At 37.1% G+C, this 137,575-nt stretch overlaps 1 protein-coding gene across 1 annotated transcript; it reads left to right on the top strand.

The window, feature by feature from the left end:
* Nucleotides 1–25,890: 25,890 nt before the first annotated feature.
* On the top strand, nt 25,891–84,131 carry LOC145991076 (uncharacterized). The gene is made up of 5 exons (XM_083126801.1): nt 25,891–25,977; nt 30,013–30,142; nt 32,453–32,608; nt 74,383–74,550; nt 83,768–84,131. The coding sequence occupies exons 2-5, from the start codon at nt 30,086–30,088 to the stop codon at nt 83,981–83,983; spliced, it is 597 nt and encodes a 198-aa protein (XP_082982927.1). The 5' UTR covers nt 25,891–25,977; nt 30,013–30,085; the 3' UTR covers nt 83,984–84,131.
* Nucleotides 84,132–137,575: the final 53,444 nt, after the last annotated feature.

Here is a 137,575-nt window from a genome sequence, read left to right as displayed (position 1 = left end):
AAGAAAGGACGAGGAATAAAGATGTAAATATATAGAAGAAGAAATATTAGCGAGTATAAGAAGAAGAAGCATTATTAATTGCAAGAAGAAGGCACTTTAATTATTAAATACTAGAAGAAGAAGATTCATCAATTATAAGAAGAAGAAGCCATAAGAAGAAGATGCCATATTAATTATAAGAAGAAGATGCCTTATTGATTATAGGAAGAAGAGGCCATAAGAAGAAGATGACATACTGATTATAAGAAGAAGAAGCCATAAGAAGAAGATGCCATATTAATTATAAGAAGAAGAAGCCCAAAGAAGATTGGGTACAATTAATAAAAACAAAAAGAGAAGAAAATTACTGTATGAAAAGACTTCAAAATTTATTTAATATGTGTACATAATTAATCAAGAATATTGTACGAATTGTATCCTCAGTAGTTGGCTAAATCTGTTGTTTTCTTTCAATATATTTGTATCGTTAGTAACCCTGATCTGTGCCCAGAGGTATCTCATTGTCTCTCCCCTGTGCTAAGCTGGCAGATGCTCACGTGAGAGGACGTGGCAGATATTAAACGAGAAGACAAAAGTTTATGAAGAGAGAAGTAACATGCATTTCCTGAATTAAGCTTACTTTTTATTTCCTCTTTAGTTAATATTACTCCTAAGTATTTGAATTTGGAAACTGGTAATTATTGACGAGTTGTTGTCAATAATTAGATTTTGATTATAACCTAACACTTGGTTTCGGCTTGTAAGCATATATTTAGTTTTCTCTTTGTTAACTTCCAAACCTATCTCTTTAACAGTTTTGAAAAATATTTTAGCATTATTCTTAATTGTATTCACATCATCCCCCAGTAAGTCTACATCATCTGCATATACTAACAACTGAGTCACACCATTTAATTTTAGTCCTTCTTTAGTTTCTTTTACCTTCCTAACAGCATATTCTAAGGCAAAATTAAAGAGCAATGGAGATAATGCATCTCCTTGTTTTAAGCCATCATGAATTGTAAATTTGTCAGACATATTAATACCCAGACGAATTTTACTTTCTGTTTCACTGGTGCATTTTTTTATCTTACTAACAAGCTTCTTAGGTATTCCAAACTCTACTAATATATTATATAATTTATCTCTTTTGACCGAATCATATGCTTTTTTGAAATCAATGAATAGCTGATGGACATTTTGATTATATTCCCACTTTTTTTTCAAGTGTCTGTCTGATGTGAAAAATTTGATCTGTCGTTGATCTGTTACGTTTAAATCCACATTGATAATCACCTATAATTTCATTAGCATATGGTGTTAGTCTTGTTATTTGGGTTGAATTGATAATCCTGACTTGTTCTTTTATTATACTAGGAACTATCTAAAATTAATTCTGAAATTATGACACATATTATCATCATTCGGATGGAGATTAACAAGATGTGTAATTACTAGTACTACTTTTACAAGACAAACTTAAAATAGTGTTAAACAACTAACTACTAACCGTAAAACAAACCGTCACCACTACGTGCAGTCAAATCCTCTGCCCTGTTGGACTCGTCCATCACGTCGGGTAGGTGTAGGGCAGCTGTGAAGTGAAGTGAGTGATCCTCAATACCTTACACTCTGACCTGTGTGGGTGGGTGACGTAGTAACGCAATTACGCCATCTATTGGCATGTACAGAAATTTAACCTTTTGCTAACACGAGCGGCTAGGGACAGCATTAACACCTTGGGAAAAAACATGCTAAGAGCACCAAACCTGACCTGTCTAACTATCCACGTAAGCATATAGTAGCATAAATAATCATGTAAATAGGTTTTCCAAGTTATATTTTGTTTATTTAAGCTATTATATGCTCTCCCTAGTCGTTCGTTTTGTTAACAGCCAGAGAGGTCAAAATTCTTCAAGGTCTACAGAAGAAAGGCCGATCACTTGTCGTTAAAAGCTCAGAAACTTTATGGAGCTGGATTGGTATCAAATTTCATCTCAAAGTTTAATTTGCCAGTAGATATACAAAGGAAGAGAATTTCTTAAGAAAGGGAGGAATCTAGTCCTAGTCCTAGGACTTCTTATGTGCATTTAGTGGCTCGATTCCTTGCGTGGAGATTCTAGGAGTTTTAAGCTTGGCTATATTGTGATGTCGTATGTATTATAACCACCCATAGTCTTCATACGGTTAAATGTGTAAAACCTGAGCTACTTTGCTTCATATTTCAAACGTAGCGGTTTTACGGAGCATCACGTAGTATACGTTGTTGGAACTTATTCTAAATAGGTACCATACACTGCAAGGGCGATATCCTGACGGTCATGTCGTGTATATAAGTTACCTGTATAACGGCTGTATAATAACAGGGTGGCTACTTTACTACCATGATAAAATTCAAGTATAATTCCCGGTGTTCAAGGCAAATTTTCAAAAAAATTAAGACCACAAGCAGATATTTTCTCTATTTCAACCTTGAGTATTACCGCCTTTCAACACCCACACACATGCACCACAGGCGCAACCACGAACTTTTGTCTGGGGGGTGGCAAGTACCAGGATAAACGTACCAATAATAATATTAATAATAATAACATTATTTTGACTATTATTATTCTTAGTAATAGTAGTGGTAGTGTTAGAGAGACGTTATCATCCTCGTAAATTATACAAAAAGGGGGTAGAAGTCGGTGTTAAAGCATTTGTGTTGGAACAAACGATTTTAAACTTCTTTTTAAAAAAACGTTCAATTTCACATACATTAATAATGGAAACAAGTACACAAACTGTATTTTTGAATAGTAGAAAATGCATGATAAATGCATTCCGATTATTTTACTTTTTGTACATATTGCCTAACATTTATAACTTTCATGTACAACATACAGTATGTTTTACACATATTCAAAATGGAGTGATGTAAAATAAGAAAATACATGCCAACACTAAATTGTGTACTTATTCAAAGTTTCTTTAATACACACAAACATGTTTTCGCACCGTGAAAACGAGGAACCTGTCATAGCAACGACAAAGTTGGGAACCACTTGTTGATAACATTAATTGCATTGTGATGGAAGAGAGATGAAGGAAAAATAGCAAACAAGAACCTAGAATGAACCGTACGTGACGTTGGTTAGAGTTATGTTGAAAAATTAGCCTGCACCCGCAGAGAAAAAGCCTAAGAAAATAACACGACCATGTGGGATGATTGATGAATTTAAACCCTCATCTTCCCCCAAAAAAGGAAAGTTACATTTCGTACGTCAATTTGTAGTTTGACTGTAGCCTGTATGTTCTAATGCAGAGTATTCTAAGAAAAATGAATCAAATGCAAATCAACAAATAATAATATTAAGTTATCAAATGGTATTATTGAGAAATATGCCGACAACAGAAACTGATATATGCAGTGCGTGTAGAGTGTGAGGGAGTAACCTTCGCTGAAGACACGATTTTCCTCTTTTCCACGTGACACACCCTAGCCTGTATTTTTACAGGCTAACGAGGCTCTACCGCCTGGACCCATAGACAGTATAACAAAGGAAAATGTACATAAGACAGCCCCATGGCCATGCGGATTGCGGAAATCATTATGCGGATACGGAAGTTGCTATACTACGTTTCCCTTGGAAACGGAAGTTGCTATACTACATTTCCGGTATTAGCTAGCGCCCTCAAACCGAGTGGATGAAAACTAAAAGCTCCAAAATTATGAACAATTAATAGGATCTGCCCTGACAAGGTGTGCCATAAGTTCATAACCAGAGACTAATTCATAAAATTATCGTGTAAATTCAAGCGATTTGTATCATAAACTATTCTCCGACCGTCGTACCAACCTGTATCCATTCACAGCGCAGAAAGGTTATTTTGACAAATGCTGGCTGCTTCGGGGAGGAGGGATTTTATAGTTGGCGCTTCTTGAACAAGCAATAGGCCTAATTTGTTGTTTGACCGCGAGTTCGTTCGTAGGTAAACGCGGCAACAGAGGGTAACTGCCATAAAGTCTGTCTCCGCGTCGGATCCTAGGCAGTTCCTGCTATATATTTGTATTACATTTACGAAGCACTGCGTTACATACACGCACTTAAAGTTCAAAAACAATATGTATTACGTATACTTTCCTGCATTGCGACGTCATGGGAGATTGTGATGCATTTCATTTATCCCAATGTTGGTTTTTGAGTAACTTGTGGTAACCGACGGAGGACAAAAATATTCGATGATATTAGCGTACAGAGATGTCATGGTTGCTTAGTTTTGTGATTTAATCTTTGATAAATTATGTTTGACACTTCATGACAGCATAATACTGAACAAACTAGGACTTGATATTCGTGCTCTACGTAGACAGTTCTCATTTACAAACGTTTTATACGAGTTGTTGCTTTGGACTATTGTGTGCGATTTACCTAGTTTGATACTTCAGTGTATAGTGAGAAAATAAATGTTTTCTGTAGCCTACAAATGAGTTTATCCTCGCCTATAGTTTTACTTGTCTGTCCTCAGACAGGACAGTAAATGGCTATTTCGTTTTGTTTAATGAAAACCTAGACATGTTTACAGAATTTTGGAGTCAAGAACGGATTTTTACTGTGAGATGTTGAAGTTGAAGGAAATGTTATGGCAAATCAAATCCAAAACATGTGCATTGTCAAACTTATAAATTCTTGAAATTTGACATTATGTGGTTATCTTCTTCCTCTATTTGCATGTGATTAATTTTCATTGCAAATCCACAGGACAATATTTCTTCAATGGTAAAAATATACTGTTTGTATTCTGGGTAGATCGTTACATACAGTCCAAGGGGAAAATAATCTGATTCAATTTTTGTTTATTTCATTCAACATCGTGTGGAATGGAATCATTCAACTCCAATTTAAAAACAAATGCAGAAAATAAATTACAATTCTAACGCATTAAGTAAGATTTTAAAAGGAAGAATTAAAATTTTTCTTTCTTTCATCTTACGAATATCAGAAAGTGACCCAATATTATACATTTTTTGTAACTGTGTACGAAATTAGGACATTTTCCTTGCATCTCCTTTACACAATCCAAGACAAGACGCAACATTTTTAATAATTGAGTTGAGCTATTTTGCAATTGGTAAGAATTATTTCTCCTTGTATTTTGACTGATCAAGAGCACCTCATCTCTCCCTAGCATTTTTTCCATATGGCACAAGCCTACCCTACCACTGAAGAGGCAATTACGTTCGGCTTGTTTCAAAGGTGGAAGGAATGTTTTTTTTAAGTAGTCGTGAATTCTTAGACCATTGCTACCATTTATAACAACATGCAGAAAAATAATGAAATCTGAAGACATTCAGTGGTTCGATTTTGACTTTCAATTGTACACTAACCTATATCTGCATGAAGTAACATCTTTTTTATTATAATATGCAAATATAACATTCTCCTTAGCCACTGCAACTTACTCTGATTTCTACTAGCCTTTCCATAGTTACATGGAGTTCGACTATTGGTACTTCCGCAAGTGAGACTTTACATAACTCAGATGCTTAACTACTTCCTTTACTTCTGAATGTAATTTTCATTTCACATGCATGCGGAAGTAGGATAGATCAGTAAATAGAAAGAAAACCAACATCAGGAGAATCGGTAGTGGATTGGAAACTTGCCTAATGCACCGTCTAGAAGCACGGACCTTTCTTGGCTGGTGACAATTACGTTAAATATGAAGCTCATGGAATGATTAAAGAAAACTTGTAGGAGAACCTAGAAGCGAGGTCGACAGTCCGGGGGCACATGGTAGTTGCCAGTGATGCTAGTGTTCCTGAAAGATTGTTTTCCATCTCATTACATTGCTAATGGTAGTTTAGTGATATTAATAAGTTGTTTGAAGAACAGCATGTTATAACAAACTTTCTACCAATGATATGTTTACAATTGATAAGTCAAATAAGTTGCTACTTAGAAATATTCTTGTCATTTACATAGTTTTGAACGTCGAATCGAATGACACATGTTCTATTCAGAATTTTGAGTTTATCACAGTGATAAATCATGTGAGAGCTACAACGTCAGTCGATGCAAAAACACACAAGCTATCGCGAGACTTGATTGATTGATTTAGTTTATTTTACTTTGCGTTTTGTGCCTCATGGCTAATTTGCGAAGATGGGGATGAGTGATGAAATGATGAAATTGATGAATGGACATTCACAAACAACAAAGTCTGACCGGGATTCGAACCCGGGACCCTTGGCGTCGCAGCGCGATGTGCTAACCACTTTTTTTTATTACATTACATTTGCAATTTACATTTCAACACATAGGGCAAGTAAACATTACAGTAAGAAAATTAGCATACGATCCATTTCTTTTACAGTGAGGTATCCTGTGGTATTCTTGATGGAGGTAATTTACAAATTGTATATTAAAAACTGGTTGTCGATACGTCGATAGGAAATAGGCATAGTGTCCTAAGAGCCATTGTACACTTTTACGTTTTGTTTTTGGGTAATAGGCAAAAGCTGGATATAAAAGAATATCTACAGAGATGTTATACACTGATGTTCGACAAATAGTACTCACAAGTTTCCTTATATAAAGCCATGATGTTTCTATTATTTGGCATTCACTCAGTCTATGGACTAAACTATCAGATACATTGCATTTAGCACACATTGGCGTATTTATTAATTTAAGATCATAGAGTCTCTCTTCAGTGATTAATTTTTGGTGGACAATTATATACCATGCTGATCGGATTCGTGATGTAAGATGGTGAGCCTGAATATTATTCCATATTTCTCTCCACTTCATTTTGGGGTTTTGCTCAATAATTTTACATGTTGGTTGTTCTAATTTACATAGTCTGCGATATATTTCCGATGTCACTGGTATTGTTAATATCGGAGATTGTAATAGGGCATAACTAATATTCACTATTGTTGCCTTAAAATACCATAAAGTGTCTACCAGTCTAGTAATATCAATAGGAGCCTCTAGTGAAATATAGTCCAAAGCTCTTCTCAAAACTTTACTTGTGAGGCTGAGTGGATGCTGAATCAGTGTCTGCGTGTCAGCTTGAATACGTAAGGCCTGGCATTTGAGTTCTATATTCACAAGATTCATTCCTCCCTCGGCAAAGGGCAAACAAATTAACACATGCTTTACCCTCAATATCTGACCGTTCCAAATAAACCAATTTACTGCACTCTTAAGTTTATTTATATCTAACTTCCGTAGTGGGAGGATTTTTGCCATGTACCATACCTTTGACAGTGCATAGACCTGTACAAAGGTCACCCTTGACTGTAAACTAAGGCTGCGAAATTCTTTTGTTTGTAATATCGCTTTAACCCCAGTTATTACTCTATCATAATTTAATTGGATCATACTTTGAATAGAGTGCGTATATATTATACCTAGTATACGTATCGTTTGTACAACCTTAAAATTACCTCGCTGCGAGTGAGAATGAACCAAATTTAAATTCAAAATTGACGATTTTTCTTGGTTTATTTTTAATCCCGACCATTTTCCAAATTTCTGTAATACCTGACATCTTTCATCAATATCAGACTGTTCATTTATTAATACAGTAATATCGTCAGCATACGCTAACACCTTAATGGTAGTAGAGTGTATGTTAATTCCTTGAACTTTTTGGCCTAATTCAGAAAGAATGGGTCTCAGTGCAATACAAAACGCTAACATCGACAAATGTCTTACACCTTTATAAATATAGAGTTCTTTTGTCAGAAAACCATTTATTTGAATTTTTGCTGTTGCATGACTATAAAGACTTTCAAATACTGAAAGAAAATGTCCACGTATACCGTAGCCCTGCAAAACGTTAAATAGATATTCATGATTTATCGAGTCAAAAGCACGTTCAAAGTCTAATGCTAATATAGCATTTTCAGAATTTTTGTTCTGTAGTCTATAACATGTAATTACTTCACGCATCGTTTGTAAAACATTTGTGATTTTCTTATTTAAACCAAAAACATATTGATCCTCTCCTACTAATTTGTCGACATAAGGCATAAGTCTGCCAAGCATACATCGCGCCAATATTTTGAAATCCGAATAAAGGAGGGTGATGGGTCTATAATGACCAGCTTCGCTTGGTTTTGGACATTTTGGGATTAGAATTATAATACCCGTATTGGAAGATTTACCCATTTGATACTTGCTAAACACTGCATTTATCCAATCCGTTATTGTTTGGCCCATCAATTTCCAAAAGGTTTGATAAAGCTTATTGGGAATCCCATCCCAACCAGGAGCTGAAAATGATTGCCCTACCTTAACCGCTCGAAACACTTCCTCACTTGTATATTCTTTGTTTAAGTTTTCACTTTCTTCATCTGTAAAAACCTCTGATTCGGATGCCAATTCATCCATTAAAGCTCCATTATGTGACGCTGGTTGGGAATATTGTTCCTGAAAATAATTATAAATGCAATTACGTATTTCAGGGGCTGAATTGATCTTTGTTCCCCCATTATCAAATATTTCACTAATACATTGTCTTTTAGCATTTTTTCTTTCATGAATTACATGGCTGATAGAGGCGACCTCATCGTTGTCATAATGAGGAAGTCTACTACGAATTTTGACCCCTCGACGCCTTTCTGCAGTCATTTTTAACAGTACAGCTTGTATACGTTTGACTTCAGTTTGCACTTTTTTCCCGTCTGTTGCTTGCTGAATTTGTTCACGCAACACCCTGTAGTAAAAATGATATTTATTTGTCCAATCTCTCGACCGTTCCTTACAGTAACTGATACAAAATCTTTTTATACCCGGCTTGAGAATCTCCTCCCACCAGCGGATTATATCTATCCTCCTCAGACGGTGTGTTATCCATCTCGACCATTGGTCATTAAATGCTTGTTGGAAATTTTTCTCATTAAGAATTGAAGCATTTAATTTCCAACAACCGTACCCTCTCGGGACTATTGGAATGTCCACATTTATCATCATAATGACAGCACTGTGATCTGAAAAACATGTAGGTGTTATACTGATGGACTTTACGTACTGACGTAATGTAGGTGTTACATAAAATCTATCCAATCGGGATGCACAATTGTCACGTATATACGTGAAACCCCTCTGCCCAAAACATTTGTCACTCCAGACATCTGTGAAGTTATAGCCAGTTACTAATTTTTGCAATGAATTCGACGTGTTAAATCCAGGTCTTTGATCCTGCGGATACAATACACAATTGAAATCTCCCTCACATATTATGTGTTCTCTCCTACCCTGCATTTCAACCGCAACTTCCTGCGCAAAAAACTCATCCCTTTGTATTCTACACTGTGACCCGGATGGAGCATATATGTTATATATCCATACATTTGCAACTTTTGCTGATATGATTCTATTATTAGGATGACATACCACATTTGTGAGGGGAACCGTATTACGTGTTAACAAAGCTGTTCCTGTCGATTGGAAATTTGCATTATTATGAACTCTTATCGTTGGGGAAAAATTTAAATTCATTTGTCCACATTCTTGGAGAAAGACAATATCTAATGATGCTTGTATAATAAAGTCCTCTAACGCCGCCTGTTTTGTAAGGGATTTCATTTTGTTTATATTTATCGTAGCAAAACGAAGGGTCGTCATCATAAATACTATGAACAAAATTTTTGGGATTGGGTATTCCCAATACTTATACTCCCACCTTTGCCCCATCTAAGAGTAATAGTTCTTACACTATTTTTATATACCCCTAATGTTATACACCAAAATTTAACAAACACACTAACAATATTATTTTAGTAGGGGGGAGGAAATACCCCTTCCCTTTGTATAGCTTAATCCATAAATAACTACCACCACGCAATTCAATATCATTAACTTACTGACAGTCCATATAAAAATATTCATTCCAAATAATACTATTTTCTAATCTTAAAGTGATTACCTGTATCCAGTATTCACAAACGTTCATGGCCTATCGGACTTGGATCAATAACCATGTCTTGTACATTTGTTTTTACATGTCGCAATGATCGTCTTTTCGTCCGATTGCTGCCTGACGCTTTCCTTATACTCTTTGGTCGTTTTTGTGAGCCGGAAACCGAACGACCCGTACTACTTTGGACACTTCCACTTTCACTATCCGTTTCCGAATCTTTTTCCTGTTCAGCTTCTTGTCGGAAGTCCTTTTGCTTGGTCTGATTCTGCTTCCTCTCCTTCTTGCTCTGTAGTACTTCATCACTCGAGTCCTCTTGCACTTTAGTTATGTCTTCTTGTCGTCTTAGTGGTCCACCCTTCTTCTGCTCCATAATATGCAGGGACATTTCTTCACTTTGTCGCGTAAGTTGAACATTTAACACAGGTTCTTTTGGTTGCTCTTGCATATTTTCTTCAGTTCCTTCCTTGGTCAAAGTCTGTTGATCATTCTTGTGAATATTTTTCTCTTCCTGTATATGTATTCCCTGTTGAAGCCCTTCTATCACCGTCAGTTGTGCTGATTCTTCACTCTGTGTCATATTATGGTGACCCACATTTATACCTTCGTGTGTAGATGTAGACGGTGCAATTGGTTTGCTATAGGACCAAACTGCACGACCCATGACTTTGAACACTGTTGGTTTCCGTAAGTTACAATTAAACCGCATGTGATCACTACTACCACACCATTCACAAGTCGGGATTTGACCATTATATACTATATGTATATACTATTTTCACAAAGGAGGGAATTGGCTTCTTAATTGCCATCAAAACCTGACGCACCCCATTATACACTTTGTACCTAAATTTGTCACTCCAAGTTTCTGCTTTCAATTCATCGATTGTCCTATATTCACTCAGTTTTTCACGAATTTGTCGTTCTGGCACTTCCAAATGAAGATTAAACACTCGAACCGGCTTCACACTTCGATTCGCATCACTCAGTTTCAGTTGTGCCACTGCTCCACTACTATAATAAAAATTCACTTCACCAGTATTTTCTTCTAATATTTTTCTCATTTTTCCAGGACGCACTAATTTAAAAAATACACATTTAATTGTCGTGGGAATTTGTATGGCTGCAATTTCATCCACACTCAGTTTGAATTTATCATGAATAAATTCATGTACTTCCAAAGGACTAGGTTTCAAAGTTCCCGTTTCAAAACTGATTTGTATCGTATATTCGCGATCCATTCTATACTTTACTTTTGTCCAATTCTTCACTAGCACAGTTCAACAGCACACCCTCTCCCAGGCGTACGTACCGATATCGCGCTGAACTTTCACTTTTCCTCAAAGCACAGAGCTCGTACGGCACGACCTACCTGTTCCGCGCTAGGCGCGAGACACCCACCACTCGGCCACAGGCTCGGGTTATCGCGAGACTTCCTCTACGCTCTGTCCCAAGTATGTCTGGAGCACATGAACGAAAACAAGTAGTGACGCGAGACGGCTCCTCCAATGAACACGTCAGAGGAATGGGATTGCATGAAGGAGTGGGGGTGAAACGACTGCAGTTACCAATCACCAGCCTTCCCAGCAGCGTGTACTTCTTTGCTCTTCCCACTCGATTACCCCACCCCCTTTCTCTGTCGCTATGCTCGGCCGTGCCAAAGAGACAGCTGAGCCAGTTGCAAATCAGCTGTTATTGCCTCAATTAATAACACTGGACATTTTTGCGGAGAGATGCGATCAAGTAAATTTTAAATGTTATTGCTAAAGCAATAATAAATTAATTGTCCTTTCTTTATCTTCGCTATGAAATCGAAACCAGCAAACCCCTATGACAGTGGTTCCCAAAGTGTGCGTGTCTGGCTTACAAGGCCGCCGCGAAATGTTCCAATATTTTCACTGAAATTTCTTATTCCACATATGTGCTTATTTAGTACCTTTTACACATAAAATGTTTCTGAATTTTGAAATATGTGTTTATTTTTTAACTTAAGGCAAGCTAAGTATAGTGGAACTACCAGCAAGAAAACCTGCGCAGACCCGCGACTCCTGTGAACCGTACTCCCGCGAGGAGGGGAAGGAGAGAGTAAGGCAGACTTCCTTTTGGCCGATCTGAACGGATCGAGGGGGAAGTGCGCGAAGGATTTTAGCTTATTTTGTTTGTGGTCGCTCTATAACTACATTAATTAACTGAGCGTCGAAAGTGTTACATAGGATTTTATTCTGACTTGGGCGCAGCAGAAAAATCTTGAAACACTAAGGGCAGAGCGTGAAACGAAAAAATTTGCGAACCACTGCCCTATGACAAGAGAACTTTAGTAGTCACGTTAACATGCAAGAGAAGACCTTTGTGTAAACACAGATAATACGGACAAACAAATGAAACTTTTAGTCGTTACGTTCAGTAGTCCATTTCCATCTGAATGTTTTGTAATCAATACCCGGTGGAGGCACATAGTGGTTCGGATTCCACTTTAAATTGTAGGTCCAGTCCCGATTAGCCTTACTGTGCGTAAAGTGGACTCAAAACACCAAATCAACCAACCATCCATCTGAAGGTTCGTTTTGAAGCTACATGTCCCTCAGAATTCAGCGGCATTTAGCGTCTCGTTTGTCATTTCGGTATGAAATATCCCCTAAATTTAATGAAACACTGTTATTCTAGTTCGAGGGGGGATAGTGTATTGAATAGTGATGGATGCCTTGGAAAAAAATCCAGCAAGCATTGTCCGTTCCATCTGCATTTTCGCGCAGAATATTTCTGGAATATATTTTTTCACCCTCATCCTGAAACGAATAACGTCTCACTGTGCACAGAGAAACGTGATAATTGTCATTATGGCCAATCTGGGAGTAATTGCCATCACTGGATGGAATATGCAGTTACAGATAAGACAATTGCAACGAGGCCAACTGGATGTGAGTTCAGATAAACTGAAAATTCCACCACCGTCATTCACGAAGCATGGTAATCTACTTTCAGTTAAAAACATTTAGGTTGTATGTCAAACATAAATCATATGGTCGATTTGGATATAAAATATAGAACTAATAATAACTATTTTAATTTTCTGAATAATACAAATTCATCATACAGTAAAAGGAATATTCGAGGTTTATAATTTCATCTTCTAAATTAATAACTGTTTTATCTGATAATATCAAACATTGTCTTGTTAGTGCTCGTCCAGTAGAAAATTGTGAGAGGAATCAGTAGGCATCATACAAGCCTATTTCATATTAGAAATGAAAGTTTTCTATATTTCTATGATAATATGGAAATTGTAAGTGCAATATGTATTACATATATTTTGTGTTTTATACAGAAAAGTATTACGTGACATTTGCATCTGAAGTAAATAGTAATGTTTACCTAAGTTAATATTCTACATGGAAAATCAGCAGAGTCTGTCCCGCATAATGTTTTTAGATTACAACTGAAGTCCGTTTCCTGCGACAGTCCTTTATTTCCACATGTTATACGAGTCTACAACCCACTTACTTCCACTTACAAACTCTGACCACCACCATCAATTCGTAAAATAATAATAATGTAACAAGTCGCATCTTGAACGAGCAAGTTGTGTCGTCGGTACGTGGCAGAGTGTGTAGCACAGCACGCTACGACGCCCCGGGATCTGGGTTTGAATCCAGGCCTGGCATGGGTATTCTTTGTGGGTGTCCCTTCATCAGTTTTATCATATCATCACTGATCCTTATCTTTGAGATTAGCCAAAAGTGGCAGAAATGCGAACTTGTGAAATAAAAGAAACGGATCGAGCAATCAATCATACACACGTATCGCTTTCAAAAGATAAAGGCTCGAGTCTGGAATTTTATAACACATACAATCGAATAAAGTATTATCTACAATCATCATTCATCATCTCTGTCTCTAGTAACCTGAAGTGAGCACAGAAACAGTGAAGTGTGTTCCTTCTTTTGAAGCCCAAACCTAATAACACATGGAGTACCGCAAGGCTCTATACTAGGACCCATACTGTTTCTCATTTATATAAATACTCTTCCGGACCGTATGGAACTAGCCGGTACAGTCCTTTATGCAGATGATAACAATGTAATACACAGGCCCTTGAAGCCAAAACCAATGAAGCCGTGAACAAGCTGACCCACTGGATGAGTCACTATCAATTTTTACATAAACGAAGCAAAGACCTTCAGGGTTAACGTTAATCCTGAGAAAGTGGCACAACAAAATATAACTCAATGAAAAGGAAATAGTAGAAACTCAAAACTGCAAATCCCTAGGAGTATAGATCGATGGGAATCTCACATGAGAGAAACATATTCAAGTGCTAGCAGAAAAGCAGAGTTCATACTGCTATATGTTCAAAACCGTTGCAAATATTGTAACAATAGAAACACTAAAGACAACATATTATTCTCAAGTGCATTCATAAATTGCATATGGTGTCCCGTACCGGAGGCTTCATCCAAAACAGACATTATACTCAAACTGCAAAAAATAATTATCAGAATAATGTGGCATGAAACTCCAAGGTCAGCCAGTTAACCTTTATTCCAACGTCTTCGTATCCTACCAGTACCATGTATATATAATTTAGAAACAGTCACTTTCACACATGAACATTCTCACCTATTTAACAAAAACTGAGTCCTTCACAAACATAACACAAAAATAGCTCAGAATTTTCACTTAAAATCAATAAGACTGCAGACATCAAAAAGCAGTATTGACCATACAGGATTGTCAATCTACAAAAAAATACCTAATCACTATAAGCAAATGAGCAAAAAGCAATTCAGAAAACAGGACCAGCAACTCCTCGTAGAAAACATGTACTAATAAGTGAATGAATTCCTAGAAAAATAAAGGAATCATACGATTATTAATAACTCTACTGATAGAAAATAAAGAGTAAACATGTCTGTTTATTCTGTTAATCTTTATATTGTTACGAATATATGTTTATACCTGCATTATCTATGTTGGTTGGTTGGTTGATTTGTTGTTTTAAGTCCACTTTATGCACAGTAAGGCTAATTGGGACTGGACCTAGAGTTTAAAGTGGGATCCGAACCACTTGTGCCTCCACCGGGTATCGAACCCAGGATCCCTTGATTACAAAGCGACGACGCTACCACTGCGCCATCGGGGAGGCCCCATTATCTATGTAATTTTCAAATATATTATACATGGGATTGGATCATAAACTGTGTAACGCTCAAGAATGTACTCTATTGTAATATGGAATGTAAAATGATATTATGTATTTGACGAAACCATGGATCATTGTATTCCCTAAGGTGAATAATAAATCGCATCAATCAATCAAGACGAGAATCAGGAAAATTACCTTATTCTGAAAGAGCACTTTCATATACATGCGTAGAACTTGGAGCAAATAGTGTTACTGTAGCATTGTAAGAGGAGTGGAAAGAAACTTACCAGAGACTTACGCATGAAATACGTGAAAGCTGCTATGAAGTTACAAACATATAAAAATGTAAAAGCCCCCATATTGAACAGCTTCAGACACACTATTGCTGTTAATGTGGGGCATTACTTTAGGAACACGGAAAGGAATTTTCCATACTAAAATTAGACCAAAGCAAGGCATTTAAATAAATGAAATTTGGAAAGTAATTTCTGTATTATTTACTTTGGTAATTGCTCTTTGTTCTGTCATGCAGTCTTAAAGGATAAGGGAGGAGAGTGAAGCATAGACGTTAATTCAAAGTAATTCAAGGTTGACCTGTGCTTTGTAAATGTATTTTTGTCGGGAGGTCTGGCGGAGTTGTTAGTGCAATGCATTACAAAATATAGGCCGGTCCTGGCGGAGTGGTAGGCACATCACGCTACAACACCAGGGGGCCGGATTCGAAACCCAGCCTGGGCATGGACGTTTGTCAGTGTTCATTCATCCATTTCATCACATCATCACTCATCCCCATCATCGTAAATTAGCCAAAAATGCAAGTAAAGCAAGCAAGCGTTACAAATATAGTAATCACAATTCATGTCCTTGGTAAAACATGCGTGATTGAACTTGTAAATTTCTTATTTTATGTCGCTCTCCTGTCGTATTTCGATAATTGCAATGATCTTGATGAATGTTGAGTAGATGAAGTTGAAGACACTCATGTCCATGCCATAACTAGAAACGTGAAGCATTCGATGGCAAGTACCACTCAAGTCCACCGGGGTGGCTCTGTGGATATATCATTGTTCATATTCCATTAATTATTTCACCACTCATCACCATTACAGAGAAGACAAGAGTTAGAATAGCAACAGAAAGAGTGGAAATATGAAGGGACGTATCTCCTTAAGTAGGCTAGATTTTTTTTGTGGTATATTAAAAGTCTGCAAATAATACTTTTTTGTAGGGTGGTGGTGCTCCACTTATAAGTTTGTTGTGAAGCATGAAATAGATCCACCTCAAAACTTTTACGTTATAGAGTGCTGCTAAGTAATAATATCATTCAATATATGTATATAAAACCCCAATTCCACCACTCACTCACTCACTTACTCATTGACATAAATGTTCTCCATGAAGGAGGCCACGGAGGCAAAAAATGCCTGATTACGACCCCCCATGAAATTGTCTCAAAAGACAGAGAAAATTTAAAAATCGCTCACTTGGCCCTTTTCTAAGGATGAAAATGCCCTTTTTTCACGTCCTTAGCAACCCGTTGTCATGGGCATTTTTCGCAACACACATTGTTTCCTTCAATTCTTAATTGTCTAGCTACATTATATTTCTCACAGATCTCACACAGATGAATGAAATCCTGGTTTTGGAAAGGTACCTCATACAAGACTGACATCTATATTATGAGAAGTTTGAGCCCAGATACAATTACGCATATATCGGTGAACTCAATGCGAAAATATCTACACCGTGCTTGTTTTAAACAAACAACTCTTTGGGGCTTGCAGTGCTTGTTGTTGTCCACAGAGACGGACGTTGCTAAGGAACTTGAAGAAAGTTTATTTTCACCCCGAAAACTACTGTAAGTGAATTATGCTCCACTTTACGAATTTCAAAGTATGAATTCATTACAGAGGAATTTGAGGGGAATGACGGATTTTTTTTTTCAATTAAGTTTTAAAATATCAACAGAAGTAAAGGTTGCTTAAGATTTAGTGTGGCTGTTGAATTCCTATGTATAAAACATCTAATTAACTATTTTGAGAAGGATATTACTTACCAAATTTATTATTAAGAAAATATGCAATAATATTTTGAATATTTGTACAATATTAAAGCCCGTACACACATAGCGTTACGTTCTAAACTTTTCAAATAAGGAAAGACACTAGTTTCCCTTCCTGCAATGATACACTCAGATATTTTCAAAGGCATTTATAGCATTGAAAATCACAAAAAGTGAGGCCACGTCGAAAGTAGGCGAGTCCAATATCTATAAAGCCCCAATCCCACCACTCACTCACTCACTGACATAAATGTTCTCCATGAAGGAAGCCCCGGAGGCAAACAATGCCCGATTACGAACCCCCCATGAAATTGTCCCAAAAGACCGAGAAAATTTTAAAAATCCCTGAATCGGCCCTTTATTAAGGGTGAAAATGCCCTTTTTTCACGTTCTTAGCAACAGTTTCCACGGCCAATTTTTGCAGCGCCACTGTTTCGTTCATTTCTTAATTGTCTAGCTACATTATATATCTCACAGGTCACTTACAGACGATCAACTCCTGGTTTTGAAAAGGTGCTCAAACAAGAGTGACATCTACATAATAATGAGTTTCAGCCCAGATACAATTACGTATATTGGTAAACTCATACGAAAATATTTACATCGTGGTTGTTTTAATTAAATGTTTAGAGGTAATATAACAAACAATTATTTAGATAGTTTGCGGTACTTGTTCACCATGGAAACGAACGTTGCTAGGGAACTTGAAGAAAGTTTATTTTCACTTCGAAAACTACTGTAATGGAATTATGCTAGACTTTTCGAATTTCAAAACACCAGCATCAGAATTTATTACATAGGAGAGGTAGGAATTTGATGTGGATGACGGAAAACAATTATTTTTCAATTACATTTAAAATTTTGAAAATGACAAAAGACGTAAGTATTGCTTTTTCAATTTAATGTTGCTATTGAATTCGTTTATACAAGAAATTTAATTAACTATCCTGAAGCGGTTATTGCTTACTCATTTTATTATTAAAAAATAGACATTTCTGATTATATTTGTATTATATTTGTACTATATTAGAACCAGTATACAAACAAAACTTTCCAAATAAGCAAACTACGTCGGCGAGCGCACAAAATGACTGAAAACAATTATTTATAAATTACGTTTAAAAATGTGAAAATTTCAAAAGACGTAAATACTACTTTTCCAATATAGTGTCGCTATTCAATTCGTTTATGTGAAATATCTAACTATTTTGATACGGATAATATTTACCCTATTTATTATTATGAAAATAGACAATAATGTGCTGAATATTTTTACAATATTAGAGTACATGCAGTTACTTTCTTCACATCTCAAGTTAGCAAACTTATACACTTTTACCCATTCATCCAGTGCAACATGGAGATATTTTTAAAGACATTAATATCATTGAGGAACCCCATCTATAACGTGATTGCGTCCACAACGTGGCCGAAGGTTACGCATGCGAGCGTACAAGACGTGGCCAAAGGCCACGTCGAAAGTACGCGAATCCAATTATAGTCCCAATCCCACCACTGACTCACTGACATAAATGTTCTCCATGAAGGAAGCCCCTGAGGCGAGAAATGCCCGATTACGACCCCCCATTAAATCGTCCCAAAAGACCGAAAAAAAAAAGAAATCGCTGAATTGGTCCTTTTTTGAGGGTGAAAATGCCCTTTTTTGTACGTCCCTAGCAACCGTTTCCACGGGCAATTCTTTGCAGCACCCACTGTTTCCTTCTATTCTTCATTGTCAAGCTACATTATATTTCTCACAGATCAGTAACACACAGATGATTGAATTCCTGGTTTTGAAAAGGTGCCTCAAACAAGGGTGACATCTTTATAAGAAGAAGATTCAGTCCAGATACAATTACGTATACATAGGTATACGCATGAAAATATCTACATTGTGCTTGTTTAAATTAAATGTTTAGAGGCATAATTCTTTAGAGCTTGCCGTGCTTGTTGTTGTCTGTCCATGGAAGCGGACGTTGCTAGGGAACTTAAAGAAAGTTTTTTTTCATCCCGAAAACTACTGTTAGTGAATTATGCTAGACGTTTTGAATTTTAAAATATGAGTATCGAACTTTATTACGGAAGAGAGGTAGGAATTTGAGGGAAATGACGGAAAACAATTATTTTTCAATTATGTTTAAAAATGTTGCTCTTCCAATTTAGGGTCGCTATTGAATTCGTATGTATAAAACATATAATTAACTATATTGATACGAATATTACTTATCGAATTTATTACCAAGAAAATAGACAATACTATTTTGAATATTTATACAATATTAGAGCCCGTACACACATAACGTTACGTTGTAAACTTTTCAAATTAACAGAGGCACTTACTCCTGGTTTTGAAAAGGTGCCTCAAACAAGGATGACATTCCTTGCGAAAATGACAAAGACGTAAATATTGCTTTATCAATTTAATGTCGCTATTGAATTCGTTTATACAAGAAATCTAATTAACTATTTTGAAACGGTTTTTGCTTGCTCACTTTATTATTAAGAAAATAGACAATTTTGAATATTTTGTATATTTGTACATACCATCTTAGAGCCCGTACACACACAAAATTACGTTAAAAACTTTCCAAATAAGCGAACCATGTCGGTGAGCGCACGAAATGACGGAAAACGATTATTTGTAAATTACGTTTAAAAAATGTGAAAATGACAAAAGTCGTAAATACTGCTTTTCCAATATAGTGTCGCTATTCAATTGGTTTATATGAAATATCTTACAATTTTTTGAAATGGACAATATTTACCCAGTTTATTATTATGAAAATAGACAATAATGTGTTGAATATTTGTACAATATTAGAGTACACACTTCTATACTTTTCAAATTAGCAAACTTACACACTTGTTTCCCTTCAACCAATACAACATGCAGATATTTTCAAAGTCATTAAGGTCATTTGGGAATCCCATCTATAACGTGATTGCGTCCACAACGTGCATGCGAGCGTACAAGTTTTGGCCAAAGGCCACGTCGAAAGTACGCGAGTCAATGTACGTGATGTGTAAAAGGAGTGTGATATTTGAAAAATTTCCAGTGGAAGGGAGCAGGGATTCCAGTAATTTATCATAAAGCACTAGGATAGTGCATATTTATTGTGTACACACTACCAACCATTAACAACAACAGTGTGGAATTATCTCTCATTCATACTTCAAAACGCCACAGAGGCTCCAGATTTGTACAAGCCAATACTCGTCCAAATTAGAAATACTACTTGATTAAGTTGAAAATAGATTTCAAGACTTCAAAACGTGCAAAGGCCTATTTTCTTTCTTCATTGCTCCCTTTTCTTTGATGATGCTGCTTATTCAAACCCGACCCTCAAATGGAACTTAGTGACTTACAATGAATGCCATTCAGTATTGAAATCACGAGGTGGGTGTTCCTATAAAATTCTCTTATCCTCTCACAGTAGTATCCTCAAATAAACCATTTTGCTGCTGGAATTTTAGCGATGTTTCACAGCACTTAACTTTGCAAACAGCGATTCTCAATTGAGAAGGATAATAAAACAGACCAACGATCAAGAATGACTGATGGCCTCCCCGCTGGCGCAGTGGTAGCGTCGTCGCCTTGTAATCAAGGGGTCCCGGGTTCGATATCCGGTGGAGGCACATAGTTGTTCGGATCCCACTTCAAAATGTAGGTCTAGTCCCGATTAGCCTTTCTGTGCGCAAAGTGGACTTTAAATACAAAATCAATCAATCAATCAAGAATGATTGATAAACATTTCTTGTCTGCATTAAGAATTTCCTGCTTACAAAACTTAATGCGGGAATTGAGAAGCTAGTTTCACTCACTGGGGGTGAACACTTAGCTTTGGATTTCAAGAGGCGGGGGTTTCGAAATATGCGGCCCGGAGAGTTTCGACATTGTCCTTATGCGGCCTTAATTAGGAGTTGACTTTAACATGTCTGAAGACAATTAAGTTCATTTCAATGCAATACTATCGGAGGGGGGGGAAGAAAAATACCTAGTTTTTAGAAATAATTGAGAAGTCACAAAAATATATTGCAACTAAAATAAGTAAAATATTGAACTTATAACGTTAATGAAACCAGTCCAGAACGTTCTCTAGAGGAAATCAAGAGCTATGATTTTGGTCCAGAATCTTTAACACGTAAATTACAGTTTGTTACATATTTGCGGTTATTTGTGCCAGAAACCAAATTTCAAGCTAATTCAAAAAATTAAAGAAAGTAATTGGAGCCTCCTAATTCAGTTAAGATTTAAGTTAGCTCGATCAAACAAAATCCATAATTTATAAAATTTTCTACTCTTTAATTTTGGTTATCTTCAATTTTGGTGTACAATTCACCTTTTTCGAGACATTATTTTTTTAAAATTTGAAGGTGATTCTTTGGCGCCATTTTCTCAAGATGGCGGCGCACCTATAGCTCAGAGAGTGGTAAGATAGGTGGGATTTATGATAGGTTTTTACTATAGAGGTAGTTGGTTTCATTTCTGTTGCAATTCGTTCCTCAGACGACATTTTTTTTTTGTTCGACTGTAAGATGTTTCACTGGATGTAGCATATACTACTCTCAATTTTTTATTCCTATTCCCAAAGCCATCCCAAAATGGATTTTACACCAAACAGAGCTTACATTTAACTGTACAACATACCTTATTCCCAACAAAATTGAAGATAAGTTTTCTTTAAGTATTCAACTTCAAAGATCACAACATGTGACCTTGAAATTAAAATTTCAATATTTTCATGTACGGCATTTTTATACGAAAACTGTGCTCCCTTAGCCTCAAAACAAATCCAAGATGAAAGTTATACCATAATTAGAAGAACAGTTATGATTTGTAAAATTTTGTAAGCATGATTTAAACATTTTATTATGAAGTTGGCAACCCTGCTCTACGAACACCATGTATCACTGAGGGCTAGAATTTTACGCAAGTAAGTTACTTCATGTTCTCTACCATTCTACCAAATTTTACGAAAATCTGAGATGGTAGGGTTGAAAAGTTCATTTGTTGTGAGGATTTTGAATGCAATGACCCTCAAGTTCCCTATATGGGAAAAGAGATTCAAAAATCGGTTGTTTGATTTGAAAACCTGCCCCCGCATTCCGGGAATAATTTCCGACGTCCCTGAGAATAGTGTTACGCAATAATGAGGATTTTTCGGTTAAACTAGATTGAAGCAGCAATTTTTCTACAACGCTAATTCACTGACAATAAAATAAAAAAAGAAAAAAAAAAAGCATAGGTGAATTGAGGAAAATTTTGTAGGTTGGGCATAGCATACATGCTTGTATGTGTGTGTGTGTGTGTGTGTGTGTGTGTGTGTGTGTGTGCGTATATGTATGTGAGAACGTGCAGGTGTGTACGTTGGGGGAGGGGGTGCATAAAGGATGTTGCCGTACACAGTGTCGGATCTATAAACAGCAAAGCACTGCGGTACGGCGGGGGCAGGGATGAGCAAGCCTTTCGGAGGAGGGAGGAGGGGGGGTTGCCATGTTATTTACATACTCAAATATGTGTATGGAAGACAATAAACTTAGTAATTTGTGCAGCACCGCTAACCAAAGAAGAAAATACCACCGAAATATTATAAGGTGAAGGAACTTATTTCCCGATTAATTTAAATACGGTCCAGGAGCCTTTTTTCGTTGAAACAACACTCAACTTGGAAAGAATTTCAATTGTGCGAGGAAAAAGGTTCCGATTCTGCAGCAGAACCCAATTGAACCTATTAAAATGTAGATTCATGCCCAATTCACAGACTGCCTGAATTCCGTCCTGATTCACCGTTTATGACAACCGGCGGAGTGTGACACGTGCAGTCTTATGGAAACTCTTCCAGATTCACAAATTTCTCCCCTCCCCCCACCCCCGTCCACAATACGCGCCCACCTCCTCGGGGGAAGTACCTTACCACTCCCCATAAACACCTTCATGGATTAATTCAATAAAAACACACACGAATTGACGTCGTTGTGCTAAGTGAACATTTTGTGATCCAAGTGAAAGTCGTTTGGTTTATGCGATATGGACCCTGGAAGAAATAATGATGGAGGTAAGATTTATTGATATGTAAACTGCGTTACATCCACGTCGTGTATATGCCGTTAGCAGATTTTCAATAATGGCTATTTTTCTTGCAGATGATAGATTTGCATAATTCTCTCTAATAGGTAGAAAGACAGTGTCCTATCCTAACCTAACCTAACCTAAAGTGGGGGAAGGGAGGTAAAATTTATGAATAGGGAAGAGGTTCTGCACGTGAAGAGAAGACTGCACATGTCACACTCCGCCGGGGAGGGGGGGGGTCATGATTGGTGAATAGGGATATAATTCAGGCAGTCTGTGAATTGGGAATATGTGAACTAGGAAGTAACCAAAATGTATGGCTTTCTGGAACATTAACAATCCCAGGGTTTTTAATTTCCAGGAATTAGAAATAAATTCAATTCCCGTCCGGAAGAGAAAATGAGCAAGTGTAAATGGGTTCTAGGCCGTAAAGAACCTTTTTTATGTAAAAAGTATTTCAATTCGATCCAGGAACCTTTTTTCCGGATGAGTTTAAATACGGTACAGGAATAATTTTTTCGGATCAATTTAAATTCGGTCCAGGAACCTTTTATCAATGAAACAATACACAACTTGGATCGAATTTAAATTGTGCGAGAAAAAATGTTCCGGTTCTTCAGCGGAACCCAATTAAACCCATTAGAATTTATGAGTTTCTGGACTTTTCACAACCTTGTATAGATGTCAAACCCGGCGGAGGTAGGGACGAAAATCCCGTGGATAGATCGAAATTACTGCTTACTTTGGGGGCCCTGAAACTTACCTCAACACCGCTGTATACCCAACCCAAAGCATTGCGAACTGATAATAAAGCAGAGCAATTACAGAAACATTATGAGACAGATAAACATCTCTGGAAAGTTATTTATCAAAAATGTTCATCTGCAGATGATGATACAAAACATCTGTATGAAGAGTACTATACAAGTCTACCTATCCCTTCAGAGGAATGCCGACCTCTGTGGAGTAGATAGCACAGAGTTCTACGAAGGGGGTACCGGGTTCGAATCCGGCCTGGGTATGGGCGTTCTATGTGAGTGTTCCTTCCTCAATTTCATGCTATCATCCTCCTCACAGTCGCGATTAGCCAGGAATTGCAGAAATGAAGCTAATATAAATCAAATCACAAACGCACATATACACTGAATAACAACCAAAGCTTTGACATGCCCTTTCACAAGTAAGTGTCTTTTATATGGAGGGGCCTTCAGCTATATTCTTCGGTAGGGCCCAAATTTGTATATCCGGTACTGGCCTACATAACAAATAAAATTTCTCGAGGTATAGACACGGTGAAGAAGAACAATTGTCTTAATGGTGTTTTATTGAAGCGGTATTTTGTGTGCTGTAGGTATGCAATCGCACTTACAAATATTCATGGTCGTCACCGACATAAATTATTTCTCTTGAAAATAACTTATAAGAAGATAGAGATAGACTAGGCATCCTCTGGAGTGTACATATTTATTACAGAACTTGTGAATTCTACTTGTATGCAAATGCATCATCGCCTTGAGTCTCATATCTAGAAATATGTTTCGGGCGGAGGCTATCAGTAGTTGATTTTTAACAATTTTTAACTTCCTTGCCTACACGTAAGCTGCTAGATAATGATTACGTGCTGTTATATCACTACACTTATTCCGTCCTTTTATCTATTCCCGTGATAAAAATATAATCATAATTAAATTAAGCTAATTAAATAGTATTAATTAAAATATTGAAATTGTTTAATACTATTTAATATTTTAAGACACTTGGTCTAGCCCTACCAAGGAAATTAATGCCTAATAAGATAAATAATTGAATATTGATGACGAAAAGTATAGTTCCTAGTGATATTTTATGAATGTTACGTTGTAAGTAGTAATAAACTTTGCAAATCCCTTCTTTGGTATTGTCACTCAAATTCGCAAGATCAGAATATAATCCTTGCCTTACAATAAGTTTGGCGGAAATGAATAACCAACCCTCGATTAAGCAACAAGTATATATTCATGATTTCATTTTAGTTATATAATTATTTAATCATTTTCATTATTTAATTCATATACCAAGGAAGTCTTTCGAGGGAAAGGGGGGTCCGGACCCCTGGACCCATCCAAAATAAATCCAGGAACGCCTTGTACTCATGGTGTACGGGGTGGAGGCACATTGCACAGTGGTTCGGATCCGACTTTAAACTGTAGGTTCAGTCCCGATAAGGCTATCTGTGCATAAAGTTGACTTAATGTTGTTGTTGATTTGGTGTTTTAAGTCCACTTTATGCACAGTAAGGCTAATCGGGACTGGACCTACAGTTTAAAGTGGAATCCGAACCACTATGTACCTCCACCGGGTATCGAACCCGGGACCCCTTGATTACAAGGCGACAACGCTACCACTGCGCCATCGAGGAGGCCCAAAAAAAAGTGGACTTAAAAACCAAACTCAAACAATGCAAATAACTCAAATAAGGAAAGCAACATACGTGATCATAAATACATTATCTCAAGGAAAATTGTAAGATCAGTTACTTCGCCTTGTAGCATCTCTGTTGCCATGGCAACTATTGTCTCGATGGCATAATGTAGATGGCTGTGGATGCGGGTACAGGATTTTTACTTCCTGGTGCACATCACATCCTGTCGCCTCCGTCTCCTTGAATGCTCTGACCTCTATAGAAGATTTCCACAGGAAGCGGAGATGGCAAAGGACGCCGGAGCTGGCTACTATATAAGCGAAGGGTTCCCTGAAGCTGGCTCCTTCTGTTGCTTGTATTAGATCTGTACATCAGCGATTGTAGCTGCCAGTCACCGCCAGAAAGCAGAGGTAAGTGCTGCCGCATTCCTGGGCCACCTACTAGTTTAGCCTTTGTAAACAGTCTAACTTATCTCGCATTTTTACTATTGCCAATGACTGATCAAACTTCCTATGGTTCCCTAAGCGAAGTAAGTAGTGGAGGCTTGGCTTCTCTGCTTCTAAAATCTCTTTCAATTCACCTTAGTTCATCTCCGCCTAATTGCACATCATCAAATATGGCGACCATTAGTATCGACAATCATAGCGGTAACGTATGCACGATATTTCGCATTTTCTAGACGTGACCCCCAATTTTTAACTGCAGATTCGTGATTTTGAGGTCAAAGTTGGTGAGTATGCCAAATGTCAAAGCAATCGGAGATACTCCCGGTATTCTGCAATTATACCACACCCTCTAATCCAGCACAATAAACAAATCGTAAAACGACCTGTTCTGGATTCCATACATGTATATGTAGTTTCATGTTAGGTCAGGATGCACGAAGCTTCTTTTTTTCTGGCCAAATTTGTTTTTTGTGTGCAAGGAAATTTCGTGATATAACGTGAGCGTCTGTTTTAAACATCAAATACCGGACAATGCCCCGTCTATTTCGCTGCACTTTTTGAAACAAGGTTTATTGCAGATCTGTGGCGGTGATTAAGGGTGATGTTAGGGGCAGTTGACCCGTCCCCACTTTTTGCCACTTTTACCCCTGTAAAATGCTACAAAACCTTATCTTCTTCTAAGGGAAAGTAAACTGTCCTCCCCTCCCCCCATGGGAACATGCCGCAACTTGTGCAGGTGTATCCCGGTGTCAAGCTGGTGATAGGATATGACGTTCAACCAAGTACATGAATAGAAGTGTTCAAGTTTAGAAGATTTAACGTTGGTACTATTATAGTATGGGGGTGACGCCTATAAATCATTTCTTTCGCACTTTATTACATCGCTAACGTACTATTTTGGAATGCGGAACATTTCCTAAGGTGAAATAATGTATTTCTAACTAAGATAATGTCTATTTCTTCCATTTACGAGTACTTACTGTTACTTGTTATTTCGATTCTGTAGCACATTATGGCGGGCGATAACATACTGGTTCAGGGCGCGTTGCGCGAGTGTATTGTCGATTTATGCAGTGTTGCAATCTCGTTCACGGAAAAATACCTACTACTTTCATGCCCGGATTTGAAATTATGCTAATGCCACGCAAACCATTGACGTTAGCCTCACAAACCATTGACGTTAGCCTCAAAAACCATTCACGTTAGCCCCACAAACCATTTTCCGTAAGGTTAGGTTAAGTTAGATTAGGCAAGCATAGTTAAAAAAAAATATAAAATTAAAAATACACGACACGTCATGTTCTAGTGAAAACGCGGCGAGTTTGAAACACGGACTATGGGGTTACGTCATCTAACACACGGAACATTGTGCTCTCGTGCAGAAAGCAAATGGCGACAGCAGAAACAGCGTGTCGGATAAAGATTTTCGCAGAAAACAACATGTATTCGCATTAAAATGGATCAAAAATACATTCACGAACTTCCACAACGCTACAGAAAATGATTTCCGTAAGTACTTTCTCCTGTAAATGTGAAGAAATCCGTCACCCCTATACTATAATGTTACCGATTTAAGAAATGCGTGTCTTCTGCTATAAACTTGATCATACACCATACACTATACCCTGTTCCAGCTAACTGTGGAGCAGGTCCGCGCATAGCGCCAGAGAAAGAGAAGGAAAATTAAGTGGGCAAAGCCAATGCGAGGGAGGGAAATCTGGTAACTCCAGTCGCCTCCCGCCCCTCCATTACGCAATCCCGTTTTACTCACTGTTCATTGGTGAAGCCGTCTCGCTCACTACTTGCGCTGAGACTTGTTCTCATTCGTCTCCTCCACAGATAGGGGTGTAAGGGGTGACCTTCCACGTAGTACACCCAAATGTCAACCTCACTTCCACGTTAGTACACGCCTGGCCCCATGGTCAGTATAATTTTGTTTTTAGTGTCCTGTTTTTTTGTCCTTATGTGTGCTGAGTGCCCCTTTACAGCCTCAGCTTTTAACGAAAGAACATTTTAATATTTTATGATTTTAGTTGCAACGATAGAGTTGTTATTTGTAACGATAAGGGGCTGGCCCCCGTATAATGTGACGGGTGGAAAATAGCCTTAGTGCTGACGCACCCACAATTTTAAATTCAAATTCAAATTCAAATCCTCCACAGATAGTTGGGACATGGTATACACTGCTCGAGAACGTAGTGCAAACGGTGAAGACACCAAATCAAGGAAGTAGACGAGTCGGTGTTGCACCGTGTAACCAACTAAGTGCGCGAGTGTAGAAAGCCAAAAAGTGCAGCGAACAAGGTTCACATCTCCCGCCCGCCAGCTTCAATTTCTGTATGTTAACAAGAACTGGCCTCTATCATGGCTGCTCGTAGCCACAATTCATCAGTTTGTGACGTAGGTGAAACACATCTATATGCATGCCCCTGAAAGTATGTGGGTGGAAGGGAACTCTTCTTTCGGGGGTTTCCCAATCATTATTTTTATTTCTTCAGAAAGGGTCACTTCTTACACCCGCAAAATAAAATCTGACTGGCATAGTCTCAAATTATATTCCAAATATTTTCGTATGTTCATATTACTCATCTTCATCAGTCGTAAGCCATTCTGTGCCCTATATAATCTACATCAGTTACGCAAAACAACTGACGTTTGAGACAGAAGACGAAGTTTTGTAGACTTCTAGTCAGTGGTTGTAATAAGGGCACCGCAGAGGGAAGGAGGTCAATGAGGTTTACACCCACAGTCAATAAAAGGAATGTAGGCTCCATAATGTAAAGAGCATACAAAATTCTTCTCTATCAAAAATAACTCAAAACAGTAAAGACACTGTAATCACGAAAATCATTCATACCTAAATCAAGGGAATTCTTTGTCGAGTGTCAAACGAATGTTTTTAACCAGTTACAAAAATTCAATTCGAACAAGGCACACAATATTTGGCAAAATGATCTCCGAAAGCACGTCTTGGCGTAGGTATGTACAAATATTCTCTACCCTACGATTTCTACAGTTTGTACGTTCCGTCAACGGCAAAGATAATGTAGTCAAATTGTCCACCGCTATTTTCATTTCTACATCCTGTGTTGTTGTAAGGAATGTGTTGATGCTATGCAGATGTTGCCTCTGTTTACTGAAGTATTTGCCAACTATTACACTTACCTTTGATTGCACAATGTAATAATATTGTTATTAAAGTGACATTTGTTAGATATTCGTTGCATATTACTGTGGTTGTTGAAGCCTCATTATATTGATTCTTTTTGGCAAAAATCTAGCGTGCTGGAAGCTACAGGGTAAATATAAGAAACTCGATTTATATAGGATCCTTTTATTCAGTTTTGCTTGGGGGAAGGGGCGGTATCTCCACCACCTGTTTCTACTGGTGTGTATTAATCGTAGTATTAACGTTAGAGAATTGTAATTAAGATAACCAGAATTTGATTTTAGGTGTCGGCACACTTCAATGTCAAGTGGATTCAGGATGGATGAAAGAATTTGTGCTAAACTTGTCTTTTTTATTCTTTGACAGTCTGTAAAAAAAATATTATTGTAGTACTCTGTTTGATGTTGCTCGAACTTTTCCCCCATTTGACACAACAGTACCACCACATCTCATACTTTGTCACCTCATAAAGGGGGTGGGGTACATGCCCTCGCTGAATCGGCAAATGGCTACTCTGCAAGAATATCCTTCAGTGACAATGTAGAGCTAATGTCCATCTAAAATCCACCGGAGACAAGTATTCATTTACATCATAACATAGGAAGCTAGCCAACCTTCTCCCTGTATAATATATATAAATAAATATAGCCCATGTAACGTTCCTAGAAGCTAGCGTTTTTTCCCCTCACTTCTGGCTATTGCCTAACTGCAAAGGGTTGTTATGAGATTCTTGAAGATATGATTTTTTGTTCTTGGCTTGCTGCTACGTCCATCTCGAAGATTCAATTTTTAATATATATATATATATATATATTATTTATTTATTCTAGGATCCATACATAGTTGCTGCATTCACTAATTGCCGCACTCCACCTTGACCAGCAGCAGACAGCGACAGAAACAATGAAAAACTTCATCGTTCTTGCCTGCGTTCTGTCAACAGTTCTTGCAAATTCAACGGTGAGTATTTGAAGTTAGAATAATAGATTTAAAATACTTTAACATATTTTAAGTATGTCCAGTTGAATGCACCGGTATTCGGCAAATTGTCCATGACTATTTTCATTAATATTTCTCTTGCATCCTACAAGATTTTAAGGAAGAGATTTTTAGGTGTGCTGGTGCAGAGATTGTCAGTTGCTTGTTTGATGTTTTGTTTAAATTCTTGAATCCCTTACCGGATTAAACAAAGACAATAAATATGATAATAGACAGTTTGCTTCGTAATACGTACGCATCCTACTCTACGTACCTACAGAACGACAACGAGAATAGAGTTTATATATGTATTATTTTAATTGATATTGGAAATGCAAGAACTGCTCATTACAACATTTTTTTTTGAAAATTTGTGGAATAAATTATAGTGATTAGGTAGTAAGGATAATACGTATATATATAAAAAGTATAGGCGCCAGAAAATTTTCTTCACGTACGATACTAATACCAGAGAGATGGAGAGAGTGATAAGGAACTGTCGATTCCTTTCATCTTCGCTTCCTGTCCCTCGCGTGGCGGACAACCTGATTTGTGGCCGGATTTCGGCCTAGCAGAAACGGTTTCGCCATATCTGTGGCGCGTTAGTTGTTCAAAGCAGTTGCGCTGAACGTGTTGTTTGAAACTACACAATGCCTAGGAAAGGGTCGACTTGGTGATCTTCTGCGTGACACTTCTGCGTTGTAGCGATTCCATTGAAAGTAAATTAGGCCATTACAACCCAGAAGTGTCCGTGACTGTACTACCACACACTTAGAAATTACATTATGAAATAGCAGATATCATATATAATTAAAAGCGATGAAGAGAAAAATAAAAATGCTTGGTATGAAATTTGAAGCTTGTTCCTGCATGAGTTTGTCTTCGTTCAGTGACTGGTACAAATCACGAAGCATGCAGTCTCATGAAAGAGACAGTCGTATGAATTAAAGACGACAGTCGATATTCGGCGTCAGTTTTCCTAAAACTAATTCCATATTGAATATTCTTTTTCGTCATCTTAGATTTTGTTACTCCTACTTCTTACTTCAACGTTTGCCCCCTGTTGGATGTTTTCCCTGTAATTATTTCCGTATAAGGGGACATTGCAAACTGACCGCACCGTGGTTGGGTCACTGCATTCAACCATACTTTGAAAAAGCTGTATATTTTAGTCCGCCGAATGTCATATTTTGATCTTATTATTACTTTTATTTCAGGAAAGAATTATTAGTAGGAAATTCGCAGGACGGCATTTGCAAATGCATTCGAGAATATAACTCAATATCAAGGTCACGATATCTGCGCACATTTTGGAAAGCATATCAAGCAACCCATTCAAAGGAAAAGGTCACATTTTTTAAAAAAAATCACAACGCAAAGTATTACGCGTATGCTTTAACATTACGATCAAATGGGACCAACGCGCCAGGAAGGTGTCGGCCGCTGCGGATCTAGGGTTGCCAGACTTTCCTCTTTTATCTTTAACTTCACTGCTTCTAATTGAAGTAATATCCAGCAGTAAACCATCTCGTTTGTGAACTTAATAGTTAGTTTACACAGTTAAACTGAAATCACTCTTGTTATACCTCCCGTGAAGCATTGTTGAAACAACACGGGAGTATATTCTCTTGGTTTTCTTCCTACCGCGGCAAACATATGATCCAGTTGCAGTGGCAACCATGCCAGAGTAAGCTTCGTCCACCTGGGAAGGAACAGAAATTCTCACCAACTGGCATCATGACTTGTCGTGGTCTCTCCAAGAAAATTGAACGAGTTAGGCTGCGACGTCTTACCCATCCCACATATTTACCGGATATTGCACCATCGACATCAAGTCTTTCTATAACTATTTGAACGGAAACTTATTCCGTGACTCCAACGTTGTTAAATAGCACATCCATGACTTTTTCGCCCAATTCTACGCTGACGGCATTTCGAAGTTGCCAGAACGATGGACCAAGGTCATCGAGAAAAGTTAATAATAATTTGCGGAATCATTACTTTTTTCGCAATATCTTAATATTTGTTTTCATTTGTAATTATTTTAGTTCATGTTGCTAGTTACTTCGTTACTTTAGCCACTTAGTTTTATTATTTTTAAAATAATACATTTAATAATAATATTAAATAATATTTACATCTTCTCAATTTTGCAAATGCAAGAGTCAAGGTTAAAGTGAAATAATGGCGTAAAATCTACATTCAAATATTGATTTCTCTATGAAAGCAATTTAAACGTTAGTCTATTAGAGAATGTATCCACGACTATAATAAACTCTTGTATAATTTCAGAAATTGATGCTCCGCTTGTTGGAATTTAAACCATGCAAGGGATACGAAGATAGCAAGTTTGTGATTAATGATTTCAAACATACAAGGGTTAATGATACATCAGTGTACATAGCAGCCACAATTATTCTCGAAGTAGAACTCGACGATTCTTTCAGAGTAAGGGGAAAATTATTGCAGTGTTTCCATTTCATTCCCACAGTGTACACATTTATCAAAGTGTCAATCTTTATTACTATGAAAACTTTGACAAAGTGAAACATTGATTATTAAATTGACTAATTGCCGGTTTTTCAAAGTCCGGATTGACAAATAACTAGAAGTTACTTCAGCTTTAAGTCTTTACCATTTGGAGGTTCAGTGGCAGACCTGCCTTAACCCGTGCTCCATCTGATGGTGACCGACGTAACTATTACAGCAGTTGCAAACAGACATGACTACCTCATCGACCGAAGTAAAATTCAAATCTCCCAATTTCCTTTCGGCGGCAATCTCTACCTGAAACAAGGGTTTCGGAGCGGAGTGCGGAGCGTACTAAAGGAGCGCTCCGGAGCGACTCCGAAGCGTCGCTTCTACTCCGCTCCTCGCTCCGGAGCGGAGCGTGGTATGACAGCACTCCGATCCGGAGCGGAGTGGTTCGACTTCTTGAGAGACACGCTCCGCTCCGGAGCGGAGTGGTTCCAATTTTTGAGTCGGACTCTCCGATCCGGTTAGGAGTTTTTTTTTCACGAATGCTGTAATGCAAGTATGAATAATAGGAATGTGCAGTACATTAAAGCCGACTTCCGTGACGGAGTGGTTATTGTGGAACCACATGGAAAAGAGCTTGCAGTCCTGTTTCCACGTACTCTAGTTGTTTGTCTGTATGATCGCCCCCGCTTGGAGGGGAAGTACAGTCAGAGAAAGTAGTTCTTGGCCCACGAGACCTACGAAAACGTAACATCTTAGAGCCTGTTGTCTAAGCAACCCAAATAACAAAATTGTCGCTTAGGTTTTCCTGGTGAACCTGGCTTCTCGGGAACGATTGAGTAGCTATTGACAGCAGCGTGAGTCATACCCCCAGCTCCAGCCATAACAAAGAACAGCTGGGTGCAGTGAGACCACCAGAAAAGTTTCAGAATTGTTTTTTTAACAACAGCTACTCGTAAGGAAATGTTCTCTTTACTGATATTAGAGTCATTGTAAAGAAAATTTATGTAATTGTAGTTTTCATTGAATCATCATGCTGTCAACCCAGAAGTCCTTGAAAAAGATTGGAGTTAAAAACAACTACTTGACAAATGATGAGACGAATCGATATTGATTAGTCCCAACTTAGAATTTTGTGTAAGGCATGGATCATCATGTCCTATCATCCATTTCATAGCTTCATTAATCATCCTTATCACCTTTGTTGACGCAAGTGCTAGAAAAGCAATATAAAATAAGCAAAATTACATTTTCAGCGATTTCACGCAGCAACTCAGTTGCATGTAGACAAAGTTTCATTAATCGGGAACCAAGGGCCCCCTCGTTCTGCTTCATTGTCATTTTCCCCTCCATTTTGCCTGCCGCGATTAACCTGATGTTGATTAATGCAACATTAATTAAAACAACCAACCAACGAAACAATCCACAAAGTGCACCAAAGCGGCGCATATTATGAATAGGTAAACTATGTGATATTATGCTAATTTAGAATTTAGTAATAAAATGGGAATTTTGGGGCGTTCAGTCAAGTGGCTGCACATCCATTACGTAATCGCGATATCATCAAATTGTACGAAGCGTGTCTACATCTACGTAAAGTGTCGGTCCCCGTAATGGAATATGTAGCGCAAATCCAGGGCTTGAAGATCAAATTTGTTTTGTTATTGTTTTTATTAGTAATTTCCTCAGTTTTTTTCCTCTGAACTTAAATTATTCATGACGACGATTTATGATTACATTTCGACATGAATGAACATACACAATGAACCCATTTAGGTCAGAAATCGAACTCGGAACCTTGTTCGCCAAGAAATACAAATATCCATAAGGCATGAGTGTTTCATTGGAGATGTTCCTCTACTTCCGTCATTTTATCACTAATATATTTCTTTAATATACAATAATAAATCACAACGACCTAAAAATAAATATTATTTTGCATTTTCACGTACATATGTTTTTTTTATTATTATTATTATTATTTTTTTTTTTTACGGTTAGAGTGTGAACTGGCACCTGTTCATTTAGATTGTTCTTTTGTGTAGTTAAAGATAGGAAAAATGCTTGTGGAACGATTAGGGCTATAAGAATTCCGTCCGTGACGGAGTGGTTAGCACAGTGCGCTGCGATGTCTGATGTCCTGGGATCGAATCCCGTCGTGCGTATGGGTGTTCTTTGTGAATGCCCCTTCATCAATTTCATCATATCACTCATCCTCGTCGTCGCGATTATTTTTTTTTATTTATTTGAAAAGTCCTGAATACAGAAAAATCCATTTTACATCAGGATATCAACCGGAAAAGAAATAAACAAAATAATAAGATGGACAAATACACACAAACATACATATATAACAAGAATAATAACAACTAGGGCAAAAAGAATATTATTTACACTTCAGCTGCTTTATGCACGCCGTTCTGTAAGTCTGCTTTGATAAATGGAAGTCCGGAGCGTCTCTTAGTGAGTTATAAGTGGTTTGTAGCCTGTAGAGAAGTGATCTTTGTTCTAAGGATAGCCTTGAAGATTTAATGTAAAAGAAGCTGTTGCATTTACTGTTGGGACGTGGGATTCTTATATTAAGAAGTGGCAAGAGTTCGCTGGTGAAAAGTTGTCCATTAGTGATTCTGAAAAGTAGTGTTAAATCTGAGAGTTGACGGCGAAGAGAAAGGTCATGGATTTGTAGACTGGATAGAATTTCTTGTTTGGAGAAGTTTGCAAGGGTTGGGCATCTGAGTTTGACTATTCTGACGAAGAAACTTACTACTTTGTTTTCTTTAAATTGCTTTCACATGCCATTGACCAAATGCAGGAGCCATATTCAAGAATAGGAACAACACACATTGTAAAGTAGGTTTTGAGGGCAGAAACGTGTGTTATGTCTGTAAAGCTGTAAATTAGTCCAAGTATTTTCATAGCTTTCGAAGTTATGTAGTCTATGTGATGGTTGAAATTTAGTTTGCTATAAAAAATGACACCAAGATCCTTGTGCTGTCGTACGAACGGAATAACCTGGTTGCATAACTTGTAGGATGACGCTGTGCAATTGGATTTTAAGGTAAACCTCATGACAACAGATTTTTCCGGATTCAATTTCAGATTCCAGTCTACACACCAGCGTTCAATGTGTTTGAGATTGTCTTGGATATAGCATGTGTCCTGAAATGAGGTAATGTTTCGAAATAATTTGCAGTCATCAGTATACAATAATACTGAACATTCGGAAGAAATATATTCGTGAATGTCATCCATGAAGGGAAAGAAACACAGGGGCCCCAGAGAACTTCCTTGGGGCACACCGGAAACTACAGGAAGCCACGACGAAGAGCAACCAGATATGATAACCTTTTGCTTTCTATTGTTCAAGTAGGATGAAAATAGTTTCAGAAGAGCTCCGTGAATATTGAATCTATTCGATAATTTGTGGATGAGTTGCGTGTGAGAGATAGAGTCAAAGGCTTTGGAAAAATCTAAGTATACGACATCCATGTCTTGCTTGGCACTCAGGCAATTGACCGCTTTGGTAAGCAAGCAAGCAAGGTTTGTGTCACAGGAAGCATGAGGGAGAAATCCGTGTTGAGTGGGAGAGAGGAATGGAGAAACATGTGCAAGGATACGATTAGAAATAATTTTTTCAGCTAGCAGTGCAAGTGCAGGAAGTAAGGAAATCTGCCGATAGGAAGTGACATGAGCTTTGTTTCCGTGTGTGAGGATAGGGACTATATTTGCTTGCTTCCATGTACGAGGAAACACACCTTCGGAGAAGCATTTATTAAAGATTGTGCTTATTGGTTTGGATAGAATATGAGCTAAATGTTTCAGAAATATCGCAGGAATATCATTAGGAGTGGTAGCTTTGGAACTTGAAACAGATTTTAATAATTTTTGGACTTTATTGCAATTAGCTGAGATTTGAGAGAGTGTGTAAGGAATAATGGACCTGACTTCCGGCAGTGTGACAGCAGCGTTATTTGTAAAGATACTATGAAAGTACGAGTTAAAAAGCGATGAACGCTCATCCTTTGTAGCGGACTTACTGTTCTAGGAGACTTGAAGGGGAATACGGTCATGTTGCCGGCGTGAGTTAATTAGCGTCCAGAATGTTTTAGGGTTTTTAGCAGCACTTTCTATTACACTTTGAATATAATTATTATAGTCCCCTTGAATTAAGTTTTTACTATGCTTCCTTAAGTAAGTAAAAGTGTTCAGTGTATGAACGTTCGGAATTTGTTTCCACAGGATCCACGCATTCTTTTTGTTCTTCAGCGTAAGCTTAGTCTCTTCAGTATTCCACACAGGGAATCGGGCTGCTCTTGTTTTCCTAAGGGTAACGTGGTCTTTAATTACAGCCTGCACACAGTCCACGAGGAACTCCACTGCTTCTTCCGCGGGGAGGGGGTCCATCATTGTCCAAGGAATAAGGCTGGTGAAAATAGAAAGTTGCTCCCAGTTGACTCTTTTCCAGTTGTAGAATGGTCTGGAGGAGGGAGAGGGCCTGGGGGTTTTTCCAGGGACTTGGAATTCGGCATGCACGGGGGTGTGGTCCGAGGCGATGAATTGCTCACCGGGAGTGGCCTTGACCTTTGCATGCGAGGACAGCAACAGGTCGAGAGTTTCTGTTCGTCTTGTGGGGAAATCTACAAATTGTTGAAGTCCGATCGCCTTGATGTAATGGTCGAGAAACCACCTATCATCATTGTCTGTACAGAGGCCAGAGTTCAATGATGACCATTTTATATGAAGGTTAAAATCACCCATAAGAATAATGTCCGTTTCCTTTATAGCATTTAGCACAGAGTCCAATAATGTTGACAAGGTTGCAGTCCCAGATTTAGGGGGTCTATAGAAACAGCCGATTAAAAGTTTATTTGTGCCTATATTTACCTAAGTCCATATTAATTCGCATGACGTTTCCAGATCCAGACGTCTGATGCAGGGCCACTTGTTGTTTACGAGTAACATAACTCCGCCTCCACGTGAACCTCTATCGTTACGGAATACCTGAAATTCCGTCAGGGGTATTTCATTATCGCCGATCATTTCACTGAACTACACTTCACTCAAACCAATCACATCGTACTCGTTAAACTCGCTAAAGAACATTTGTAGAGTTGATAGCTTTTTAGTTAGGCTTTGCACATTTTGATAGTATATTTTCAAACCAGACTCATCACGGGAAGCCACCTGGAGACCGGGCTTGACATGAATGTCGCCTGCTAGCAGAAGGGTGAACGCAGCCATGAAGAGGCCGTGCTTGGCCGAAACACGTGGCTGGCGGGAAGCGTTGTTCTTGCGGCTTCCTGAAACTGTCCACACGAGGCTCCGATCCGAACCCAAGGCCGAGAAAGAAAATCGCCTGTAACTAAACGACCAGTCCTCCACACACTTGCAGTTATCCGGCATTCCATGTCTCGCAATACTACGAATCCACGTCACAAATAACACAAACACAATAGCACACAAACCACCCGAAAACATTTTAAATTTCGGAGCACTAAATGCGCGTACATCAGGCTTCGGCGCCATCTTGAAAGTAAAGGTGAAAGGAAAACGACGCTAAATAAGAAAATAAAAAGAGGTTATAAGAAGCATTCTTATTTCCGGACGTGTCCTAGATTTTACAGTTGTGTCTGGCCTCCGGAAGGAATTTGAAAGATATCGTATCAATCCCTAAGATTGTATGTTTATTTTTATTAAAGTCTCTCTGAACGCTTCATGTTGACCAGGGCATTCACTTGTTGTTTTTCTCAGCTGTCTCAAGCCTCTTAGGCATGTTTACAATGCATTGTGTTGTGCCATGCAAACCTCCTGAGCATTCAGGAAACAGGTAACACTTCTGGGTTTGGTGTCAGCGGTTTGCATGGTAGCAATTATGATAATAAACACGATTCGGCGATTCGGCATCGAGGAAGAGCTCGATGGCCAGGGAATATAGAGGTGAGACAAGCTGGGAAGTGACTGGACTTTGGGAATTGAGTTGGTAGAGAGAGGAGGTCAGCAAGGCAGGAGGTCGATAGTGGAAGCACGCTTTGGTCAGCATTAGAGAGAAGCATACAGAGGACTTCGCTATTTTCATTCAGCTCAGAGACTTCAGTTAGACAGGTAATTATCCTACACCCAGCCATGATACAGGTTCAACGGTTCACAAAATCCAACGAGTTACCATTGTCTTTTCAGTAGTTTAATTCCTTTGTGTAATTTGTACCTTTCGCATGCCAAGCGATAACTCGTCATGTCAATGACGAGTGGTCTCATCAAGAGGATGAATGATGAGTAGTTTTCATCACCCCATCAATTAACTGGTTCAGATCCCTTCATTCTATAGAATGACACGTGGTGGATTTGCTAGGGCTTCTCATGCATTTTTTCGGAAATGCGATGAGAAAAAAGTTTGTTAACCAGTTTAGGATTCAACCCCACCCCAAATTTTGACACGTAGTGGAGTGCTAGTTCATTACCCACCCCAAAATTTTGCTCATTTGTTTAGTTTTTCATTATGTCCTTGCCAAAATTAATTTTGAAAATACATAGGGCTTAAGGCTTTTGCATTTATGGGGGGAGAAGAATTTACTTGTGCCATGATAGATGTCGAGCTTTCACCTTGCTGATGAACTCGACGAAACTTTGGATCAATTATTAGATATAGCACGAGGGACTACAAGTTTTAATTTAGATGTCAGCGGTCCAGCTGCAAGTTCCACCCCCAAGTTTAAACGTAGCCCAATTTTAACTAGACGCCTTCAGCGAGAATTATTGGAAAAACAGAAATGTGAACCACAATTAGAGCTACAAGATCAGGATATTAGAGATTTAGACCAAACACAATTCGCAACACAATTCGCAGTTTGTTCCCCCAACTATTTTAGAGGGTATCCCATTTCAGGGGATAGCCGGGGAGGACGTTTCAAAATTTTTAGATAAAGTGGATAGCCTTGCCATATTAAAAGGATGGAATAATGCCCGTAAGCAGGAATTATTTCCAGCCCTTCTGGCCGGGCCAGCACTACGATGGTACCAGACCTGGAAAGATGGTACAGGAAATCAAGAAGTTTCTTACGAGGAGATACAGAAAAAATTTAAAGACGAATTTACAGGGTCCTTGGATCAACTCCAGATCGAGGAACAAATTCGATATAGATTACACAAGGAAACTGAGCCAGTTACGAATTATGTTCGGGACAAACAATTACTTCTACTCAAGGCAGACCCCAAAATGAGTATTCAACAACAGATCAAACAGATCATATTAGGCTTACAGGTGGATTACATGAAAGATATCCACCATAAAGAGTATGAGTCCGTGCATGGGTTGCTTAAAGATTTAAAATCCTTTGAGAAACTCCAATTTTTGATGAGACAGCGCAAGCTGAAGGAACTGAGGTACGAAGATCAAAGAGAGAGTTTATTCTCTCCTTTGCATAATACACCAGCACTTTCGCAACAGCAGCAGATTTTACTGCAGAGTAACAATCTGGCTACTGCTGAGTCAGCGCAAGCGCGACCCACTTCAGACATTGAGGCAAAATTCAAAGCATTGCAAAAGGAGGTTGAGCAACTAAAATTATTTAACAATCCTCACAATACCAAAGCTCAAGTCCAGGCTCAGGAAACTGGTCTGGAAGCGAGATTAGCCAGTCTCACTTTGAGATTGGATAGCATGGAGGATCAAAAACAGAACCCTGGCACCGACTCATCTACTCCAAAACAATTTAGAGAACCTTATTATAAGGATAATTATCAGTCAGGTAATAATTATAGAGGCTCCTATCGGGGTAATAATAATAGACGACAATACAATAGGGGGTACAGGAATGGACGTAATAATAATGGCAACAACTCAGATCGCAATAGGCGATATGGTAATACCCAACAATGGCGAGGACGTGGAAACTTCCGCGGACAGAACTCGCGGGGTTCCTCGTCTTCAGCAGGGCGAGACCAGGAAAACAGGGAAGAGCAACGGGGGAGACCACGCTGCTCTATTTGTAATTACCCTAATCACACAGCAGCCACTTGTTTTCAGAACACGGAGGCTTTAAACGAACAATGACTGCCCATAGAAGAGACGTATGCGCAGATTTCGTTGGCAAACAGATATCAGTCTCTACTTTCCCCTATGAGGAATTAATTTATATTAACGCAGTATTAGGGGGACAACGTCAGAGGTTTCTCGTGGATTCCGGAAGCCAAGTATCCGTCACCAGTGATCGAGGCATTCCTTCAACCGCCAAACGTTTTAAAATTCATACGGCCATAAGGGGAGTAGCAAAAGAACAAATTGAAATTAAAGAGATTGTCCTATTAACTTTTGCAATAAACGGCCGTAATTTTACCCATCCTTTTCGGATGATTCCAAATTTTGAACATGGGGCAATCCTGGGAAACGATTTCTTAAGAGCTCATAAGGCAAATTTGGATTTTGATCAAAATCGACTCACATTGAGGAGATTTGGTACTCCTCCGCGAAACCAGTTAAGGACGGAACACCGAAAGACCTTTGACGTTTCCATAAAAGTTGCTAGTCTGATCAGGGATTTATATGTGCCGGAATTTGTAACTTCCAGACAAATTAGAATCAAACCTAGATCTCATTTGTGTATTCCTGTCAAATTGACAAATTCTAGTAATCAAAATTTAACTTATTTGGAGCCAGATTTACAGTTTCAAATGGACACAGGCTTAATGGTGCCTCGAGCCATTGTAAATCCGGAGTCATTTTTAATTTGGATTACTAATCCAAATTCTTACAAAGTTAAAATTAGGAAAGGGGCACGCTTAGGTACCGCAGAGGCATGGCAAAATCCAGTACCAGCTTCGCGTCATACTGCAGATGACGGAGGACCTAACGTTATGGTGACCAAGGAGACTGGCACCGTGACAAAACCAGTGCACGACATTACTAAATTTGACATAAATCCAGCATTAGAACCCGATCAGAAGTTGCAACTTAGACAATTATTAGAGAAGTATGTAGATGTATTTTCTTGGTCTGAGCAAGATATTGGTTGTGCCACTAACTATACGCATCGTATAAAGTTAAAGGACGATTCGGAATTTCACGTCCCAGCTTACCCTATACCAGTTCACCTGCGTAAGGAAATTAACCAGCAAATTGACAACTTGCTAGAAGCAGGGGTCATCAGTCCTACAACATCACCGTACAATTCACCAGTTTTTCTTGTCAAGAAGAAATCAGGAGCTTATCGCATGGTGCAAGATTTTCGATTGCTGAATGCCAGGTCCGTTTTTGATGCAGTTTCTATAGGAAACATCTCAGAGATATTGCACAATATGGCCGGTAAGAGCTACTACTGTAGTGCTGACTTGAAACAAGGATTTTTTCAAATACCATTAGAAGAACAATCGAAAAAGTACACTGCCTTTACTATACCAGCCAGGGGACAATTTGCGATGAACTTTACACCTATGGGACATGTGACTTCTCCTGCGGCAATGACCCGATGTGTTCAGCTCGCTACAGCGGGGATGAACGACAATAACTTTGCCTTTTATATCGATGACATGTTTGTTTTTGCCAATACATTTAAGGATATGTTGGTCAATTTAGAGAAAATGTTTCAATGTTTACGATCTGCCGGATTGAAATTGGCTGTACCTAAATGTTCATTTGGATACTATGAGACAATTGCCTTGGGCCACAATGTGGGCAAATATGGCCATCGTATAAGTGATAGAATACTGTCATCCATTAAGAATTATGAGGTTCCCACCACAACGAAGAAGGTTAAAATGTTTTTAGGTCTGTGCAGCTACGTGAGGAAATATGTCAAGAATTTTTCTGATATCGCATCACCATTACAGGGTTTAATTCGTAAGGGCAAGAAATTTACATGGGGTCCTGAACAACAATCAGCATTTGAGAAATTAAAGGAAGCTCTAATTACTGCACCTGTTTTGTTACCGTACGATCCAGCCAAGCACACCAAAGTTTTCACCGATGCTTCATCTCATGCGGTCAGTGGCGTATTAATGCAGCCCAATGCAGAAGGAGAGTACTTGCCATGTGCGTACTGCAGTAGAACGTTGACCGACACTGAAAAAAGATTGAGTGTTATTGAGCAAGAATTAACAGCAATTTTATATGCTTTCAAATCATTTAGATTTTATCTTGTTGGGCGCCATTTTGATTTATACACGGACAACAAAGCAATTACGTACATTAGGACATCTCGTAATTTGAGCTCAAAGCTTCTTCGATGGAGCAACCTTTTGGAGGATTTTTCATTCACTCCTATCCATGTTAAAACTACAGAGAACATCGCCGATCCCCTCAGCAGAGAATGTGGAGAAAACGTAGAGGATGGCAACACCGAAGAGGACATTCCCGAACCCAGGACACTTACTTTATTTGATGCAACCACAGATGTCGCGGAACATCAGAGGCAGGATTCATTTTTTGGCCCAATTATTAAAGTTTTGGAGGACCCAGACAGGGACGATGGAACATTACCTCTATACATCCAGAGGCAGGTCTATCATCATGTGTTGGAAGATGGATTATTATATAGACAACAGAAATTAGGAGCTACTACCAAGAAATTATTATGCATTCCAATGACATTACGTGATTCTGTCATTGAGACACTCCATGCTTCACCCATAGGAGGTTCTCATCTTGGGTTTACCAAGTGTTACAATGTGGCCTTACCAAGAATTTATTTTCCAAATATGAAGTTATTTATACAGAGGAAAATTAGGGAATGTACAACATGCCAGCAGAATAAACGCCGTCCAGGTCTACCAGCAGGAGAATTGTGCACTTTTCCCGCACAGAAGCCATTTCAGCGGATTTGCCTGGACTTTTCAGGTCCATATCCTCCTTCATCCAATCTTCGTCATCGATACATAATCGCTGCCACAGATTTTGGGACGCGCTATTTAATAGCCAAACCAGTTGCGGATTGCACGGCCAGTACAGCAGCAGAATTTGTGTATGAAGAGATTGTGTTACGCTACGGAGCCCCACAGGATATTTACACGGATCGCGGATCAGCATTTAAATCTAAGCTTTTCCAGGAACTTGGCAATAAATTGGGAATCACCATCAAGTTTTCACCAGTCGGTCTTCATAACTCTATAGGTCTTTCAGAACGTAACCACGGGGTCTTACAGAGTATAATGAAGTGTTATGTTAACTCAAAACACACTGATTGGGTCCAATATTTACAGCCAAGTGTATTTAGTTACAATACTACGAGGAATCAGAATTTGCGGTATAGCCCATTCTTTTTAGTACATGGATTCCAACCTACTTTGCCCTGGGAGCTTGCATTACACACACCAACCTGTGAAAATGTGGAGAATGACGTACGGTTCCGAGTATTGGAGAAAGCAAGAACCAATGCTACGGATAACTTAGCTAAACGACATGTGGCAGTGAAGAAATATTATGATCAGAAGAGGAAACAGATCAAGTTTCAACCAGGCGATAAAGTATTAATTTTTGACAGCACCCAGAAAATTGGAACAGCACGGTGCTTTTCAGGTATTTATAAAGACCCAGCCACAGTTATCCGAGAAGAGAATCCCAATACATACCTGGTGGAATTCCAAAACAAGCGCGGAAAGACATTAGTGGACTCTATTGCCGTCCAGAGACTCAAAAAATATTATGCGCCTGATGACGGTGAAGGCGAAGAGAATTTGGCAGGTGAAGATGAAGATCGTCAAGAAGACAACGCTGACTCACGCACGGATAATGGTCACTAAAATTGAAAATTCATATAAGTAACAGGTTTAACATTTTAATTTCACTTGCATGACATAATAATAATAATAATAATTTATCATAGAATAGCACTAATAATATTAACAATTAAAAGCAGACTTATTATTTAATAATGTGCTTTAGGCACAAAAGTTTTTTTTGCAGTATGTAATAATACTAGCTCAGCGAATATATCACTAGAATTTTATAGTTACTCTTCAGAAGAAGGTATATGATTATATTAGCAAAGTTTATTTTTAAGCGCCAGTTATGAGAATATTTATACTATATGAATATGTCGACGTCGACGTCAAGATTTTTATTGCGCTCCACTAACAAGTATTTTCCTTCGGATATTGGATCTAGACCGATAATCCTGGAAATCCATTCTGCCATCGCAGAATGATAATGATTAAACCACAACGGTTTTAGTTTTTAACTTTGCCACAATAATATGCTAAGCATATTTTAGAATGAGTAGAGAGAATTAAAGATTCTTCAAGTTTTAGTGATGTTAGTATTTTAATGCATTTAAAGATCGCATAAATAATAATTATTATTTTATTTCAGGTAGTCAGGAGTAAATTAGACTCAATTTTTCCTTTACCTTGTACCTTAGTACAGTTCGTTTAATTTTAAGTATTTACACATAACGTTAACACCTGAAATTAAATAAGATAAGTTTGCAGTAAAATTTAAAATAAGATAAGTTAACCAGTGCTAATAAATTTAGAGAATAAATAAATTATATTAAATAAATAAATTATGCAGATAAATTGAGCCTAGAGTCAGAAATAATTAAAAGTTGAGTTAAAATATCTACTACTTAGACTAGGCAGGCTTAAAGTACGTATTAGTTTTGAAGAACTGTTTGTTTTGATTGCCTAAGCAACATGAAAATCATTGCGATTTTAGTTATTTTAAACGGATTTCTTCCATACGTAAAAGCTTCTAATTTTATTTATCTGTTGAACAAGTCCTTTGACTATCCTTATAATATAATTACAATTTTATTATTAACAACATTTATTATTAGTATTTTTATAATTTTCATAATCTGTTATTTTCAATGTCACCGCAAGAAATCTATTACTTATGACCATGAGTGTACCAACGAGTTACAGTTAAGCAAACTTAATGATTCACCGCCCATTGATCCGATTTACGATGATGTTGTACCGATTGTTGAAGTGGTACCATTTAAAACGAGTCACCCGCCAATTCCCCCTCCACTCCCTCAGTCCATTATTATTCAACCTAGGGTACAACTAGAAGTTCAGGATGTATCCAGAAATAGTTTAGTCACTAAAGACGACAGTATAAATTTGCCGAAGAATATTTTGTCAGTTAAAGATAGAGTTCAGAAATTTGCCGTAAGCAAGGATCCTAATTTTGTTCAAAACAGCCGCAAAATGGAAAGTGAATAGCCTATTTCATCCTGTGTTCAGCCAGTTGTAAAAATTAAAGAGTCATTTGCCAATCAGTCACCAGTAAAAGTCGAGAAAGTTTCAAGTGTTACTTTAAAAGCAGAAAGTAAGCCAAATTTTCAGGTTCCCGAACCTGTTGTTTCATTTACAGACCATATTTTCTACGACTTCATGTTCGCCTAGAATTTTATATTAATTACGATTCAAATTTTAAGTATGATTCATTTTTTACGTTTGATTGTACCTTATGCAAGGTTTATTAGTCATTTAGTTTGCTAGCAGCTTTCCAAGTGTTGTTATTACGAGCACGGAAGTATTCAAGTAACACACTCTCGCAAGCGCAACGAAGTTTTTTTTTCTTTCCATCCAATTTATTACGTCATTTCAAAGTCCTTGACTTTATTTCGAACTCCCGCAGCGCTTACTAGACTTTGTTCGTAGTAATTTAAAGTTTTGTAAACAGTTACGCGTCATTCAATGTATCAGCGAACCATCGCCTTGCATTTTCTTTCTCCGTTCCTATGCCCGCTGCAGCGAATTTTCTCCTCCACCTCCCGAACGGAACCCGAACTTACCCGAAGTCGCCGATCACGCCTGTCGCTGTAGAGAAATTTGTTCAGTCCATCCAAGCGACCACTAATGCAACTTTGCACTATTTAGAATGTCTGGTGTCAGCAAATTCTTTTCTCCGCACGGAAGCTCCCGAGTACTTTGAGCACGTTAGAAGCTCAGAAACACTTACCATAGGCTTTGCATATTTTTTTTCGCATCAGGGGCGGTCGTCCATTAAAATTTTAGGGGATCAGATTAGTTACGCATATAGCCATCAGAATTTGATTTTTACGATAGAAGTTCATGTAAACAATGTTAGGGATATTTTGTTCTATATAGATAAATTTTTCCGTAAAACGTCGCATTTATGCACTTCAGACTAATCACGACCAATAATTTTCAAAGGAACAACAAGACGAAATTTTTTTTGCGTTTTTCTCGCAAAATTTTCCCGTTTTTCATAGAGATATTTATAGTAAGTAAATTTTTTGGGAAATCGACGTATTTTTTTTTCATTAGACTCAGGATAGAGATAAACGAAATTTTGATAAAATCAGGGAAATTTCTACAAAAGGGCAATTTTAGCACTTTATGCACTTAGAGTAATCAAGATTATTAGCAACATGCCAGGCTAAGCCTCGGTGAGTGGCACAGGCATGTGCAGCAAAAGTCGCCACGGCATCGTTAGCCTTTCCAAATTTAAACAGTGTGGTTTACCACAAATGTTGAATTTGAGAATTCATTATTAGGAAAAATTTGATTACTTACCCTATCCTATGAACAGTCGATAGTGGTAGCAAGCAAGATACACATCGACCAACCACAGGAGTTCTTCCCCTACTCGGAAGAGCTCCCGTTGGGCCCAGTCATGATCGGGACTCCCGGGGGGGTTCCACCACAACGCTTCACAAATGTCTTATACGTATTTTGGGCATCAGGTAACTTCAAATTAGATGGAGAAACAGAAAATCTGAGGGGAGTCTGAGATAACATGATTCCTTGGAGAAGTATGCTTAAATCAAAGAGTGTACATGGTTGCTACTGGATGTTCGGAAAAACAATTACAATCCCAGCTCAGAAGTTACTTCCCGATTTTCTAGATCCGAAACAGTCCGCATAAGGTAATTTGTTCGAAGTAACAAGTTTCATTCCAGAAATTACATAAACAGTCCTTATTGGATTGATTGATTTGGTGTTTAAGTCCACTTTATGCACAGTAAGGGCAATCGGGACTGGACCTACAGTTTTAAAGTGCGATCCGAACCACTATGTGCCTCCACCGGGTTCGAACCCGGGACCCCTTGATTGCAAGGCAATGACGCTACCACTGAGCCATCTGGGAGGCTCTCAGTCCTTATTGGAGAAATAAGGCACACAATTCTGTTTTTTTCCCAGTGTATAGCAGTTTTTTAAATTTCAATAAACAAGAACTTCCAGACTTTGTTTACGAAATTGTGAACTTTTTCCTTCCCGAATTCATGGATTGTTTTTCCTTCCTGGCCCCGTCTCCACGAAAAACGTTCTGTCTTGCATACACAAGTTGAAATCACATACGGCCGTGCTATTAATTAGCAGTTGAGGAATTTTAAACTCTACCGTACACTTAAACATTAATGTTTGAGCTGAAGATGTGTCATATTCTTGTTATATGCTAAGATGTCTAGTAGTCACTGCAAATGCGTTCGTGTCCAACATATTGAGACAATTTGTCCTATTTTCCGCTGAAGAGTGTTCTGATAGCCCTATGTGTGATGAAAACTGTTTTTACTCAATTTCTGATATAATTTATGCCAGCATTTCCTTCAACTTCTATTACCTTGTTATTACCTCCAATGCTTACACGACTTTTCCTTCGTGCTCGACCTTTTGGTTCAGAAATGTTTGCAACACCCCCATCTCCCGCGTGTAAATAGTAAAACATTCTGAAATACCATAATCTATACAACTTGTTTACTACATATTTTACGAAAATATTAGAATGTTAGCTTGATATAAGTTGACTGGAACGAATGAAATAAAATACCTGTTTTATACGAACACTGGAACGAGCGCAGGCCTGCTGTGAGTCACTCTGGCAGTGAAGGTCACAGATCGAAGCAGTTGGTGCTTGCTTGCTACAAGCAGGTGCCTTATCTTTTCTCAAGGAAACACGGAAATCTTTGTTACTTTTTTCGCCAGACTAATGGTGAACATTTACAGGAACGTAAGGAGTAGTATCGTATTCTATTGGAATTAGATTTCGTGACTTTAAAAGATATCATAACAATATGTAAATCTCTTTTGTGACCTACACTGAACTTATGTTAAAGTTTCATTGACATGTGAATGCGGGAATTTAGAGATCCTTTTTCCTTACGATTTCTAAACAATCGAAGAGTGTGGTGAACGTGAAACTACTTACTGTATTATACAAATAGTCTCTAATAAAAAAACCTATTACATCACAGGATGTGATTTTTAAGACGATTCTACTACGTATCCAACGTAACCAATATTCAGATTGATTCCAAGCTTCTGTTCGGCTTTTTTTGTATCGCATTTTTACCTCCTTCGATAATCGCGACGATGAAAATGATGGGTAATGATAGTAATGCAATGCTACATCTAAACCTCGACAGGTTTCGAACCTGTATCCTCTGGCTTTGTAGAGAGTTACGGTAATTTTTATTTTTATTTTCATTTGGTAATTTAAGTCCACTTTATGCACAAAAAGGCTAATCGAGACTGCATCTACAGTTTAAAGTGGGATCCGAACCACTATGTGTCTCCACCGGGTATCGAACAAGGGACTCCTTGATTATACTGCGCCATCGGCAAGACTAAGAGAGAGAGAGAGAGAGTTACGGTGACTACGCTAATGAAGAATTGAAAGTAGCAGAACGGCTAAGATATTCTTTAGTCAATATTGGGATTGTTAATGAATATTGTGAATGTCAGTTCAAATTGGGAAGTGCCGTTACAAATCGTTAATTCTTCTCTTTCCGCACATTACTTTGCTACTAGATATTTGCATGCTAGGATGTAGAAAGTGCTACATTTTCAGTGTGTGGAATTGAGATTTATTTCTGAGAATGGAGTAGTAAGAAAAGGATCACCTCACATGTTTGGATTATACCCCCCCCCCACACGCACACAAAAGATATCTGCTGTTGTTCTTATAAGGAAATATAACATGTATTAATTGTGTCAAGAAAAATTGGAGCCTATTCACATCCCTACGGAACTTGGAAGAAAGCCCACGTAGAGAATGGGAAGTTCTGTTGCGACAAAATCTGAATGTATACTAAATTAAAATACAAAGTGCTACCGTGTGCTTTGCACCAAGCCGTGAAGGCGTTTAGGGGGTGTGGAGTTAGGGCCCCAAGCTTTCTTCATCAGGCCGAAGGTGGGGATGATGTGATCAGCACCCTTCCCCAGAGTTTCCTCCAGGTACCCACTTTATACGACGCTGGTTGGGCACCGGAGCAGCTTGAACAGATGGACAAAATTCCGATTATCCCCAGATCGAACCCAGATCTTTCGCATGATAATAAAACGCCCTAACGACTGAGCTACTGCGGCACATAAAGTATAGTAGCCTAAGTAATTAAGGCAAGAATTGTTTTAGTGTCTCGTTCAACGTTTTTAGGCGAATCATTTTCGGACATAGAACGTGTAGCTATTGTCGGTTTTGCGACTTGGCTTGAGAACAGGTGATTTTCTGACGAAGAACATTCCACTTGACAAGTCACGTGACTTTCCTACATTTCCTGTGCCTGTTGGCTTTTGCATGAAAGACGAGTTGCTCTTGAGACAGACAGAATCACCCGATCACCTAAAGGTGCAATGTGTGTTGCCTACCCTTCCGGCATTATTTACTGTCATTAAAGTCTTATGGGGAAGAACTTTTTTCCACCACTGTACAGAGTGGATCATGCTTCCATATGGCCCTAGTCGAATGGGTGAAGGGGGAGGTGCGCGGGGACTTTTTGCCAAAGCTTTTTTGTTTGTGGTCGCTCTACAGCACAGCACCCTACGACGTCAGGGATCCGTGGGGTGGTTCAAATCCCTGCATGGGCTTGTACAGGGTCAACGAAGTTAATAATAAGTTTGTTTTATAGAGCTTACATTGATACACTTGTATGTTGAATTGTATCTTCTGCAAATATGCTGTATAAAGAAACAAACTGCCGGAGTACTAAGTGATGCGAGTGTACAATCTTTGTGTGTATCGTTCATCAATTTAATCATAACATCGATCATCCCCATCTTCGCGATTAGCCAAAAGCGACAAAGAAGAGAAGTAAAATGAACTAAATCAATCAATCAATCATGTACATTAAACATTGGTAAAACAATACAAGAATGCTGTTTTGACTCAATAGAGATCGCGCTGTGACGCCAAGGGTCCCGGGTTCGAATCCTGGTCGGGCTTGCTTGTTTGTGAATGTCCATTCATCAATTTCATCATTTCATCAATCATCCCCATCTTCGCAAATTAGCCTAGAGGCACAAAAACGCGAAGTAAAATAAACTAAATCAAAATCAAATCAAAATCAAATCAATAGAGAGAGAGAGGGAGAGAGAGAGAGAGAGAGAGAGCTATAGTACGTAAATTGTTCATTTCATGTAAGTCGAAATATGAATTACGTAAATAGTATTTCTGTATTGAGATGTACTATTTTGTATTGTGACTCTTAGATATAAGAGTTTGAATGTTATTTGTTGAATGGGTTACGAATAATTTAAAGCAATCAGTTTTTCTGCTTTGCGGATTTCTACGACTCACCTCCCCCATACAACACACAGCTTCGTTTTGTGCCGTATTCCGTGTTCCTTGTAGGCGACCGACGTCAGTGAAATCGGCTAGCGCATTGGTCTTGTGCCCGTTTCAAGACGGGAGGAGGATGAAACTGATACACTGGCGAACTTTAAAAAAAGGTCTCCCTCCGCTTAGTTAGATTCGAAGATAGTTGGAAACACTTCATTACTCCTGTATTGGATAAGTAAGTGGGGGAAGGCAGTTGCAGACAAGGCCATCACTACCTTATGCGCACGTAAACTTGTTTCCAGAAAGCTTTCTGTTGGAGTCTTGTCAGGCATGATCTGGGCAGTTTGTGGAATATTTTTGTGTTCCTACCCCCCCTTTCCTCTGTGTATGTGTGTGAGCCGCCTTTTTCTCGCCAGGGTTGTAGTAGAAATGAGAAAATAGAAATGTTTTTCATTCTGCGTATGTGACAGTATTCTTTGGATATTGTCCCTGAAGTATCTGTTAACATCCTAACCCGCAGTTTTTTAAGGATAAACTAGTTGAAAGCCACGAGTGGTTCCTGAGAAGTAATGAACATATCTCAGAATGCGCACTACTTTAGCTCACATTTCTTGGGGGGAGGGGGGAGAATGATATACAAATTTATTCTACGAATGCTTACATCATTGTGACAATGGAGTATATTTTGCAGACTAACGAGGATCTGGCGTCTAGAGGCAAGGCCAGTATAATGGTCTTTGAAGTTTGGGCTGTGTCCTACGTTTGTGATTGTCTTTCACAAATTTCGTCTTAACACACCTTTCATCCTTATCTATGTGATTACTCAAAAATGGAAGAAAAGCGAAGTAAAATAAATCAATCAATTGGTCATTGTGTCCCTGCGTTTTTCAATATTTCTTCCTGAACGAAAATTAATGTTTCACCTATGTAATGCATCAATATAGTCATGTGAATTATTATTTTCCGTCATCATAGTGTGCTTAATCATTCCTTAAAGCATAGACTTTTACGCTGTTGTCCTTAGTGTAAACGATCTTAACTGTGTGGAAGTTTTTATGTAGGCAAAAAAATGGTTAAGAGTAAATCCCAACTAATTGTTAGAAATTTAAAATATTATAACTCTGACGTGACGCATATTAACTGTTCTTAGTTCGCTGTCAAGGAACGATTTCTCCTAACTAAAAAGGATTCCGGCTTCCGTGGTAGAGTGGATAACACAGCTTGCTTATACACCGCCTTGGCATTGTGTTCGTTCGGTGTTCATTATGACTGTCCCTTCATCAATATCATCATTTCATCTCTCATCCTCATCGTCGTGTTTAGCCAAAAATGGCAGAAAAGCGAAGTAAAATAAACCAAATCAAACATAAATAAGAATCTGAAGGGAAAAATATTCCATTACCAAAAATAAAATATATAAATATACAGTAATTAATTTATTGACACTGCAGTTTTTTGGCATTGTGTAGCTGTCTTAGGGTCGTATGTTCGAATTAGCTGACCTCAAAATATACGAAGAGTGAACGATTAATGGAAATGGGGATGCACACATCTATTACTTTAGTAAGCGTTCAGTCGTAAATCATGTGGCCACAGTGTGATTTTCGTGCAAGGAAGGGTTCCTGGGACATCAACTAAGTTGACGTTTACTTATAACATTACGAGGGTATGGATTTCTCTCAACAAGTGCAACAATTGTTTATGGTCATGGAAATTATTTATACAATTTGTTTGAGTAACGTAGTTTTCTACCTCTTGAAATTAATGGTGACTGGAGATGAAAAGACACACGTGGCAGATTGTAACGTGCTTTGAAGACAGAGGTCTTAAGTTCGAACCATGATTAAGGAATGTTTGCCCCATCACATCCATGTTATCAATTGGTCAATCATTCTCATCGCCACGGTTTGACCAAGAGGCAAAAAGGCAACGTAATATATCCTAAATAGAAAAAATACAGAAAAGGGGCAAGGAAATGCACATATCATGCCGAGTCGAGGTTGTGTGTTGCAAGACGGAAATGTATAACTATTATCGCCAGAGCACGTTCAATTATATTAGGGCAGAACCATATGTCACACAATACAGGTGAAATTGTTGTAGGTTTCCGTGAACTGTTAATCTGCCTAAACTCTTAAAATACTCTAATATCAGGTTCTTTGTTCCACTTATTATATCAATTTTGAGGGTCTTCATGACCGAGTGCTTTGCATATTGCTCTATGAAACCGGAGACCCTATGTTCGATTGATTGATTGATTGATTGATTTGCTTATTTTACTTCTCATCTTGTGCCACTTTTGGCTAAGTTGCAATATGGGGGAGGCCTCCCCAATGGCGCAGTGGTAGCATCGTCGCCTTGTGAACAAGGGTTCCCGGGTTCGATAGCCGGTGGAGGCACATAGTGGTTCGGATCCCACTTTAAACTGTAGGTCCAGTCCCGATTAGCCTTACTGTGCATAAAGTGGACTTCAAACACAAACTCAATCAATCAAACTCAATCAAATATGGGGATTAGTGACTATATGATTAAATTGATGAATGGACACTCACAAATCCATGCTCACGCCAGGATTCGAATGCGGGACGCCTGGCGTCGTAGCGTTATGTGATAACCACTCTGCCACTGGCAGAAACGTGGGTAATATTTAAGAGCTTATTGTGTTCGTTCATTTTTTCTGGTCACTCCAGCATTCGTCCTTATCGTTGAAAGTAAACAAGAGGGATATAATATGGTCGTAAAAATAGCAAAGTTACCACATATGCCTGCCACATGCCGAAAGAAACTACCTTCTTTTCTCGTTTTCTTTTTATATTTTTTTAGAGCTAATGACAAAAGAGAGAAAAGAAACGAAAAAATGAACAACCTATTTTCATTCATGAAGGAAATAAATCGCCAGTTCAGAAGCTGATTTCTTGAAAGCTCAAAATGGACAACAAATATTTCTTCCGAGGCCGAATGACTACAGAAAGAAACACTGTGCTAATTCCTTGATGACTCATGGTTAATATTGCTCTTCTGTGTGGTGTTCACGACTGACAACTGTGCAGCCCTACCTTATCTTGCATAGAGTTTCGGCATTGGCGCTGGTGTGTTTCCAATTCAATATCGGATTTTGTTTGTTGCTTCGAATCTAACTGAGAGGAGGCAGACCTTTTTTAAAGTTCGCCAGCGTACATAGCTTGTTTGTGTGTGCTTTCGGGGTTGAGAACTTCGTTCGCTGAGCTGTACGTCGCGTTCGACTTATCCGTACCTGGTAGAGACATCGCCTTTGCCAGACAGATCCAGTGTTGCCAGTTGTATTAGAATTATGCTACACCAATTCTAGCTAGATTGTTATCTTTTAAAAGTATTACTTGCGCGTGTTGTTCTTCTCTTCACAACGCGTATCATAAAAGGAAGGCTTTAAAAGCTGTGATCTCTTGTATCATTACATGCATATTATGTGTCTTCGTCAACGGTGATATATGGACATTTAATGAAATTTTTAACGCCGCTGATACATGGATGTCTTCAGGATTTTTCCAGGAAGGAACAAGCAAGGTATTTTTCCAAGGGAGGGGGGACGACGACAATGAGCTAGAATTTTCCGAAAATAGTATTACTCCCTTTAAAAAAAATATTCAGTTTGAAGTCATCGTGTTCCTGTAACGCCCTTGCAATAATTAACATATATTACTGTGACTGAAATAAAATTATATGCGTGAAATATGTACTTTTTGATTGACTTTCATTTCCGGGTGGTGTGGCCCCCTCCCTTCCGGATGTCCATGCGTATGGAGAAATCATTCCAACCAGTCTCGCTCTCGGTTAATGGAATTATAAGGTGACTAGATTTGTTAAATCAATATACAAGAACAACAAAGAAAAATCCGTAATTGTTTATTCTATGCATCATCATAAGCCACGAGAATCATGGAAGATCTATACTATAATAATGAATTGAAGGAAATCGTGCCGAGTTTTTATTTATAGTCTACCTGTTCAAGTAGGAATGGAAAGGTGCACAAAAAGAATTACAAAAATGTATGTAAAAGAAAACCAAGTATTTCGATCAAGTTATTTTTATAATTGTAATCAACAATGACCAATTGTCCTTTCAACTAAGTATAAGTTTCAATTTGTCTTTTCTCGGACTATTACCTTTGCCTTGCCTTTAATCGTATATTTCTCATGATCCGTGGTTTTAAACAAATCCTAGATAAGTCGGTAAAAAAAATAGGACACCGAAATCTGGAAAAGAAATATACTGTGATACAGAAACAAACACAAAGGAAACAACAATGACATTAACACGGGTCAAACCAACACCATTTGTCGTTGAGAGCTGAACTCACATCCACGAACTCGCAGAAATATTCCCATGGAATTCGTTATTCGTCTGATATTGAATACCCAATGATGCTTTCTGTTATGTAATAGACACTTATGAAGTGAATACATTATTAGGACTTTGTCAGATTTCAGAAAACACACACACACACACACACACACACACACACACATACGTAAAATATATGAATAAGAGATTGTTCATTTGGAAATTAATTTCCAAGTTGTATTTTTATGCTCTTGTGAATAGATATAAAGGAAAGTGAAGAATCTTATTGTTAAACAGAATTACAAATTTATATTTGCTTATGGATTAATTTATCACAATATACATTGCAATTATACATTCAACATATGTTGAAACAATGCCTTTTGTTATGGACTTTTGGTGGATTTAAGACTCAACAATACGCTATCGAGAATAGACCTACAGTTTAAATCCTACCTAAAGTGGGATTCGAGCCAATATGTCCCTCCACCGGGTATCGATCCCAGTGCCCCTTCATTACAAGTCGACGTTGTTACCACTATGTTATCGGGGTACAGCGCGCTACTTTTTTTTCTTTTCAGTAGTACACATTTATCAATTCTCTCACTATCATCGTTGCGATTAGCCAAAATTCAAAGCTAAGTAACAAAAATCAAATCAAGTGCCATCAGTGAGGAAGGCACGTATTGCTCGCTGCCCTTTTTTTCAAATGAAACCATAAAATTCAGGACATGCCCCTATCCAAGTAGGTAATATTACATTTTGCGTTTATCACGGTTATTAAGGTTTATACATCTTGTTTCGACTTATCTGCTGACTTCACATTGATCATTACTGAAAACTTGTTTTCAGTTTGCTGTGTTCAACGTACTCAATACAAAAAATATTAATTTTATACGTATACCTTTTCTGGCTTTCTAGACTCAAAGTTAAATATAGCAACATCCCATTCGTAGTTTTTCCAAAATTTTTGCAATTTTCTTATATCCACCATGCCTATTTCCAGATTACTGCTTACAAACTTTAAATGTTAGATATGGCAACCAGACATTTCTGTCTTTTATAAGTTCTCTATTATGTAATTTTTGCAGTAGTATACGTATTATAACTTCCTTCCTTTAAAATTGGGAAAAAGAATCGATATGACAACCCTGTATTTCAATATATTTAAATTTCCCTGTTCGACTGTATACAAACAGCATTCCGATTTTCGACTGAATACCTTCATAAAATTAAACTATATGTGGCAACTTACATTTTTGGTTAAGCCGCTTTTCAACTTTCTAGTGTCAGTATTTTAAAAAAGTTAGATATGACAACTCTGTATTTCAAATTAAAACGTTTCCTAATTGGCCGTGTTTACGGTAACATTAATAAGCATGATTCCGATTTTCGACTTCATACATTAAAAAATCAAAATGTTAAAATTAGCAACCTGAATTTCCAATTACTTTAAACTTTCCCCTTTCGCTACATTCAAAGTATCATACATAACCAGCAAAAAAGAAAGTTAGATATGGCAATCATGAACCAGCGAGTGTTTTGCATGAACACCTGTCTACCTTTTATCTTCCTCAGTACAAGTTGCTTCCCCTTTCCTCTCCGCGCTCCTAGCCTTTAGAAGGTTGCATGGATTCTCTGCAGTAGTTTCGCCAGTGTTAATAGAACCAATATTGCGGAATAACTCACTTCTCCCGTCGTGTGGACTGTAACGTCGGGCCGATATGCCGAAGTGCTTAGCCCGAACCAGAAGTTGACCCGAAATGAGTTTCAGTCGCGATCCCTGGTGGCAGGAAATGAGAGAGTGGTTCCATTCTCTCAACTTATAAAACCACAGGTGGCACACCTGCTATTGAAATATATTGTCCCCAGAAGTAGTAGTAGAGTAGTAAAAGTGATAATGAAAATAGTAATAATAATAATAATAATATCGCTCTCCTCACGAAAACAGTCCAGTGAAGATCGAAGCTTCCCCTTGCCTCCTCCACACCTCTGGCCCTCCAGGTTTGCCGCACTTCTTCTACGCTTCACAATTGACACATTGCAAGTTGTACGTATGAGGTTGATTGTGCCTTCCATGGTGTATTGTGTAAGGATTATTCCTTGCTTATTGGCAACACTGTAGGTGAGTGACGTGATCTTGACTGGACTGTGTTCCGTGGCGTTAGCTTTAGTAGTAATCAGTTTTATAACAACAATAACAGGCGATGTTCAAATGCCGTACAAATTCTACAAACAAAATTACTAATGTACTCGGAACCTTTGATCGTTAGTTTTTTGTATACACTCGTATTATCCAACCTCGGAGCGCTCCGGAGCGGAGTAGGCAAGTTCTTAGAATATCGCTCCTCGCTCCGGCGCAGAGCGTTACAAGGTAGCGCTCCGCTCCGGAGCGGAGTGAACCATTTTCTAAAAGTTCGCTCCTCGCTCCGGAGCGGAGCGAGAAATTTTCCGATTCGCGCTGCTCCGCTCCAGAGCGGAGCGGGTTAAGTCCATTTCTTAGAATCAGCCGGAGCGTTAATCCTCTCCGCTCCGAAACTCTGCCTGAAACCGGTCAGACTGTCGAAAAGGCTGCTCAGTAGCTCCTTCCAACCTGCCTGATGATGGTACCGAAGGGTTAGGAGGGTCGTTATGAACTGTAGCTTCAACAATACAATGTTGGAATTCTAAAATAATTAGAGATGTGATATCGATTTATCTATCACTGATAGACTCGCTACTCCTCAGTGCACGTCACACACCTTAATTACATGGCCAGATAGGATGAATTTCTATTTCGTGTTTTCTCATGGGTCTTGTACAGTAACATGAATGTTTATTCTACGTAATATTATTTTACGTTTTGTGATATAGATGTGTCTTAGTAATGCAGAAAATTTGTGTAGAGACTATTTTCCCCATACATGTCTTAATTTGTCAGTACAAGTGCTTGTATCTCGGTATTTACAATGTAACTTATGAATTCAACAGTCCCATGTTTCTTATTGTATTTCTAATTTTTCACACCAGGTGGTGCGAAAATGGAAATTTTAAACGAACTGAGAGGTGACATGCACATCCGCACAATCCGATTTTCGTGCTCATCCGGACATTATTTTTAACTTGCAGTGTTATCGTGCTCATCCGCACGCACCCAGCAGTCACCTGGTGCACACCTGGCCTCATGACCTCATATTTTTTCCTCTGCTCTTTTGTTGCAATTTGCGAGTCGTTTTGTATCTCGCAAGCCCCGACGTCTGGCATACATGTGTGATCTCTCTCCAAAACCACAGTTTCATCCATCGTCTTCACTTTGCCAGGACACTTCAAATTCCTTAAGTGCACCCACAACTGGAAGAAAAAAGATAATTACAACGAAGATCAAAATCAACATAGAATATAATTACAAGCACTTGAGACATTTTTACTTACCTATGTAGTAGAATCCTAATTCTTCCTTTGCCAGTGATACTGAAATCCTTCATGCAGCAACAGTTCTTTACTCATAGCAGTTGTTGTCAACTCCATTGCACTCAACGCGATAATGTAATTTCAATATCACAGTTTGAGCTTTTAAGGGCAGTCGCTGCCCTTCTGACTTTCCCCCCAAGGTCATAAGGTCAAGCTTGCACCAGGTGGCCGCTGGCTGCGTGCGGATGAGCACGAAAACACTGCAACATAAAAATACTGTGCGGATGAGCACGAAAATCGGATTGTGCGGATGTGCACGTAATCAACTGACACACCTAGATGGCAGAGTGCTGGAATTCCTTGCTCCAGCATTAACAACTCATAATCGTTATGCACGATCTTACCGTCTTATAACCATTGCTTATTTTCACAGAAAAAAAGTGGTGATTAAGACTGGACGTAATCTCCGATTTGTAGTTGGATAACAAAAACTTTACCACAGATGGTGTAAGATGGGGTTTAATTTTGAGACGAGGAACGCTAAAATAAATATATTTTTTAAAAAGAAAGATAAATTTCAATGCATATATCACCATGACAATTTCAGGATGTGGGAGAGTCTCGAGAGTCTCCATCACGGCCATTTTGGAGGTGATACCGATCACCACCACGCTCCGGGTTGCCGGTACTTTCCAGGGTTGCCCCCAGGTACCCATTGATTTGAGGCTAAGTGAGCATAATTCCTAGTAGTGGTAGTTGATCGGTTCAAAGTCACACTTCGTACGAGGCCTATTATTTTTATTAATTTAAGCACAATGGAAAACCTATTTGATGATGTTTTTATCGATTTTATACTATTGCAAATCTGTGATTTTTCACCTCACACTTCGTACGAGGCCTATTATTTTATTAATTTAACCACAATGGAAAACCTATTTTGACGATGTTTTTGTCGATTTTATACTATTGCAAATCTGTGTTTTTTTACCTCACACTTGGTACGAGTGTCATAATTTCTTTCGAGTTAAAGTACGTAACACCCATACCCACCCACAACTACACTTACACCCACACAAATTTACTTCCGGTCTACTTCCGGTCTACTTCCGGTTTACTTCCCGTCTACTTCCGGTCTTCTTGACAGACATCTGTGGGTTTTTCCAGTTTTTTATAAGTACATATATTTTAGCGGTTCAAAGCAACACTTGGTACGAGGCCTATTGTTTTTATTAATTTAACCACAATGTTAAACCAATTTTGATGATGTTATTGTCGATTTTATACTATTGCAAATCTGTGTTTTTTTACCTCACACTTGGTTCGAGTGTCATAATTTCTTTCGAGTTAAATTACGCAACATTGCAATGGCTCGAAAGGTAAACTATTGCGCAATGTGTACGCAACAAGTTATTACGCAGACCCGTATCTAGCGTGTTGTTAGTTATAGCGTAATGGGTGTTTTCTGATTGACTTACTGTTTCGGATGTTTTTATCCGCGCTTAGGTTACTTAAAGGGTTTTCGCATTACAGATCAGTCAGTATCGTGAGAGTGTTTGAAGAGTACGGATGTGTTGTTGCAGTGTAAAAAGTTAAGCGTTTAACTTATTTTAAAGCTACATACTATTTATTATTTTTAAGTTTAAAAAAAGTGTATCAAGTGATTTCTTCATAGTAATTTCGATCAGATTGAGTTTTGATGTATTTATTAATTTTTTTATACTTAGTACAAATATATATTTCATATATAATAAAAAAATAGCTAATATAAAATAAAACGTCATGAATATTTTTGGGTTTAAAAAGCAACAACATAATCTGCTTGTAGAGAGAATTCCAGTAAACATGGATGTCTTGAGAGAAATTTATCATCAATTGAAAGGGTTACTTCTTGTTCACTTGAATAGTATTTGGTCTCATGTTGACGAGGATACTGGAAAGCACTTATTTGTATTTAATAATAACTTATTATCATATAAGTTACCTGTTAGTGGGAAAATTCAAATAAACGTTTCACCACCCAATGCGACAGTTTGGCACATAGGTCGAAATTTGTATAGAATTAAACATAGTACATTACTTCCTGATACGTCTTTTGATGTGGAAGCTGGTGAATTTTTGTATGCTGAGATAATTGGAGAGTATGATGAATTGATTCCTCTGTTTATCGAAATAAGAATAATCTATCCTCTTATTAATATATAAAATACATAACACCAAAAAAAAACATGGATATATTTGGTAATAGAAGGCGACAGGAGATTCCAGATAATTCCAGCGAGATTGCTAGTTTAGATGCACGCCTAAAGAAACTGAAATCAGATTTACTCATATTACAGATTTCGCTAAATGTAAATATTCAAGCAGAGATGACAAATGTTCAAACTCAACTGATTGATCCTATAGTAAAAATTGATAGAGAACTCAAATCTTTGCTTGAGAAATATACTAATTTAGCTTCAATAGATAATCTTCAGAACTTAGAAGAGAATATTGCCAACTTGAAAAAAGAACTTGATAATTTTAGGCAAATCCAGAGAACGAATAACGAACAGCTGAAACAGCAATTCAATGACCAGGCAAATAGTATTCGTACCGAACTGCAAACCATCATCCAGAATATCAAAACTCAAGAAGAATATGAGCAGGTAAATGCTAGTATTACTAACTTGCAAGAACAGTTTCAATCTTTCGAAGTTCCTACATTGCAAAGTATCAAATCTGAATTACAGACAGATGAACTGCATACAGCTATAACAGAAGTCTCTCGAAACTACAGACATTGGAAGATTTTATCAATAATTTACCTTCATCTTCTGAATTAAATGCTATTGCTCGGAGTGTTGCCGGCATCAAACCACAGTTGGAGACTTATAAGATTTTGTGAAGATACAAGGTACCATAGCTCACATAGAAGATACTATGGCAACTATGAGAAATGAGCTAACAAGTGTACAGGAAACTCTGGAATCGAAACTGCCTGGCATTACTGATATTCTAGCTATAGTTCAACAGCAAGTTACTAAACTTGAAAGCTTGAATACTGAATCTGAATTATCGCATTTCCATTATCTTATTGACGACATTCAGAATAACTTAGAGACACTGCAACAGTCTACACCTACACAGGATGACATGACGGAACTGCAAGAAATTTTGAAAAATGCAGCCGATGCAACAGAACTCGATGCTATAAAATTAACTCTTACCACACTTCAGAATACTGTAGCTGCTTTGCCTACTTCTCAGGAAATCAGAGCTATGAGGAGAGCAGTACATCGAATTTTAAAATCTGAGGATATCAAAAACATTCAAGCAGAAATTGCGCAAATCAGAGAAAATGTTGCTAGTCTCCCCAACAATCAAATAATTAACAAACTACATGCATTATTTAAAGAAATTAGAAGTCAAGTATACGATCTTGCTACACAGAGTTCTAAATTGAAACTTGTGGAAAATTTACAGGAGATTATTTCTAATATTACGTTACAAATCATTACTCTTGAAGCAAGTCAAGAATCTGCTTTATCAAGTTTTGCTACTTAACTTCACGATCTCAAAGAGGAATATAAACAACTGTATGTTGATGTAAAAATCAAACCTAGCTACGATGAGTTGGTTCGTACTATCAACGAACACTTGCAACTGGTATTAAGCAGACTAGATGACGTAGATACTCGTCAATTTTATTCTATGGAAATTGTTAGGTTAAAAAGTGTTCCAAATGCTTGAGGGCACTGGACGTACGCCAATGCTGGCAATGTTTACAAATTATATCCGTACACTCAGGTACATGAATTTTTTGTTGATGGTAGATTACGATTTCTGAAGTTTAGTTTTCTAAAACATGGAAAACATATTGAAGTTCCTCAGTTTACTATAGTGCGAAAAGACACAAGGCAGTTCAAATACCTATTGCATACTGGGAAGAGTCTACCAATAAATATAAAGTACATGACGACGAACAATTATCAGTTTTTGATATTGAAATTGGTGACAAGCTAGTATTTGACATAAAGCGGTTAAACCCTGAGGACAATACATTTTATGCAATATTCTCACTTCGAGCTCGATGTTAAGACAAGATATAGTTCATGAATTACACAAACCAGCCTGTCGCAATTACAAGCGATTAAGTGTAGTAACAAAAGGTATAAATGATTTGTTTCAGGCTGATCTGATTGAGATGGCCCCTCCAAAGGGGATTTTAAAAAATTTGGATAAGATAAATCATGGTTACAAATATATGCTTACAGTTATTGATACCTGTAGCAAATATGCATGGGCTGTTCCCCTAAAATCCAAGACTGGTACTTGTGTTACCGAGGCTTTTAAGTCGATATTTAGTGAGGGAAGGATACCAAAATATTTACAGACAGATAGAGGGAAAGAATTTTACAATTCTACATTTGCTAAGTTAATGCAACAACATAATATTAAACATTATTCTACATACAGTGATCTGAAAGCTAGTATAGTGGAACGACAGGACATTAAAAAATCGCTTGTGGAGACAATTCACTCTGCAAGGCAATTATAAGTGGGTGCAAATTTTACCCGAGCTAGTTCATGATTACAACAATACAGTACACAGTACTATTCATATGAAACCTGCTGAGGTAACTAAATCTGATGAGCAACGATTGATTTCTACTGTTTATTGTAAAAAGTATAAATACACTACCAAGAAGCCAAAGTTTAAAATAGGGGATCAGGTAAGGGTCAGTAAATATAAACAGTTATTCGAGAAGGGTTATACTAAAAATTGGAGAACGATGTTATTCTCAGTGTTTCAAGTTTTACCAGGGAATAGAAATACATATATAATAAAAGATAATCATAACAAAATATTGAAAGAGAGATTCTATGAAGTGGAACTTAGTAAAACAAGATATCGAGATACATATCTAATCGAGAAAATATTGAAGAAGAAAAATAATAAATTGTATGTGAAATGGTTAGGTCTGCCAGACAAAAGTTGGATAAAAGCAAACCAGGTGATTCTTTGACACCAACATGGAATGTGGTACAGCGTTTACCAGATGTAGTGGAAACTAATGAAAAAAATGGAGAGTTGTTGCCTGATAACATAAGATGCCTCATTGCATGACCATCAGGTTGTGGAAAAAGCACTTTGCTGGTTGATAATTTCTTGCTTGCCCCCAATTGGCTAGATTTTAAAAACAGACACTTGTATGTGTTTTCTAAAAGTTTAGAACAACCGAAATACCAACAACTCATGAAGCTGTACGAGGGACTGGGCATAGCTACATTTCCGTCAACAATAAAACCTCTTGACCAATGTTTGAAAAATTCTGTTGTGGTATTCGATGATGTTATTCTGGAAAATCAGAATGAAATTAGAATTTTTTTTACACAGTGTCGTCACAAAGAAATAGACTGCTTTATTTAGCTCAAACTTATTCTAAAATTCCCAAACAATTACTACGAGATAATACAAACTTAATCTGTTTGATTCGTCAAGATCATACTAATTTAAAACATGTAAACGATGATTATGTGGGAGGAGACTTAAATTACAATCAATTTTCAAAATTCTGTTCATCTTGTTGGAACAGAGACGATTTTGGATTTGTCACTATCGACATGACTCGGAAACCTAACAATGGTAAGTTTAGAAATAAAACCAACGACTTTTTAAACCTTGAAACGATATAAAATAACCATTAATAAAAAATAAAAAATATGACGAAACATAAAATAGAAGATAATTCGAAATTAAGAGTGTACTTGTCCAAACGTTTCAAAGGTTGGAAATCAGAGAATCGAGGTTTTTAGGAACAACACAAGCGTCAAGACCAACCTATTATCGATGCAGTCATTGGTCTTGGTAAAGAGATTAAGGTTGTTACAGAACAAAATAAAAACCTCATCAATGAATTGGTACCTCTTACTGCTAAAAATTATGCAGATTTCTCTCCTACGCCGTTATCTAGTATCCACACACCCCTGGTACTTAAGGAACCACCTGCTAAAGCAGCTATAGAAGAATCAGAAAAAAAAAGTTGGGTCCCCTGGCAAGGGATTATTTGAGTACTGGAAAATTCGAAAAAGATTAAGTATTTGGTTTGTACCCAACTATGGATGGTAATGAAGGTGTAGTATGGAAAATTGGCAAGTCTAAAGTTACATTCGAAGGGGACAACATAAAATTAATTTGGGTGGGAGAAACAGCTGGTCCAGATATCCTGGTACCATATGGCTATGGGAGCTCATTACCAAAAAACAACCAAAATATTTTACAGTAGATGATTACCAAAGTTACTCTGAAATTTTGACACTCTCTGATGCTTTGTACCAAAATAACGATGCCAGTCAAAAACGTGTGAAATCGAGCAGCGGGGATAAATACAAGAATCTGGTTAAACCTATCTGGAATCAACTAAAAACCGGTAGTGGTATAAGACAATACAATACTCTACCTAAGGAATTTTTGTGGGTAAACGATGTAAGAAAACTTATAGATAGGTTGCTGGTTATAGCAGGAAAATGCTGGGAACAATAATTTCCATAATGAGAAAATGGGTATTGTAAACATGATTAGTGACAAATTAGCTAATTTTATTGTAAACGATCCTAAAGGTATAGGATACTTAACTAAAATTATCAATACTTTACCTCCTAAATTCTGGAATATATCAGAGGGTCGAGGTTTAGTAAATTATATTATTAATAAACTTCCGTTTGAGTTACATGTACCTGGTTACCAATATTTTGGGGTCCTGCTACAAAACTTGAGAAACGAATAGAAAGAGGGGACAGGGGTATTAATCCTCTAGATGCAGCTTGTAAGGAGCTTGATATACCAAATACCATATCACGATCTTAAACATTTAAAACTTAATTCGATTTTAACCAAAAAACAACAAGAAAAGAAGAGGCAATGTATAGCCAAAGGAAATGGAATGAAATTATTACTCAGTACGCCACAATAAAAACGATTGCAAAATGCAAAAAAGAAAACACACAGTGGAGGATTTATATTCAGCATTCCAGCTATCCTGGCTGCATTGGGGGCAGTTGGGAGCTTAGCCGGGGGCAGTGCTGCTATAGCCAAAACTGTAATTGATTCGAAAAAAATAAGGCAGAACTAGAAGAGCAAAAGCGTCATAATATTGCCATGGAGAAAAAAAATAGGCAAAGGTGTGAAGTCTAGAGCACTCAGAAAATTAAAAAAAGAAGAAGCTCTTACCAACCAAGACATTGAATTTTTAATTAAAATATTTAAAATTAAACACTTCAGGGGGGTTTTCATGTCTGATTCTTTCCCTAAAGGTAGTTCTCACCCGCGAGAATGTGGCGTGGTGAATTTGGACAAGTCCGAAAACATTGGTACTCACTGGATATGCTATTATAAACAAAATGACAATGCTTTTATTTTCGATTCTTTCGGAGGGGTACCCCCTACAGAATTAATTCGTTACTTGAAACATGTTAAAATTTATTACAACGACGATCGTATTCAAGATTTCGAACAAATTATATGTGGTCATGTTTGTATTACGATGCTCAGAATTTTAAATAAAATACCAAACATCAAATTAAAAGATTTTCAAAAAGCTGTATTATATAATAAATGTGGGAATTTTTCATCTCTCCAGCGAGACTTCGGTTTTGAAACTACATCTTCACGATGATATTATCTATCCAAAATCCATAGCTCTGAGAGCATTCTACAGTATGTATATGATACCGAATGTAACTACCTACAACAATACTATATTAGTAGGTAATAAAAAAATAATTATTCCTCCTGGACAGTATAACTTATCTACTTTACAATTTGAACTTCCAACTACTGTCTTGCTTTCTCAAAATTCCGTAACACACAGAGTAGAAATTGTAACTACCAATGAAACAATAGACTTATCTACCATGGGAGAACTTTTAGGATTCGAGAACAATAGCAAATTAGAACCAGGTGTTAGACACATAGGTAAATTTATACTGAAATTCATAGCTGTAGAGACATTGAATATTCACTTTAACATTGCCAAAGGTATGATTATCAAAGCAGAAGAAAATTCGATTGGCAGTCGCAAGGAGACAGGTATCATTGCTACATTTAAACCGAATTCGGAATTTATGGAACCTATCTTCTATTCCCCAATCCCAGCAGTCTATTTATCTGTTTCTGTTCATAAAGTTAATTACATAGAGATAACAATTACGAATGAGAAAAATTAAATCATCGATTTTGTCGGTGCTAATAGCACTGCGATAATAGAAATTAATATTTAAAATATATAAATAAATACCAAGATGGAAAATATTGAGAGTTATGAATTACAATCCTTTCCTCCAAACAGGAGGACATTTGCAAATTTGAATCAGCCCAATAAAGAGATACAGTATGATATCACGGTAGGGGATGGGTTCATCCATCCACATAGATCTGATCTGTATATAAAATTTGATATTGTAAAACAAAGTAATAGTGAAAAATATCCCCTCCCTGGGGCTAATATAAAACGTATAGATAATTTTGTTCCATTCTTATTTTCTCAAATTGAAGTCAGAAAGCATGGTACAGTGATTGACAGGATTGATTGCCCTGGAATTACATCCACTACAGTGGGAACATTGAAGTTGTCCAAATCAGAGAGTGCATATTATAAAGTTGGTGGGTTCGAAGCTGGAACAAAAATTCAAGCAACAAGTCACACAGTACTGTTCCCCATGAGATTGCTATTTGGATTTTTCTCTAATTATAAAGAAATTATGTGGAAAGGTGGTTTGAGTGTCATATTTCGCAAAATGATCATAATGCTATCATGAGATACAGAACTTTAAATGCAGATGGAACAGCTAATAAGGCTAGTTTACACGAAGCTGCGAAATGTGTGATCCAGTCTATGGAGTTGCGAATGCCTACAGTTGAATATGAATCGAATTTTGCTTTCAAATACAAGCCAACATTTTGAAAAATCCCCAAATTCCGATTCAATTTTATACTTATCAATGCATTCAGAGGTCAGTGGAGGGTAAATTGTTTGAATTTGACCTTACTAATCAGTTCCAATCTTTGCAATAGGACATGCCATATTTTGTAGCTGTGCTGTTTCAAACAGGGAGAGGTGACAATCAGAAAAAAAGATAGCAGCCAGTTTGATAATTGTAAAGTTAAAAATGTGTATCTGAAGAATGGCAGAAATGAAGTATTTCCTCGTGAAAATTACAATTTAAACATTACAGAACAAGATTATTTAAAATTATATGTAGCATATAGTGCATTTAAAAGAGTAACTGAAGGTAACATAGACATGTATTATAATCCAGATGTGTTCATAATTCACAGATCAATGTTTTTAATCAATGCCTCAAAAAGAAAATTGGTAGTTATAAATGATCGAACTAATTTTAAATTGGTATGTGAATTTCATGAAATTCTACCTGAAAATACAATATGCAGTGCAATTTTAATTGTGGAGAAATCATATATTTATGATGTAAAAAATGAAAGTGTGTTAGAAAAATTTTAATAGGAGAGAATAATTTTTTTTATTTACTTTAAAGTCTTAGACTCAATAAAATGTATAAAAAAATAGACTACGTGTAGATTTTTTTGTTATTTTCAAAATTGTGGTTTGATGTTAGGTTTATTTTTTTTCACATGTGTTGAGTGCAATTATTATTAACTTCTAAACTAAAGTGTCCCCAAGGCAAAGTATGGATTCCACACTCGAGAATACACCTCTTGTCGTAGTGTGAATCCAGGGCTACTTTTTTATTTTATTCGTTGTAATCTCATGGTTTGAGATTTGTATTCTATTATCCTCTCAAAGTATCCTTGACTGTGAAGAAAGGTAATCAATATAATCCTGGAATGTTAGTTTGTTTTCCACGGTATCTTTGCACGTTCCTTTTGCTTTCTTCGTGACGCTGCTCTCTGTTCTGAATGTATAAATCTTCGAACGCAAACCAGCAAACTCAACAATAATATCACCGTTACACTCATATTTGAACTTGCCGAGAACCTTCTTGTTGTGGGAAGGAATTCCAAATCTGTTGGGTTGAGGATAGGAAGAAGTGTCGAAATACCCAAGCATGGAAGGATATTTAAGATCTTAGAGGTTAGGTGTTTGTATGTTATAAATAAAACTATCAGTGTCCATGTACAAAATTGACAGCTTATCATTATAGAAGGGTTTCATAATATTATAATGAAATTCGAACATGTACAGTTTTGACAAGTCGAAAACTGTTGCACCAACGTAAATAGGTTTTCTGAATTTTATTAATTTTATATCTAGATTAAAAAGTGTTAAATTCTCGTTGAAAATTTTTCGCGATTTGAATCCAGGATCAGATACTAATTTTCTACATTTATTGTATTTTATGTCTATATGCTTTCTAACATTCTCCATCGTTTTTCCATAAACGGAATTATTCATTAGTTTATAAAAATCTTTATCTAATTCTGAAAAAGCAGCTGTTCTGTATCTCGTGTGGTCTCAATATAAGATTTTAACCATGAAGAGTATTTGAACTTGAGAATTCTTCTTACATTTACTACCTGAACACCCTTCCCAATCAAAAACTGGAGATTCTTGTAGTGAACGACATATCTCTTTTTCTCTCTAGAGTTAACATAAGCTTGCTTTGATTAGAATCAGGTGGACATTTAATTTCGGGAGCCGTAGTTAAATCGGAAAAAATATCATCTAAATTATTTGGAAATTCAATGTCTACCTCGATGAACAGACCAAATTCACAATCGTCGAAATGATTAATATCAATTGAAATAGGATCTATCCACTCGAATCCTCCGTATGGAAGTTTTTGTATCATTGCGAATCCGTAGAGAATGTTTACGTCAGCGTAAAATATGTAATTCGATGGTCGATTTACATCGTATTGCTTCCCAGACATGTGAATATTGTTTGCTTTTGCATGTCTCTGCGAGCATTGCACCATCCCCCCATGTATCCCCCTTTCTATAAAAAGTAACATTTCCACGTCCGATATCAATTCCAACTTGATCCTTGTCTGGAGCAACATAACAGACCATGCCAAACCATGAAGACTGTAGAAGTATGCTCGATCTAATTTATAAATATTTATTGCTGTTTTTCTAAACACTTGGAAAACATCAGCAAGTATTGTTACGTCTAATTTGAGATATGCATCGTGACAATCGCCGAGAGTATTGCATCTCAATTCCTTCCATATTAATTTCGCATGTTCGTGTTCTTCATTCGTAATTCCAGTTTTTTCAGTTGACTGAAGAATTCTTTTTGAGGTGGGAGAGTGTCATCGTCAAATTTATATTCATCGGTTACATATTCGTAAGGATAAATGTCTTTACGTTTAATCAGTTCTAGGTGTATGTTGGGAAAACTAGCTTTTGTAATTTTAAATTGTTCGTCAGTAAGTTTACTCGCTAAAGCATCGAGACTTGCCTATAGGAATCTAAAAGAATCTAGAAACCTCATCTCTATGATTTCATTCGTTCCTGGAATCTTAACTTTCTTACTTATAGAAATATAACGCTCTACGTTTTGAGCGTTTGGGCTTCTGGATCTTGAGGTTGCAGGTGTTACAGATTCCACTAATATAGTTTCCGGTGAAATGATTATGGTAAAATACTTTCCGATTCTCATCCGTAAAATGTTGATCACACACCGGACACGTTTCAATGTTATTTTAAGATTGAAGTTCATCGCTAGATAATGGAAGCATTTGGGCCTCCCCCATGGTGCAGTGGTAGCGTCTTTGCCTTGTAATCAACGTGTCCGGGGTTCGATAGCCGGTGCAAGCACAAGTGGTTCGGATCCCACTTTAAACTGTAGGTCCAGTCCCGATTAGCCTTACTGTGCATAAAGTGGACTTAAAACAGCAACTCAAACCAAATAATGGAAGCATTGATTTCGATTGACATAAGAGACTGCCAATTTTCTCAACCTCCTCCACCATCTTTTTTAAAAAAAGTTCAATAACATTCGGTCCGCGATATATATATGGTTTATCTATCCTATCCTGCCAAACAACAAAATAACCAAAACTATTTTGATCATGAAACTGGTACGGTGTTGTGGAAGAAAATTCGGGATCTGGATCGCAATAGGACAATGGTTTGAGAAAAGCCTCAAAGTCTGCAATGATGATGGCCGGATGTTCCAACAAAGCCTTGTGCATTTTCAATTCTTCGAATTCATTTGCTTTGGGCATCAACATGCGAGCCGGTCTGTTGACTCCACAGTAGACTTTATGTTCAGCAAGTTTTTGTTTGGCAATTTCTTGATTTTGGAAATGTTGGTAATTACGTTGGTTACGATTGTCGAATACAGTTAAACACCTTCGACAATCTTCGATATGTGCTTCAAGCTTGGTTGTTTGGCTTCTGACTAAGCGGGAGAGTGAACGAATTAGCGTGTATTGATAAACATTATCGTCAGCAATAAGAAGCAGATTGATTTCCATGGCTTCGTCATCAACAATATTTGTTATCCTAACAGGATGCACAAAATGCTTAACTGAAGCATACGAATATACATTTATAGCTAATCGTTTTCCTTCTCCATTTCGTGCCCTGTTTTCAAATTTTGTTATGTTAGAAATAGCAACAGGGTATTCGATGCCTGTCATAGCATATTCAATCTCATCGATATATTTCTTATAGTGACTAACCCGTTCCGGATTATTTGAACAATGAATCGGGTGAAGCGCTGCTAAAATGCACCACATAAAACACTTATTGTCGGTGTTATGAATGTTCAGCACGGCTCTCTTATGCTGAATTTCTACCGGAAGTGGAACATAGCTCTAAGCAGAAAAAGGTGTAAATTTGTTTACATAAGCGATTAATCTGTGAGGACTTCCACATAAAGACCAACCTGATCCCTTAGCCTCGAATTCATCATGTTTCCTAATCAATTCAATAGTAAGATTAGAATAAAAAACATTCAAATTATCAATGTCTGCCAAATAAAGAACTTGGTTTTTCGTTTTCTGAAGAAAAAAAAAATTTCTTGTACCATCAGTTTTCTCATATTTACACATTAGATCAACATATACTTTTATAGAGTTATTTTCCAGTTTATTTTTCAAAATATTTATGATAGATGTTTTAATTTCACTCAAAAAACTAGAAATATCCCAGCCTGGTTTCGAAGTAAAAAGAAAATCCTGGAGTTGGTTGTTGAATGCAGATCTAATCGGCTTTTGGTCATTAGACATCTTAATTTCTTTGGAAGTAGAAGCTTCAGCTTCAGGATGATCAATTTTTCTTTTCAATGTTCCATGCCCGGTTGATGCTTTGCAAATTTTAATGTGTTTACTTAAATGTGCAATGCTAATTATTTTTCCACATTGAGTACAAGGCTCAGTAGGTAACGAACGATTTATTGTGGAACCTGTTTCGCTACATCTTGCCCTATGCTTGCTAATATTAGTTTTGGAGATGAATTTCCCACAAATAACACATTCGATAAAATTAGTAGATGACATTTTTTTAATATGCTTTAAGTAAATAACAATAAGACGCACAATCAAGTCAAAATTCAACAAAATTCAATTTACTAGAAAAAAACACTTTTAAACTTACGATAATTGATAGAATGTAACTTAAAAGACAATAGTTATAATTATAATATTTTTTTCAGCTCTGGTATTTATATATAAATTTTCTCGGAAAAAAATACAAAATTCAATACAAATACAAATTTATACAAATTCAATCTGTGTGAAAAACAACTTGAACCACCTTCAAAATAAAATAATTGTAGCTATTACGATAAAATTTTCAGCTATGTTATTTATACAGAATTTCCGGAGACTTAAATACTTAAATACTTAACTTTTAACAAAACAATTATGAGGAGCACTGCAACAATACGTCCGCACTCTTCAAACACACTCACGATACTGACTGATCTGTAATACGAAAACTCTTTAAATAACCTAAGTGCGGACCGCATAGAAAACATCCGAAACAGTGCGCCAATCTGAAGACACCACATTATCGCATTACGTCATAATCCAACCAATCAGAAAAAAATACATCATCGCATTACGTCATAACCAACCAATCAAAAGACACCACGTCATCCCATTACGTCATAACCAACCAATCAGAAAACAACATGTCAGATACAGGGTCATCATAATATTGCGTAATAACTTGTTGCGCAACATGATGCAATAATTTACCCTTACGAGCCATTGCAATGTTGCGTAATAACGTGTTGCGCAACATGATGCAATAGAAGTAGACCGGAAGTAGACCGGAAGTAAATTTGTGTAGGTGTGCGTGGGTGTGCGTGGGTCGGTGTGTGGGTGTTACGTTCTTTAACTCGTAAGAAATTATGGCACTTGTACCAAGTGTGAGGTGAAAAATCACAAATTTGCAATAGTATAAAATCAACAAAAACATCGTCAAAATAGGTTTTCCATTGTTGTTAAATTAATAAAAATAATAGGTCTCGTACGAAGTGTGAGGTGAAAAATCACAGATTTGCTATAGTATAAAATCGATAAAAAACATCATCAAATAGGTTTTCCATTGTGCTTAAATTAATAAAAATAATAGGCCTCGTACCAAGTGTGACTTTGAACCGATCAACTATCTCTACTATTCCTGTTGTAATTACTACGATAAAGTAACTTGCCTAGAAATCAATATAACTATTTCTATGTCTGAATAAACGGCAAATGCAAAAGTAATTGCTATGCATTACGTATATATATATATAAGTGTATGTGTGTGTGTGTGTGTGTATATACACTTTGGTCTCGATCTAAATGCGAGGCTCGCAAATTTAGTCTCGCACTTGTGTCGATTTTACACACATCTCTGTCTCTCTCTCCAGTCAATAAATCTGGAATTATCTTGTCTGCAATTTTCTCATTATCCCTAATCGCAGTTTGGAAGCTTCGCGTCAACGTGCAGTCATTTTCGAATGATGTATGGCAACTTGCAAATATTTCACTTGAAGTGCACTCTGTCTGAAACTCGAATATGAAGTAATATCTTGGAAATTAATGTAAATCTGACACTTTCCTTGGATAAATCTCTATGGACTTACTTCCCTTTCATGTTCTCATATGTAGCATTTTCATACATGTTTTATTCTAGGCGGATTCATTCATAAAAAAAAATACTCACTAACATTTCACAACTGTGTGCATATAAATCTTATAATTTCATTATTTTATTTTACTTCATTATTACTATTATATTTTTCATTGTTCCAGATTACTGAGTGTATATATATATATATATATATATATATATATATATGTGTGTGTGTGTGTGTGTGTGTGTGTGTGTGTGTGTGTGTGTGTGTGTGTGTGTGTGTGTGACCAAAACAAAAGCAACAAATTTAGATACCTATGCTCAACAATTTATATGTAAATCTGTTTTTTTTTTTCATTATCTACACATAGTATATACGTGTATATAATCCTATGTAATCCTTTTCATGTTTTTATTTTTATTTCTTTTTCTCAATATATATATATACCATTATCTTGTATTAATCCTTGAAATTAATGGTATTCTGCTTTACTTGAACTTCATTGCGTTCATTAATTTCTTGACTCAAAAAATATTTTCAGGTTAAAATTGGGGTAGAGACGTGTCCGCGTAATTCCACAGAGGACTGCAAAACTCAACCTGACTTCTGGATTGAAAATGCATGCAACAAACTGTTGAAAGAAGACAAAATATATTCCTTAATTTTTCAAAACCTCGATATTGAAAAAACGACCTGTCCTTTTCCAAAGGTATGTGTGTCTTATACCTGACATTATAATTTTAGATCTAAACATTCATTCATAACACTTAACTTATATCTATTTTAAAATTATTACTATAATAAGGGGGATTTATGAAATGTATGCTCCTAAGCTATCCTTTGTTTTTGGCCATCTGACATTATCATCACTTCATCATCATCATCATCATCATAGTCATTAACAATTTTGTTATCACGGTATTGCACTTTCACTAATTGCATGCTCTGTATTCATAACATTTGTAAACTTTCAATTATAGACACATCTGATTAACAATTATTAATTAATCTTCGATAAAACAATACAAAACAACAGAATATTCACCAAAAATGTTTCCTTTCGGCTTTAGTGGCAGCATAGTAATGAATGAGACACTCGAAGTCGATTTGAACAAATCAGACTTTCCAACAGAAAAAAAATAGGTACTTTCTTTAGAATTTCCGAAACATGTTTTCTTTTTGTAATTTTCTTTTGTATACACAAATTGCACTCTAAATTTCGCCCCACAATACAAATACCTCATACTCACCAATGGAAAAGAGACCGATACCAGTGATATGAACCTCACGGCTCATATCCATGTGCCGTTAATTATTCTGGATTATATTAGTTGGTTCTTATTATTTGATTATTAATATTTCGTATTTGTAATCTTTTATATTTCATATTTTTTGATAAATAGAAAGATTATTACTAGGCTTATAATCCACTAATATTTCCTTTATTGCAACAATAAGTGTAAACGCGGCCTAATGTAATAAACCATATGTTAATTTTCTGACCGAATCTTTAATATTGGATATGTAAATCTGTGTTCTTTCACTGCAGAAAAATGTTTATGATTTAGATTGACATAGATTTCGTTTAGCAACAATGGGAAGATCGAATCTGTTTTTTAAGTTTAATGTATTTAATAATGTTCAAGTTGCAACGGGCAATAATTCGAGTTTAGTCTTTATTAACAGAGATGAATCGTTCCCCTTATACAATTTTATTTGGTTTTGCTGCAACGTGGAAATTAGTTAATTATAGACATTGATGAGTATTTAGTTTTTGGAAATGTCGCGAGTCGCGCTGTGCAAATTACGTAATGCTTAACAAGTGAGCATCGATTGGAAAGGTATATAAGTAGATGCGGAGTTTAGTTTGCACGCGGTCCATTCTCATCTTTCGAATCCACGTACGTGCACTGCAGAAATGACAGGCACGAGGCCGTAGCAGACCTCGTCCGCACAGCCCAGCAGAGGTAGCGTGGACACGCCTGTTCCTGGTTTTCCCCAGAGCATGGATAGGGGGAACCAAAAGACGAGACCCCGTAAGAAAGGACCAAAAGAAGCAGCAGAATATGATGAGGATACTACCAGTAGCGAACACGACAGCGACAGCCAGCCCGCGTCGCAGCCCAGCGGTTCGACACGAAGAAACGTACCAGTTTCTTCAGCTTCAACTTCGACACGCAGACCTCCCTGCATTTCAATTTTCAATACAAATACTGTAGCGATATCCGACAAGATTCGCCAGCTCACCGAGAACAGAACTCAATATCGATACACTAGAGGGTGTTGTCGACTAACTCCGTGCGACCAGAAGGATTTCACACTAATCTGTGATTACCTTCGAACCAACAACATTGGATTCGCCTACGGTTCATCCGCAAAGGCGAAACTAAAAGTAATCTTCAGAGACCTCCCGATCGATATAGATCTCACGAAAACTCAAAACTATTTGACGGGTAATCTTGGCTTCACAGTCCATAGTATTAGCCAATTGAACGTTCCAGACCGCACTAAGAAGAAGTCTACAACCAAGGAGCAGAATCCTAAGACGACCAGACTACCATTACCTCTAATAATGGTAGTCCTACCTAAAGATACGAAGTCTCGACAGATTTTCCAAGTCTCAGAAATCAGCCCCTATTTGACCAGAGTAGAGAAGTATCGCTCTCAGATGATACTACAGTGCCACGCGTGCCAGCGGGTCGGGCACGGGCAGCGGCACTGCTATGCCATTCCCCGATGCGTCAAGTGTGCGGGGCCTCACAAGTTTGCCGACTGTCCGGAGAAGGATCTGGAAACTCAACCGAGATGTGCCAATTGTGGACTCCAACATTATGCTAGTTATAGGGGATGTGCCCTATTCAAAAAAGTGAAAGAAGATCGCAAGACCCGATCTAACCAGCCAAGCCGAGCAGAACCACGGCCCATTCGACGCGATGTTCCCGTGAAGACACCCGCCCGGGAACATCGTCCGAGAATTCCTTCAAGTTCGACCAATCAGAAGCCCGCAGCCAGCCAGAGAGACCGACGTCCTCAAGCGCCTCGACCGGCATCCCGCCCAGCTGCACATTCGACTTCTCATCACGCGTCACTTTTGGAACTCCTCCAGCAGCTGGCGAAACCCGACGTGATTCCTGGACTGTTGCAATTACTCCAGGGATTGCAACAAATCCGGGCTGCACCGGACACTTCGACTCGCCGACGAGTTATTGCCCAACTCGCCGACGACATGGTGCCGTAAGGCGCAATGTGTTGTCCTTTTGTCCATTTATGTGTTATTGTACCTTGGGAAGGGGAACATAAGAAATGCCCTCTCTTGCGACAGGCGCAGAGAGAAATCCAAATTGTTGATGTAACCCCCAAATTTTTTGTAATAAAGAAAAGTATCGATGCCTGAAAATGAGGTAAATCCAAGATGCAGGCCTCAATTAAGCTGATGTCCTGACCACTTAAACGGTCATTAAAAAAAAAAAAAGAAAAAAAATAGTTTGCACGCATTCCATCAGCGTCGGCTCTCCGATATAAACATCTAATGACACTTGGGAATAAAGATACCTGTATTTCGCCAAGCACATTTATACTTCGAAATTTATAATGTTATGGGACGACAGGTTAGGATCGGCCGAAATCCTTTGAGGTTAATGACGCCTGCCTATTGGACATGTATTTGTCATTGACCCATATGTTCTCATTGTTACGGATAAATGATAGAATTTCAGATCTTGGAACTTCATTTTGGCATTCTTCAAAATTTATTCAACGCCGACTTATTTGGGCCAGGAAGCAAGACTAGACATGTAATGCTATTTTTCTCGTTTTTCAATGGAAAATGTCATCATTGGCGTGTATCTTGATGCAAGCCCTGCCTACTAACGTTTCTCGATCCCAAGTACTCAGTGGAGCCATAGATTCTATTCTGCTTAAATCCTGCCGGTATTGACATCGATACTCGTGGCACACTTTGGTCGCAATACTGTAGGAAAGGGGACGTACTAAGTTTTTGTCTGCTACTGAATGGTAGGCCGTAAGCTTCGTCTACGGTTGCAAAAACATGGCGCAGTGGTAGCGTCGTCGCCTTGCAATCAAGGGGTCCCGGGTTCGATACCCGGTGGAGGCACAAGTGGTTCGGATCCCACTTTAAAACTGTAGGTCCAGTACCGATTAGCCTTACTGTGCATAAAGTGGACTTAAAACATCAACTCAACAACAACGGTTGCAAAAACGACAGGGTTCTCTTCCCTGGTACGGCTTCCTCCTAGCGACACACATACAGACCTAACTATTCCCTGCACATATACATATTTGGATTTTTCTCATGGAGACATGCAGCAAATTAGAATTCTGGATTCATCGAATCGAATATTAACGAACAGGGGATTCTGTATTTTTTTAAAATTAAGGATATTCATGGATTGTAAATTGTAACTGAGTGTAATGTAAGCTTTCGTATGTATTGGAAATAAACCATCTCCTGGATAAAAATGAATGAAAAAAAAGGTCTAAGTAACCTCCCAGAAGATGCAGTTGGCAATCTTAAAAATTTGAGAAAAGTCGTTAATTTATTTCATGATTCATTTACACCTCCCTTAAGTTCTCAATGCTTTATTCACCAAGCATGTACTTGAGAGGGGGTCAGAGTATCCTATTTAGCCGTCTGAGTTTTAGCCGAAGTGAAATTTGATCATAAGGTATTGGAAGACAGAGGCAGGCTAGGATTACCATAATTTGCAGCTCTGTGTGTGTGTTACTGAAAGGCTATAGTGGAGAGTGAAATAATACACAGTTATATTTATATGAACACACATATATATATATATATATATATATATATATACGCAGATGAATTGCGTCTTACATAAAGCTAAGTTCAACCCTCATGTGTGAATAAGCGCTCGTAACGGCCATAGTAAGTCTCGCAGGTAGGTAGCTAAGACGAGCAGAGCCACGCTCGCTGTGAAAGAGGTTGAGTTGACAGTAGCGTCGAGACGTTCGTCGCGTCCAGTTAAGTATCTGCCGTGAGACCGATCAGCGGTTGTGCGTTTTTCTTCGCATTTGCCTCATTGTCTACACGTTGGTAACGTGATAGCCCGTAGTATATTTGGATATACAAACTGACGAAGTGAGTAAGTCACGTCGCCTTGGCAATTGGCACTTCCATTGCATTGTTGTGCCACCACATTACCGTAACGACACTGGCTGCGAACTGAGAAACAAGGATGTTGATATGAACCATCAACCACTTGACTGAATTGTTGGTATTCAAAATGTTTACATTTGTTTCTTCAAGCTGTCTGCCAGCACTCCGGTTAATATAGAATTCTGAATATGATGTAAGAAGCTACTTAAACGCTAGAAACTTCTATCTTCTTTCATGAAATAAGCAAGAACGGTAAGAAGGATTTAACATGTTGTTTTATTATGCTATTATCGCAATATTATGGAATTTTAATAGTAATTGGTCTTTTGTCACTTTTCATACTTCAGCATCTGTACTTTATGCGGTAACCTTGACTTTCAGCCCTTAGGTTGTAGCCTAGCATAGCCTAGTGGCAAATAAGCCCCTGACTATAATGCCATGTACAGCGTCTCTCAATAGTTTTAAGAAAACATTTTCAACTAGGCAACTCAATTACACAAGGAGTTAGGCTCAATTTCAGGGTTGGAACATGCACAATATATATTTATTAAATACCCGAAATAAATGAGGGCCTCCCATTTGGCGCAGTGGTAGCGTCGTCGCCTTGTAATCAAGGGGTCTCGGGTTCGATACCCGGTGGAGGCACATGGCACAGTGGTTCGGATCCCACTTTAAACCTTAGGTCCAGTCCCGATTAGCCTTACTGTGCATAAAGTGAACTTAAAACACCAACTCAAACCAAAAAACCAAACTGAAATAAATAAAACCAAGTATTGTGGTATAAAACTATAAAATATATCAGTGTTAAATTTCCCTTTTCTCGTCTCATCCCTTGTTCTCAAAACTTCTCTATTCCTCTCACATCATCTCGTTTTCCTCCTCTGTACTTCTGTTTGCACCATTTTCCTAATCTATCCTCACATCACATCCTCAAGAATGCAATCAATCCACACACTCAAAGTTTTCGTGAAATCCCTCGGTAGGCAAAGACATTTTCTGAGAATAAAGACCTGAAAATGAGAAATACAATACTTTCTGAAAGAAAGAAAATCGATTTTCTAGTATTTCATCGGTGAATCGTCTACACAAAGCAAAAGAGGAGGGAAGAAACGAAAGGGAACTAAGGAGAGGAGAACAGAGAAAGCGAAAGGTTAGAGGAAATGTAAAGGAGGGAAGAACATAGTGGACAGAAGTTAATATGAGAAGTAATGAGAAGAAAGGAAAAAGATGTGAGGATAGATTAGGAAAATGGTGCAAACAGAAGTACAGAGGAGAAAAACGAGATGATATGAGAGGAATAAAGGAGTTTTGAGAAGAAAGGATTAGACGAGAAGAGGGAAGAGGAGAGTAGAGTAAAAGAGAGAAAAATATAACAACAAAGAGGAGAGTAGAAGAATGCAGTAAAGTCGCAAATCTAAATCAGGACAGGAGATAGGAGGAATGGAGAAGAGTGGGATGGAGACAAGAGGCGAGAACAGGAGGGAATGCGATATGATATAGAAGCAGAGGAGAAGGAGAGGAGAGAAGAAGGAGAAGGAGAAGAGAAGAGCAAAAGAGACTGGAGACGAGAAGACAGAAAAGGTACTTTCAGAAAATATCGTCTCAGCGTCAAGAATTGATGAAACATTTTAAAATGTATCGGAGAATGTACTACATCGGTGCGATATGACTTTTGGCTGAGTTCATAGATAAAATTTTCCACGTAAGATCTTTGATCTTACCTGCGATAATAATACTAAAAACGTGAATGTAATTTTCACATTAATAAGAATTATCCAATTTTTCCCCACTGTTCAATTTGCTGAAGTGCAAATTTTGTTATTTAATATTTCTCCTCCCACTGTCGTTAATTCCAAACAGAATCATTACGTTTCAGACGGCGTGGAAAATGAACACAATGGGATATGTCTAGAACTTACGAAAATTTTCTGCCACCTGAGGAGTTTGAACCTATGACCATCAGTTTGACAACTTTCGTTCCTGAAAGTAGGTAGAAGGAGCTAACATAAATGCAGATAAAACTCTCATCCTACATGTAATGTGGAAAGAATACTTGTTTGCAACAAACAAAACGTAGGTAGTATGAATCGGCGCAAATATTTAATGGAGAATTGCGCATGATGAAAAATTTTTATTCGATATTGCAGAGGTATCCTTGCATTGTACTCGAGTGCGAAATAGAGGTAAAATTAGTATGTCCTGAATTACCACGAATGTAAATAGTCAATCTTTTTGAAGCAGTAGGCAAGAGTATCATAATTCATGATCTTATACGTTGAAATATCTCTCTAAACGTGTGTCAATTCATTTATTTTCTTTTTTTTTTTTTTAGAAAATTTCTGTTGCAAAACAATTATAGCCATTTTACACTGCTATTGCAAATAATGTTACCATGTTCTTGTTTAATAAAAGGAGAAATATTTATAAGGAAGTAATAAAAGGAAAATTAAATACAACAACGCAAAACAAAGATATTCTACGTATTAGTTACAACGTGCACATTTTATTTCTCATTAATAAAACCACAGATCAATTCTTACATGAACGTCCATTTTAAGTAGGTTCCAATTTATGTTTGGCCATTTATCATTCTTTATAATTACCATTCCGCGTAAATGAACATATATATTCCAGTTAATTTTTATTTTAACGGAAACGAAAAAACAGGCACTTCCGCACATTCTATGGTGGTAGTTTGAGGATTCCGCAGGTTGAAATAAAACTTACATTATTTACAAACATTCAAATACTTCGAAACTTCTCCAATGACGTAGGTGTAACGTCGCCGCCTTAAAATCAAGAAGTCTAAGGTTCGATACCTGGCGGAGGCACACTGTGGCCACTTTAAACTGTAGGTCGAGCTCCGATTAGCCTTAGTCTGCATAAAGCGTACTTAAAACAAATAAAGACTGGAATGTACTCCAACTACATCATAATTTTTCGACATTGTCTCTCTACTCGAACAGATCCTTCTTAATTGTTCTTTTTACCACAGTTAATAACTTGCATGGTCTCTAGGGCCTACTCCCTCATGGCGTGCTTCCCAGTCACTGAGTTTTTGTAATTGGGTTTCTCGGAAAAACATGCATAGATACTTGAGAAAATTATTTGTTCCCGACCTCATTTTGCAACCAACAACTACGCAATAATTTTCGGATTTTCTGTAAGATTACCCTTACATCTTTCATATCCTAGCATCCCCGCTCGCGCCCTACAGGAACTTAAACTTAAAGGAGTGTTGAGCTAGTGCTCACCTCGCGGACTCTGATGAAATCTATCCTTCTTCAGATTCTCTTTAAAATTAGATTCTGGTCACTTGTAACTTGCTGGGTGCAGACGTTGTGCATCGACGCACAGTGTTTTGCGATAAGAAGCGGCCTTGAATAGCATGACTCACGTTTGAACGCGAGCAAGCTACGCTATTTTCTCAAAAGAGCAAGAAAGGAAATTCGACCAATGTTCTTCCGTTGTTTAAAAACAAATATTATCTATTAAACGAAAACATCACGATTGTTAATAAACTGATTAACCCATCTGAACATAAGGTGGATGTAAATAATAAAATTTAATAGAAAGATTATAAAATATTTCAGGACATTTCCCACGCTTTCTTCCACTGTCTACGTCAATGACAGAAATGAAAGCAATATATATATTTTTTTAACTCAATTAAAGGAATGTGTAAGAATTAGAGTAGAGCCGATTATACCATTTGCCGATACCAATGCCGATACCGATATCATGACCGATACCCACCGATACCGATACCTGTATAATTCCAGTACAAAATAACAAAGGCTAGTTACGGAGTCATACTAACTCTTCACATCTCTAGGCACGCATTTACAATTTGGGGAACCAATCCGAGCCAAGTGTGTCAGAAATATAATAATAAAATTGTTTCTACTTAATACGTTAATATAATTATTTGTAATAATATAATATGACAATAAATTAATTAGTAATTAATTTCTCTGATGCGTATGGAGTATTGTTGTATGTATCCACAGACTAGGAAACTGAGGAAAGACAACGTTAATACTATTTTGTTCTTTCTATCTTGACTAAAAAATATTGTTATTACATAAATAGTAAAAAGACGCTATAAAATCAGAGATAAAACAGCAAATATTCATCATCTAGATTACGCGTAGTTAAGAGCTAAAATTTGTGTAAAAACAAAAGTCATTGCAAGGAAATATATGTCAAAGAAGTAAATAAATGAATATTTATTGAGTAACAAAATTAATGATGGTACGTCCATTTGATGAAAACTAAAGTTCCTGATAAATATTTTATGCACATTATTGTAAGTAGTTTTATACCACAATACTTGGTTTTATTTCTTTCGCGTATTTCATAAATATATATTGTGCATGTGGCAACCCTGAAATTGAGCCTAACTATGCACACAACCCACCAACGCTTAATGTAAGTTGCGTTGCCTAGTTTAAAATGTATTTGTCGTAAGACTTTTGAGAGACGCTGTAAAAGGAAACCTAATACATTGTTCGCTATTAAATGGATAAGGATTTTCAAAGGAAATGAATTGCCAGAACGTTAGAAGGCATTCACAATATCCTCGAACATTGAACATTAATGAAGGACACTCACAATGAACATCCATGATTCGAAACCGGAAACTTTGGTAACGAGGTCAAATGACTACGCTTAGTTTTTTTCGGTCACCGAGCCTGTTCACTATATTTGCCCATAAGGGTATATGATATTTTTGTTGCCTTTAATGCTAATAATATAAAGAAAAACATTAATATGTTACACTTGTTTTCAGGATGAGTACTTTTCTGATGGTTTTTTCAATATTTTGGAGACTCCAGAATCAAATTGGAAGTTAGTGAGTAACAACGAATCAGACTATAACATTAAGCTGAACTACTATCTGGGTAACAAGGAAGTAGGTTGTCAGTACATCAAGGCAACAGTTAGACCTTACCAAACACTGGATCAAGAAGCTTTCCAGGGGCTATACATTCAACGTTCTGGTTAATACGTTGGAAATTTTTTGATCTGATTTGTATTCATACATCTTTGGTACACATACATATTTGTTACAAATGAAGAAATAACCCTCAAGAAGTTAATTGTAAAACTATAGAATCAATAAATTCTGGTGTTAATATACTACTTATAACTTATATACGTGTCTCCTTTCAATATTACCTTAACTTACCAACTTTCCGTACAGCTCTATGCTAACTTTTCGTTTTTCGCAGCTTCAATGCATTTGTATAACTTGCCATTCATATCAACCTTCTCACTTTCATTGATGATAGCCGACCTCCATAGCGGAGTGGTTAGCACATCGCTCTACGACGCCAGGGATCCTGGGTTCGAATCTCGGCCTTGGCATGGATGTTTGTGAGTGTCCATTCATCAATTTCATGACACCACCACTCATCCCAATCTTCGCAAATTCGCCAAAAATGGCACAAAAAGAGAATTAAAATAAAACAATTCAATCAAACAATCATTAATGATAGATCATTGGGACACCATCAAACATATTAATTTTACGTTCCCTTTTTGCTGCTCAATTGATTCTTCTTTTGTGAAATGTTTCATGTAGTAATTCATTCCCTTTTTCTCTACATGAGCTGCTCAGCTATCTCTCTTTACATTAACAAATCTTACTAAGTCTTGTTGTTCCTCAATGTAACTACTGCCGGAGAATTGGCCAATCCAGGAAGCACTGCCAAGCTTCACCACGTTTCGCGAAGTGAGTTGCAACCACATGACAACCGATTGCAGCAAACAAGATCTCTGGCTTCTAACTAATTTCCACAATTACGGCCGAGTGGTTAGCACATCGCGCTGCGACGCCGAGGGTCCCGGGTTCGAATCCTGGTCGGGCTTGGTTGTTTGTGAATGTCCATTCATCAATTTCATCATTTCATCAATCATCCCCATCTTCGCAAATTAGCCAAGAGGCACAAAACGCGAAGTAAAATAAACTAAATCAAATCAAATCAAAACCACAATTACGGAGAAGACCATTCGGCCAGCTATCGGTATTGCCGAACTTTCCAGCCTGTCCTTCAGAAGGAAAACACTGGCCGTGTTCAAAGGCAACCGCGGAGAGAGAAAAGAAGCAACAACAGCGTCAGCCGGCGGTAGACAACACCACACATGCTGCAGCAGTATCGCCGAAGAAACAGCAGTCCCACCAACGCCGGGTAAGAAGTGCAAGAAATGAGAGATTTTGCAAGGCCATGGACGAGTCCTTTGCCATATTGCCGTGTCAGAACAAGACTGCAGCAGGTCCACGATCCAACTGCCAACCGGAAAGTCGACTTCAACGCATATGCTGGCTTCTGAACGACACCCGCTAACCAGCCAGATGCTTCAGATCAACTCTCAGAAGGCAGTTACCAAAAGGGCCAAACAACAGCAGCTAACCGAGCAATTCAAAAGCAGATCACAATGTCGGCTCTTCTAAGGACCAAAAACCAGCAACTAAGATGAAATTGAAAGCAACAGTTGCAGAAGTAAGCCAACATCGTCCTGCAAGCCATATGCCACTACATTCTGTAACCTAGATGGAAGTAATATCAACGCCACTCTTCACATCACCAGCAAGATACGAGAACGAGCGAGTGGAACTCAGTCTGTGTTGTTCTGCAGGCAACTTATGGCCGAGCTTTGTTCCCGCAATAGTCAAGCCTAATACACCGGTATCTAAATAAACTTTCTACGTGGTGGGCTACCGTAGAAAGATACGTTCTCTTAGTGAGAGCTATAGTTAGATCCATACTTATTGAATCATGTAAAGCTTACCCCGTACAGGAAGGTACTCTTATCTGCCTACTTTGTAGGACAATTTAGAAAATTTTAAATAATAATTTGGCGTGGGTAAGCCCATTGGGCGCCAGTATAACGGTACCATAATGAGTACCATTATAACGTAAAGAATAAAATGATGTGATCAGTTAAAATTTACGATTTGAGTTTGTATTTGGAGGTTTATATTTGCCCAAAATTAAATTTACATCACTTTGGCTTTGTTTTAATTGAAGAACCTATCTAAACTTCAAACATTTAAAATATTTTTATAACTCAGCGATGTAATTTGGTTTGTGATGGATCAGGAATGTACTTACCGTAGATTGTCAATTAATGCAAAATCGCACATAAGTTTGGTTTCACCAGATTTTACTTGATTATTCATAGGTATATGGATGCAAAAATGCATTTCATACTGATTTCTAACAAATACAAACCATTTGAAATAAGTTTTGGTAGAATTTCGACGGTAAAATTAAGATTTGTTACATTAAGCGTCTTGAAGAGTAATCCTAAAGTTATAAAGTTGTGAAACATAGCCAACTCACATAGAGGGAAAAATCTAAGATGTGCGTAAAAAACCTTTTTCCCACAAAAATTGTAAAATCTTTATTTACCTTTGATAATTAGAAAAGATACGAAAACACGTAATAGAGTATTGCAATATCTTTTTTATTGTACCAACTTTGTTTTACAATCATTTTCATGTATTTACAATGTACAATTGTATGATTATCACTTAAAAAATATTAACAGTTTATATTCTGTGCATATGGTTGTAACAGTGTGAGTTTTGATACACTGCATCATCTAAAAGATCGCTGACTCAGAGGATGGAGTCGTTACATTTTACAGAGACTTGGATTGGGTCTATTATCTTTACGATAACAAGATTTATGCGTAAAATGTGATAATCCTGTTACAAAAAGCATCGTATTTGTTTTTCGATCTTCAAAAGGGACGTGATGAGCCGTTAAAGTTCAAAGGACATTGAAATAGTGACCCGTCGGAAAGACGAAAATTGGTCGCCATCTTTTCTTCATGAGCAGGATTCAGATAAGTATTCTCGAATTGCATATAGCCATGAAAATGCAAGATATAAGTGTATAACATGGACAATCAACTTTTATCTTATAATTGACGTAATCACAGAACTTTGTATTAACAGGTGGTGATTTTTTCTTGCTTCTAACTTGTAAAAAGTGAAAAGAGTTATCTCGTATAAATTAACGTAATGTGAAATATATTACTGGTCATCAGAATATGAAAGGATATCCGGTTTAATGCGGATAAGAACAGAACAGGATTAAAATTCAAAAGTGTGATATTGAAAGGGCAAAGTCCTAATTTATGATATATATCTATACTGAATAATATGTAAAATGCATGCTTCGATGTTGGTAATTTTCTTTTAATACATTGTTTGTTAGTTATTGATTCCTGGTAATTTTATTTATTATTCGAAAGATAAAACCACTATTCGGTCGGTAACTAAATACATATAAAATTTTGACTTCAACTTCTTATAACGTATGACATAAAATAAAAATCAATTTTCATTAATTCCTTTGAAAAAATGATCACGACTAGTTGTCAGTTTGCCGAGGAAAGAAAGTCGTTTTCGATCTTAGTAAGAATGGAGACTAAACGTTTCATGAGTTACGGCATAAATTAATGGCTTATTATCTCCATATGCAAACACTTTTCCATTAAGATTAAAGGAATGCTGATTCAAGTTATAGTATGTTGGGAAATAATATTAAATAAATTACTATCCTCCATTTCCTCACTGGTATTTTTTTAGAAGAAAGATTGAATGATCACTGCCCTCCCTTTCTGAATTTAAGCAGCAGAGAATCGAAACTTGATCTTCATGGATAGTTGCGTGCAGCGAAACTAGTAAATTTGCTCTTCAAAGCGGATATACGAACGACTAAGTTAAATAAATGTACTAATCTAACTCCTACTTTCATTACCTATGCACCCAACCCGAGCTCTGAGTGTGAAAGAGTGTCATATCTCCGAGAAGAATAAAGGAAGCACGTGTGTAAATCTCGCAAGAGTCCAGTACGTGAGGAGTAGCGAGTAATTATTTTTTGGCGTTCGGCGTTAGATTCTTCGCCCTAGTCGTTTTTCGATCTTACTAGATTAGTGAGACTGAGTTTACTGCTTTTTATAGTCTCATAAACGTCGATGTTGGTTTATACTAGATTATATCAACTTATGTGCAGGTTGATGTTTTTAAATATATTTATCGTCTCACTTATGTTACATAAGATTAGTGATACTTAATTTGCTGTTTCTTATTGTTTCATCAATAAACTTGTAAGTTTAGTAGTAACATTAAGAGCTTTAAAGGCGGTGTTGCCAAATTCACTCATGTTGTTTCAATATATAGGGTGTAAATAGTTCAATTTGTGTATCTACGTATATAAATACTAAGTCTGTTTTAATATATGAACAATGACCGAAGCTGTTGAAGGGAATTTCACACTGGCGGACATTGTGGGGATGCTAAATTCACACAATAGTAAAATAGACACTGCTTTGCAGGCGCAAGCAGAACACAACAGTAGAGACTGCTTTGCATGCACTAACAGATGCAAGTAAGGCACATACAAAGGAGCTCAAAGATCTTAAAATTGAAGTTGGGCAATTTAGGAATGAATGTATAGTTAGAAATGAGAAGGCAGTAAAAGATTTGCATGCTCTTGACAATAAAGTGAATGTAGGATTGGTATCGTTAGCTGACGATTTTGATAACAAAATCGAAAGTGCAATCAAGGATCTGTCAAGGCAATTTGACATGAAACTTGATAAATGTTTTAAGGCTTGTGAAGATAATGATCTGTCAATATGTACTGTCAAGAGGGATTTAGGACATGTACATACTGCATTAGATCGATTGCAGGTGACTAGACCATTCGTGAATATGATAGCTAGGGGTGATCAGCACAATAAGAGTGATGTTGATTACGAATGTGATGATGTAAGTCACATCATTCTGTCATCCAAACCTTCACCTAATGTTAATAATCGTAGTGAAGATAATGATTGCCTAGAAGACATTAATTGTGCACAAAATAGTGAGATGTTGAAAGATCATGCAGTTTCTTACCTAAATGTTAACATTAGAAAGGCTTTGTCACATATAGAGTCTAGTTTAACAACTATGGTCAATAAAGTACTGACTCCTGTTGCGGTCGATAGAAATATAACATCGATGAATGGTAATGCGAATTCAAGCCAGGGTGTTTTTCATGAACTTGGTGATAGACAGGTTAATGTAGATGTCGAAAACCATGTAGATGAAAGTCGACCTAGTGTTAGTTATCTTCCACCTAACTACAGTAATTACAGACACCTTTCAGGTACAATTACTAATTCAGAAACTGATTGTGATATCAACTCTGATCAAGATAGTACATACGTGGTAGATGGTCCTTATTGTAATACTGGACTTGCTAATAAGCGAAACAAGTTAAAGGGTGACAAGTCAACTAGTAGGGTTGGACGGCATGTAAGTAATACTTCTAAGAAGTCTCGTCCGGCCAACGTTTCAAATGTTGAACATTTGGAAGTTGACCCCTTGAGAGATACTCTAAAGGTTAGTGGTAAACCAATAATTAAACCACAAGATTTGAGGCACTTTCCTCATTTTGATGGTATTTCATCAGATGTGATACCATCTGAATTTAGAGAGAAAGTTGAGGAAAATCTGGAGATTTACAATGTTCACGAGAGTGAATATTTGAATTATTTACCTAAGTTACTTACAGATTGTGCACGTACTTGGTACGTTGAAAATAAATTAAAATTTAAGACTTATCCTGAATTTAAGACAGACTTCTTATCCCATTATCAAAATGATAGTTGGAAATCTGTAAATTCGACTAAAGTTCTAAATTCGCCTTATACTAAAGATAGCCAGGAGAATCTATTTCAGATTGCGAATAAGAATTACAAAACATTGAAATCTATACAACCACATGCTGAAGAAGCAAATCTTATTGCTCAATTATCTTCGTTGTTACCTTACAAAATTAGTGAACACTTTGAGGTGAATAATATTCATACACTGAGACAAACATTGCAGGCCATAGAAAATTTTCAATCCTTAAAAAGCAATCCAATTAGGTATATGGATTCTAGTAAAGCTTATGGTAACCAGAAGAATAAATCCAAAATAGCTAATGTATCTGTGATTAAGGAGCACAATAACATAGGTAGGTCTAACAGAAAAGAGATAAGAAACTTAGGGTGTAATGATGATGTTGGATCTGCTCATAAATCCTATGATAATACTAGGACATGGGTAAAAAATGATCAAATTTCTAGAAAGGTAAATTTTGGTTCAAAGCAGGAAAATTGTTGGATGCTCCTGATACAGGAGGTGTCTTGAGCATCAAAGCAGTTGAAAATACTCCTTTTTCCAAAGCTCAATATAATGCACACTCACGTGAAATTAATAATGATCATCATTGTGATTCGGATGAGTTCATTCCTAAGTTAGGAGATAATCAATTACTGGGGGACAGTATGTTAGTTAGATATGCTAACAGTATTTTAGGTTACAGATGGAACAAGAATGAAACTGCTTCCAGATTCATTGGTTTGTGTGTCTCGGGACAAACCATTGAAGATCTTCATAAACGTGTATTAAGTGTTACGAAAATTTCGAACAAAATATTGATCATGGTAGGCACCTACGATTTAATTAGGAAACGTAGCTTGGAACAAATGCAATTATCTTTCAGTAAACTCATGAATACATTGAAAACTAAATGTGCTGAGATTTCGATACTATGTTTGCCACTTCTTCCTAAATATATGTCATTTCCTCATGAACATTTGTGGCAAACATGGAAAAATTTCAATCTATATTTGATGTCACTACACGATGAGTTTAAGGTAAAAGTATACAATATAGCACCTTTATTCTTTTTGGAGAATGACTGCATAGATAATTCTTTGTACCAGAAATTCCTTGGTGACCCGTCCAAAGGCAAAGTAGATATGATACATTGGAATTATGCGGGAATGACTAAGGTTAAACAGGTTTTGTATAGTATGGACTTTAGCTGTACACCTTGCACATCAAGTGATAAAGTGAGTAGAGATGTAAATGTGCAAGCTACTGTGCACAATGTCAATGTTAATCATTTTAGGGATGCAAACAGCATTGAATGTTATCCCGATGAGGATAACGTTTCGGCTTTGCGGAAAAACTAACAAGGGACCTTTGTTTAAAAGTGGGTGATGAAGGTCAAGTTAATAATCCCACTACTGATGACAATAATCTAGGGATATGGGAAGAATTTCATAACAGAGATGGGTATGAATCAAAAGAAGTTCCAACACCAATTAATGCTCTCAGCAATAACAGCCTTACCGCAAAATTAAAAATTTTAATATTTGATAAATTTTACACAGCTCTCTGTGATACTGGCGCAGAAATAAGCCTGCTTTCTTATACTATTTGGAAAGAAATTAATATTAAGGCCAGTAGACCCAGACTCACACCTGCAGACAATGTGAGATTGGTGGATTTTTCTGGTAATAAAAACACCAAAGTATTGGGCATGGTTAAATTGATAATTCAAATAAGTAATTTACAATGTTATGTTCAGTTTTTAGTGGTTCACAATTTGCAAGTGAATATAATTTTGGGATTGGATGTATTATATGCACTTCAAGCATCATTGAATTTTAAAAATCAAACTATAACGTGTGGTTCAGATGAAGAACGCACTTTCGCATGCTTCATACCAATCGTTGAAGATAGCAAAAATTTATGTTATTTTGAATGTGCTCAAGTCAATAAAAATAATTGCTTAGAGGAAAAATCCATATTCAATCTGCATAAGTTTGAATATTATATGAATAAAGCTGATTCGCTTACAAACGAGCAAAAAACTTTGTTCATAGAGTTACTACTCCAATATCAAGAAATATTTTCTAATAAACCTGGTTTGTGTAACGATTACGTTCACAAAATGGTTTTAGACACAGATCTACCTATAGTGGGGAAAAATTATCCTATACCATTTGCTTATAGAGATCAGGTACGTGAACAAATAAAAATCATGCTTGATTGGGATGTTATTGAGTTGTCTAATTCAGAATATCTGTCTCCACTTTTAGTAGTTCCTAAATCTGGAGGAGTTATCCGTTTATGTGTTGACCTCAAACGAGTGAACCAACATGTTAAGCTTATTCAAGTGCATCCCATAAAAATACAAGATTTATTAGTGGAATTCCAGAATTGTAAATACTTCACTTCTGTGGATCTATTGAATACTTTTTGGCAAATTAATCTACATCCTAAAAGTGGCCGCGGTGGCTCAGTCGGTAACGCGACTGACTACCATGCTAAAGGTCCCGGGTTCGATCCCCGGCCGGTTCAAATCCGGGAACTTTCTAACGATGGAAGCGGCCCCGGCGCCCACCCAGCGTCGAATAACATGGGTACCTGGGGGAAACCCTGGGGGGTAAAGGCGGTCAGGGGCGTGATGCTGATCACATCACCCCCACTCACGACCGGATCAAGAAAGTGTGGGGCGTTACCCCCACACTACCTATACGCCTTCATGGCGTATAGGCTATGCACAGGGGAGCCCTTTACGTTTTTAAATCTACATCCTGACAGCAGAAAGTATACTGCGTTTATGTTCGAGGGTATCTTGTATCATTTTAAAAGGGTTGTATTTGGTTCTGTAAATGGTACAGCTGTATTTGTAGATGCGTTGAATCGTGTGCTTAAGGACTGTAGAGATTTCGTGGTAGTTTATGTTGATGACGTTATCATAAAATCTCAAGACTTTGCATCTCATATAATGCATGTAAGGACAGTTCTTCAAAAATTGAAACAGGCAGGCATGACGTTGAAACTTGAAAAATGTGAGTTTTGTAGATCAGAAATAAAATTTTTGGGTCACATTATTACTTCGCAGGGGTATAAGAAAGATCCTAAGTATGTGGATTCCATTGTTAATTTGCCTATGCCCAATTCGGTTAAGCAACTGTAAAAAATCCTAGGTTGTTTTAATTGGTTGAGCAAATACATAAAAAATTATGCCATCATAGCACAACCTATGTATGACTTGTTGAAGGCTAGTAAGAAATGGCAATGGAATGACAAAGCTTCTACGGCTTTTCAAATACTAAAAGATAAAGTTAGTGAACAAGTACTTTTATCTTTTCCTAATTTTTTACACACCTTTTATGTTCAAACCGACGCATCAATAATAGGTATTGCAGGATACTGCTATCAGCTGATTGAAGGTAACCTAAGACCTCTCGGCTTCGTGAGCAGATTGCTCAGAAATTACGAAAAATCTTACATATCCACAGAATTAGAGGTTTTAGCCATATTGTTTACTATTGATAAGTTCTGTTCACTGTTAAAAGGCAGACATTTCATTATCATAACTGACCACAAGGCACTTACCTGGTTAGAAACGGCGCACACATGGAATGCACGATTAACTCGTTGGTTTGTACAATTACAACAGTATTCATTCCAAGTTCAATACTGTAAAAGGTCAGAAGATATAATTGCTGATCTTCTAAGTAGAACATTTCCGATGCAAGAAGACCTGTTATATCATGTAAATTCTTTGCAGTTTAAGGAAATCATAGAACCTTTCACTAACGTAGATAATTTGATTATAGCCCAAGAAAAGGATGATGTTTCTTCATCTGTCGAATCTGATGTGTGTACAGTTTGCTCTTGAAACAAACTTACCACTAAAGAGGTTGGCCTATAATTGGTAGTATACCTCACACGTGACAAAATGATCATTATTTTTATTTTTCAGTGCTGATAAGGTTGGCCTTTAATGGGTAGTATACCTCGTCACATAAACAAAAATAAAAAATAAATCAATTTTGATAATTCTTTTTATCATGCAATGCGTTAGAGGTTGGCCTAAAGTTGGTAGTACACCTCGTACAAGAAATAATAATTTGTTAGATAACTCTCGTAGTTATTCGGTGCTTATAAGGTTGGCTTGTAATGGGTAGTATACCTCGTGCACATAAAAAAAATGTATGCAATTTTGATAATTCTTTTTATCATACAATGCATAAGAGGTTAGCCTAAAGTTGGTAGTATACCTCGTACAAGAAATAATAATTCGTTAGATAACTCTCTTAGTTACTCAATTTTTTTTTGGTTGGCCTATAAATGGTCGTACTTTAAATAAATTTTCTATTATTGTAATAATTTAGTTTTCGTTGATGGAATTTACCTCATGGACTGTGAGATACTTAATAACATGCAAAACAATTAAGTACGTCAATGTCACACTTTAGCAATAATTGTTAGTTGATCTGTATTAACATATAATCTCACGCTTATTTGTTCAAGGAACAAGCTACTTAAGTTTTAGTTTATAACACCTAGGGAATGGTACCATAAATCCAAATGCTAATTTTAATTTGAGAATTTTAAGCTATTAAATAGCAAATTTTGAGTTATTTGATTTCCTAAGCCAAATCAAATACCCACAGTATGTTGCAAAAGGTAAGCAAAGACATCCATGACTTGATCCGAGCTTGTTGCACATGTTGATATGCCATAGTAGCATGAAAACTTTGAGTTGGTTCACGTAAAGGCAATAAGTAAGTCCTATAGTGCCACTCAAGAAACTTAATATGAAAGGTATTGTAATATGAATTATCTTAAGAATGTAGTTATACTTTAATTAGCACTCAGTATCGGATGGTACATTTTCTTCACAATTTGAAACCTTACTAAGGCAATTTATTTTTGTATAGTTAGGTTAGGTGACTAAGACATTATTTGTACTAGGCAGATAAGTTGCACAGGAACATTAAGATTGACTCCATGAAATGTTTCGCATACATAATCGTACCTGGCCTTTTGGGGTGTTGATTGCTTAAATTAGTAACATCCACATCTGGAAATGGTCATGCTCCTTGAGATGGCAGTGCATACAGATATGACATTAAGTAAGCTCTAAAATACTGATTTAAATTTCAATTAAACGTTTTCTCACGTCCACAGCAGTGTGAATTTCCTCTCAACAAAGTTTTCGTTCAGAATTATAATATGATAAATGAAACACATATAATTATTGTATTGTGTTAAATACGACATAAATATAAACTGTACATGTATGTTACATAGCTAACTGGCAAACTTGTAATGTTATAAGTTTGCAAATTGATTGTTTCAAAGTTGTGTCATTTATTTATCATACTTTGCATTTATTTAACTAAAGTATTGTCGTATAATTTTTTGTAGCTCATTCTACTAGAAATGATGAGCTAGAAATTTGTTAACATATTAATCTTTCCTTTTGTTTGTTATTTGACATATAATATATGATATGCAATTGAAGTTCACCATCACTTTGAGCTTCATTTTTCATGCAATTTAAGGATATAATACCATTCGACATCAAATTAGATCAGCTCAAAAACATATTAAAGTTTATTAATATATAGGTTATAAGCATGTTGCCATATAATGTTGGTATTGTATTATTCTTCTTTTTTCTTCTTGCAATCTTTGTATTGTTGGAAGTATCAAATCTTACTTTGATCTGAAAAACTGATACGAATTTAGAAAATTCTAAATAATAATTTGGCGTGGGTAAGCCCATTGGGCGCCAGTATAACGGTACCATAATGAGTACCATTATAACGTAAAGAATAAAATGATGTGATCAGTTAAAATTTACGATTTGAGTTTGTATTTGGAGGTTTATATTTGCCCAAAATTAAATTTACATCACTTTGGCTTTGTTTTAATTGAAGAACCTATCTAAACTTCAAACAATTAAAATATTTTTATAACTCAGCGATGTAATTTGGTTTGTGATGGATCAGGAATGTACTTACCATAGATTGTCAATTAATGCAAAATCGTACATAAGTTTGGTTTCACCAGATTTTACTTGATTATTCATAGGTATATGGATGCAAAAATGCATTTCATACTGATTTCTAACAAACACAAACCATTTGAAATAAGTTTTGGTAGAATTTCGACGGTAAAATGAAGATTTGTTACATTAAGCGTCTTGAAGAGTAATCCTAAAGTTATAGAGTTGTGAAACATAGCCAACTCAAATAGAGGGAAAAATCTAAGATGTGCGTAAAAAACCTTTTTCCCACAAAAATTGTAAAATCTTTATTTACCTTTGATAATTAGAAAAGATACGAAAACACGTAATAGAGAATTGCAATATCTTTTTTATTGTACCAACTTTGTTTTACAATCATTTTCATGTATTTACAATGTACAATTGTATGATTATCACTTAAAAAATATTAACAGTTTATATTCTGTGCATATGGTTGTAACAGTGTGAGTTTTGATACACTGCATCATCTAAAAGATCGCTGACTCAGAGGATGGAGTCGTTAAATTTTACAGAGACTTGGATTGGGGCTATTATCTTTACGATAACAAGATTTATCCGTAAAATGTGATAATCCTGTTACCAAAAGCATCGTATTTGTTTTTCGATCTTCAAAAGGGACGTGATGAGCCGTTAAAGTTCAAAGGACATTGAAATAGTGACCCGTCGGAAAGACGAAAATTGGTCGCCATCTTTTCTTCATGAGCAGGATTCAGATAAGTATTCTCGAATTGCATATAGCCATGAAAATGCAAGATATAAGTGTATAACATGGACAATCAACTTTTATCTTAAAATTGACGTATTCACAGAACTTTGTATTAACAGGTGGTGAATTTTTCTTGCTTCTAACTTGTAAAAAGTGAAAAGAGTTTTCTCGTATAAATTGACGTAATGTGAAAGATATTACTGGTCATCAGAATATGAAAGGATATCCGGTTTAATTCGGATAAGAACAGAACAGGATTAAAATTCAAAAGTGTGATATTGAAAGGGCAAAGTCCTAATTTATGATATATATATATGTATACTGAATAATATGTAAAATGCATGCTTCGATGTTGGTAATTTTCTTTTAATACATTGTTCGTTAGTTATTGATTCCTGGTAATTTTATTTATTATTCGAAAGATAAAACCACTATTGGGTCGGTAACTAAATACATATAAAATTTTGACTTCAACTTCTTATAACGTATGACATAAAATAAAAATCAATTTTCATTAATTCCTTTGAAAAAATGATCACGACTAGTTGTCAGTTTGCCGAGGAAAGAAAGTCGTTTTCGATCTTAGTAAGAATGGAGACTAAACGTTTCATGAGTTACGGCACAAATTGATGGCTTATTATCTCCATATGCAAACACTTTTCCACTAAGATTAAAGGAATGCTGATTCAAGTTATAGTATGTTGGGAAATAATATCCTAAATAAATTACTATCCTCCATTTCCTCACTGGTATTTTTTTAGAAGAAAGATTGAATGATCACTGCCCTCCCTTTCTGAATTTAAGCAGCAGAGAATCGAAACTTGATCTTCATGGATAGTTGCGTGCAGCGAAACTAGTAAATTTGCTCTTCAAAGCGGATATACGAACGACTAAGTTAAATAAATGTACTAATCTAACTCCTACTTTCATTACCTATGCACCCAACCCGAGCTCTGAGTGTGAAAGAGTGTCATATCTCCGAGAAGAATAAAGGAAGCACGTGGGTAAATCTCGCAAGAGTCCAGTACGTGAGGAGTAGCGAGTAATTATTTTTTGGCGTTCGGCGTTAGATTCTTCGCCCTAATCCTCAAAATGTTCAGTTCACGGTAAGGTAGCCAGAGGCGTTAGTGTGTGTCAGTCGTGCCAGTGGGTGTGGAGTAGCGAGTAATTAAACTTATCTGGCGTTCAGTCAAACATTCCATTACATGAATAGCACACAAAATTATGCTACTTGATGAATGTCATATATTGTACCGTATTAATACACGATCTTATAATAAATAAAGTTTATTATAAATCATAGAGAAGAAGAGGTACATAAAAAGAGGTAGATAGATAGAGGTAGATAGATAGAGGTAGATAGATAGATGTAGAGGTAGATAGATAGATAGATAGATAGATAGAGATAGATAGATAGATAAAAAGAGGTAGATAGATAGATAGATAGATAGATAGATAAAAAGAGAGAGATAGATAGATAGATAGATAGATAGATAGATAGATATAGAGAGAGCGGGAGAGAGAGAGAGATCGAGTCACTGATAACAACATGTGCGGTACATGCATTAAGATGGGGAATAGAATGCTTACAAGATGGCGGAGGAGGTGTTCCTAGAGAAGATAGAGAGGAAGCAGACAGATCGACAGCGAAGATGAGAAGAGAGAAAGAAAGAAAGTCAGGATTTGGTTTGATTTTTGGTTTTGATTTGGTTTGAGTTGGTGTTTTAAGTCCACTTTATGCACAGTAAGGCTAATCGGGACTGGACCTACAGTTTAAAGTGGGATCCGAACCACTTGTGCCTCCACCGGGAATCGAACCCGGGACCCCTTGATTACAAGGCAATGACGCTACCACTGCGCCATGGGGGAGGCCCTAGAAAGTCAGGAGAATAGAAAATACTGTATAAGAGAAAATGGAAGAGGAGTGAGAGAGAGAGAGAGAGAGAGTAGATAGATTTGATGCACTTAATTTTCAATGTATAGTTTATTCATCAAAGCTTATTTTTCCAAGACTGCCTGTTTTAGTCTGAAAGTATGTTTTCGAAATCAAAATTTCTGAAAATTGTTTGAAATCGAAATTTGTCTAAATGAGGTTTGTAACCACTACCATGTAATCTAGATTAAGGTTACACTAGCGAAGTTAATAATGGTATGGAACAAGATCAAAACAAATTTGTGCACTAAACTGAGATTAGAAAGATTCATGTTATAGTAATTGTTGAGATTTGCAATGCATATCAGGTGGTTTGGAGTGACGCTAATTTGATGAAGCCACTGACAATATGAAGAATAAGTTAGTTGGCAAACAAAGATTAAACTAAGCTCGAGAGAAAGAGAGAGAGGTTAGGTCATACTAATGACTTTTGGGAGTTTTGGTACAAATACCGCTCAGTCTAAAGTAGTTTAAAATAGCAAAGCTAGTGAGTAAGAGAAGTGAACTCTTAAGAGTATGCTAGCTAGCCTGAGGTTAAGATAAATCAGTCCTGTACACCTTGAAGAGATTTGCTAATAAACCATAACATAAGATGTAGAGTGAGGTTAAGGATTTCGGTTTTGTCATTGTATAAATGCGTGGATTCTTCCTGGAGAGAATAGCTACCAGAGGACTTCAGTCTGCAATAGCTAATACTTGACTCAAGGCAACCAGACGTCCCGGTTTAGTCCGCCACTCTATTCTTTTTACTCCCTGTCCCGACTTTTTTCTAACTGTATACGCATCATTCAATTTATAAATACGTTATTTTCAAAACGTAGAGTTTGGTTTGGTCTATTGGTGGGTTGAATATTTTCCGTTATTTTGGTCAATGATATTGCAAAACTTCAATTTGTACGTCTAACTGCAATAGTATACCATAGCGTTAATGGTCACATTCAGGGCACGAAATTCCGGTGGGACGTGCGGAATCTTCCTTCCCCCAACGATCTTGTTCTAAATATTTCCCCAACAAAATTTTCTTGAGGGTCCTGTTTGTTATAACAAAAATAAGCAATTAGTTTTTACTTCAAATACACTACACTAAGAATAATATAAAAAAAAACACATAAAGAAGAAAGAATCATGTCTGCCTCTGTGTAAGTATTGCGTGCATCTCCTTCCCCATTTCTCTCTGTCTCTCTATTTCACCTTCTTTAGAGCTGGTAACATCATGGGGTTAAAGCGTAGCACTATAATCATAGATTAGATTTTAAAATTATATGAAATTGGACTAGAAAGGGACGAAGCCGTAGCTGCGAAGGGCGTCCAGGAGGTTGTCGCCTCAGGCACAGAGGCAAAAAGAACCTAATCTCAAGAGACACTGAACCCAGCAATCCCTGGAAGACAGAAACCAGCCTGACGTGTTGTTTCTTCTCCATTTCTCATCTTCCTTCGTCTACTATGTAAATAAATCATCTAATAGCTAATTGTATACAAGGAAACTAATATCTTCTAAATGCCTCTTATTTCTTGGTCTTCCACTTAGTTACGTAAAGCATTGTTCATAGTATTAGCATATTGAAATCTTCAATTTGCAATCAAATTTGCAGATGTGAAGAATACCGCACGCCGCTTGAATCAAGATGAAGAGGGATGCTCAAAGTTTTATTTTCATCAGATTCAAAGTAAAAGTATCGAACTTGGGGACCCCTTGATTACAAGGCGACAACTTTACCTCTAGCCCATCGGCGGAGGGAGCATTTTTTATGTATGTAAAGATGTGTATATCAACAGACGAACACATTCTCGGATCTGGCCCTTCCCTCAAAAAAATCCTGCGTACGGGCCTTTTTATGGTGTGGTAGTTCCTACGAAAGCTAGGTCTATGCGATCATAGATTTGCCGATAATCATATATCGATGTTATATGTGATAGTCAAGTAATTCACTATTAAATTGAAAGTATATTTGAAAGGCGGATTAGAAGTAGAACCCTTTCGTTCTTATTTCTGGCTCGTAAAGTAGTAAACAGGATTTAAATTGGGTTGTGAAACACTCCTCCGGCATATAGAGAAAGTATGGCTCTTAATCTGCGTGACTGGGCCCCTCCCAAGGTCCATGCTATTAAGTCAGTAATTATTATTTTCATCAAAAGCATGAAAAAGCGCTAGATAATAGGCGAAAATTTATTAACAATCTTAATTTATTTGAATTGTAACAACAATAATTAAACACACAAACTGTCACCGAAAGTATTACACTAATTTTCGTAATGATATAGAATCATTTTATAATTAACACTCAATTAACATTAATTATGGTTTTATTCCAATACATCAAGTGACTCTCTCTGCTGGTAGTTTATTCTTTGGGTTGAATTAATAATCCTGTTTTGTTCTTTTAATATACTAGGAATTATCTAAAATTAATAATGCAATTATGTCACATATTATGATCATTCGTATGGAGCTTAATAAGATGTGTAATTATTAGTAATACTTTTACAAAACAAACTAAAAATAGTGTTAAACAACTAACTACTAACCGTAAAACAAACCGTCACCACTACGTGCAGTCAAATCCTCTGCCCTATTGGACTCGTACATCACGTCGGGTAGGTGTAGGCCAGCTGGAAATGAAGTGAGTGATCCTCAATACCTTACACTCTGACCTGTGTAGGCGGGTGACGTAGTAACGCAATTACGCCATCTATTGGCATGTATAGAAATTTAACCTTTTGCTAACACGAGCGGCTAGGGACAGCATTAACACCTTGAGAAAAAACATGCTAAGAGCACCAAACCTGACCTGTCTAACTATCCACGTAGGCATATAGTAGCGTAACTAATCATGTAAATAAGTTCGGCAACTTATATTTTGTTTATTTAAGCTATAATATGCATACGTGGATATGTTAGGCAGGTCAGGTTTCGTGCTGTTAGCATGTATTTCCCAAGGTGCTAATGCTGTTACTAGCCACTCTATATTGCTGTCTCTAGCCTGGCTATATTGTAATGTTGTATGTATTATAACCATCCGGTGTCTTCACAAGGTTAAATGTGAAAAACCTGAGCTACTTTGCTTCATATTTCTAAAGTAGCGGTTTTACTGAGCATCACGTAGTAAACGTTGTTGGAACTTATTCTAAATAGGTAGCATACGCTGTACGGTCGAAATCCATACTGTCATGTCGTCTACGACTGTATAATAATAAAAGTAAAATACATTCGTGTTAGCCATGACAGTATTGCGCTTTTACTTCTCTGTGCTGTTAAATATTGCCTGTATCTCAGAGGAGTCACTGAGTGTCATTGTTCACCACTGAACAATATTCGGTTATTGTTAATAGCCTACCTATTAAATAAATATATAATCATTTTTTTCATTAATTTCCCTTTAAAACGTGTTGCCCCTGTATTTATATCATCCTAATATTTAGGCTTTTCTGCCTCTTTTGGAGCAGAAACGATGATTCACTAGGGAACAATTTTTTTCCTGTTTTCTGTTGCATTCGATTTTTCAACTGCTTCTGAATATTTTTTCAACGCTGAAATCTAAAATTAGAAATAGGTTTTCCTGTAGATGCCATAGTTACCATGCAACGTGAAACTTTTACTTCTGCAGAAAAGGATATCCATTGGTATTTACACTGGGGATAGGTTGACAACGATGCTTAGATTTACTTTAAATTAAAATCCGATTAAAACACATCCTATTGCTTTTCGTATCGGATTATGACTTCTTCAAGTAGACATAAGAAAGAAACTGAGTTATACTGCACTGCTTACCAAAGAGTCATATTTCCGGAAGTGAAACCAGAATTTTGTCGATTTTTACTACCATGATATCCCAGGTCTTCTCCTTATGGCCAGCCCGCTGCTTGAACAGCAGAAAAGCTTACACGAAGTATCCATGCTCGAGAGAAACACTGGATATAGAAGTGAGTAGTGTGTTTGGTACTATTATTAGCGCACACATAGCGTACAAATGAAGAGGTTATTTGATTAAACAGCCCGATTTGGCTACACTTAAAACTATGCCAAGATGCCCATATGCCCCAATTGCTCAAGTGTGATATGTTCTCAAAATCCCAAGAACCCTGAATCCTAGTGTATAAATGAAGAACCCTCAATAGACAGATTTGGCTACACTTAAAATTAAGCCAAGTACCCATATGATCTTATTGCTTATAGTGTGTTACTCTGTCAAAATCCCAAGAATCCTGAATTCTAGTGTACAAATGAAGAACCCTCAACAGTTTGATTCGGCCATGTGTGCAAAAGCTACATCTGTGAGATTGTTATCCATAAGCTTGTCAAAAATATGCCCCTCTTGATATTATTACAGCTACACTTAAAACTAAGCCAAAAATGCTCATATGAGCTTTTGCTTTCACAATAATATAAAGTAATATATGCTTAACCCGAATATTTTAATTAGACACCAGGCTCAACTTGTTTATCTAGTACTAAGACAATGTAATATGCAGAGGACTTCTAGAATTGCTCTGTGACTCTCTCATTTCTTACATCATAAACATATGATTTTTCACCTATAAGAATAACACTACATATAGTGTCATTAGGGAGTGTATCATGGAATTCACAGATAATTTTAATGTTTGTCCTGTCATTAACCACAACTTGTTTCCTTTTTGAAGTGTTGATGACAAACATGGGTCTCTGTGCTTTGAATTCATCTGGTGTGTAATACACGTCAGTATTGCCAGTAGTGACCCTTTTGTATGCTGTAAATGCTTCATATAATTTGAGGAAATCATCCTTGGACATGTCTAAATTATAATTTTCTCTAGGAAACACCTCATTTCTGCCATTTTTAAGATATATGTTTTTGATGTTGCAGTTATCAAATTTACTTGAATTTTTTTCCTGGTTATTGTTTCTTCCAGTCTGAAACAGTACCACCACAAAATCTGGCATGTCATATTGTATACTGGAGAATGAGTTTGTAGCATCAAATTCATAATAGCTACCAGTGGCAGGCTTCTGCACACATTGATATGTATAAAATGTAAAGGCACCTGTGGATTTTTTAGGATATCTGCTTTGTATTTAAGAGCATAGCTGGCCTAATATTCAACAACCGGGATTCTTAGCTCCATAGTCTAAATAAGGCACTTGCCCTCATCAGGTAGGGTATTAGGCAGAGCTTCCCCAGTGGAATTTAATATACTGTACCTCATCAAAGCATTATTATCATTGGCAGCTCTTCTAAATGTGATTCTTAAACCACCCTTCCACATAATATCTTTGTAATCTGAGAAGAATCCTGGCAACAGGCGCATGGAAAACAGCACTGTGTGGCTTTTAGATATAATTTTATCACCAGCCTCAAATCCACCTATTTTGTAGTAAGAAACCTCGGTTTTGGATAATTTTAGTGTGGCCAAAGAAGTAGAAGTAATACTAGGGTAATCTACTCTGTTTATAACAACACCATGTTTTCTGATCTCAATTTCAGAGAACAGATGTGGCACAAAATTGTCTACCAATCTTATATTTGAATTTGCCGGATAATCTGTACCATCGAGCTTTACAACATCAAATTTGATGTATAGATCTGCTCTGTGGGGGTGTATAAAGCCATCCCCTACATCAAGATCAACCTCAATCTCTGTGTTGGGTTGATTTAAATTTGCAAATGTCCTCCTATTTGGGGGGAATGATTGTAGCTCATAAATCTCAATATTTTCCATTTTCTTGTATGTATTTTTATTTAAATATTAATCTCTATGATTGCAGTTGTTGTGGTTCCAGCAAAATCAACTAATTCTTCTTTTTCATTAGTGACCATCAACTCAATGTAATCTATTCTATTATGGCACACAGGAAAATATAATGTTGGTGATGGAGTGTAGATGATGGGCTCCATAAATTCAGAATTAAGTTTGAATGTTGCGATGATGCCATTTTGTTTGTGAGTGCCTATGCCATTTGATTTGGTGATCATACCCTCGGCCACATTACAGTGAATATTCTGAGTCTCTATGGCTAAGAATTTAGGTATATTAATAGCAGTGTGTTTGATGGCTGGTTCAAGTTTTGTGTTGTTCTCAAAGTCTAACAGCTCTCCTATAGTACCCAGATCGACTGTCTCTGTAGCAGACACAATCTCTACTCTGTGAGTGACAGAATCTTGAGTTAACACTATACCTCTAGGTAACTGAGCATTTAGAGTAGATAGATTATATTGCCCTGGAGTGATGACAATTTTTTGATCACCAACTGCAATTGTGTTGTTGTGGTGTGTAATATTAGGGATCAAGTATATGCCATAAAATGCTCTGAGAGCTATTGTTTTGGGATACACTATATCATCATGTAATCTGAGCTTCAATATTGAATTTTGGCTGGTGAGATGGAATACCCCCATGATGTTTTAAATACCACAGGGCCTTTTGAAAATCTTCAATTGATGGTTTATTTATTTGAGACAGATATCTAAGAACAGATAATCACAGATGTCCACAATTAACATCTTTGAAATTTTGAACACGGGCATTATTGTAATAAAGATTAGTTGATTTTAGATATTTTACTAAATTTTCAGGTGGAACACCTCCAAATGAATCAAACACAAATGCCTCATCTTTTAAATATTTAAGATAACAGATCCAGTGAGTGCCCTGATTTTTGTACTTATCCAAATTAACTATGCAACACTCTTTGTTGAGTGGTTGTTCTGGTAAAGAATCAGACATGTACACACCTCTAAAATTTTTGATGCCCAGTGGCTTGATTAAAGCTTCAATATCTTGGTTTGTAAGCGGCTCTTGTTTTTTTTAACTTATTCATGGCTCTCTTAACACCTTTGCCTTGTTTCTCCATGGCCAGATTATGGCGCTTCATTTCATCTAATTCTGCCTTATTCTTCTTGGCATCTATTACTGTTTTTGCTATAGCAGCTGATCCCCCAGCCAAGCTCCCCACAGCCCCCAAAGCTGCTAAGATGGCCGGGATAGTAAATATGAAGCCACCCACATGTGATTTTTTTCTAGATTGCTGTAATTTTTTTAATTGAGGGGTACTAAGTAATAATTTCATACCATGGCCCTTGGCAAGACAAGAATTTTTTTCTTGCGCTGCTTTTTGGTTAAAAGACTATCAATAGTTTTAAGAGATTTAAGACCTGCATAAGGTATCTGATACATAACACCCTTGGCCTTCATCCTAGGTTTATTATATATATATTCACAAACCCCACCCCACTTTTTGTTTGGTGTTCATAGCTATGGTGGTCCCCAATGCTGCTATTCTCTCACTTAAAGAAGCATCTTTGCTTACAAATCTACCAAATGCAGCCTCTTCTAATTTCTCGTCTGCAACATGTCGCCTATCAAGATCAGAATGTGTGTTGAATGCTATGTCATGGTCTCTACAAGCAGCATCTAGGGGATTAACACCAGGATCACCTCTGTTTAATCTATGGTCCAATTTTGTACCGGGACCACAATACTGATAGCCTGGAATGTGTAGTTCAAGTGGCAGCTTGTTTATGATGTCATTAACCAGCCCCCGACCCTCAGAGATATTCCAAAATTTAGGTGGTAGAGTATTAATAATTTTTATAAGATATCCAATCCCCTTAGTGTCATTCACTATAAAATTAGACAATTTGGTGCTTATCATGTCCATAATTCCAACCTTTTCATTGTAAAAATTGTGGTTGCCAGCATTTTCCTCCCCAGCTATCACCAACAACCTATCTACAAGTTTCCTGACATCATCAACCCACACAAATTCTTTAGGCAGGGTGTTGTAATGTTTGATTCCACTACCTGTCTTGATCTGTGACCATATGGGTTTGATTAAGTTGTTGTATTTTGCTCCACTGCTAGACTTGACTCTTTTTTGTGTGGGATCATTGTTCTGGTACAGAGCATCTGATTTTATTAATATTTCTTTGTAATGCTCATAATCTTGATCTGTATAGCTGCCAGGTCTCTTCCTAGTCATCAGTTCCCACAATCCAGGTGTGCCAGGATATTTAACAAAACCACCTCTTTCTCCAAGATGAGATTCTGAATATACAATCAGATCATCTCCCATAAATGTTACTCTGAAATTGCCAATTCTATGTATGATGCTACCATCACGCTCTGTGTCAGCATATAAGCCAAAGACCTCATCTTTGTTGTCTTTAGGTGTGCTTAAATATTTTTGAGCAAGAAGACCCAATTCAATAGAATCCTGAGTAGCTTCAATTCTTCGAGGAGCAACAGGATTAGGTGTATGAATACTAGAAAGTGGGGTGATTGGATAAACTAATATGTTCCTAGCAGCAACAGGTACAAGCTCTGTGATCAAATTTTGATTTTGCTCTCTAACAGTTTTGATATTTTTACCTAATTCACTAATAGAATCAATAATAGGCTGTTCTGTTTGCTTGTGTTGTTCATAGATTCCTCGGTTCTCTGATTTCCATCCCTTAAATCTTTTTACAAGATAATCTCTTAATTTAAGATCATCAATGATTGGCCTTTTCATGGTTATTTATATATGTTTCAATGTCTAGAAAATTGTTGATTTTATTTCTGTATTTGCCACTATTGGGTTTCCTTGTCATATCAATTGTGACAAACCCATAACTGTCCTGATTCCAGCACCTACTGCAAAACTTGGAAAAATCATTGTAGCTGAAGTCCCCACATACATATTCATCGTGTATGTGTTTGAGGTTGGTATGATCTTGATGAAACACACATATAAAATTGCTGTTGTCTCGGATCAGCTGCTTCGGTATTTTAGAAAAAGTCTGTGCCAGGTAGAAGCAATCAATGTTTTTGTGTCGGCCCTGTGTAAAGAAATTTCTAACCTTGTTTTGATTATCCAGTATAATGTCGTCAAACACAACAACAGAGTTATCAAGACATTCATGGAGTGGCTTAACATCTGGTTCAAAAGTGGCTATATCCAATCCATCATATAGCTTCATCAGCTGCTGATATTTTAATTGTTCCAAGCTCTTAGAGAAGACATACAAGTGCCTTTTTTTCCAATCTAACCAGTTGGGTGCCAATAAAAAATTATCAACCATTAGTGTAGTTTTACCACAAGCCGATGGCCCAACAATAAGACATCTAATATTATCAGGCAGCAACTTGCCATTTCTCTTAATCTGCTGTTCAGGATCTGGCAGTCTCTTTATAACATCCCAGGTGTTCATAGTATCACTTTGTCTGCCTCGATCCAGCTGTGTTCTGGGAGTCCTAGCCATTTGACAAGTATCTTGTTGCCTTTTCTGCGGATGATTTTTCTATGAGATATGTGTCAGGCTGCTTAGTTTTGCTGAGTTCTTCTTCATAAAACCTGCCTTTGAGAATTTCTCCTCGGTGATCTTTTAATATATATGTGTTAAGGGTCCCAGGTTTAACTTGAACCACTGTAAATAATTCAGTGCTCCAGTTTCTGGTAAAGCCTCTTCTGAATAAGTGCTTATATTTGCTGATTCTTACTTGATCACCAACCTTGTATTTGGCTTTTCTTGTTGTTGGCTGGTATCTAGGATAATAAACAGTACTGATCAATTTTTGTTCATCAGATGAAGTTACCTCAGAGGGCTTCATGTTGATTGTGGAATGGACCGAGTTGTTATATTTATGTAGAAGTTCTGGTAGGATTGAAACCATTTATAATTACCTTGAAGGGTGAATTGTTTATACTTATGATTTTTTAGGGTTTTGTTGAATCTTTCAACAATAGAGGCCTTGAGATCACTGTAACTCGAGTAATGTTGTATTGACTGTCTTTTAATAAATTGTTGGAACACAGAATTATAGAATTCTTTGCCATTATCTGTTTGCAAATAGCGCGGTGATCTTCCACTCTGATTGATGATTGTCCTGAAGGCTTCTGTAACACATTTTCCAGTCTTGGATTTGAGTGGCATAGCCCAGGCAAATTTTGAAAATGTATCTATGACAGTGAGTAAATACTTGTAGCCCTTGTTGATTTTGTCTAAGTTTTTCAGCTGTCCACTTGCCATCTCAACCAAGTCACACTGCCATAAATCATCTATGTCTTTTGTAACCACTGGCAGTCTCTTATAATTATGTCTGGCTTGTCTGTGTAATTCATCAACAATAATTTGTCTAGACATAGTATGTAAACAAGAATATTGCAACTATGGGGTGTTCAGCAGCTGATACTACAGGATTTTCTAAATACAGTTTGTCTCCTATTTGTATATTAAATTCCAGAGAGCCATCATCTTCAGCATAAGATGTCTCTAATGTATTGGGGTCTGTAAAATCCTCTAACTCTACACTGGTGATTTTTGCTTTGTTATCAGCATTTGTTATTGATAAGGTAGGGTAGTGGTGTGCCTGTGGTTGTAGCCAATATTTGATCTTGATTGGTCTAAGTGTGCCCCCAACAAAAAACTGGTAATAAAATTGTGCAGGGGACAGCATATATATTTTGCCACCTGGTGTAAATGGTGAATCATATTCTTTGTTGGGGATACTGTACAATTCAAGAATTTCTGTATGTTTAGGATTCTCGATTATGCCAGTTATTTCTTTTTCTGCTGTAAGCAATTTACTTGTTACAGATTCAAGGTGCTCATTGATAGTCCTAACAACATCATCATGGCCTGGCTTGATCTTTATGTCCACAACAAGTTTTTTGTATTGTTGCACAATCTCTTGAAGCTGGGTGGCAAAAACCAACAGAGCATTTGCTTGGTTGGATTCCATGCTTCCTAGCTGTTGCTTGATATTAGCTACAATTTCCTGTAAATTTTCAACAACTGCCAATTTTGAATTTTGAGCAGTAAGATCATGGACTTGTCTTCTGATATCCTCAAATAAAGCATGCAGTTCATTAATATGTTGATTAGTTGGTAGAGTGGCCACTGTCTGAGTAAGTTGTTTGATCTCTGTCTGGATATTCTTGATATCTTCTGATTTCAATATGCGATTCACAACTCTCTTAATATTTTTAAGTTCCTGTGATGTACGCAGATTTGATACAGTATTCTGCAAAGATTCAAGTGCCAATTTCACATTATTTAATTCAGAAGCATCAGCCACACTTTGCATAGCATCTTGGAGCAGGGCTATGTCTGCCTGAGTGGGTGTTGATTGTTGTAAAATTTCAAGCTTTGTTTGGATATCATCGATCAAGTGATGAAAATGAGATAGCTCAGATTCAGTGTTGAGGTTTTCAAGTTTTGTGATCTGTTGCTGGACACTGACAAGGGTATCTACAATACCAGGCAGGCGAGATTCTAGAGATTCTTGTACATTTGTCAAATCACTTTGCACTGCTGCTATTGTACCTTCAAGATGAGTTATGGTACTCTGAATTTTTCCAAAATCTTCATATGTTTCAAGTTGCAGCTTAATGTTGGCAACACTCCGAGTTATTGCACTCAAAGCATCAGAAGATGGCAAGTTCTTCATAAAATTTTCAAGTGTCTCAATTTTTTCTTTAACCTCGGCTATGGCATTGTTTAGAGGGCCCAGATTAGGAATCTCCAGTGATTGAATCTGTTCCTTTAGAGTGGAAATCACTAGATCAAAATCTTCTTGTGATTTTATGCTTTTGACAATTGTTTGGAGCTGTGTCTGGACATTATTAATCTGCTCTTCCAATTGTTGTTTCAATTGCTCAGAGTTGGTGGCCTGGGTCTTAAATTTGGCTTGAAGAGCTGCTACAGCCTCCTCTAAACTTTGAAAATTATCTAATGTGGCCAAGTCAGTATATTTTTGAAGCAGCAATTTGAGTTCTGAGTCAATTTTAAGAAGAGGGTCCATGCATTGCGATTGTAAATTTGTAATTTCTAGTTGAAGACTGGCATTGAGTGTGGTTTGTAAAGCTTGTAAATCACTTCTTAATTTTTTGACTCTGACATCAAGCATCAGAATCTCATCACTGTGATCTTCATGTCTTGTATGGCCAAATATATCATTAGGCATTTTGATTTAGTGGTTATTTATTATTGAATATCTAATTCTTAATTCTATAAAAAAGGTATAAGCTTGTCATAAGATCCCGGGACCTCAATATATAAGCAGTCACCATCAGAAACAGTACATACAGTGCCAGAAACCATGTTTGAGTGCTTAATTCTATAAATATTTCTCCCTACTGAAATCTTGACATTACCCTCGGGGGTTGTAATAAATTGTAATTGACCACCTACAGGTAATTGGTAATGATTTAAGTTATTGTTAAATATGTACAATGTTTTACCTGTTTCATCATCAACATCTGTAAGTATGCTGTTCAGATGAATAATTAACAAAGCACTTAGTTTAGATATCATAGATTGTATATCAGAAGAGGGTGCTGGTGTTGGCAGGTCCATAATAGCCTGTTTTTTGAACCCAAATAAGTTCATAGGCATGTTTATTTATTTCAAATCATGCTCTGTAATTGGGCATTGATTACCACTTTTCAAATTACAATGACCCCATGGTAGAGTATGTATGCCACATGACAAAATGCATCTCTTATCATCATGTGGGTCCAGAGCCACTTTTCTTACAACATTTGTAGTCAACAAGTGATCCTCACTCTGAATTTTGCATTCTGATGTTCTGATTAAACTCTGGGTTTTGAGACAATCTTCATAATCTTTAAATTGGAGCTCTTTGTCTACAGTTACTCTGCCAATGCCCTTGGCTTTTTTGGCAACAACACCACGACATGTTTCAAACCTGTACATTTTGGCCCTTAACCCAGCAAATGCCACAATAACATCACCGAGTGTCTCATCTTTTAACTTGCCAGGCACCTTTTTGTTGTGGGGTTGAATCTTTGTATGTTCACTGGTATCAAAATATTCAAGCAATTCAGGCTGTGACATATCTTGATAAACATCTTCTGTCTGAATATCAAGAATAAAACTATCTGTGTCCATGTACATCAGTTTTACACAATTACCATAAAAAGGCTTCAGCACAACATAATAGAGCTTTAACATGTGTAATTTGGCCAATTCTAATATCACAGCCCCTACATAAATATTCTTATCAAACTTAATCTTTGTTTTTTCATATTAAAAAGTGCCATATTTTCATCATAAATTCTTCTATAATTGAAATTAGGCTTTGCAATCAATTTTTTGCTCAGGCTGGAGTCAGTAATTGATTTAACATCAGTATGTTTTCTGACATTTTCTATGGTTTTGCCATACACTGAATTGACCATCAATTTAAACAAGGTCTTATCAAATTGGCTCATTGCAGATGTTCGAAGCTCTGTGTTTGTATCAATATATGGCTTCAACCATCTTGAGTGCCTGAACCTCAAAACTTTGCCAACTTTGGTCAATTGAACACCATGATCCATTAGGAACTGGACGTTTTTGTAATATATGACATAATCCTGTTTTGGCTCTAGAGTCATCATGAGCTTCTTCTGTTTAGAGCCAGGTGAACACTTAACCTCAGGAATTGGGGGCAGATCAGAAAATGTGTTGTGTAAATCATCAGGAATTGTCAGATCAACTTCTAAGAACAGGCCATAGTTACTGTCATCAAAATCCTTAAGATCTTCAATATTGAAACCTTCAACCCACTCAAGCCCTGCATATGGCAATCTATCCATCATAGCATAACCATACAGGCTGTTGGCATCTACATACAGTATATAATTTGATTGCAGTGCCGGATCATAATTGAGAATATTCTTGTTATTTGCTCTGGCATATCTCTGAGAGCATTGCACCATGCCTCCTCTTATACATTGTTCCATAAACAGATACATGTCCTGATCCTGAATGAGAATCAACTGCATTTTAGTGTTTAAAAACATTGCAGACCATGCTAGGCCTGGAGCACTGTAGAAATACATTGGATCCAGCTTATAATTTTCCATGGAAGATTTTCTAAATGCCTGAAGTATATCAGCTAAGAGAGTCACATCAAGTTTTAAATATGCCTTGTGATAATCACCAAATGTCTGGCATTTTAAATTGTCCCACATCAACTGGGCATGGTGATAATCTTCATCAGTGATTCCAGATGCTCTGAGTTTGCTGTAGAACTCTTGTTGTGGTGGCAGAGCACACTCATCAAATTTAGAAAAATCTGTAACATAGTCATATGGATATACTCCCTTCCGCCTAATTAATTTCAGGTCCTGATTTGGAAACAAAGCACATGTGATTTTGAATTGATCATCAGATAATTGACTGGCCAGTGTAGCCAGGCTAGCGGACAGAATTCTGTAGGAATCAAGAAATCTTAAGTGAATGGGAACACCATTAACTTTAATTATCTTGCTAATAGCAATATATTTCTCATTATTTTCTGCTAAAATATTTAAATTCTGCTTGCCAAACCCCTCGTACCTGATTAGATGATGGAAATCATAATTGGATGCACCATGGCAAAATATAGGGACAAATTTTGGTCTCTGGATCTTAATATTACAGCTATTACACAGGGCCATTTTGAATTTACCATTTGTATGAGAATGGTGTTTCACCTTGATATTTGTATCTGAAAATTCAGAATCACATACCGGGCATTTTTCTGCATTGTTGAAATCTTCAATCTGTTTCTCTGTTAAAGGCAACATAGGTTTTGATTTTAATAAGACATTAGATGCTATGTTATGGCACTCATTTTCTATTCTATGTGCAAATTTTTTGATGGCTTCTGATCCCATGTATAAATATTCTTTACTCACAACACCATCCTGTACAACAACATAATAAAAACTAGAAGGTTCATGTAACTGGTATGATGTAATTGAAGATTCATCAGGATCTGGGCTGCAGAATGCAAGGGGTTTGAGGTTTGATTCAAAATCACAGACTATATATGCTGCGTGTTCCAACAAGGCTTCAAATTTTTTGAATTTGGCATTTTCATTTGGCCTAGGCATCACCATATGAACAGGTTTATGGTTGCCACAGTATTTTAAATGTTCAATTAACTTGTTTTCAGCAATTTCTGCATTCACTTCCCGAACCCATTCACCATTTTTCTACCATCAAATACAGTCAAACATCTTCTACACAGCTTGAATATTGTATTGGATTTGCCTTGTTGTTTTCTGACTAAAGCTTCAAGACTGTGTATCAGAGTGTAATGGTGTGTGTCATCCCCTTCAATTAAGAGCAGATCAATCGGGACAGCAGAATCATCATCAAGTGTACTGATTCTGAGAGGTGCTATCAAGCAATTGCCACGGCCAGCAGAACAAATAAAAACATTAAAAGATAATTGTTTACCATTGATATCCCTGGCCTTTTTTTCAAATTTATCAATATTCTGAACTGACATTGGATATTCTAAGCCCTCCATAGCATCATCAAAATTGTGTTCATATTGTTTATAATAAGTTATTCTTTGTGGATCCCTTAAAAGTGGATACAAAGCAGCTAAAATACACCACAGAAAACATTTCTCATCATTATTTTTTATGTTAACCACGGCTTTTTTGTTTTTGATATTGGCAGGTAATGGCAGATATGTAGAACCTTGAAGTGGGCTGAATTCAGAAATATTAACATAGAGCTTGTGTGAAGTTCCGCATAGGCTCCATCCTGATTCTTTTGCTGCAAATTAAGAGTGTTTAATATTCAATTGCTCTATCAAACTGCTTATTTTTTTGTCTAAATTTGCATTTGAATATACAGCTACAGTTTCTGTTATATGGGGCTGTGTAAATTTTGTGCCATTTGATTTCTTATATTGTGTAAACAATTTGAGGGACAGCTTATAAGAGCCATTTTGTGCATTTAGAATTGCCTGCACATTAGGATTTATACTGTTCAAAAAATTCTTAATGTCACATCTTGGTTCTGATACAAACCGGTAATCCCTAAGTTGGCCAGCAAAACTGCTATGGATGGGTTCATAGCGTGGCTGCTTTGCTGCTCTAGCATTAACAGGTGTTTCATACTTCCTTTTCAGACCAGATGTAGATGGCTGTGAGGGCAATATTGATGACTGTACATAACAAGTTCACTTATGCCTATTGTAATATGCTTTGCTTAATATTTTATGGCATCTTGGACATATTTTTGTAGCCTTTCTGCATTTCTTAGGATCACAATTATGCCGGTGCCTAGCCCAATTAGAACTATATATATTTTTATTGCATTGATTGCAATATTTCAAGTTTGGCATTTTTATTGTATATTTATATAAAATTTCTTGGTCCAAAAAAACAGAACTATGGATAATATGCCAAAACAATTATAACAGCAGTTAGTGGCTGAGCTGGTGCCTTGTATACCCAGACAACAGCAGTAACTAGGCTCTGGTGATCCCCAATATAAAATAGTTTTGCTCTATTATGCTGTTGTATAACACACTTTACCAGGTATCAAACCTCAGCTGTATATCAGCTAGCAGTGAATATTCTTAAAATCTCACGTGTGGGGATATTATTCTGCCACATGTATTTCAATCTCACACATTCTACCAGGTCTTAAACCCAGGAGCCTTTGATTACAAGGCAATAGTACCAACACTTTGCCATGAGGAAGGCCTACACATTTTTACCAGGTTTCAGACCCGGAGCCCTTGATTACAAGGCAGCAAGACTAGCACTTCTCCATGGGGAGGCCTCAAACCCAGGAGACTTTGATTACAAGGCATATAGGCCATGGGACTATGCCCACACTCTACTGAGTATAGAACCCAGGAGCTATGAGCTGTATATATCAGCTAAATACAGTCAAAGTTGGACTTTGAACTGTGCAGTGAATATTCTCAATGTCTTACTTGTGTATATATTATCAGAGCAAAGCATTTTGGATTGGAGTCATGCTGTCATGCAAGAGGGTAATGTTCTTTTACTAAGAATTTTCCCCCTATTACACAGAAATATTAATGGAAGTTTTATGCCCTTTCAGTGAATTGGAGTCAATGCCATATCAATAATGCCCCTTTTAGCCTATTTTTCTTATGCATGCCAACAATAATGGAATATGAAATCCCCTAAGCGTGCATAATTTATTGTCCGGAGCAAGCAATTACTTAGCTCAGAAATGTATTAGTCTGCCAGACAATTTCGATCGGGAAAATTTATGCATTTCTGAGCTAAGTAATTGCTTGCCCCGGACAATAAAACTGATCAAAGATTAGAAAGAAAGCAGGCTGCAAATTAAATTGTTACCTGCCTTTGTCCAAATAATCCTGTATTGTATTAGATCTGTAAGTTGTTAGAGCATGAGGATATGAGCATTTTTGGCTTAGTTTTAAGTGTAGCTATAATAATATCAAGAGGGGCATATTTTTGACAAGCTTATGGATAACAATCTCACAGATGTAGCTTTTGCACACATGGCCGAATCAAACTGTTGAGGGTTCTTCATTTGTACACTAGAATTCAGGATTCTTGGGATTTTGACAGAGTAACACACTATAAGCAATAAGATCATATGGGTACTTGGCTTAATTTTAAGTGTAGCCAAATCTGTCTATTGAGGGTTCTTCATTTATACACTAGGATTCAGGGTTCTTGGGATTTTGAGAACATATCACACTTGAGCAATTGGGGCATATGGGCATCTTGGCATAGTTTTAAGTGTAGCCAAATCGGGCTGTTTAATCAAATAACCTCTTCATTTGTACGCTATGTGTGCGCTAATAATAGTACCAAACACACTACTGAAGTGGAACTCTGGAAGCCAGATTGCCAAACATTGTGCATGAACTAATTGTCAGCCGAGAGAGGATCACTATCCCCCGCTCTATATCAAGCTTGGCTTGATGAAGCAGTTTGGGAAGGCATTGAATACTAATGGTGATTATTTTCAACATATAGGTTTTGCTTCTCCCTATTTGTCTTTCGAGAAGATCAAAGTAGGTGTGTTCGATGAACTACAAGTTCGTATTCTTGTATGTGACGAGAAATTTGTCAGGATAAAGAATGATAAGAAGATAGCATGTCTGTTTTCGTGGCAATTAAAAAAAACTTTCTTGGTAACAAAATTATGGAAAACTTATATCGTTGTGGTTGAATGTTGTTGTCTTTCCGCGATTTTTGAGTGCAACGTGAGCGTAAAGATCCATTTCCTGAACAGTCACCTGGATCAGTTCCCCAAAAGCCTTGGAGCTGTTAGCGATTAACAGGGAGAACTCTTTCATCAAGACCCGAAGACGATGGAAGAGCGTTATCAAGGGCAATGGGACAAAAATATGATGGCAGGTTAATGCTGGGGCATCAAATGAGATTGCCCCGAGAGGAGTCCGCAAACATAAGAGCTACAAGTGCAAATTATTGCCTCATTAGAACCTATTTGAACTTTGCATGCCATACGTATATTTTTTTATATTACCTGCTGTCTGTATGAAGACATACATGTTATTTTCTAAAAACAAACCTTAAAATTATATTTTACTAAACTGAATGTATGATGAAAGACGTTCTTCTATTTTCTGTATTTTCAACCTGTAATGCATATTTACGTGCACCTACATGTTTCTTGTGAATAAACCGTGTTGGGGGGGGGTCAAGGTGCCAAAACTGGGAGGGCAAAGACAGTATATTTCCCTTTGTAGATAAGGTTTAGCATAGTGCTGGGGCATAAGTGGCAAAAAATGTGTGGGACAACTGCCCCACTCGCCCCCTAATCCCCACCACTGATGGGAGCATAAAGTGGGGGGATGGGCAACTGCCCCACCACGCCCCTAGTCGCAACAACTGATCAGTAGTTCTAAAGTCCCCCCCGATCCTTTTGCATTTTCTTCAATACGAACACTGCATAGAAACATACAAAGCATACAAATGCCGGAAATATGCCGTTTGTGCGAGATTCTGCCATGGAATTAATTCTGTGAACCAAAACGAAAATGACACTTCAGTTTCCTGTTATAACAGCAAACAATTATACATTCCTTAGAGACTGCCTCTACATCACACGTGAGCTTTAAATTTCAGTTTATCAAACGCTTAAGCATGAAGACCTGCTGTACTTCAGCCCTGTCGCTTGTTCTTCTGCAAGTGGAACTTTTGCATCATATTGTGAACGAAGAAGTGAGTATTTCGTTGTTGCTGTGTTAAACGTAGAGAGGAGGAGTTTACAAAACTTGACACTTTAACTGAACAAACAAGAATTTACTGAAGAGATATTTTAGATCCTAATGACCAGATCTGAAGACAAAAATACTAATTTAACGTTATGTTTCTCAGGTTACAATATTTTCGAATAATTTCACGTCATGTCCAGTGGCATATTGATGCAGTGTGCGAATTAACGGGGGATGCAGGAGATCCTTCCCCCTCTCCACAAAACACTTTATCCTGGCAAAAGAAAATTATTTTTATCCCTGCCAGGTATGTTTTTTATCCTCCTCAAAGAAAATGAAATTTAATGCATACAGTATACCAATTTTTATCTGTAACCAGTGGCGTAGCAAGAGGTGGGCGAAGTGGGCGACCGTCCGGGGCCTCGCACCTGAAGGGGCCTCGCGTTCCATGGGGTTGATACGAAAATGCAATAGCAGAAGTCTGAAGAAAAATGGAAAAGGCTAATTTTCATGGGCAATAAAATTAGAACATTCTGTTTATACGCAAATTCTAGTTAAACGTTATAATTTAAAGGAATACCTCAAATCAGGGGCGTAACATACATGTGGGTATGTCGTATTTCCCATGTGAAACATTTACGCAAAAATTCACGGTAATTAGTTTGGACATTTTCACTAATTTATTATTTTATTAATAAAAACACTTTGATTTGTCTCCTCTTCTTTCTCTTCACCTTGCACTCCCGATTTTAATATGTTAACAACAAAGCATCTCCAAATGCCACGAAGCAAGAGTGAGGCATATAAATGCTTGAGTTATTTTCAACTCAAAGAAGCATGGATAATATTGGCAGTTTTCCCTTACTTCCTAGAGCTTCAGATTTGAGCTCCCGGAAAGATATTTTTAAGGTGAATGAAATGATTAAATATCACTTTCGTCAGTAATTTTTTATTATTTATTTAAATATGATAATTTGCTGAGGTATCTCTGAAGATTTTGTTCGATTCACATTGCGATTTCAAATTCAAAGAACGGATGGGGTCTCGCATAATCTCGCCCAGGGCCTCGGGATATGTTGTTACGCCACTGGTCCTAGGTTCAATTCATGGATAAGGTATTGACATTTCGCTGCATTTCCGTTGTTAGCAGTCTCTCGTGTATGTTCTTTGAATGTTTAACCTTCGTCCAAGAGAACTCAAAGGTACGTAGCCTTGCTTTACTGGGGAAAATGTCGTCTTCCCACTCTGAGATTCAGTGGTCTGCGTTTTCTTTTCTTTGTAAATAGTACAGGGACACTCCTATTAGAATTGATCTTGAGCCTCCATTTCTCGTCCCATCTCTGAAATCTTGCAGATATCTCTGTAACTAGAAGGTACATATGCGGACGTTAACACTGTCGCTGAATTGAGTTTCTGTTTTAAGTCTACTTTATGCACAGAAATGCTAATCGGGACTGGATCTATAGTGGGATCTGAACAGCTGTGCAATGTGCCTCCACCAGGTAACGAACCCGGGACCCCTTGAGTATTGCTGAAGTTTTCTGTGTCGGAGGGGAAACAAGCATGACCTAAGACTTTTATAATTATTTGGAGCACAACAATGTTTAACATTCAAAACATTCAACAATGATTGTTGATTGTTGAAGCTCGTTACAGTAGCTATGAAATTACATCCAAAAACTGACGGCCCGACACGTACAAGAATTCTATTCTACTTTTACATGAGGTAAAAGTTTTCTACTAGATTTCCATTCTAAGGAGGATAGATGCCGGAAACTGCAGGATAGTACGGAAAGGTAAGTTTTTAATTTTATTATTTTCAGTCGCTCGGTCACGGAACCGGCGTGTTTATGTTATTAATGGGACATTGATTTGACTTATTTTACTTTGCTTTTCCTCCACTTTTGGCTACTCGAGAATATGAAGATGATGGGACAGTCACAAAGAACATCCATTCCCAGGCCGGCATTCGAACCCAGGACCCTTATTAATGCTATATATGTTCAAAAGTGTTCGTCTGTAAAATAGATAAACTCTGTGGCCAACAGGTCTTAGAGTGCAATAGCCTGCCAACGAGATTTTAGTTAGATGGCGCCTAGTGAACTCATAGAATCCCATGACCGCTGCTGTATGCAGCTTGATAGATTAGATTGCAGAATGAATGCTAGTTATTCTCTTTATCTGCTATGTTATCTACTAGTTATATCCGGTGTGTTATATTTTGTGCTTACAAAATATAGCACAGGATTTTCCTGAAGTAACTTGGATTCTTTCTGTAACACGATTATGCCTTGTTTTCATATTAAACACATCATAGTTGCTAATCAAGGCAGTTTTTTTTTTTTAAAAAAAAATTAAAAGCACTTTACACCATATATATATCTCTCATGGTTTCTTGTTATTCGGATGGCAGGAAAAACTGTATGATCTCTCCCGATAACGTTATTTCCCTACCGTTTGGTAGGAGACCTCGGGTCTGCCTCTGCGATGGTGGCCCTATACTAGGTGGGATAGTACACTTCGCAACATCTTATTTGACCGCCCCGAAGAATTCTAAGTCCCGAAATCGTAAACTTAGCAACATTGCACTTCAGCTCCAGGTGAGAGTAGCCAACTTTGAGTAAGTCCTTCCACTAGACGAAAAACGCTGCGGTGATAGGTTTTCAATTTAACACTTTCCATGAACTTAGAAACTATAAACCGCTATTATAATACGCAATGAAACAGAAATAATAAATTGGAAAAAGAACCTTCAAGAATATTTACGATTCTGCTTGCTCGACTTGAAATTTGGGGGGTTTGAAACACTGAATAGAGTTTTTCTCCACCTGGAGGAAATTGCCATCACGTTTGTGCAGAAAGAAGCAAATTTGTGACATTTTTTTACAATACCTTGCATAATATCGAACAGTTCTCAAAAACATATATTTTGCACGACTTGTCGAGAAAATGTGCTTGAAACACAGGAGGGTGGGAGTCTTGATAAACGTCAACATGTATTTAAGGGTATGACGTCATTAAGTTAACGTAGAGCAGTTTGTTAGGCGCTGCTATCCTTATTTTTCATCAAGCGTGAAAGGTAGCGGGTTCAAATCCCGCCCTCTCCTCTTTCCTTTCTTTTTCTCTTTTTGTTTGCTGAACAGATACTGTTGATATTAGAATATTTAAAAAATGAATCCGATGCACACTTGAGGGACGTCCCTTCTTCGCATATTTCCCCTTAGAAGTTGGAGATTTCCAGGATATAAAGTTAAAACTTTTCTTTTTAGTTATTGTTCATATGTTATGTTAACACACAATCATAATTAATTCACAAATTACATATATGTATTCAGGATGCAAAATGTAATGTTATTTAAGTTATGTATTGTTTGTTCTTCACTGACACCTAAAATATTGATTATTTGATTTCGATATACTAAAAAAAGATATACAGTTATGTTAAGTAGTGATGTAGTGCAGTACTGTAACGAAGGAGAGCGTTTAATGAGTTCAAATTCCTAAGATTGGTAATTTTATGTCCGTTCCTTCGTAATGACTGTTGTCAATACTAATTAACATAAATAAATCGTTATTGCGACGAAAGCCGATTCGATAAGAAACTACTAATAAGTATTTACATAGTGAGTGACAAACAAAAAATTCAAAACCTCATAATGATCGTTAATTCCTCACGCTTTGTATCTAAAATGTTTGTCTTCTTTGAACAGAAAGTATGAGTATCAGATATAACAAACTTTCCGCACAAACTTTGCAATATTCGAAACCACCATTACAGGCTTAGCTCTATGTAACTTGATTCTGCGCATTCCACGTGGCATGTGACTTCCTCCTATCATCGAAATAACTTTCTCTTACTATTTCCTTTCACCTCGTGAAATACAGAGAACAATGTTAACTTCTTAGCACGGTGGATAAACTTTACACGGGAAACAATTAATTACCAAGCCAACCAGAGTGACAGCGACGTCAAAGTCATTAATTGATTTAATCGTTTGTTCACAAGATTTAATTGTAAAGCAAATTGGGCAGAGCGAGTTACCTGGAATCACAGATCACCATATAACATACTCCATATTTGACCTGTACGCACCAAAACAACCTAAAAAAATTATCAAAATTAGAGATTTCAAAACCATGGACTTGGACAAGTTTCGTAAAGACGCGGAAAATGTGGAATGGTGTAAAATCGAAAGAAACGAGGACGTAGATGCAGCGGTGGAGGCTTTGAATGATAACATTATCAGATTAATAGATAAGCATGCCCCCCAGCGAAAAATTCGTGTAACCAAACCTCCCGCCCCCTGGATTTCAAATCGAGTAAGGGAATTCTGGAAGTTGCGCGACTTCTTTCATCTGAGATATGTAAATACAGGAGACCCAGACGCTCTACTATCGTACAAATACTTCAGAAACAGAGCCAAAAAAGCAGTCAGAAACGCAAACTTTAAGCACTATAACGAAACGGTAAATATGAATGTAAAAAATGCTAAAAATTTATGGTCTAACCTCAGAAGCCAGGGACTTTTACCAAATAAAAAGAGTAATGCGCTCTCCTGAGATACATTTCGGCCGAATGCGGTAAACGAGTTCTTTGTTAAGCCGAGTGCACCCTCAGATAACAATGCAGCGGTGATTGATGAAACCAACACGTATCTTGAGCAACCCAACAATGACACGTTCTTTTTTACCCCAGTAAGTAGCGAACAAGTACGTAAAATTTTTAACAAAATGAAATCAAATGCGTGTGGTTATGATGGCATAAACCTAACTATTTTACAGTATTGCATCCCCTTTTGCTTAGAAGCTCTTACGCACATTATTAATCTTTCCCTTTCCAAAGGTTGGTTCCCTCAAGAGTGGAAAAAATGCGAAGTAACACCTATACCTAAAAAATCCAACCCCACAGAAATAAAAGATCTTCGACCTATTAGCATTCTATCCACAATGTCCAAAATACTTGAAAAAGTAATTTATGAACAAATACTTTCACATATTCAAGGTTTCCTACCACACTTTCAATCTGGTTTCAGAAAAATGCATAGTACTTGCACTGCGCTGGTAGATATCGTAGAAAATGTAAGTAAAGGAATAGATGAAAATGAAGTTACACTCTTAGTCTTGTTGGACTATTCAAGAGCGTTCGACTCGATCAATCATGAATTGTTATTGGCCAAACTGTATCACTATGGCGTTACCGGAAACGCGTTAAATTGGTTTCGATCATATCTTGGCAACAGGAAACAACGTGTGAAATATCGGGAACCGGAAGTCACATACTCTAAATGGTTAGTTGTTCAACAAGGCGTCCCTCAAGGAAGTATATTGGGTCCACTACTATACATGATTTACGTAGCTGATTTCGACCGCGCTGTCCAATATTGCCACTACCATCAGTATGCTGACGATTCGCAAATCTACATTCAGTGTAATACAGAAAACTACGATAATGCGATGACCAAACTTCAATTCGACCTTGATGCTATAACAAATTGGTCACGGAGGAACTCCCTTCAATTAAATCCAACAAAATCTTGCTTCATGACCATAGGAACTCATGGTACACTTAAGAAACTTCACAAAAACGCACCTTCTCCTCCAACTCTTGGCAGTAAACCGCTATGCGAAGTGGATACAAGCAAAAACTTGGGGATTGTGTTCGATAAACACTTAAATTGGGAGCCACAAGTCGAATTTATTGTGAAAAACTGTATAGGGAAACTTAAATCTCTGTATCATTTAAAACATACTCTGGACGCTAATGTTAAAGATCGTCTTATGCAAGCACTCGTCCTATCCACATTAGACTATTGCGCTCCAGTGTACAGTAATATATCCCAGGGCCTAAACTATAAACTTCAAAAAATTCAGAATTGTTGTATACGCTTCATATTTAACCTAAACAGAAAGGAACATGTATCCCCCTATTTAAAGAAACTTTCTTGGCTAAACATTAACAATAGAAGAAAATACTTAACACTCACCATGATGCACAAAATACTTAAGAGTGGCTCCCCAAAATACTTATCCGATAAGATCTGTTCTCGTAGAACATCAGCCGAACATATTATCCGCAACAAGCACAATCTAAAAATCCCCAAACATAAAACCGCCACATATAACAAGTCCTTCATTGTTACAGGGATCAGGGAATGGAACAAACTGCCTGCACCATTGACTAACATTATTTGCCATCAAAGTTTTAAGAAAAATCTGAAGAATTTACTATTGTCCCAACAACTTCATTAACCTTCATATGTTAACAATTGCACCTGCACTTATACATCTTATAATGCATACCTAACCTACCCCCCCCCCCGCCCCCACACACACATTGAACTACCGATGACTTATTACTTATCTTTACTCAACAGTATATATACTAATCTATTCAATGTATTATTTTATCATTGTATAATCTTTATATTATCTTTATTGTATGATCATGATGTGTTTTTTCTTTCTTTTTGTTTTTATTCATTTATTGTATCTCTGACAAGGGTTGGTTGTAAGAACGGCCCATGAGGCCGAAACACGCCTGCTTAAATAAAGACCATTCTATTCTATTCTATTCTACCCAACGATATACTCCTGAAAAAAATCCTGCCTAGTTGGAGAATCGAACCTACAACCTCCCTCGTAAGAATCAAGCACGTTACCTCTTCTCCATGCAGCTCATGTTAAGATTTGCTACCAGTTTGAAGAAACCAATTCACACATAATGTCATAACTATAATTTCCTCATGGCAATTTTCATGAGGAAACGAATTCAGATAAAATCGAGAAACGCTGAAAAGGAAAAATGATGAACATGTCTATTGGTGTTTTGTCGTATTTTGTAAATTGTGTAAAAATTCCGTGTTTTGAGAAGTATTTTGTTGTTTGTTTAAAGTAGGAACAGGAGAGCGAAAAAGAGTCATTTGAACCAGACCCCGATTGACAAGAAACTTCAGCTTTTTTCCAAAGACTGTATGAAAAGAGAGAGGAACGTATGAAATATAAAATATGTGTGAAATTAAAACAGTGGAAACCTTGAAAGATAATACTAACGAACTTCAAACTATGAAAAACATATTTTCGTGGTGGAAAACTCCAAGCCATTTTCGAAATATGAACTTGATGTTTTCCTATATTATGAAGTGGAGATATGGGACGATACGATCCCTCAGCTAGAACATTTTAAGTAAGCTACCTCCAACATTTTCAATGGTCATAATTACTAATTAGGATCCGGAAGTTGATGAAAAATCAACATTTTTTCTGACCCTTAAAAACAATGCTAAACCTGATATCATGTCCGTTTCCCTTCAGTTACAGCCGGAAAATACTTTCTATTTTACATTTTTTTTTTTGCATTTTTCGGCCTTTTTTGGCTTTTAGTTTATTTATCAGTATTTTTAACAGTTTTTGTTGCATTTCAACTTACTTGTTTGGTTTATTTTTCTCCTCCCCTGTTGTTTCGTGCATTTTAAATGCATTTACTAGTAAAACTTACATATTTAGATTTCTTGACATGGTCCTTTTAGCAAATTCACCATGAATCGAAAATACGGTCAATGGAAAAGCATAATATTATTTTTAACTGAAATGTTTGGCAATGGACTAAAATACTTTGTGAGAAGATCTACTTTGAGGTTCTTTTTCTGGACACTATTATCGCTTTAATCTGTAGTTTTAAAGTAAAATTAGTCACAATATTAAATGCAATTACACTCTGGTATACGCGAAGCGGAACTGTATTTTCGGATGCTGGCCGACTACAGTATCATAGAAGGAGATGAATTGGTTGATTTGGTGTTTTAAGTCAACTTTATGCATAGTAAGGCTAATCGGGACTGGACCTACAGTTTAAAGTGAGATCCGAACCGAGTCATAAAATAACGTGAACCGTGTGGTGTAGGGGGATCGTTTGCTTATGGAATGGAAGGTCATGAGTTGAAACATACTTCTTTGCAAAAACTTTTTCTGGAAGTAAACGGCTTTGGACGAGAATGTTTATCTACGTTTCTTGGATATTTCCGTTGATATTTATGCGATTTATGTCCAGCATTTCCGGATGGAGAAAGCTGACATGTAAGTTCTTAATATGTGTTAACTTATAACAGCTGAATGAAAGGAAAAGTATTTCCTAAAATCCTGCCAATCACTGAAAGATTAAAAACATTAGTAGAAGCATTACTTGAGGCATGCACAGTGGCAACGATTATGGAGGGTGGAGGCGCAGATGACCCAGCACTATGTTAAACATTATCTAACAAGGGAAAGAAACTGTCCTTGCCCTCCCCCTCCCCCACCTTGCCCCATCAGTTTTGATATCCAATCGCCGCCACTGAGCATGCCTCGCATAAATATTTACAGTGATATCATATAATATTATATTACGTTATTAGAACACTTCGTACTCGGTAAATAAAAAGGAAAAAATAATAATTAAAGGGTGGGATTTGAACCTACGATGTTTCGATCTTGACGAAAACAGAAAAAAACGAAAGTGCTGTCATCTAACCAACTACTCTTTTTTTTATTGTCTCATTCTGATATACAAGTTATGGAATTACATTGTTTTTGACATAAGTGTATTACTGCTATTACAATTTGTATTTCTATCTTATTAACCTTTACACTTTTGTTTGACCTAAATTAAGTATGAAGCACTAATAAGAAATTTGCATACCATTTCTTCCTTGCTTGGAGAGGAATTTTTTCGTATTGTTCTTGCAAGAAGATACTGAATTGTTTCTGAAATCTGCTCTCGTCATTGTGAAATATATATACGTATAATAAGTATTCTGTTATCAACCATTGTACTGCTCGTTGTTTTGTTGGTGGAAAAAAATTGAAATCGGGAAAAACTATATCTGTATCCGTAAACTTTGTTAATGAGGTGCGGCATGTACGACTGAGCATTGTTCGCAATTTGTTCCATGCCGTGGAGGAGTTTCGACACTTCGTTATCCTGTGGGCTAAAGAGTCTGGCGCGTTGCATGATATACAGTTAGCAGAGTCACTGATTCCATATGTCCTATCTCTTGTCACTATAACACGATGAACCAATTTGTATCATATTGATTGGCCAGCTTTTGAAAGGTTTTTGGCGGAGACATTTTCCCATATTTGTGGCCAATTATGTGTATTGAAATCCCTTACTATTCGTGGTACTGTGTGTTTGAACTAATGATTTCACTATATAATTTTTTAACAGATGGTGTAATTGTCTCATGTCGTAATAACTGGTAGCATACCTGTAAAGCGATGTCCTTATAAAACAAAAACCTTTTGGGAATACTTTGGATATCGATTGGAGCTTCTAATGGAATGTTCCGTATTATCGTCTGTATACATGCTTGGGTCGTTGACTCGTGCAGTGAGAAAGCTGTTTGAAGGCCAGTCTGTACAAACAATGCTCTTGCCTGTGTGTTCGCGTGTATTAGTGCCAACCCACCTGTCTTCAACGTGACCTCATTTATTGCCACCCGGAAAATTGTATCGTGCCACAAAAAGCAGCTAACAGCTTTGTTGACCTTGGCTAAGTGCTGTGGTTTGAAAGGCAGGATTTTTGCTACATACCAAAGTCTAGAGAGAGCAAAAACGTTGATAAATCTTACTCGTGCTTTTAAACTCAGACAGCGCATCTTGTTCACTCTGAGGACGTAGATTGCCCTCTCGCACGTGAGTTTACTATTGGTTTCGATCGTTTCATCGATATTTGCATAGAAGTTTATACCTAAAACTTTTATTTTCTTGTCTACAGGGATCTCCGTATTGATTGTGAAAGGATTCTCCTTGCCAAGGGGCATCAGGAATGACTTTCGATTGTTTAGTTTTGCACCTGATGTGAGCTCAAAAGTATGTATTTGGCTTTTAACACTGTACAGATCCCTTTCATCCTTGAGAAAAATTGTGACGTCATCCATGAAGCTGCCAACTTGTATTTGGTGGAAGCCATAGAAATGCCCTGTAAATGATGCTGGATACTAAACAAAAAGGGGGCTATTGTGAGGACGTACAATGTGCTACTCAAGGGACTACCTTGTAGTACACCTCGTCGCATTTTAAATCTTGTTGTCAAGAAACCATTTATTTTGAGTTTTAGCAGCATTTGATTATATAATGTTTTGATCCAATTAATAAAAGTGTCTCCGAAGCCATATGCTTCTAAGACTTTGTACAGATATTCGTGGCTCACTCTGTCGTATGCTTGGGAAAAGTCTAAAGATAGAATTGCCTCTGGTGCATTCTTATTGTGTTTGGTAATAATTACGTCCCTTATCGTTTGCAGCAAGTGATGTATACTTTGAGACGTATTACAAGCGAACTGTAAATTGCCAATAAGTTTAACCATATATTTTTTTAAACGCTGATTTATGCACCTACTTATAAGTTTGATGTCACTACTCAATATTGAAATTGGCCTAAAATCTGTGACGAACTTTGGATTTGCCTTTTTGGGAACTAACACTATAACTCCCGTGCTACTGGTCTTCCCTATTGTCCATGTTGTCAACACTTCGTTGACCCATTTCGTTAATTCGTCTCCTATTAGATCCCAGAAATATTGATAGAATTCTGATGGTAATTCAACTTCTGCTGTAGTTTTATTCCTCGGAGCTTTGAATACTGCATCATGAACCTCCTTTTTACTAAACGGTTGTGTGAGCTCAGTTCTTTCATTTTCTGTCAGTGATGCAGGGAGGTAGTTCAAAAATTTACATTGCGTTTCTGTTGGTTTAAGGGCTTGACCAAGAAGATTTTTATAGTATTGAAAAAAACAGTCGCCGGAATCTAAAGTTAATTTATGAATGACGTGACTCCTGGCGTGTTTATGTTCTTGAAGAATGTGACTTAGTGTGGCTTGCTCGTCAGGGTCTATAGGAAGAATCTTGCTCTTTATTATTGCTGCAGATTTTTGTTTCCTATGTATAGAAAGTAATTGCGCTTTTATTTCATTCGCATAGGGACGATCAAATTTACCTTGCAGTGCTAAACGATGGAGATCATTTCAGAGTGCATACAAAAAATTATATTTGTTTCTTTGATCTCTACTAACCACTGCACTGAAGATATTACTGTCCTGACGAAATTTAGGCTTAACTCGAGTTTCCCACCACTCGATTAGGGTCATTTTCACTGGCCGAGAGGCCTTGAGCTCGTTCCACGTTTCCCTGATTAGCTGGACATAACAACCATTGTGTAATAATGTGCTATTTAAAAGCCAGTATCCGCTACCTTGTCGCGGTTTGATCAAATCTAAATTTATTTTGAGAATTGGGACACTATGTTAACTAAATGACCTTTTAAATGTTCATGTAGGAGATAAATCAGAAGTAAATGAAGTCCACACAGCAGAACCTTTAGTACCAGAACCTAACTTGACTGAAGTTAAAGATGCTATTAAAAGGCTAAAGAATAACAAAGCACCTGGCATTGATTTAGTTCCACCTGAGTTAATTAAATATGGTGGAAATTCATTAATATGTCAAATTCATAAATTAATTTGTTTAATATGGAATAAAGAAGAAATGCCTCAACAGTGGAAAGAATCCATAATTGTTCCTGTGTTTAAAAAAGGTGATAAAATGAACTGCAATAATTACCGTGGAATTTCTCTACTCTCAACAACATATAAAATATTATCTAACATTCTTCTAACAAGACTAACCCCATATGCTAATGAAATTATAGGTGATTATCAATGTGGATTTAAACGTAACAGATCAGCTACAGATCAAATGTTTCACATCAGACAGACACTTGAAAAAAGTGGGAATATAATCAAAATGTCCATCAGCTATTCATTGATTTCAAAAAAGCATATGATTCGGTCAAAAGAGATAAATTATATAATATATTAGTAGAGTTTGGAATACCTAAGAAGCTTGTTAGTATGATAAAAATATGCACCAGTGAAACAGAAAGTAAAATTCGTGTGGGTATTAATATGTCTGACAAATTTACAATTCATGATGGGTTAAAACAAGGAGATGCATTATCTCCATTGCTCTTTAATTTTGCCTTAGAATATGCTGTTAGGAAGGTAAAAGAAACTAAAGAAGGACTAAAATTAAATGGTGTGACTCACTTGTTAGCATATGCAGATGATGTAGACTTACTGGGGGATGATGTGAATACAATTAAGAATAATGCTAAAATATTTTTCAAAACTGCTAAAGAGATAGGTGTGGAAGTTAACAAAGAGAAAACTGAATATATGCTTACAGGCCGAAACCAAGTGTTAGGTAATAATCAAAATTTAATTATTGATAACAACTCGTTTGAACCAGTTTCCAAATTCAAATACTAAGGAGTAATATTAACAAATAAAAATTATATTAAAGAGGAAATAAAAAGTAGGCTTAATTCAGGAAATGCATGTTACTTCTCTCTTCTTAAACTTTTGTCTTCTTGTTTAATATCTATGAAACTAAAAGTTAAAATATACAAAACAGTAATTTTGCCTGTAGTATTATATGGATGTGAAACTTGGTCCCTTACATTGAAAGAGGAACATAAATTGAGAGTATTTGAAAATAAGATCCTTCGGAAAATCTTTGGACCTAAAAGGGATGAGGAGACAGGTGAGTGGAGAAGGTTACATAATTTAGAACTACATAATTTGTATTCATGTCCAGATATTATTAGAATAATTAAATCAAGAAGACTTAGGTGGGCAGGCCATGTGGCACGAATTGGAGAAGAAAGAGGAGTTTACAGGATTCTTGTTGGGAAACCTGATGGTAAGAGACCTGTAGGAAGGCCAAGATGAAGATGGAGGGACAACGTTGAGATGGACCTAAGGGAAATCGGTAGGGATGGAAAAGAGAATATAGAACTTGCTCAAGATAATGAAAGATAGAAGGCCTGTGTTGCTGCAGCCATGAACCTTCGGGTTTAAGAAGGCTAGGGAGTTAGTTAATTAGTTATGGTCACTAAAGCATACTTCAAAATTTTGAACACTAATTATATATTCCTGAAATCTTGGTGCGACATAAAACCTATCGATCCTTGACGCACTATTGGAGGTGATATGTGTGTAACCTGGACATTCGCCGTTGGCGTGTATCCAAGCGTCATGCAGTTGTAACCCCTGCGTTAATTCATAGAGCGCACGTGAGAAGTTGTATCCTGCATTTTGATCTTGTGAACGAATTACGCAGTTAAAATCTCCCACTAGTATAGTGTCTAGTGTGTGGGATGTCAACTCAGGCCCTACAACAGTTGAAAAAAAATCTTCTCTTTCCCGTCTGTTTTGGCTTCCTGACGGAGCATAAACATTACAGAGAACCACTGAGCCTAATTTGGCACTTATTTGTCTGCCCGTGGGATGGGACACTACATTAGGTAAATCCAAGTGTCGCCTACATGCTATGGCAGTCCCTTGTGCAAAGGGAGTAAAATTGTTGTTTACTTTAAACATCCTCAGTACAGAAAAATCGTCTTTGGCGACCTCTTGTAAGAGAGCCACATCAATAGACGATTTAATGAGAAAGTCATTAAGAGCAATTAATTTGGTCTTACTTTGCATTTGATTTAAATTTATGGATGCCAAGGTAAATGTTTGCATGATTATAACTGTCCACAAAAGAAAACTAAACTTACTTACATTCTTCAACATTACTAATCTCTAATTTCTGCCTATAATGCATTAACTATGCTTTCCACTAAATAAATATGGGGTAAGTTTGTTACTCGTCGAAGGTTTCTCTTTAGTTACATTCGCTGAATTACCTGTTAAACTAGCCTTTGAAACATCTAGGTTTGGGGTACCAGGTTCTACTCTAAGTTCGTTATGAACGATTGTGGAACTTACGCATTCATTATTTTTCTTCTTCTTTCTACGTAGCACCATGGACTCTTCCGCCACTGACCTTAACCTTGATACAGATCTTGACCGTGATTTCCTAGGAGAGGTAACTACGGGGAATTCTGCCTCCGTGAACAAAGCACTTGGGGGTGGGGGTGGGGGTATGCGATGCATCTCCTCCGAAGTGGTCAATGTTAGCTGCTCCATCTCTTCCCTTCCTGTTGGTGCATTCTTCACACTAACTTCCTGTCTGGTACCTGTCTCCTCGTCGGTGATTCTGGGGCTATCCGTGTTCTCTCCGTTGTTATCTCCTGACGCAGGGACTTCTGCAACTGATGGAGCTGAATCTCTTGGTTTAGTCCGGACGGGTAGCACAGTTGGTTCATATACCATCGGGACATTCTCAGCGGGTATATTAACCGGCCCCCTGCTGGGCTGGTTCCCAGAGGATCGACGCTTAGGGCACTGAGCCACTACGTGACCCTCTTCGGAACACGCGATGCAGGTACGAACCTGCCCAGGGTATGTTACCCAATAGGAGTCTCCATTCATAATTACATATGAGGGTATGGGTTTACGTAGTATCATTTTGATCAAAACACGTCCAGTTCGAGTAGGGTACATGTGATCTGGAGAGTATGTCTCGTCTTCGATTTTCAACACTTCCCCATAAGACCTCATGACACGACTTATCACTTCTGCACTTAATTCAATTGGGACTACATGGATTCTGACAATTACATGTCGCTGGTGGGCCCATTCTACTTCAACTTTATGATCACCATCTACGTCACTATAAATTACCTCAGCACCAAAATCATTTAGTAACCTTTCTCCTACCACTTTTGTCGCAAATTTCACGTACAAACACTTACGAAAGTAATCTATTTCAAAACTGAGCACTTGGTTCGTAGGCACCTGGTAGACATCATGAAACCATCGATGAAAATCCAATGACGTAGGTCGCGTTTTGACATCACTGAAAACAAATTCCAAGGTGTTTTCTCTTTGTGTATTCATCGTGAACTATTTCATCGTATCTTCACTGGCTCACGATAATTGTAGCCAAAACCTCGCTTGCACTCCAAAAGAAAAAAAACAAACTAACACAACACTAGCAAACCGTATACGGCCCTAGCTAACTCGTACAGTTCGATCACTAAGCCTTCTCACCTGAAGAGCGGAGCTCGCTACGAATTGATACCTGCACGAGCTGCAGGCAGACTGCCTACTCCAGCAGATTGCTAACAGAAATCTCAGTAAAACACTTTAATCTCAATTGAAGCAACATTGTGCCGGAGTTTCGAAACATTTTTCGCCAAGAACCAAGGAAAAGACACACTTTGCAGAATCGTTTGGTGTTGTGCAAGGTATCTTTACTAAACATTTCGCATAAAATCATCATAAATTTGCCTTCTTGCATTCAAATGTGACCGCAATTCTTTCCAGGTGGATGAGAACCTGTTCAGTGTTTCACAATGCACATACATTTTCCTATTTTCACATTCAGAACGAAGAATCTTGAAATATTTTCAACATTCGTATTTCTACTTAACATTTTTTTGTCTACTCATATATTTTATTGCTGCTTTAGGGTATCTTTACTTTATGTGAAAGAATGAAAAAAATCACGAGCGTTTTCATTCAGGAAGAAGAAATGTTGCAAAGTTGGCTACTCTTAGCTGGCTCTGAAGCGCTATGCTGCCAAATTTACGAATTCCGGACTTTGAAAAAATTTTCAGGGCGGTCAAATAAGATGTTGCGAAGTGTACATGAGGTTCTCCGAGCTAGTACGAATTCGTCTGCTCTGGAATATTGCTGGGTCGGGAAGGTCCTACGTTTTGGTCAGCATCCACTGTTGTTATGCTTGGGTAAACTTTTCCAGCTCACCATGGTACAATTACAGTAATAACAGCAATCCCTGAGTTTTTCCATGTCACTTCAGGATTGTACGTATGTAGTGTCTTTGTAGCCAGTAGGTAGGTATGCAGATAGTAGGTATGTAATGTAAGACCACTAACGGTTCTTCCTTTTGGGTCTGCGAAGTAATTCCTTAAGCTTGTAGGTTAGGTTGAGTGATAGGTATTTCAAGTGTTTTATGCAATTTTTATTACCTTAACTTTATATATGTCAGTATTTGCAGACTCAAAAGGAATGAAAGAATGGTGTATTATAAGAGATCGCTGTGAACATGAAAGCGAGATCTTGTTATATACAGATGCAATCGACATTTATATCGAGTGTATTTGGAATCGATATATCAAGTCGACTGCAGTTGGTTCTCCGGTGCAAGGCTGTAAGACACAAATGGTCTTGCGTCCCTCTTCCAACTGATAAAAAGAGGCCCTCAGAGATGGTAGAAACGTTGACGGCGTTGTGAGGCTTAGAACTGACATTTACCTGTACTACCTTATTTGGTCCATCTTTTCAGGACGTTAAGAGATCTAGATTGTCCGGGAACCATCTGTAGAATTATGGAGAGTTATTACGCCGACAGGAAATTATATCAGGTGTCCTAACTTCACGGCCTCAAAATCAACAACACAAGAAAGTTCACAGAGATCCATTCTAGGTTCCGAATTATGGAATCTAAACTTGAAGCCATCTCTCGAAACAAGGAAATATTTTGGAGATCAAAGCACAATAGACTATGCACATGACGTAATAAATGTAATAGAAGGTAATTCAAGCACAGAGTTAGAAACAGTCCAATATCGCAATAAACTCTCTTAAGGACTTGTCATACGCCAAAATTAACCACTACTACTAATGCTAAAAGGTAAGCTGAATGCTAATAAACACCCACAAATAAAACTCACAGGAATAATCTTAGAAGAGTAAAGGAAGCTAAATTACAAGAAATGCAACAATGAGATCAATTACTTAAGAAAAACTAAATATGCTGACCAAGGCAGTAATTTATTTTATTAAAAACATAAACTAAACGTAACGTTTCAACCTTCTAGCAAGGTCTTCTTCAGACTCTGTATCAAGTACAAAAGTAACAAGATACAAAAACAGGGCCTTATATATACACAAACATTACTCCCTCCAGACTATTTAGAAAGTTGTTTGGAACTTTCTAGGAGGTGACTTTCACTTTCACCAACTTTACTTTCACCTCAAAGGCTAAACTCTTTCAAGGGGTCCCGGGTTCGATACCCGGTGGAGGCACAAGTGGTTCGGATCCCACTTTAAACTGTAGGTCCAGTCCCGATTAGCCTTACTGTGCATAAAGTGGACTTAAAACAACAAATCAATCAATCAATCAAAGGCTAAACTCAATTACTTCCATATAGAATGTGGTTGGATTTTTAATCTCATGATCTTTTCCCTTCATTTTTCTTCCTTCTCCTCTCCTCTTTCTCTCTTGTCCTTTCCACTCTTTCTAACAACTTCTTCCATTCTTTGTTTAACTTCAGTCCCCCATTCCAGTTCATTGTGTCTTCTTCACCTTTCTTCTCTATTTCCTTGGCTTCCTTCCATTTTCTCACTAGCATTCTCTTCTCCCTTCCTATCTGCTTAGCCTCATCCCACTCTATGTCATGTCCTGTTTCTCTCGTGTGTTTAAATATTGCATTTCTCTCTCTCTTAAGTCGTACATCATCCCTATGTTGTTTCAACCTGTCTTTCAGCCTCTTCTTCGTTTCTCCTATGTACACACTCTGACATTCTTTACATTTCACTTCGTAGATAATTCCTTCCTCTTCATCTTCTCTGTTTTCCTTATTCTTCTTAGCATTCCTCGCTATTCCTAAGATGCTTCTCCCTCCCTTCCTGTAAGTTTTAATTCCCGCCTTCCTAAGCACTTTGCATATCTTTTCTGTGGTCTTCCCCATACTCCTTATTCCAAACCTTCTCTCTTTTTCTTTCTCTTCCAATTCTTCCCTGCCCGTTTTCTTCCTTCTTCTGTTTATGTCCAGTCTATCCTGCTTCTCATAGCCATTCTTTTCCAGCTGTTTCCATAGGCTATTTATTTTGCCTTCTTTTTCACATTCTTTCATGCATATTTTCTTGATTCTGTCCTCCATATTCTTTATAAAATTTATTTTTGTCACCTCACTTACATCACTTCTTTTGTGGCAGAATACCCCTGCTGCACACTTCTTCTGATGCCAAGCGGTTTCAATTTCTTGTCCTCTATTCCTTTTCATCAATATATCTAGAAAGCTTAATCTGTTTTCTTCTTCTATTTCAATTACTTAACTTCAAAAGCTGAGTCTGTAATAAATAAATTGGCAGCAATATGTTCGAACACATTCAGACTCCCCATGTCGCTTATAAACCCATACATATTCATAGTCTACAACGTGAGTGTTTCTTTCGACGGACCAATCTGAATAGACTAGCTCTAATATACAATATGTGTAATAAAAATAACATCATCACAAAGAAAGGCTATCATTATAATGACGGAAGCATTTCTAACCACATCAACACAGGCATCACTGACTGAGTGTTTCTTTCGACGGACCAATCTGAATAGACTAGCTCTAATATACAATATGTGTAATAAAAATAACATCATCACAAAGAAAGGCTATCATTATAATGACGGAAGCATTTCTAACCACATCAACACAGGCATCACTGATAATTACGGGGCTGAGAGCCACGAAATACTGGTGCAAGGAAGGCCAATAAAAGAGAGTGTACAAAGAAATTGGCAGAATTGCAGAATTAAATTCCCAGATCATCCAGGAATGACAGGAAGGAAGAATGGACTAACAACCCAAAAGGAAGCAGATTGTCCGATTATGTATATGAGAGAGGCTGATGACGACAGAGTGCCGTCGTTGATCTCTCCAACGACGAATGGACACTTCATTTCGACCAGATTCACTGTTTTCAAACTCCACAAATAACATTATGTTTAAGTAATGCATCATATGAGTGATGCTTCTGCTCCATTTTTTAACGTCCTTTTAATGTGCACTTTACAAAACCTGGCTCACTGACCACCTATTTACTGGAAAAGCAAAATAACTTCCCTTTCGTACTTTATTGCTAAAAGTAAACTGACTCTTTGTTGTGAAATATTGATTGTTCTAATAAAATTAACAAATTTAAAGGAAAGAAGAAGAACAACAACAAACACAAATTTAAAGTAAAAGAAACAAAATTCGTTAAGGGTGATTTTTTATTTTTGTACAACACCGAGGTGAAAACTTGATTATTGAAATTTGCAAATACTTCATTCTATATTAATTACCCCAATACCATAGTATATATACACAGAAAAAAACTAAAAGTAATTCAGGTGCCAATCCTTTTTTCACATAAGCTTTTTTTTAGATTTTGGAAATATGGTCTAAGAAAGCCATAAATCCAACTAAGATAAAGCTACACATTTGGAAATATGATCTCAAAACATTTAATTTACTAATTGAATTGAATTTTAAAATAATAAAGCAGTAAAGTAATTCTTGCACAGGAGTGGACTTCCTAAAGAAGGCTCAATCGGTAACGAAAAGCTATGCAATGCATTCTAATATGTGGCCAACTCTGTCATATCGCTGCAGATTTTAAAATTCGGCTAGCAACAGTGAAGAAAAAAATTATAATGTCATATTTATGATGATGATTTAATAATAAAAGTGATACATAAAACACACAAACATCAAAAAACACAAACTGTGCTCGTTACTTTAAAGAAGGTAATGGCATTTCCAAACAAACTCAGAATATTAAAAAATATCACATATTATTTAGCACTGAATTTGAAAATTCAGGCGTCAGGTGAAAATTTTCAGGCGCTATAGCTACCGGGAGCTCTGAATTTTTCTACACCTGTTTATACATTTATACTGTAATTAATACGCCATTGTGCCTTAATTTTTAATATCAAATACCCGAGAAAAATGTGTGCCTGGAATTTGAAGAGAAACACATTTAAATTTCATAATACCTTTGCTGACGTATGCTTGAAGATTTTGTATCTAATCACTTTGAGATTTCAAATTTAGAGAACGGATTGGGGCCTCGCATTCTAATCTCGTCCAGGGCCAAGCGATATGTTGCTACGCCTATGTCTGTAACTAATACAATTGAAAAATAATTCGTGAAAAGTATGCAGCCTTGTGTATTAAAGGATGACGATTCTGGAAGTAACCAACCGAATACGTATTCAAGTGTTCACAAGAAACTTGTAGGTGGTTAAATTGACATTAAGTTTGAACCTGGTAAGGAAATTTGAATAAGTTTTCGGTTTTAGAGTACAGCGAGGCTATTCCGCTCATTTCAACTTTAAACATATAAAAGATGAATTTGAAACATTTGTAAAGAAATCGATAGTTGTGATACAATAATGATACCTAATTAGAACCAGATTACTATGCATAATAAGTGAAAAAGGTACTACATACTCTTGTCAATAAAGATATATTTGAGGAGTGCAGACATCTGAATTCACAAAAACAGCGGGGATATTCCGCCCAGAACACTTTTGATGCCACTATTATAGACGGAGTGTTAATAAAATAATAAATGCCAATCTGCTCAAATAGATTCCCAAGCAACTC

This window comes from Lepisma saccharinum, chromosome 1 (assembly GCF_977018435.1).
Source record: "Lepisma saccharinum chromosome 1, izLepSacc3.1, whole genome shotgun sequence".
Taxonomy (NCBI): domain Eukaryota; kingdom Metazoa; phylum Arthropoda; class Insecta; order Zygentoma; family Lepismatidae; genus Lepisma; species Lepisma saccharinum.
Note: the sequence above shows the minus strand (reverse complement) of the source record. Positions and strands in the feature narration are given on the sequence as shown.

Excerpts from the sequence above, each read along its gene's own strand:
- LOC145991076 (XM_083126801.1), top strand. The coding sequence starts at position 30,086 with ATGAAAAACTTCATCGTTCTTGCCTGCGTTCTGTCAACAGTTCTTGCA. Across the intron at positions 32,609-74,382 it reads AACTCGACGATTCTTTCAGA|GTTAAAATTGGGGTAGAGAC; the intron begins GTAAGGGGAAAA and ends AAATATTTTCAG. Across the intron at positions 74,551-83,767 it reads CGACCTGTCCTTTTCCAAAG|GATGAGTACTTTTCTGATGG; the intron begins GTATGTGTGTCT and ends ACTTGTTTTCAG.